Source organism: Pomacea canaliculata, linkage group LG13 (genome assembly GCF_003073045.1).
Source record: "Pomacea canaliculata isolate SZHN2017 linkage group LG13, ASM307304v1, whole genome shotgun sequence".
Classification (NCBI taxonomy): Eukaryota; Metazoa; Mollusca; class Gastropoda; order Architaenioglossa; family Ampullariidae; genus Pomacea; species Pomacea canaliculata.
This window is the reverse complement of record NC_037602.1, coordinates 22178417-22296765: the sequence shown is the minus strand read 5'-3', so window position 1 is coordinate 22296765 and position 118349 is coordinate 22178417. Positions and strand designations below refer to the sequence as shown.

The following is a 118349-nucleotide window of genomic DNA, read 5'->3' as shown; positions in this document are numbered from 1 at the left end:
AAGAAATCAACACCCGAGAAGCAACTGTGCCCAAACACAGCCCTTAGCCTAAGCGCCAACCCAGACCTAACTCCCTTGCTACCCAGACAGACTCCTCATTCCAACGTGTGTGGGCTACAAGCCACCGAGGAAGCTATGTGACATTCTTTCATCACATCCACCCTTGTCAACGGTCTGACTTCTCCCGTCCCTCCCACCCCCTACTCCACTTTTCCCAGACCTCTACAGAGTACGTGGACTACGAAACACAGATGTCGAGAAAAAATATAAATAAAAAATAGTCGAAAGTCAGTTTGTACCTGGTTACAACTACAAACCTATCAATGTAGAACGTAAGTCTACGGTAGCCCAGCCGCCCGCTGAATACGGGTAGATGGCCTGAGCACCCGCAATGAAGGACCAGTGGCACAGAAATTCAAGACGTCGTCAGTGACCTTTACACTACAGTGTCCGGCAATAGTCAGTAGTCTATACAGCATTACAGTAGACTATACAGCACTATGTCTGGTAATAGTTAGTAGACTATACAGCACTATGTCTCTTAATAGTCAGTGGACAGCACTATGTCTGGTAATGGTTACTGGGCCACACATTACAATGTCAGTTGACTATGTCCGGTAATAGTCAGTAGACTATACAACATTATAGTAGACTATACAGCACTATGTCTGGTAATAGTAGACTATACAACACTATAGTAATAGTCAGTTCACTATAAAGTACCCTGTTAATAGTCAGTAGACTATACAATACCATGTTCGGTAATGGTACATGTTTATGTCTGGTAACAGTCAGTAGACAGCACCATGTCAGGTAGTAGTAGACTATACAGCACTATGTCAGGTAGTAGTGAGTAGACAGCACTATGTCAGGTAGTAGTGCACTCTACCATGTCATTGTCCGGGTAACCAGGTGACACATCGCTCAGGTGCTGAGTACCCACAGACGTTGCACCTTTACATCTCGCAGCTTGACCCGTCTCACCACTCAAAGACAGATACAGACAGCAAAGAGAGAAAGAGAAAGAGAGAGAGAGAAAGAGAGAGAAAAAAAGAGAGAGAAACAGAAATTGTCTCTGGCCAGACAGTGACGAGCTGTCGACACCAAGACAACAGTGAGACATCGCTGTCCCTCATCCAGCCCATCAAGTTTTCTCGCAGCTTTACTTGTGACACATAGACGACTATCTCGAGACAGGAGTCACGCCCCTTGTCATCAGGTGTCAAACACTTGTCATCAGGCGTCAAGCACCATTCATCAGTGTCATCCCAGGGAGTCAGCAGCATCATGCCCTCGAATGTGAGCGAGGCTATTGCCACACTCACATGCTGTCTGCTCCCACTCATCTTGTCGTTGTACACTGATACCGTCCACGCCCTTTTACAAGGTGTTGTTGTTGGCGGATGTGACGTCACATCAAACAGCCGCAGCCCCACTCACCAGACACGGTGACGTCACACACCAGAAGGACCTGTAGCTGCACCAGCTGGGTGGTGGCGCACTAGGAGGTGGTCTCCGCCACGCTGAGGTAGTTTTAGTGCCAGCGGCGCAGCTTCCTGCCGGGCGCGTGCATCATCTCCTGCGTGCCGCGTGATGGACGCTTTCCCTCGCGCGCCCCGCGCCCGAGCCAACACCTCGCCCAGCACGGGTCCGATTCGCAGGCGCTCGTGGTTGTACACGCACAGCCGCACCCGGTGGCCAGCAGCGAGTCGAGGTCACAGGCCAACGCACCTCCAGCCACTCTTTGAACACCGGCTCCGTCGCCTTCTTGCGCACGCGCGTGTGACGTTCACAGAGTGACTGTCCGTGCTGCTCCACGCTCGTCGTCACGTTGAGGGATCTGAAACACCAGCACCCAATCGTAAGGCACGTCACGGACATGACGTAGTGCAGGTCACAACAATCAGCAGAAAGTCGTTAGGCATGTCACAGACATGACGTAGGTTGTCAGTACATAAATACTAACAACCGCTCGTCAGGCAGACGTAGTCACAACGTAGCGCAGGACAGAAAGACCAACAGCCCAAGACAACAGGTAGCAACGCCGTGTACTAACAAATACTAATGTCACGTGCTAAGACCATGTACTAACGACATGTACTAACGACATGTACTAACACTATGTGCTAGTGTCATTGCTCACACTGTGTACTAACGCCCTGTACTAACACAGTGTACCAGCGCTGCTTACTAACGACGAGTACTAATGTCACGTACTAACACCATGTGCTAACACCATGCACATACACACACTCACACACACTCACACACACAATGCTCACTAAGAGGCGGGAGGACAAGCAAGGTGCCCGCAGGACGGGCCGAAGGTGGGCATGGGGTGATGACAAGCAGACTAGTGTTAGTCCTCGTGTTTGACAGCCCGGTGAAGAAAGTCAGCGGCCATGATGGAGCAGGTGACGGAAGGACCTTTCCTGGCATAAAGAATGTGGACACCAGACACCGGGACAACCCGCTGCCATCCATCAAATGCACGACAGAGGATGTAGAGGCTCGTGTGTGTATTGTGTGTGTGTATGTGTGAGTGTATATGTGAGTGTGTGTATGTGTGTGTGAGTGTATGTGTGTGTGTATGTGCGTTAGTGTGAGCGTATGTGTATATGTCAGTGTGTGTGTGTGAACACGGAGGTATATCGGTGGATTACTCAGTCTGCCTCTTGCCAAGCTCTCCACAGTTAGTCTCGGCGAGCCGTAAGACCGGAAGCTTTGCACACACTTGCCTCGCAGATCGCAGGCTAGACGAGACTCAGCAATAATTGAAGGCGTGGAGCTCTGGTGTCTGAACTGAACACCTGAGACTTGTTCACTCGCCTTCAGCCTCACACCTCGGTCCTCTGCACCCACCCAGGGTTCAGTCACCTGCGTCCGCGGCACCGACAACATCCGCACGTGCACTGGCGCTCAGGTGTCGCTGTCTGGACAGTCAGCACAACAACCACGTCAGTGGTGAAACTACGTGTTTATGAGACTCCTCGTGTCTCGGGACAACATCGCCAGAGACAAAACTCTTCACCACACGTCACTTCGCTGCCACGTCACTGGCAGTAATGAGCCGCACACATTATCGCCATTATCGCCAGACTCCTCCGGCGACACGTCACCTCAGAGTCACGTCACGTCACTTCAGCTGCACGTCTGTCGCTGTGGTCAGGATGTATTAATAGTGTCAGTAGCTGTTGTCACAGTCACCATCAGCCTGTCATCGCATTGTCACCACTGTCGGCAGGTGCAAACAAAGTCTTGTCACGTGCATCAGGCAGACAGCAGTCAGAAGGAATAAAGACGAGGACGAGGACATAGAGTGGCAGATGAACCCTACAGTCAGCCATAAGTATACAGACCCTGACACACTGAGGTGTCACATCCAGAGCTGACACACTGAGGTGTCACATCCAGAGAGCCTGACACACTGAGGTGTCATCCAGAGAGAGAGAGAGGGGGGAGAGTATGGAATGAGATGCGATCCCATGGTGGTGGTGAGAAAGGACTTGAACCACTGCGCCACTCACCTCCCCGCTACAGACACCGCGAACAAGAGACGGTGAGCACGTGTCTGCAGGCCCAGGATGTAACATATATCTGATGTAATATGTAACATATATGTGTTATCTATGTAATATATATCTACATAGTCACTCAGTCTCGTCTCAGAGCCGACCTTGAACTTGTGGTCATTGTTCAGAGAGACAGAGACGGTTCGTGACCTCCACAGCCTGTGGTCAGGAGGAGAGTAAACAAAGTGCTTCAGCCTCGAAAGGAAACAAAAAGCCGAGCATCTCGTGGCCCCAGCGACGAGCAGCCATGACAGTGATGTCAACTGAGAAGCAGTGGATGAGGGCTGGCAGTGTGCTGGCCGCTCACTTGTCATGGACAAACAAGTTCCTCTGTGCTTCCTTTCAACACGCGTTGACAGTTATCTCTTTTTTTGTCGTCTTTCTCGCAAGTTGAACTTTTTCGGGAACAAACTCAATCAAAGCCGCTAAAGTGACAAAGGAAAGCCTCAGTCTTTACAGTCGTAGTTTCTCTACACACCAGTAGTTTCTCTACACACCAGTAGTTTCTCTACACACCTAGTTTCTCTACACACCAGTAGTTTTCTTCTACACACCAGTAGTTTCTCTACACTCTACACGCCAGTTTCTTCTACACACCAGTAGTTTCTACAGTAGTTTTCTCTACACATCTCAGTAGTTTCTCTACACGCCACTAGTTTTCTACACTAGTTTTTCTACTAGTTTCTCTACACGCCACTAGTTTCTCTATACAGTAGTTTTCTCTACACGCCACTAGTTTTTCTACACGTCAGTAGTTTCTCTACACGCCACTAGTTTCTCTACACGTCACTAGTTTCTCTACACGCCACTAGTTTCTCTACATACACACTAGTTTCTCTATACACGACACTAGTTTTTCTACACACCAGTAGTTTCTCTACCACCCTCCAAACCGCAGGTGACAAGCAAACAAATCTCATAAAAAGTAATGTCGATCAACAAAGTTCATTTGTCAGAACAGAATTAACAGAGCCGCGACAAAAGCGACATCTGGAATAGCAGACGATGTTCATGTGTACGGGAGTGGAACTACTGGCTACCTCACACCTGTAGTGGATACACAACCCAGATATCTTTTTTCCAAGAGAGAGACAAAGTCAAGAAAAGACAGACACAAATAGCATTTCTCCTGTTTGTTCCTCTCTTTCTCTCTCTCTCGGCCATGCTGAGTTGTCCCCGAGGTCTCACCAATTCCCACCAATGGCGACACACTGCACTCTGACCTGACCTGACCTGATTGGCTGAAACCCGACCTGACTGACTGGAATACAGACAAATGTTGGAGGACAGATGATCAATAGCATCTCAGACCCCAGACCTGATGCAGGGCCATCACAGAAACCACTTTCGGGATTTGGGACTTTGCTTTGACCTTCCTACACATTGTGACAGCTGTGGACATTCCTTAAAGACAGTGACAGCTGTGGACATTACATTGTGACAGCTGTGGACATTACATTGTGATAGCTGTGGACCTTCCCTACAGACTGTGACAGCTGTGGACATACACTGTGACAGCTGTGGACCTTCCCTTCACATTGTGACAGCTGTGGACCTTCCTACACACTGTGACAGCTGTGGACATTACATCGTGACAGCTGTGGACATTCCTACACACTGTGACAGCTATGGAGCTTTCTAGTCTAAATATTAAATGATGTCGGAAGGCAGATCTTTCTCATCACCCTTTATTATCGGTGACCGTGTCATCGTCAGGGTGGGATGACGACGTCAGGCACACGTGCAGCAATGCCCGGATGTTGGCTAGAAGGTGGTGTGGAATGGTTGTGCTGACTGTGAGCGAGTGAATACCTCGTACACACCTTTAGCTGGAGGAGATGAGAGCCTGTGTAGTACTCTGTCATCTACAGCATCAATTGTTTCCCAGCGCGACTGTTACATTAAAATACAAACAAACAAAAATAATACTTGCACTTAACGATTTGCAATAAATCTTGCTCTCCAGGCCTGGGATACTTTTAGATGCTGTCATTACAGTGTGACAAGCGATGACACACACACACGGAGCTGTGGCCGGTAATTACTGGTTCAGTGTGTGATGGAGACGGAATAACAAGTGACATAACTCTACCCACGGCCTCCATCACCTGGTCTCCTGCCTCCACACAATGTTTATGCTGGGCAAGCAGCCATTTGTTTTCATGAAGGCGGGGCTTCTTTTTGTTTACTGCAGGCGGAATATTTCGCAAGCTTCGTGGAGCAGTTCACCTCACGACATTCCCTGCACCCCGACAACCTGACTTTGTCTACAGGGGGGAGGCTCCCTGTACATACATGTACATGTACATACACGTGCTGCACACATTCATCGCCAGTTTGTACAGAAACAGCTGAGCTCCTGATAGTGTCCTCACACACACGCACACACACACGCATGTTCGCAAACACCCCGTCCCCCCACACACACACACCGTACTCAGTGACTCCCAGGCACGCGCGCACGCACCCAACATGCACACTTCCGGAGGTGTAGTGTTACAAAAATGTGCAAATGTCGGCGATCACAAGACTTTGGCTGGAGGAGGAGGAAGCCGGGGCTGATGCACTAATTACATCAGTCACATTGACTGCACCAGCTGACAATCGATGGCGGAAACAAGGAGAGACAAAAATCAGGCGCAGCATCGCAACAACCCTCGCCACGTCAGGCGCTGGGAGGAACAGGACGGGAAAATGTTGACAAACATTTGTTGTTATTTGTCACTACAGTGTGTACAGTCACAGCTAGGCTCCTAGGCGGGTGTTCACTATAAGAGCTAGTCTCCTAGGTCAATGTTCACTGTAAGAGTTAGTCTCCTAGGCGGGTGCTCACTGTACGAGCTAGTCTCCTAGGCTAGTGTTCACTGTAAGAGCTAGTCTCCTAGGCGAGTGTTCACTGTAAGAGTTAGTCTCCTAGGCTAATGTTCACTATAAGAGCTAGTCTCCAGGCTAGTGTTCACTAAGAGTTAGTCTCCTAGGCTAGTGTTCACTATAAGAGCTAGTCTCCTAGGCGAGTGTTCACTATAAGAGCTAGTCTCCTAGACGAGTGTTCACTATAAGAGCTAGTCTCCTAGGCAGTGCTCACTGTAGGAGCTAGTCTCCTGACACCGTGGCTATCAAGCGGTGGCAAACGTGACCCGGGGTCAAGAAACACAAGTCCGACACTCCTATAATCTTCGGAGCAAGACGTGTTTTCTTTTCTCCAAGTTGCCATGGGAACGCGACTTGAACTAATGCCGAGGGGACTGTACACAGTAGGGGCCAGTCTCCAGGGTCCGTGGTGACAAGGGAGGACAAGCTGTAGGTCTGAGTTAATATGGAGAAGTGAAGGACAAGAGCCTTTTAGCCTGGGTATCAAGCGGTGCCAGACTCCGCGGATGTAGTTTTACCCCCGGGGCCTAGTTTTTAAAGTGTAGAATATTACTTCGGGTCAAGATAGGCCAAACGGGGTCGGCTGGTCTGCCAGTGCATTGCAACTACAGAAATAAGACGCATTCGATAGTTTCCTCTGTTGCCCTGGGTAACGACTCTCCTTTCATAAAGATGGCCGTGGCTGCTACTGGGCAGCGGCTAGTCTCCATGGTGATTGTGTACGAGATGAGCTGGTCTCGTGGGCGCCATTAGGGGAAGGTGTGAGGGGACATCGGGCAGGATAATGGCTGGCAACAGCTTCAGGCATCAGCTTTGCGGAAGGTTTGCCATCAGCAACAACCATCGGTCCTCGCGAGGACAAGATTCATCTTTCCGGCGCGTGACGTGGGCGAGACATCTTGCAAGTGTTTGTCACAGCACGTCACGGTTTGTGAAAGATCATCAGTCTCTGTGGGGGAGGGACAGGTGAACACGTCACATCCACGGCTGGTGAGTCTCACCACAACCAACACCACTTCGGGGGTTGGGAGGTAGGGAAGAGACGGAGTGTTCAAGAATTTCAGACATAGGCTGGTGTGTGTAGGTCTCGCTACAAGTGTCACACCACGAGGCCTACTGACATGAACCAAGTGTCACACCACGAGACCTACTGACACTGAACCAAGTGTCACACCACGAGGCCTACTGACATTGAGCGAAGTCTCAAGTGTCACGAGATAAAAGTTGTGGCAGTGCGTCCACTACCTGAACATTGCGACTGACCGACTGTCCACCGTGTGAATGTAGTTAGTCTTCATTGTGAAACACACTCCAAGTATCAAGGTTTTTTTTTATTTTTTACATTTCCTTTTTTTTAATTATCCAACACATCAATAAAAAAGAAAAAGTTATGATTATGCGCAGGATATAAATAGAGCTAAAGATGGCGTCAAGTGCCGTTAACCACGGGAATGACAGTCGTCGATGCTGGGACAAAACCTTCTAGGAGGTCTCCACCCTGAGCACCAGGAGGTCTCGAAGAGAATGAAGTAAACACAAACGAATCCACTTGATTCTGTGTTCGGTATTCCTTAAGGAAATCTTCAGAAAGAAGAAATCATACAAAGAGGCTGTTTATTTCCTGACACTGTTGATGACAGATGGCTTAAGAAAGTTCCCCCCCAAAAAAACATCCACATTAAGTTTGTGCTTGAAAGGTCTCCAGCATTTGCACACCTCATCAAACAGAAGAGAGATGAAAATCAATTCCAAAGACGAATGATGCTGCAGGCGGTGTTCAGTGACAGGCGCGCGATAACAAAGCCATGCTTCTGATACAAGCCGGTGATGTCACCAGTCCCCACTAAACACCCCCAACACACCCCACACACCCCACACACCCACCCACACATCCACCCACACACCCACACACACACATTCACTGGCTGACGCTACCCAAGACTGTAGTTTGTCTACTAAAACTCATGTTCAAGCCCTTTGTTCCTTCTGAACGAGTGATGGAGGGAAGGAAGGAGCCCACCCACACCTGTCAGATGATCGGTGAAGAACAAGTTGAATACAATGGTGTAGTCTCGCCAGGTGCTTTTCTCATAACGGCTGCTAGTATTTACAAGACCACAAACAAGGTACCCGGACTAGGAGAATGGGTGGAGCAAACAACTCTAACCTCGCATGCACAGGCCTCGACCTTCACCTCAATGGTAGCCATGTTGGCTCACGCAGCAGTTTTCAAAGAAATGTAAAGTAGAACATGTTCAAATTAACAAAACTCGTTGGATGAACTAATTTACCGGAAATGCCGACCTGACCTGTCTGTCCTGAGGTCTGTTTGCTGACCTACTGTAACACATGTATCCCACAGTTCTGTTGGTTGCCTAGCTACTACACACCTGTACGCGCACCTTGACTTACCTGCCAGACTCACCTGTGGGAGACTTACTACGTCAGCTCTACCTGTGCTTACCTGGCGCGCCGGTGATGTGGTGAGCAGGTAGTCCCTTGGCCTGCACAACCCCACCGTCAGTCGCTCCTCACGCGGCTCCAGCAGCAGCTCCACCTGCAGGTGACCCAGATCCTGTCAGCATAGAAACAGTGCGATGTGAGTGGTGCACTGTGCCCAGATCCGATGAAAGACGTGTTTAGTGCATTATTGTGCTGTACTGTGCACGGATTCAGTACACAGACAGTTCCTGCATTCCTGTGAGTGTGTGAGTGAGAGAGAGTGTGAGAGTGAGAGAGTGAGAGAGAGAGAGTGAGAGAGAGAGAGAGTGTGAGAGAGAGAGTGTGTGTGTGTGAGAGTGTCAGAGTGTCAGAGTGTGAGTGAGAGAGAGAGAGTGTCTGTCTTGTTATCTTACTTTGGAATGCGACATGGACAAGGTGTACTGTCTGTTGTTATATTTACGTGTTTGTTTCACATAATTCACGAAAAGTTCAAACTTCACACCCTTGTCACATCAAAAGTTCTCATACTTGTTGTTGTTGTTGTTGTTGTTGTTGTTGTTGTTGAATACACATTTTCCTAGACTGTTGTTTACTTTTCCGATTTCTTCAAATAAAGTAAGTTGAAAGAAAGATTAGACAAACCAACAGACCGGCGCTTTTGCTACACCATCAGGATGGCTACAACATCAACTGTTAGTGACGTTCGCACCAAAGAAAGAAACTTCACGTACTCTACATGCCTACATGAGTGACACTAGTGGAGTGACGTACTCTGGCTGCCACCATGAGTGACACTAGTGGAGTGACGTACTCTACATGCCCACATTAGCAGCACTACCAGTGTGACGCACTCTGCCTGCCCACACCAGCGACACTAACAACGTTCATGAGCGCGGAGGCTGTGGGAGCAGCTAACGACTTTATCATCGATCTTCGTCTGACACGGGTAGCGGGCAAGGATCTGCTTACCCGGCCCACAGCTAAGGTCTGGCCACTTGGACACAACTGTAACTGATCACCTGAGCGCCACCCCCACGAAGGAGCGTGACGTGGTGTGATGCTGCACGCACGCTGGCCACGTGCTCAAGTAGCGAACCTTGCTCGGGGTCACGCGGGATGAAATTTGGTCCAACATACCGCCAGCTACAGATGGACTGCATGACTACGTCACTACATCACCGCATTACTCATTACTACATTACCGCATTACTACATCATTCATTACTGCATTACTGCAGTAGCTTTTTAGTAGTCGTGAAGATGGGGGTTGGATGGCGACATGTCTCTGTCACTGAACTTTGCTGAGTGTCACATCAAACCATCATGAGTTGGAGTGAGGGTGGGCTAGACCAGTGGTTCTTAAAGTGGTTCTTAAAGTCCGCGGACCACTAGTGGTCCGCGGGCATAAGTCAGGTGGTCCGCGGCTGACAGTCGTCATAAGTCAGCAAAGTGATGTTTACAGTGATGTATTCCTCACATTAACATTTTAATTACAAAGAACGATGTCCGTAGTTTTATGTCAACTTATTACTATACTACTGTCACAGAAGTACATTTAGTTTTTAATTGTAATGAAACAAATGCGGCAATTTAAATGTGAAATTCATAGTACAGAGTGATTTTTAGGCCTTGGTGGTCCGCCATAGTTTTTACTTAAGTAAAGTGGTCCGCGGTCTGAAATACTTTGAGAACCACTGGGTTAGACTGTGGTGTGGACTGATAGCCGGGTGTTGGGTGAGATGTTCACTGTGTGAATGTAAGGTGAGTGTAGAAGTTGTAGTAGCTTGATGCTGCAGGTGCCACGCAGTCCGTTAACATTGTAATGCTCTTCTTCTCTGTTTCGGGATCGTGAGGATACCAGTCATCTCCTGACGAGTTCATCTAAGATGATTGGTTGATGTAGTCTGCTTTGGTCACATGACTCTGCCCATCAGCATCTTGGTCCATGAACAGAATGTCATCGTGCAGAACATGGAGACTGGCAGTCCACTGACTTAGGCAGCGAGACGAGCGTGAGAAGACGAGTGAGATTGAAAGACAGAAAGGGAGAAGGGAAACCAGACAGCCACCCAGTCAGACAGCCACCCACCCAGACAGCCACCCAGTCAGACAGCCACCCACGCAGTTAGCCACCCAACCAGACAGCCACCCAGTCAGACAGCCGCCCAACCAGACAGCCGCCCAAGCAGACAGCCACTGTACTCTAAAGCAGACGCTGTCCCCGAAACTCCATCTGAAAACGGCCACACAAAGGTCAAGGGTTATTTCTCACAGGTTCAATGCTCGCACCACTGTCGGCAGCAGTCCGTTGACACAGATGACATTTAGCTGCACATCACTGTGGCTGACCTCAAGCTGACCCAGATAAATCCTATTTATAGAGTTAGGTGTGGTCAACAGTTGCTGCATCGTGGTATTCAGCAGCTACTGACCCACCCACGCGCTTTGACCTTCTGAACTGTTCTCACCTGCTCGTAGGGTTTGAAGTGGAGGTCTGTCCACATGCGGTTTTCCATGAGGAGGTCGTAGTTGGCCAGCGGGATGTTGACCTCGCCCAGGTACTCGGCCATCTTGAGGTTGTGGCCCTTGTGGAAGGCCTTGATGCGCAGACGGAGGTTCCTCAACTCGTCCATGTTGATGTCGTTGAAGAAGAACTCGCGGTTGTAGACAGGGTTACTGGTGTGCTTCACCGTCTCGGACACCTGCTTCTGCACCTTGCCGGGCATGAGGGACACCTGCCACAAAAAGTAAGGAAAGTAAGCATGTGAGTGAAGGCAACGACCTCAGGTGCTCACTCAAGTGACCTCGGGTGTCTGATGACACTACCAGCCCTGTAGGTAGTGCCGACACTACTTTGCTGACATATGAACAATTGGTGACATCATCATCACTGATTCCTTGCAGACCATAGTTGCTGACAGAGTAATGACAGTAATTAAAGTACGAGATCTCGATAACTCGATAACCCCCGGGGTGAGGGTGGGATAAAAACCTGAGTATCGGGAGACATCGAGGTCTACAAACACGTGACCAATACGACTGCCACAGGAGTTCAGGTTCCTGCTGTATGGGTGACAAGACTGCGACTGCGCCACTAGACATTACCACATTACTAGACAATCCTCTTGTCTGCCATAATCTGGGGATGGACGGAGAGGATGGGATGCGGAGGCTGCAGAAAGTGTTGTTACTGGCGGGCAGTGCTCGGGCATGTCGCATACCGAGACAGACTACCAAGTACCAAGGTCTACAGGAACGTTCCTCCTTTGCTTCAACGCGTCAAAATAATTTCGTTTCTCTTAAATCAGTAATCTCGACATTTTCTCGAATCATTAATATCTGATGTCCTGTCATTCGCCTCACCAAAGACAGACAATAGCAACAAACAGCAAAGTGTCACGTGACTCATGAGGTCCTCCACTGAGCAGACAAGAACGACAATTCCCACTACGATGCCCAGAGTTGTGTTTCCTTTTGGCAGGTCAGGAGGTCAGAGTGCTTACCTTGAAGAAGGGGTTGGTGACGATGTCGGGCCGCTCCGGGAAGCGCAGATTCTCTCCCCGGATGAGCAGCAGCTTGAGGCGGCGGGTGGCGGGGAAGTACTGGAAGGAGAACTTGATCTCCCCCCGCTCCGTCAACGTCTTGTCGTGGCCGTCACCATCGCCCCCTCCTGGGCAGGCACTCGACCTGTCGACGCTGCAGTTCTCCCGGCAGGTGGCGCCGCTGCTGCAGGCCTCGTGCTGGTGGCTGTCGCTGCTGCCGACCTCCACGCTGGCTTTGTGCATCAGCAGACTGCTGGGGGCCGGGGTGCAGGAGGGAGCGGAGTGGCGCTTGTTGACCTTGCAGGGGTCAGCTGGCACTGTCATCAGGTCGACGACGGCGATGCGGCGGGTCTGCACGTCGTGGTTGTCTCGCGCCTGTCGCCACAGCGCCGTCGTCATCTCCACCTGCGCCAACGACGACCGGCGGCGATAGTAGCGCTGCGAGCGGCGAAAGGACTCCCTCAAGGGGAGATAATCATTCTGGTCGGCAAAGACTGGAGAGCAGCGGCCGGGCGTGCTATGGTCGGTTACGGCCCCTGCCGCCCCTGCAGCCTCCATGGTGGCGAAGAGCGACTCGTGCGACCGGAAGGGGCGGCGAACAAACCCCCGCAGGCGCTGATCACCGTCCGACCGGCCAACGGGCGGCAGCGACTCCTTCCTGCGCATGTGCGGATTGTCTTTGAGCGTGGAGAAGCCGCAGCTGGACCTGCTCCTGACATGCGGATGCTCCGCGGCGGCCGGGTTGGCTGGGTCTGCGGGGTTCTCGCGGGGGTAGGGCAGATTGGAGAGCGATCGCGCACCGAAGTCTCGCAAGAATCCATGAGAATCTCGGCGAGGAGACACCGGCGCCGACCGCACCCTGACAGGTGACTTGGTGTCTGGAACACCCAGCCCCGAGAAGGAGTTGCGAGGAGACACCGCAGGGCTGGTGTTGGGGGAGCAGGTCACGCTCATGCCGCTGGAGTGACTGCGCAGGTCGTCGCTGGAGCAGATGCTGGGGTTCCGCGAGGACTCGGAGGAGCCGGGGATGACGAACTCCGGGATCGTCTGAGGCGTCACGAGGTTGGACACAAACTTCGACTCGGACTTTTCTGGAGGCTTCAGCGTCTGGTGCTGGAAGCCCGGCAAACGACACTTGGTGACCAGCCAGTCCTTCAACTCCTTCATGGAATCCATGTCGCCTTTCTTGTTGCACCAGTCGTCTCCACCCTCACACTCACCTACCCGTGAAGCCTCGCACGTTGCTAGAGCAACAGTTATTTGTGCTCATTGTGTGTGAAGGACGAGCTAATAGTCCTTGTTGACATCTATACACTACCTGCACTCACTGAGTGACGGGTGGCAATCACAGACCCGAGAAGTGTCCACCCTGGCATAGTCTGTTGATATCTTGACAGAAAGAAAATTTTAATGACTTACAGCAACATACTCACCAACATCTCTCTCAAGAACTATCCACTCACTCAAAACTTATGATAACAACAAACCATTTAGTAATACATTCATCAGACAACAAATAACATTAAGACGGTGATGTAGCTTCTCCCTACATACACATCTGGACAAAAAACAAACAACACTAATATTGACTGAAACGTGACAGGGAAGAGTGTGTTGTTGTGTTGTTGTTGTGTTGTTACAATAATTAATGAAGGCGACATTTAACATGTAGAGAGAGAGACATTGACATTATTTCCCTATCCATTATTTTCATTTATTGTTCTTTAAAAAAATGTCAAATGTGACAGACAAAGCAGACAGATTGAAGTCAGTGACAGACGAAGAAGACAGACTGAAGGCAGTGACAGACGAAGAAGACAGACTGAAGACAGTGACAGACGAAAAAGACAGACTGAAGACAGTGACAGAAGAAGAAGACAGACTGAAGGCAGTGACAGACGAAGAAGACAGACTGAAGGCAGTGACAGACGAAGAAGACAGATCGAGTTTTCAAACAGTAGTTGAGTGACGAGGCAGCTCGAAGTGACAGCAGACGTTTCTTTTAGAACTGAAGCTCATTGTCAGTCTCCGTGACAAGAGCATGGCATCGGCATGAACATGGCCGACTATCGATTGGCCTCCTCTTCCTGTCTTTATCCCACGAGAGGAACAAACACTCAGGGTCCATAACTGCATCATTTGAGGGCAGCCCTTTCCCGTCTCCCGCCATTTTGTACCGCAGAACGGAAGTCTATTGACGCGCCATCTGCCCAGTAAGACACATAACCCTGTTAAATATTTTATTGAAAGTTCAAGAGGGCGCTACGTTCGGTGTAAAGAGATTGGTCTAAAGGTCTGAGGTCACGCCTGACAGCCAGAGAAACCCAACATCAGCCAGGAGTGGCTTCGTCAGCCACTCGCCAACATTTGTACTCTTGCTTCTTGACACATCGCCATTGTCTTGTGTGGAGACGTGGCGCGGTATTTGGCGGTATTTGGCGGTATTTACATCCTTTACTTACCTGTCATGTTAAAATACATTGTCCTCACTTTGTGTTTGTGTGTGATTGCTGAAAGGAATGAACACAGTAGTTGTCTGAGCTTCACAGCCTCTCATTCCTCCTTCAGACTTGCCAGTCCTACATGAGCTGTCATCTTTACTGTCCTCTTGGTGGCCATAAGTCGTGGCGCGCCACCTACCTCAACATTTATTATTTATGGCTGGGATGTGCTGCCATATCGATGTCCACAGGCGCTGACGTAGTAAACACGTTAGAACGTCACTCACACTTTGTATCAGTTGATAGCCACGCCACATATGGACTCAACTGTCCAGTTGTGACGTCACATGAACCTGGTGTTGACGATGTCACGACACCCTGCGCACGTGTTGTTTGATGAAGGTCGCACGTGAAACCCTAAGTATAAAAGAAAAACAGAAAAACTTGAAAAAGCAACTAAAGTTGTGATGGTGTCAACAGCCACTTGGTCCATTGAACCACACCACTTGAGACCAGTCTCTCGTACGTCACTTGGCATGACAGCACTTCAAACACTGTCAGGACCGAGGCTGTGGCTGCTGTTGACAAACATCTTGACCTACAGCAGTTTCTGTGAGAGGTGGACGAGGTGTACACGATGTCCAACACTCCGTACAACCACCTGGAGACAGTGAGTTGCGGTCTTGACTGATTTCTGCGCTTGTCACACCGCACCACCTCTGTTCTGGGCACAAGTTCTAGCTGCACGCCATCCCACCAGTTGGCTTTGTGGATCCTGGACTTTGTACAAGCAGGCAGCAAAGTTTCCTGAGTTGTCTTCTCAGACATTGGTGTCACCTGCACAGGTTCCCTCCACGCTGCAGGTTGGCTGCCCAGAGTTCATTTCTCGTCTCGGGCACGTTGTTCTTTCTCTGCACGTGGCATCTGTTTACAGGGCTGGCTGCCTGCCGTAATATTGCCTTAGCTGCTGACACGGCGTAAAACACCAATTTCCCCCCCCCTCCCTCCACGCTGCATGGCGCCACTGCTGCTCCTACCAACAGTCGTAGACGCACTGCGGAGAGGAGATGTCGTGTAGAAGTTGTGGGCGACACTGACTGGCTGTCACTCCTACATGACTATGAACATATGAACATATGAACACGTTCATAGTGCCGCTCTTCCTGACAGTCCGCTGGTTCATTGTCTGCGACGTCTGAGACTAAGAAGATGATGCTGACAGGACAGCGAAGCCTGAGACAGTCATCAGTGCTGTCCGCGATGACATGCAGGTGTGAGTCCGACAGATGTCCAGGTGTGCATGTCTGTGTGCGTGTGTGTGTGTGTGCCTGTGTGTGTACCTGTGTGTGTACCTGTGTGCGTGTGTGTGAGGTGAGAGCTTTACTCACTGTAACGTGCACTTAACTGTCTGTGAGTAGCGCAGGTGACGTGTACTTTCTGTAACCGCCAGATCACTAACGTATTCAAAACGAGGTCTGGCAGACAGCCAACCCTTGTCCCAAGCAAGAGATGGTGTGAGGAGGCAGATGATTATTTCTACTGTGAATGGCCGTGAGCCGGGTACTCTACACAAATCAAGGCAGACTACTCCACCAGCAACTCCATTACCGTCGATTGCGCCCCCTGAGGGCGCCAAGTGTCATGAGTGTCATGGCGGCGCTGGGCCTGATGCTCTCACCAGTCGAAAACTAGCTTACAAGGCCGTGGTGTCCGGTCGTGATGGAGACGGAGACAGGAGTCGTGGGAAACAAACAGCAAGACAAGACAGACAACTGCAGCACGAGCTAGTGGAGAGAGAGAATGGAGAAGACATCAAGTTGTGGGAGGAAAAAAAGCGGCAAAATGGAGGGACGGACAAAAATGTAGCAGAAGACGTTGTACAACAAGTGAGCACTAAGTGACCATTAGTAGTTTAGTGACCAATAGTGCTGACACTTAGTGACCATTAGTGCTGGTGTAGCAAGATAGATCGTTGAGCAAGATGACTCGTTGAAGCGAGGTGTGCTCATGCGTAGAAGGTCCTCTAGTGTTGCTGAATGGACTAGCAGACATGTTCGTGGTTTTTTTCTAAATCAAAACCAATAATAAAGCGTGAGTTGTGTGTGTTTAGCTTTTTCATGTTATTTTTATTTAAATTCGACGTGTACTTACTCTGTAGCAGACGATCAAACACCCACTCGCGCAGGGATATCAAACAAAAGTAGTCCACTGTCCACATCACTTGCAAGCTGTAATAATTTGAACCTAAAAGTTTCATTTGTTTCTCAAGTGTTAAATGTAACTTTGTAGTATTTTATTTCTTGTAAGGTTCAGTACTTTCTCTTCGCATGCCTCGCTTCAACGACTCATCTTGCTCAACGAGTCATCTTGCTCAATCATCTATCTTGCTACACCGACTGTCAGGCCTGGCAAAGAGTTCAATAGTCAGAAAACAGTCAGCAGCTCAACAGACACTGAGTAGTACTTGACCTTTGTCCTTTGCCGCTCACCGCGAGATGTAACGCGACACTGCGTTAGTACGTGCCTGGAGCGTCACTCCAATGCAGCAATGCAGCACGACAGACACGATGCAGCACGACAGACAGTATGCAGCACGACAGACACGATGCAGCAATGCAGCACGACAGACACAATGCAGCACAACAGACACGATGCAGCACGACAGACACAATGCAGCACAACAGACACAATGCAGCACGACAGACACGATGCAGCACAACAGACACGATGCAGCACAACAGACACAATGCAGCACGACAGACACAATGCAGCACGACAGAACCAGTGTCGACACTAATCACAATGAGACTCACTAAAGTGGCCGTCGGTGAAGGAGGAGCAGAACAAAAATTCGAACACAGGGCAGATAAATACAAAGTTTTTTCCGGTTTCCTAGTCCTGACAAAAAGAGATTTTATCTCCTTATTTCCAGCCTTACAACGGCGGAGCTTATGGCAGCTCACATCTGAAACAGCGAGCCTGGGTGTTATCAGAACATCGCTCTCACCATCGGGCTTCACATCAAGACAGCTGCTCTGTGTCGTGGAGTATTTGTGTAAACCATAGGGAGACGACTAGAATTCGCTTTGTCCTGTCATCCACAGTGTTGTCCATAGGAATGGGAATCCCATGGGAATCCCATGGGAAACGTCCCATGGGATGGGATGGGATGGGATGGGATGGGATAGCACACACTTGTATTTCCCATGGTAGTCGATACTTGATATTGCAAAATAAATTTACTGTTATTTCATTCATCAAGGATTTAAATCTTTCCTCTGAATCATCTATTGTATGTGAAGTAGCAGGAATTATAGAACAAAAGCCGAAAAGTGGTTTTCAGTGTTGTCCATGGTAAACATCCCGTGGGATGGGACGGGATGGGACAGGCATAAATTGCCATGGGATGGGATGGGACGGGATAGAAAAATATGTCCCATGGACAACCCTGGTCATCCATCAACCGAAACTTGAATTTTCTCAAAAAGGCATTTGACATGAGCAACACCTTGATTTCCCACCCAAACCCTAACGGTATATATACAGTGTAGACATCACGTGGTAACCTAGGTAACCAGATAACCTAGGTAACACAGTGCAATGATAACATTTTGTAGACTCTGTGGAGGATGTTGAGGCTGTGAGTGACAATCTGACAAACACACCGACTGATGTGCAGGCCTAGTGTTGACATTCACTACAGGCGGATGTAGCAGTTGTAGTCCTTACACTAAAAATAGTTTTCACAGCTGGCAAATGATCTTGGACAGGACTGTTGTCTGCCATCAGTCCTCAGGCTTCAGCGCCTGACAGTAAAGTCGCTTGAACTGTCGAATAAAACATTAACACAGCTAAGGTGTCATCAACAGTCCACATCACCCGAAGGACACTCATCACAACAAACCGAGCTGCAGAGACAAGGTCTTCACGTGACACTACACCAGGTATGTGTACTATGATGGACTGTGGTGAGCTGTGTGGACTGTGATGTACTGGGTGAGCTGTGTGACTGTGATGTACTGTGGTGAGCTGTGTGAGCTGTGATGCACTGGGTGAGCTGTGTGGACTGTGATGTACTGTGGTGAGCTGTGTGAGCTGTGATGCACTGGGTGAGCTGTGTGGACTGTGATGTACTGTGGTGAGCTGTGTGGACTGCGATGTACTGTGGTGAGCTGTGTGGACTGTGATGTACTGGATGAGCTGTGTGGACTGTGATGTACTGGATGAGCTGTGTCACTGGCTATATCTGACTCTGGTGTGGTGTACTAAGGTGTTCTTAATGCTGTAATATACGGAAGTGTGCTCTGGTGGGTGTACACTTTGGACTGGTGTGGAGAAAGCGAGTTAGACCATGCAAATCCGGGTAACTCTTTGATAGCTATTAACATCCGGGACGTTTGATAGCCAGCACATCCGGGTCTTTGATTGCGTGGTAGACATGTGCGTCCAGTCACCGAGACTAGTGAGGGCTGAGAGAGTACAATGAGCAGCTGTACTTTGTTGTTTTGCACGTGAAGTTCACCCATAGCTGTTTCTAAGACAAACGCACAAAAGTAGAAATTGCTGATGACCCCATGACCCCATCTGTAGCGCCTTGAGGCGACTTTTGCGCGTTAGCTCAACGCTCGAGGTCCTGCATGGTGACAAGTAGTCTGTCAACAACTCGCACGTGTCCGTGTGTAAACAGCAGAAAAGCCTCAAGATGGCGAGGAAGACAAGGTCTGCAGACAGGACCTCAACGTCAAGCGCGCCACCGCACGTGCCACTCGAGGGAGGACGCTGCGGCGTAGAGTAGAGCGCACGTGCTGTAGGCCGGGGGGGGCAGAGTGAGGGAAGGGGAAGGGGCCGTCTACACCGTGAAGGAGAATGAATTCAATTTATTTAACATGACGTCTGCTGTCTGACAGCGGCACGAAGCGACAAGCGAGAACCGGGTGGAATTACCTGTAATACACGGGGCAGGGGGTCGCCTGAGGGGTCTGGCAACGACTGTCGAGATGGAAGATGGAGGGTACTTCACACCGCGCAACCTCCCATCACTTGACAGCAAGACACTGTCAACAACTGTGGTGTTGATTCTTGTGTAGCTTAGTGCTACCACCCGGACACCGGACAGCCCTGACCGTCGCCTTGGGCTGGACTGTGTGACGTGTAGCAGAACAGACCGATACGGGTGTGCACCCTGGACTGTGTGACGTGCAGCAGAACAGACCGATACGGGTGTGCACCATGGACTGTGTGACGTGTAGCAGAACAGACCGATACGGGTGTGCACCCTGGACTGTGTGACGTGCAGCCGGGTGCGGCTATAAAATGACGACTAGGTGATGCACAATGTAGTTTGTGACGCACGACAGCTTTAATATTGCATTGTAGTGACGTCTGACACAATCATTGTACAACTAACGACGTAGTGACGTCAGTCATAGTTACTGGAGTACTGAAGTTGACATGACAGCACGTCTGTACGTGTGGACCAGAATAATTCAGATAAGTTAAAGAAGCTGGTAGTTACTGTACGTAGTGACACTCATTACAACTGTCTGTACATGTAAAGTGGACATCCACTACAAGTGACGTATATATTTATACACTGGCACTATATGTATATATGTGTGTGTGTTCATTTCTCGTATACAGAAGGATCATAATACTGAGTAACGCATACAGCTGTTGGAGCGTCATCAAAAGGAAGACAGCTGTACACTGACACTGACAAGGCAAGAGTGGCGGTCTGTAGTAGGACTACATCGCTGACTACAGTGTGACACACAGCTGGCAGTACACACACTTCAGTCACAAACACTTCCGGCTTCAGGTGCACTGCTGCTGTGCTTCCGTCTGTCACTACAAGCAGCTCCAGCCCTACATGCGCACAGCTGTACAGCTGTACTCCCTTGACGCCCCACCCGCCTGACCCCTGCCACCAGACATGTCAACATGTCACACAGCTGTCTTGTGTCATGCAGTCACCCACTGAGCTGCCAAGAGTAGATTGTTTGCTCCATGTCATCAAAGTCCATGTGGTCATGTTTACATTGTGTTTGCTGTCGTGCGTCAAGTCCTGGCACGTGCTGTGTCACGTGCTGTGTCACGCTCATCTGCATGCAAATGGCGCATGATCACGTGCTCACTAATAGCGGGAAATCCCCGCGGGGGATTAGCGGGATCCGGACAAACAAGTTGGCGGAATCGATCGTAGGCCAAGAGGCAGGGGAGCCGACACGTACCCCTCGACCACCCCTAGCCTTCCTCCTCCTCCCATCACTCCCTCCACCACCACGTCAGCCCCTCAACCCTCTCACTGCCACTGTCACATGACAACATATCAGTGACAGAATAGCAGGCTATCTGACTGCCACTGTCACATATGACTACATCCAGTGACAGAATGACAGGCTGATTACCTCACTGCCACTGTCACACATGACCACATCAGTGACAGAATGACAGGCTGACTACCTCACTGCCAGTGTCACGCCAACAGCCGGGGGGCTGAGCTCAGACTCAGACTCACATTGAATGAACTCAACTCATTCATGGCGGAAACAGACAGGATGAGCTTCAGCCACCAGGACTGTGCTAGCCCAGGATACTCTGAGTTTTTACAGCAGCTTTTGTAGGACAGACTTCGCCCTACTTTGCCTTCAGAACTTTTGTGCAAAATAACACAATCCTGCTCCGTGAAATTCTGAAACGAAACCCGCACAGTCCCCCGCGGGTCATAGAGGAAAAAAAAAACAACAAAATCTACTTCTCGCTGGGAAAGCCCTCCCTTGAGTGAGTTGACGACACACAATGTGTGGCGACATCTTGTGTCCGCTGATGGCATGCAGTCACCAAGCGAATTTCTGTCACAACCGATGTTGACAAGAGAACAGAAGGAATCGGGGTGGGAGGGGCTGACAGAGACTTTGGCATGACAACAGGGAGGAGAGGGAGAGGCGGTGCTGGCAACACGGGCTTTACACACTCACCGCTAAGACAGACTTGATTACATTAACCACCGACTGGTGCAAGACGAGCTTTGGCCATGGTGACATCACCGACAGCTGGTGGCTGCGACTGTCACCTGAGTGCCATGCTGTGTGTCAGTGACAGTGTGATGGTGGCTACATGCTACACGTGATGGGCTTAGACTTGACTGCCATCATCACGTGGTGCATCATGGGACTGGGGCTTGACTGCCATCATCACGTGGTGCTGGTTCACGACTTGATTACAATCACTAAATAAAAAGCTACAGATTGCAATCCAAACTTTTAAGAAAATATTCGAAACCTGCTGTGGATGATGAGTAGCCATCACTTATTTCGCTAAGAGGAAGCTGCTTTCCCTTTGTGTGACGTCATCACGGAAGTGACGTCATCTGCTGTCGGCTCAACGTGATGATGGTAAACATGATGATTGCAGCACTGAGAAGCGCTCTCTGGCGAGGACGCTGAGCCATCAGTGCCTGCGATGCCTCCAAGACAGGCCACGTGACAGGAAGCTGGTAGAGTAGGGGAGGAGGGTTGAGGAGGGGCTACGTCATTAGGAGTGGTCTTTACGAGCTGTAGGGTGGCCAGAATCGCTTCCCTGTCCACGTGTGGTCCCGGGGAGGCGAGCCGTGGACTACGGGCATCAGGCGGGTGGGGAGGTCCACGAGGCCTTATCATCGCCTCACGCTTCTCGGCCTTTGACTGTCAGCTGCTGTAGGCAGCCATGACACTGGCTGAGCGCTCACGTGACTGTTTCCGATGTCAGTGCCCCTGAATCTTGTCAGTGCTGAGGGCGCTGTGTGACTGTAGTCAGGACATTTATTTAGTCACTTAGCCCTCATCAGTGCCGAGAGTAATGACTTGCTTAGTCTCACTGTCAGCCATTTTACCCTCGTCATTGGGAGGCTCTCCTCCAGGGACCGTCCCTTCCTCCCTCCCTCTCTCTCGCCTTCCCCGTCTCTCACTATTAGTGACAAGGGGAGGCAGCGAGTCTGATATCAGCTTCATTATAACATCAAAGAAACCTTCATGGTCAACAGAAAAGTGACAATATCTCCTTGCGACTTGCTGGCTCAGTGTATCAACCAAGTGTCGAGAATTCTCGCGGCTGACGTCACTGCAGGACTGGCAAGGAGTTGGCTTTCGTTTTTGAAGACATTCTAAAGTGTTGCAGGAAACAGTTTCACTGAACAACATCGGAAACACTTAGTATTTACTGACTGTGTGTAGGATTTCCATTCAGTTCCCGTTAAATGCAACCATCTATCGTCGTCAGTCCGGAAAAGAACTCACATGAGTGAGTGAGTGACAGTCTATTCATCCATCAAGAGTAACAAGCGGTTCCAATGAGTGAACAAACATTAATCTTGGCTTGCAGCCAGAATGTAGAGAATCACCGACACCAATGCATGGCGGGAATATGCAAAGCTGTGGCTTGGTGGAGGGAGGGGACCAAGTCATTTCTCATCACCTCCCTCAATGAAAATGCAACTGCCTCACGACACTAACGGTGTTTGTCCCTCCCTCAATGGAGGAATATGCCATGACCGACAGCTGCCATGAATGAGACAAGAGTTTCAGTTGGTGGCTGATACACAGTCTGCAGGCTTCTTGCATCTCGCCGTCTTCGCAAGATGGCCACCAACCCTCCCCAAGGGGGGAGGCTGATGCCGTCTGGGAAGGAAGAGTGCTTCCACCGGCAGACGATTTCTCACTGTGTGGAGGGGCCGGGACTGCTTGCTGTTACACGTGACAAGTCTGACATGATTACTATGTCTGTCACCACCGCCTGGTGTTACACAGTAAGACAGTCTCCCTCCAGTCTCAGTCTCGCTTGCTGAAGTGATGTGACATGTGTACACAAGCAGATAACTGCGAGGCTGTCATCTATAGATGTCCTACTTGATATAGTGTTAATGACCATCGTGTGTGTAGTTGTCTTGCCAGACTACTGATGTTGCTGGCCTGATGACTATTCTTCTCTCTGCTGGTGAAATAGGAATGTTGAGGTTGGATTGATATTTTGATTTACCTAGCACCATCATGGCATCCTGTCACTGAACCCAGCTCATCACCATAATGGCACCCTGTCACTGTCAGTGTACCCAGCACATCATGGCCCCCTGTCACTGTACCCAGCTCATCACCATCATGGCCCCCTGTCACTGTACCCAGCACATCATGGCACCCTGTCACTGTCAGTGTACCCAGCACATCATGGCCCCCTGTCACTGTACCCAGCACCATCATGCCACCCTGTCACTGTCAGTGTACCCAGCACCATCATGCCCCCTATATTGTAACAATATCTATCACTACCACAACACTACATCAATTCAGCATTAATACTCCCATCACGTGACACACACTCCACTACAACGACGATGTGCCCACACGTAGTGACTGACGACTACGGCACTAAGTGCGAGTCCACTGTCACCATTAGTCTCACTACGGACGTGTAGGTGGATTGCTGTCTGTCTGCCGAGACCAACGCTCAGCCTCTTGCCAAGTGATCCGCTGTTAGTCTCGGCGAGCCTGACCAATGAATGTGACTAAACCGGAAGCTTTGTAGTCTCATGCCTCGTTTTAGCAGTTAACTGGAAACAAAATCGTCTGCCAGCAGTCCCGGGATATTAGTTCGTGGTCTAACAGTTCTCAAGCGGGAGTGCGAATGTTTCATGACAACATCCCACACATCCCATAATGATTATAACAATATGCAGGGGTTCAAGGGTCGCCAGATTCAGTCCACAGAAGTGTAGAAAAGGAGGGTGTGTAGAGGCTGAGAGCGAGAGTGAAGCCCCCACCCCGGTACACGCTCACTGTGCACGAGGGAGGGTATTGCACACATCCACAGCCGACATCACAAGGGAGGCCACCCGCCGACTTCACTCACAGGAGGCTGCATGACAGCGACATATGACTGAGGGTCTTCATGCAGCCTGCCTTTGGTGTCACGTGACAGCAGGCGGTGTCTGCGAGCTCGTCCTTCAGTTTCTTGGAGTGAGTCTGACACTTGGGCAAGCTTGTCGAACACTTGGGCACAGCTTGTCGAACTTTTGTCAACTTGTCACTTGTTGTGTCGAGATTCTCATTCAGTTTTGGTCGAGCGAGTCAGACGGCTGGGTGAAGCTTGTGGACCACGTTACCTGACTTCTCGCCATGTTCACACTTGTCGTCTGCTCATTCGCTCAGTGACGGCGACCTCTGCCACTGAAGCCACACCAGAGGCGCGAGGACACTTGAAGGGTTTGCTGGTATTAACACCTCGTGGACAGAGGTCTTGATGTCAGGCACAGAGGAAATGACGGCGGGGCGGGGCGGACGAAAGATCCATTATTTTCCTCCTCTCAGTGTGAGAGAGAGAGAGAAGGAGAATGTGTAAAAGTTCATTTATTCATTTTATTGCAATCCCTGTACCTCAGCCCTCAAACTGACTGGAAGCTCAGTGGGACAGACAATCAGGGGAGGTAACTCAAAAGAAAGAAAACGTCAAGGAAGACCGCCTGAGGAAAGAGGGGAGAGAATCTGATCCTTCCATCAGTTGTACGACGATGACGATGATGACGACTGCTGTAACTTTCACTACTTCTCCCATCACATCATCTACCATTTGTGGTTCTACTTCTTCCCTCTTTCTATTTCTGTTTGTGTTTCTACTTCTTCCCTCTTTCCATTTCGTGTTCGGCATCTTCAGAAATGAATATGATGTCACGGTCAAGCTGTACTGGTGTGATGTCAGATGTACTAGTGTGATGTCACGGTCAAGCTGTACTAGTGTGATGTCACGGTCCAGCTGTACTAGTGTGATGTCACGGTCCAGCTGTACTAGTGTGATGTCACGGTCCAGCTGTACTAGTGTGATGTCACGGTCAAGCTGTAGTCAATTGTCAATGTTTTTCAGTCATTTCAAAGCCTATGGCAAACTAACCCTCCATACAGTTTGTGTGTGTGTATTCAGTGAGAGTTGTCTGTATACGCCTATCCATACAGAACACACACACACACACACACACACACAAAGATAATTACAAATTAGTGTTAGTTCTGATTATGCAATGTATCAATCAGCAACATATTCACACAGTAATAATAACCTGAAGTGTCTGTCTCTACGTGTTAACGAGACTAATTCATCTGCATCGTCGGCTTACATTTGCAGCAAGCCTGTACAGTGGCGGCCTTGCCACTGGTGTGAGAGATGTTTGCAGAAATCAATCAGTGCCGATACTTTATGTTGTAGTTGTTTCACCCAGTCGACACAAAATTCAATTTGGGCGGCGACAGGCCGACTCCATAATCGTGTGAAGTAGCCGCCACTGTGTTTGCAAACCAAATGAGGCGAGTGTGACCTGACCCAGCCCACCCCACACACCCACCCCGCACACCCACCCCGCACACCCACCCCACACACCCACCCCACACACCCACCCCACACACCCACCCCACACACCCACCCACACACCCACTCCAACACCCACCCCACACACCCACCCGACCTGTCTCCTCCATTCTCCCTCTACCCCGCTGCTACCCAGGCTCACAGCCAGTGAAGCCCGTTAGACACCCGACTGGACACAAGTCTACACGAGGAGTGCACTTCAAAGTTTCGATAGACAGACACAAACCTTTACTCCCACTTTTCTATGTCAAGGTCGGTCGTCACATCGTCACAGAATCCTCCCTTCCCTCCGTCGCCCCCATCACTCCTCACAACTCAAAGTTGAATGACGATTGCCACCAAATGTAAGAGAAAGTTCAATTTATTTTTTTAAATATTGATTCTGGATAAATTTGGGATGTCGATTCTGTAACTTTTCCTCCGTTTTCTGGATAAAAAGTTAAAATGCATTTATGAACGGATTAGAAAAATGTGAAATGTTTGTAAATGTTTTATTAAGGTGCCTCCATTGCATTGTTATTGTTGTTGTCAACAGGACTCACGCCTCCTCCACTCACACAGGCTCAAGTGTGGTCAAGTCACTTCGTGTTGTTATTTTGTAGTGCTGGGTTTACTTCAGTTATTTCACAGTCATTTCACAGTCATTTCACAGTTATTTCACAATTATTTCACAGTTATTTCACAATTATTTCACAGTCATTTCACAGTTATTTCACAGTTATTTCACAATTATTTCACAGTTATTTCACAATTAGTTCACAGTTATTTCACAGTTATTTCACAATTATTTCACAGTTATTTCACAATTATTTCACAGTCATTTCACAGTTATTTCACAGTTATTTCACAGTCATTTTACTGGCATTTCGCACATTATCCACTGGAGACTGACACAAGTGTTTCCGCCAGTTCTGTGTCCTGATGTCCGCTGAGCTCTGGCACAACACCGACACAAGCACTGACCACAGCTCTCAGCCTTGTATACCTCCTGCACCACCAACCTTCTGACACTCACACAGACAAACCAACAGGAAGCCCAGTGAACGGCGGTGTTGGACTTTCCCCAGCAACGTGGCAGACATCGATCTTCAAAGTCTTGAGACCTAGTGGAGGGTCCTGCTGTCCTCCTCCCCATACTTACAACTACAGTCTTTTCAAGTTGTCATTTATTTCTCCCTTCTTTCCCGTCTGCCTGTTACATGTTGCGTCAGACTTACTCCATGTCTGCTTGTGTTTTCTTCCTGATTTTATCCGCAACTCCTCCAGCCACGTTTCTCAGTTCAAAGCGGCGTCCATCTTGGGTCAGGGTTCGTGAGGTCAAGCTGGAGAACATATTTCTGTCCAATGGCGAGGTCGCAGGTTGTCGTGAGCTGTTGTCACCTGCTGCTCAACCCTGAACATTACACCGGCAAAGTGCGAAATGAGTGCAAAGAGTTATTAAGCATCCTTACATTAGGGCTAAGAAGGTTATTTTTAGAAACCAACTGCTGTTGCCCGAGGACCACTCAGCCTTTGACAGCCAAGTGCCGTCACTCACCGGAAACGGCCTGGAGCTGCATTCCACTCGTGACGTCACCACAGGTGATGGACATGGCGGTGCGACTATCGCCTGAAGCTGACTGAACATTTTCTATTTGTAGATTTTGATGTAGATGTTCATCACACAGTGACACAGTGAGAAGAAAATGACAGTAACAACATAAAGGTGTAAGTACACTTATGACGTCACACAGGCTCATAACATTTTATTCACCTGCTCTGTTGACTAAGCAGCTAACTGCCATGACACAGCAAACCTCAGGTACTGTGACAGTCGCAGGTGAAGACTGCATAGTCCTCAGGTAGAACTCGGACATTGCAGGCAAATACTTTCACGTGGCAATGTCCAGTGTTCATGTGACAATGTTCAGTGTTCATGTATGAAGCGTGCATTTACTATGTTCACATGTGACTGCACTCTTGATGTGTACACTGTTCATATCACAGCGTTCATTACAGCGTACACTGTTCATGTTACAATATGATCCACCTGCACATCTTGAGATCTGAACAGTATTGTCAGTGACATCACGTGATGTAACGTCTCTGACGTAAGGACTGTTTCCGCCTCCCCCAGCGAACTCTCCAGACGCTAGAGGCGGTTAGCTAGTCCAACTACCAACCGACAGCTGCACGTGACATTTGAAAATGCAATTTGCTTCGTCGCGTTTACAGGTTTGAAAAACAAAACAGACAAAATAAAGTGACTGTGATGTCACAAACAGCAGGTCAGTCTTGGCACAAAGGCGGGGTCATGACTGACAACAGAGTGGCTACAAGGAGGGGGAATAATGATCTCTACATCCGGGGAATAAATGTGTCAAGAGAGAGAGAAAGACTTGATGGTGTGAATAAATGTGTCCAGAGAGAGTGAAGGACTTGATGGTGAGGGAGGTGCTGGTTGTAACAGTTGTCTGCCCCATCACGTGCTAGTGTACCACGGCGACGGGGGAGAGAATTGCCGGTAATGACCCCAGCCGTCGGCCGTTGGCGAGGTGCGTGATGTCGTCGTCTCGAGTTGACGACTGGCGGTGCTCGCCCTTGCCTCTACCCCCATCCTCCTGCCGACATCGTTGTTGCCATTTAAGTCGTTTTTATCGTCGGGTGTGCGTCGGGTAGGGATGTTTTGCACATATTAGGACAATTGTTTACTCGATGTTCTACGACATCCCGACATAGAGAGACATGCGCACGCACAGAGGACAGACAGACAGACAGACAGACAGACATGCTGACAAACACACACACACACGCAAGCTTGCACGCATGCACGAGGAGGATGTACGGTGCTCACGGACGAGTCCTGTGTTGGGAGCCGAGTGGAGGCTGCGATGAAGACTGATGACAGGTAGCAGGTGAGTGGAGGCTGGCAGGCAATTGGCGGATCATTGGCTGTCTAATCACGTGAGCACCTGCTTGTGCCAAACACTTACCTCCCCTAAATCTGTCTTTCCGTGGACAAAGTCGACCACAACTCAGACAACTCGCACCCTGGCAATGTTGATGACAGGGGTCGCCATGGTGTTTGGACAGCTTCGGTGATGGTGACAATGGCAGTGTCAGTGTCATGTTGGTGACGGTGGCAGTGTCAGTGTCATGTTGGTGACGGTGGCAGTGTCAGCAAGGAGATGACACTAATCGAGAAGAGGTTCCATGCAGCGAGTTTTCCCTGAGCCAGAACATGACAAGATGTCTGCACACTTCATGCTCAGCTTCAGTCACGTGATCGTGTGAGGACAGCTGGAGACGCCGACAACAATGTCCTGACAAGCTGTGCTCTACACAACACACAGCTGTGGGGTCTCCAGTGCCAGCTGAGACTGCTCACAACTCACTAGGATGTGAATAACCACAAGACTTGGGTGACAGTCCTCCTCCCGTCCCTGCCCTAAAGGCCGGTGTACATGTATAGTGTAGAGATGCGATGACCTGTTGTGGGGGCAGAGGATGCTGCTACACGCTCACCCCCCTCGTGTACACCACTGCCATTATCGATGTTATCGATGTCAAAACTTCGTTTCCTGATCTTGTGGTAAGTGCTGCATGCGCCAGCGAACCTATGAGAGCAAATGTTTGAAGTTTTTATTCCCGTCTTAGCCAGTGGGAGGATGTCGTGGTCCTGGCTGACCTGCGCTGGATAGCATCCTTCACACTCGGTACAGCTCTTGCTACACAATACCTCCATGTCAGCCACCTCCCCTCGCTCCTCCACAGTTCAGTCCATCTGAAGCGCTGTAGCACAGAGAACTTCTGTAAGTAGAGGAGACGAAGAATAAAGAGTTGGTTTGTTGTTTGTATATTTGACAGTTACACCGGACAGTTTTAGATGACAAAAGCTCAGACTGGCCGTACCACTGAATGCACAGCGCAATGCCGAGCCCGGGAATATCACGTGACCTGAGAACCCTTGTCTTGTTCTGCTTTCTTTATCCTTTCATTCCCTTCTAGAACCTTCTGTCTGCGATGACAAAGGGGACAACAAGTGCCGCCTGTTAGAGCAGTCTTCACACTTTCCATTATTTCAGGAGTATGTCCTCGCACCCAAAGAGCCTTCCACACCCTCCAGACCTCAGGTCACGTGCAGCTGGTGAGGCGACACAACAGCTGGTCAGTGACATGCAGCTGGTCACGCTGCAGTGTGCGGCGTGTGTCAAGTGCAGCTGGTCAGTGACACATACAGCTGGTCAGTGACACATACAGCTGCCACACTGCAGCGTACAGTTTGTGTCACGTGCAGCTGGTGAGGCGACACATACAGCTGCCACACTGCAGCGTACAGCTGGTCAGTGACACATACAGCTGGTCAAGCTGCAGCACACAACACATGTTCATGACCGGACTATCTGTTGGTCTGTCTGTCTCCTTGTGTACCTGTGGGCCGTTTGATCTTTAAAAACGTCTTCGCTTATCTTTGCGTTTGTCTCGCTGTCCACCTCCCCGTGTCCACACCTCGTGTGTAGTCTGCAGGGAGAAGACCTTACTGCACTGTCCCTCCTCTCTTCCCTCTCTCCTGTATGTTTATGTGTGTGTGTGCGCGTGTGTGTGTGTGTGTGTGCAATACATGCAGTGTGCGATGTGTCCAGACATGACTGTGTGGTAGCACCGTGTGTGTGTGTGCTGGTGGAGGGGTGGATGTGATTAGAAGGGAATGTCAACCTAATGGCTGCTGTCAATGGCAACAAAGAAGACCTTACTGCACTGTCCCTTCTCTCTTCTCTCTCTCCTGTATGTTTATGTGTGTGTGCGCGTGTCTGTGTTCAATACATGCAGTGTGCGATGTGTCCTAACATGTCCTGTGTGTGTGTTGGTGGAGGGTGGATGTGATTAGAAGGAATGTCAACCTAATGGCTGCTGTCAATGGCAACAAAGAAGATAAGGTCGCAAAGAAAACAAACGGCTGGCAGCAAAAAATGTTTTGTAAAGCCGGAGAGTGGCAGCACACAATGGCACCAGACACAAATGCAGCAAAGCACAGCTAGTCACATCCACCGCGACCTCACTGGACACTCGCACTTCACACATTTCACACAGCACCCAGCATAGTGCTCTCCCTTGGCCACAAGTTCTCCACAAAAGTTGTCTCCCCACAGTTGGACAGGACACGAATGAATGGCTTTGACCTTTAGCTGCTTCCGTAGTCACAGTGAGTGACAGTCAGTGTCAGCTGACACTAGCAGGTCAAACAGTTTATCTTGAACCTTTCTCACTTCCAGGGCCTTCTGGGATACTTTGATGACAAAGATATGGCTGGGACTTGTAGAGTGGATTGTAATGCCTTCTGTAGAGTGTGGTAAGATGTGTGTAGAGTGGATTATAATGTCTCCTGTAGAGTGTGATGAGATGTTTTGTGTAGAGAGGACTCCTGTAGAGTGTGATGAGATGTGTGTAGAGTGGATTGTAATGCCTCCTGTAGAGTGTGGTGAGATGTGTGTAGAGTGGACTGTACTGTCCTGTGGATGAAATGCTGTCACAAATGTAACCTAGAAGTTTCAAGAACGTGTCTGTCTGTCTGTCTGTCTGGCGCTGACAAATGCAGGTTCACTGACATAAGCACAGGTAGACTAGCACACTATAGACAGGAGGATTAGGTCTAGTCTAAGAACATCTACCCACGATTGAGATGTAGAAGATTGTGTCTGAACAGAAAGGTGAGTATAATAATTTCTCCGCCACATTTGTGTCACGTGGTAGCTCGTTGTTGATGTTTAGCTGTTTGACATCTGGCATACACAATAGTTGATATGTTTACCTCGTACACAATACTCCATCACTCAGTATGTTTGTAGTCTCCACACATGGAACCTTCTCTTATTTTTGCCTTGAAAGTGTGACCACAATGAACATGTTTGTATCCGATTGTACACAAACTGTCATTGTTATCAAAATAAAGCAAAGTGAAACTGCAACCCTGCCTCCCATCATTTGTCTTGATTTCTGAATGATTCTGTCCTGTCTGCCAGCCAGCCATGCTTGCAAGAGGTTTGCAATATCCAGAAATATCTTTAGAATTACCTGAATCCTCCATTCCTGCCTGTGTGGGGCACCCTGGCAACACCATGCGGAGGGAAACAGGATTTGTGAAAGACTTGTGTCAAGTGTCTTATCTACAAGATCTTGGCGGAAACTTGACATTTGTCACATGACTGTCCTGTGCACTGACTAGTCTGCTTCCTGTCTTGTGTAGTGACTATTGTCTACACCCACAGGGGAATGGAGGAGTGTAAGTTGACGTAGACAACACATGCTTATGTAGACACAATCATGATAGTACTACACGTCTATGTCATTGTTGTAGACATCTCATGTATATAGTCTATATACACACCTCTATAGTCATTATAGACACAAAGACAGTGCCACCCGTCTGTATAATCATCATAGACAGGACAGACTGTAGCACACGTCTATATAACCATTGTAGACACTAAGCTCAGGCACCTGCTAGCAAGAGTAGACACGGAGAAGAAACTGTTTTAATGACGAGGATGGCAAAGTAGAGAAGATGGACTAGCTAAGGCTTGCTACAGTCTACTAGGGCTTGCTATGGTGTACTAGTTCTTACTAGCATGTGCTAATTCTTACTAGCATGTGCTAAGGCTTGCTAAGGTGTCGGAATCGTGACAGGACAACTGTCATCTTGAAGAGACAGTCGCGATAATGACACCAGCTACACCTCGACAAACGAATACTGAACACCTTGTATAGAGTGTTATGGGATTATGCATGACATATATGTCAATGTGAGGTGCGCATGTGTTGATACAGCCTGTCCTTAGACTAACACACACCCAGCTACACAAAGTGACGTCACGTCAAGCTACTCACAAGACTAACACACACCCAGCTACACAAAGTGACGTCACGTCAAGCTACTCACCAGACAGTTTGTCACACGAGTTATCCACCAGTAAACCCGTTTCCTAAGGTGAAAAGGAGACAAGGACTGGCTGCCGCCAGGTGGAGACAGTGGTTCTGGCCGGCTGGCTTGCTGGGCGGCTCGCTACCCTCGTTACCTTATCGACCGCGTCTTCCGCTTCCTGCGGAGAGGGGAGGGAGGTGATGGAGGTGAGGGCAGGTAGAAGCGCACATCAATCAACAAAAGATGGAGGCGATTGCTGGAGACAAACCTGGCTTTACTGACAGCTGGGTGTCATGCATGATGTCACTGTCCTGACACCTTACAGCTGGTGTATGGGGCTGAGACATGCTGCGACTGCCTGCCACCTGTCATGTCTCGCGCTCCTCATTAACAAATGGACTCTGCACGCGGACACTAGCATCCTCGGCAAATAAACACACGGACAGTGTAGACAGCTGTAGAGGGGGACAGTAGTGGCGAGGACAGAGTAATAGAGGGTTTGTGAGGACAGCGATGCTTTCATCGTGTGACGACAGAGTAATACCTATTCAGCTGTAGGGACACAGCAACACCTACTAGTATGTTCTACTGTCCGGCTGTCTGTCTGCATGCTTGTCTGTTGGTCTGACTCAAGAGGCCAGCTGGTTAGTTTAACTTTGTCCAACACGACATCTTGTGCTCTGCAGTCGCCACTACACCGGTCATGAAGCGAGCTGTGAAGCTGTTTTCAGTGGACAGAAGTAGTGAACACTCCAGTGATTGCCATCTCCTTTCTTCTCGTCCTGCAGACGACATCAGCGCAGTCGTCGGTCGATGAGCAGTTGGTCATCTTGTGGTCTTGTTTTGACGGTTCTACTGCCCCAAGTGTGAGTGGCTCCCTCTCTAGCTTGATGTAGGAGTCCATCACCCAGCCACTCCCGTGACGTATGAGCCAACAACCTGTTGCTGTGACGTACGCCTGGCCCTCTACTGCCGTCACGTCACTGGATTACCTGCTGCTGTTACACTGATGTGTAGTTCGCTGTACTATAAGGACTAAGATTTTCAGAAGCAGAGGGCAGGGGTCAGATCATAGCTGTTGGCTGACAGCCTCCCGATGACGTCAGCTGGCGAAAGGTGACCAGCAGGAGGGTCAAGGACGTCGGGTGGTGGCTGGAGAGGAGAACGAGGTTAACGCCTCATCAGCCCACAGACATCACTTCAAATCGCCAGTCAGTGCAGAAGCACCACAAGTCTGGAACTCTTTTTCCACGGGAATTGAATATCGAACCTCAGCGGAGGGACTGGTGAGTATTTGCAGGGCACGCCGCGCGGCAACTGGCAGATACCGCAAGACAACAAAGTATGCCGCGCGGCAAGAAAGGCGGTACCTCACGCCGCGCGAGGCTGAGCTCCTGCTGCTGCAGCTAACAATTATTTGTTAAGAAAGCGGCTTAGACTGCGGTACGAGCAGTTAACATTTACTTGCAACTCGATAGCGCCATCCACTCCAGAAGCCAGGGGTAGACAACCTGGCATGGAGACCACAGTCGATACCTCCCTCTCTCTCTCTCTTGACACACTTGCCTCCAGCGTTTCGCAACTCATTTTTACCTGGATATCCGCGCAAGGTGAACACATTCCAAATGTTGACACAGCAATTACAGCCTCCACGATTGTCCCTGCAATTCCCTGTCTGCAATCACATCTACAACTGTTCTCCTCCACCTTCCAACGACCGAGAGTTCGCTTCCGGTGTGGCGACCGTCAGGAAATGACTAACTGCTGTATGCAAACATGCAAGTACCACCATCAGTACCAATGACAACCACCAGGTACAAATATTAAACAAGTACAAATATTAAAATTCCTAATTATTACTGTCGTTCATTGAATCCCTGTTGCCGTCCTGTCTCACATTTGCTGGATGACAGCAGCTTCAGAAGGCAGTTATCAACCAGCGTACGGTGAATGATAAGGTCGACGAGCGATGACAGAAGTCTGGTCATCTACCGGATACAACAGATGAGTTTCTACACGTCTGTGTGTACTGTCCACCTGGCATTCCATGGCCTATACCAGACGGTGAATGTTGTGTGGGTGGATGTCCTGATAAATGTTGTCTGCTAACAGCTGGACCAGCGGTTCTCAACCTGTGGGGGCGCGACGTGCCTACAAGGGGGGCGCGAAGGTGGTCATTTTTAAAAAGTTTCTTATACTGGTATTAGTGAAATTAGTTTACATTGTGTAACCGAGTGGTGAGGGCGATCAAACTCCAAATCTCTTCTCCCTATTCAAGTACACTGTCTCGACATGCAGTGACTTCTCACTTCCAAAACTCAAAACACAATCCCCCTCTCAACAATTAAGCCTCCAATCTCCCTCCTCTCGCCTTTTGCCCTCTCTCTCCCCCAATCTCTCATCGCTGACTCCCCTCTCCCTCTCCAGTCACACCTCTCTCTTTTTTTAAAAAAAAACATCTAAAAGGCACGCATTCAGTAAACGTCCATCATTCACACCCTTTCGCCCTCGCACGTGCTCAGTCCTAGTACTCTAGGTCCCTGACAGAAGGCCGTGACCAGACAGTGCGGGGTGGGGGCTTAAGAAGGACCGATGGCTGCTGCTAATGGCATTTATCGGACATATCAAAATTATTGATTAGCTTCAACGGTGCTTTCTGAGAAAGCAATGAAAGTTCTTCTGCCATTTTCAGCTTCGTATATGTGTGAGCAAGGATTTTCAGCATTGGCAGCACTGAAGTCGAAATACAGAAATCGTGTGGACGCAGAGGCTGAGCTGCGAATAGCAGTGGGTACGAACATCGCACACAGGTTCGCTTCTCTATGCAACAGCAAGCAGGCTCAACCTTCTCATTAATCAAAGTGAGTGTCCAATAAAATAATATTTATTAGCACCGCAGAGTTTGCTTTAGTAAAATTTTATTAACAGTTATACTTCTTGCAGATGCGAACTTTGTTCTTCCGTTGTTGATTTCCTCGACGCGGCGTTCGAGCTTAGCTAAGGCTCCCCCCCTCCTCCACCAACCTAGCTGGCTAAGGGGGTCGTGGACGTACCGGTGTTCGTCAGGGGAGGCGTCACAAGTAAAAGGTTGAGAACCGCTGAGCTAGACTGTTGTCTGTCCTAACAGTGTACGATGCTGTCTGTCCTGACGATGTACGATGATGATGTCTGTTCTGATAATGGGCGATGATGTTGTCCTTGCTGATAATGTACGATGATGATGTCTGTCCTGATAATGTACGATAATGCTGTCTGTCCTGATGATGTACGATGATGTCTGTCCTGACAGTGTACGATGCTGTCTGTCCTGATGATGTACGATGATGTCTGTCCTGATAGCTATGATGCTGAGTCTTGTCGGTTTGGATAGCTATACTCTTGAATGTTGTCAGTGGCGCAGAGCTCTAGTGTTGAATGTTGTGCCAGATCGTTATCATGATCAATGCTGTCATTTCAGATAACTATAGTTGACAATTTATTGTTGAATGTTTCATATTCGATATTATCATGCGCTATGGCTATAATAATGAATAAATTAAGTGTAGCATACTGTATATTCCCACACAGGCTCAAAGGTAACACAAGAGCACCAAGGACAGCACACAACACAATCATCAAACTTTAGCCACAAGCTTTGCAGAAAGCAGTTGCTGCTGACAGACAGCAAGTTGGCCTGGCGAACATACGTGGACACGAACTCCACACCTTCCATCCTGACACTGAACACACCTTACACTGAAGGTGAGATGACGACGGACGATGAACACACCTTCCACCAAAGGTGAGATGACGACAGACGATGAACACACCTTACACCAAAGGTGAGATGACGATGGACAAGAGTTTGACCTCAGGCTACAAGGAGGGTCTGAGACTGAAAGGGGAGGGTCACAAGTACAAGGGAAGCTGTCATCATGGTGACGGTTTGAACAATTGTCAGACCATCTGCTTCACAGGTAACCAGAGCAGCTGTTCCACACTGGGAGACAGATGATCAATACATTTCTTGTGAAGGAAACGTCTGCAGGCACGATGTCAGACACTATGTGGGCTGCCATACCTGTCTGTACAGCTGACAGTACAGTGTTGCATGCCGGACTGTAAGACAGTGTGGTGTGGTCAGGAGGATAGCTCTCATGTCATCTAGCTGTCACATTCATAAAACTACAGCGGGTCATTTTACAAGTTTTGGTGGTTTCAATCTGTTCATTGTGCAAGCCGCCATTGTAATCACAATAAACAACTTGACTGACGATCATCATCATTGTACTTCGCGAGGTATCACCAACCTCAATAAATTATATTTATTCCATCTGCATAAAGCACTGAATCCCTGGCCCCAGCAAGCTGCAGGAAAAAGCTTTTTAAGGTTCTCTCTCTGTGAAACGTTTGGCTGTCACAAATATCGAGCAGAAATGGTGAAAGTCTTGGACACGTGACTTGGGGAATATGGAGAAGTAAGGTCAGTCTTCAATACCCGACTGTCAACTGTCGACAACACCATTGTGGGGGTGCAGGCTGGCCTTGTCCTTGCAGAAGGATGGAAATATTACTGTTGACCGGCGCTGATTCGTTGTATTTGTGTTGCTGGTGGACCACTTTACATTGATCACTGTCACTGTCATGATGGTGGACCACTTTACATTCACTAGTGTCACTGTCACGCTGGTGGACCACTTTACCTTCATCAGTGTCACTGTCAAGCTGGTGGACCACTTTACATTGATCAGTGTCACTGTCATGCTGGTGGACCACTTTACCTTCATCAGTGTCACTGTCAAGCTGGTGGACCACTTTACATTCACTAGTGTCACTGTCACTGTCACCATTGCGTCAGGTGAAGGGGACCACCACCATCCCCTCTGCCATACTGGGACCTTGATCTGCTTCCTGTCATTTACCAATGTTCTAATTGACCCCACAGTTACCTACATGACTGAGGTATTTGCTATTTGCTGTCCAATCACACAGACTGAAGTATTCGACCTTTTTTAAGGGTACACATAGCTAGTGCCGACTGGAACACGACTAGCACACTGTCAGGGTACCACTGTGGTAAATATTGGTGAATACAGAAATCATGTAAACAACATCCAGACAGAGCAAAGGTTGCAGTGAAGGACAAAGACCCTCCAAGCTCGGTGTTGAAATATTTTAGGTTACTGCAAGAGAAGTTGGATCCAGTGTTTATAAAATTGATTTATTAATATTTTAATTATTTTGTCACAAAGCAAAGCCTCTGTTTTGTCCTGTCTCCCGATAAGAACTTGTGTACTCTCATTGTTGTTGTTGTGAAAACAACACATCACAAAACCTTTGAGAGGAACGATAGCAGCTTTAGTCAAGTACAAATACTCTTGCCGATGCCAACCTGAACAAATCGCCTTCTAGTGGGAGACACAAGCTGAAGAGACAAACTTTTTCAAGCAGCCGTTTCTTCAGATCGATCTTAAAAGTAGAAAAAATGGAATCGTCAAAAAATAATGAATGAACATTCTGATGAACTCGCATTTCTTTCTCGTCCCCAGGCGGTTTCCTGCCTGACGATGCCTGTCACGTGACTGAAGCCGAAACCAAGAAGATGAGCATTATTTTCTGCAGGTCACCTCCCTGGGGATGCTGCTAGTAATCCTACCCCCCACCCCCAACCCCACTGCATGACTAACTGCCATAGTTGTCTCCACAACACAACTTGAAGCTAATTATTACAAAGTATGATGCACTCAGTGGAGTCTCTGGCACGTGACAATGACCTCCACTGTACAGCTGGCACAAGGTTAGCGAGCTTAGTGTTGGCACTAATGGCACAATGTCAGTAAGCTTAGTGTTGGCACTAATGGCACAATGTCAGTAAGCTTAGTGTTGGCACTAATGGCACAATGTCAGTAAGCTTAGTGTTGGCACTAATGGCACAATGTCAGTAAACTTAGTGTTGGCACTAATGGCACAATGTCAGTAAGCTTAGTGTTGGCACTAATGGCACAATGTCAGTAAGCTTAGTGTTGGCACTAATGGCACAAGCCACGTGCAGGCCGCCATATTGGACAGACGCCATGACGCCACCGTTGGTGCTGCCCCCACAAAGTCCATTCAAGAAAGGACAACTCTATGTCAGGTTGGAATGTTAATTAAATCTCATGAATGTAGGTTTTTGGGAACATAAATAACCTCCCCTTCACGTTTCTTGCAGTCTGCTGTCACTGCATCACGCCGCCTGGTGTCCCTCCTGCTCGTTGTTGTCAGAACAGCAGGATGTGAACTGAGCCTCGTCACAAAAATGTAGTCAGCCTCCCCCTCTCCCCCTCTCTCTCGTCATATCCTCTTGACAAGCTCGTGTTCCGCGGGAAACAACTCAAATTTCGCAAAAGGCGGGGTTGTCCCTCGCCAGGGTAAGAGAAGGAGAGTTATCTGTCGCTGACTTAAGTGTTTTGTCTGTGAGTGAAGTCTCCACACACCCAGCCTTCACTCTGGTCTCTCGTGCTCCCTTCAGACAGTCACAGGCGGGGTGTGGCCTGCAGCATGGGTACATGGTCACGACAACGACTACACAGTAGAGAAAGGCTCGCTGGCGCCTCTTTCCCTTCACCACTCATTTATCCATCCATCATTTCATCCGTGAGATTATTTCGTGTTGTGTACGTGTATCATTTTAGCTGTGACCCAGCGCTTCTGCTAAGGCTAAATTCTTTCCGGTCCCATGGACCCCTTCTTCAGATTTTTAAGGGGTCCCTTTTCTTCGCCCATATTTGAAGGGGAACCCATTGACGAAAATTGAAGGGGTCCTCCAAACTTTTAATGCGTACTGTACGCAATTTTTTGCGTAAGCAGAAGCCCTGCAGGCTGTAATATTTTACTATCATTTATTCTTGTGGGATTTCTATCCATTTGACGGTTGACCAATGGTCATTCATTGACTGGTTGGCTAACATGTAAATACTGACAACAAGACACCTGTAAATACTGACAAGACACATGTAAATACTGTAAATACTGACAACAAGACACCTGTAAATACTGACAAGACAGCTGTAAATACTGACAACAAGACAGCTGTAAATACTGGCAAGACGCCTGTAAATACTGTAAATACTGACAACAAGACACCTGTAAATACTGACAAGACACCTGTAAACACTGACAAGACAGCTGTAAATACCGATGACAACACACGTGCACAAGAGGGGGGCAAGGCCGAGCAGTATACCTCAAGGTAAGTTGGCGTGTGCACGCAGGCATGCTGATGTATGATATATGCTGATGTGGCTTTCTTGTGAACAGTCGACAGACCGCTATGAATGATGGCACCTGTAATCAATGACATCAGGTGGAGGACAGTTTGTAATCAAGCGAAATGAACTGAGCTCGAGCCTCATTAGCTCGTCTCTCTGAGCGGCTGGCTGATGAAAACAAATGTTTTTGCACAATTACAGCTTCCTGTTGGCAATGTTATCACTTTTACTGCTTTGATCAGCGCCGGGTGCCTTTGACAGCTCCGCCATGACCTTCTGGTCCTTGCGCAGACAACTCTGGCCTGCAGTTCTCTCCCTTTGTCATGTCAGCGCGTGGCGTGGTGGTTTGTCGGCCTGATTGCTGATTGTTTGCATTTTGAGTCAATCAATCAGCATAAACATGAAAAATCATTTTTGTCAAGGGTTTGTCATTTGCTTTGGCCTGAGGTTGGTTGTTAAGTGCTTTCTATCTCCTGCTTGTCTCCCTTTATGTGCATCTGGCGGCGCTGTGTAACTTTGCTTTGGAACATCATAGTCAATCGAGAGGTTTATGACAAGACATTTACTTGAATAGAACTCCGCTCACATACAACTAAACCCTTGTTTTGTAAGGTTTACTTTCTTGCTGCAGGTTAGTTGTAAATCTTACTCGCAGCCTCTGATGCAGTTCATTATTCTTCTGTTTTGAAATTGAAATCGCCATTAAATGTAATAAACTTTACTACCACTTTCAAGTTCACATTGTCTACTTGATTTAAGCGAACAACTGTGTGCCATCTGACCGCCATGCTGGTTGTAAATGGGTTTCTCATCGATCGTTGTCATCAAATATCACATTTATCGTTGAGAAATACGATGTGATGAAAGCTATTTTAAACAACGCGAGCACTTGTATTATCGAGAAACTCCATGGAAGTGTCTGCGACGACAAGCAAGCGCTAGGCTTGACGACAGCTGTGTGTGAACACTTCACGACAGCTGTATGTGAACACTTCACGACAGCTGTGTGCGAACACTTTACGGCAGCTGGCGACACGACCATTTTGTGACAGCAGGTTACAGAGCAAACGGAGAAAAATCAGTTCCGACGATGGAGATGAAGACCATATACCACATTGATTATGTACCCCATTCCCGTCCTCCCACCCCACCCATGGCCAGCACGTGACCCTGATGTCTGTGTACAGAAAATAAAGTACATAATAACTGCACGTGAAGGTGTCGTGTCACAGAGTGCGAGACATCGTATTTAAGTCACATCCAGAGGACATTATCATTATCACTATCATTATCACTATCATTATCAAGTTCTTCACTCCCCCACCTCCACTCCACGTCCATGCTCTCGTGTTGTTTTGTCCCCCTCCCTCCTTATCCCCCTCCCCTCACACTCTGAGGCCCGTCAGTCGGTCCTGTGTGGAACTGTTTGACATTTCGCCTCTTGTTGGTTTCAGCAAATATGGCGGTCATGAGGAGTTGGCCGTTATAAGGCTAACATGTTGTGTCCCCCGCCACACAGGACAGACTAGTGCTTTGGTTTTAGTCTGTGCCGCCATTGGTCTCTGTCTCTCTCTTCACACACACACATACACAGGTATACACAATGACTATCTGTGGGTGAGCACGCACCAAGTGTTATGCTAAACATCACACACACACGAGCACACACACACACTGATGTAACGATAGCGTGGATGCAGGGTGATGACAGCAGACACTAATCTCAAGATCACACAATGTGGGAGGAGGACTGTGCACTGAAGACTGGCGTGAGTACTACTCAGCGACAAAGAGAAGCCGTTGCGATGGAGGAGCTAACCACAGCAATGTCGGCACAGCCATGGCGGCTCACCCCGGGGCCCGGTGCTGTGTGCAGCGGCACGTCTGTCGCAGCTGTCAGTGTAGCACCGCACAGCACCACACAGCACCACAGCACCACACAGCACCGCACAGCACCGCACAGCACCACACAGCACACAGCACCACACCACAGTACAGCAGGCGAACACAGCATGTAACAGTCACACCCGTCTGCCTACCACCCACCCGCTATTATCATACACCCCTTTGCCACTCATCCCACCCCGGGTGTTAAGGTCTCACCCTCTGCCCCAAACTCCAATGTCTTAGCATTCTCTGACTCGCAGGCCAGACCTACCTTGGATAAATATTTATCTGTATTTTGTTCTCTCCTAGAAATACCCGTAACAACAAAATACTGTCTCGCCCTGTAAATACTCAGACACTTGGAGGAATGAATATCCGACAGACACGTGCACCACCCACCCTGCATGTGTATCAACGTCAAGTCCCTCAACTCGTGTCTAACAAGTACTGGAAATCAGCGAAAACTATCTTGTTTCCACATCTTTGTTACCTAGCAACTAACTCATCCAATTATGAGCCCTTCAATTAGCAGATCTTACACATTAATTAGTGTTTACATATTTGTTTACAAACCACAACAACGTAAGCATCACTTCAAAGGTGTTAGCAGGCCGCAGACAGCTTCAAGCAGATTATCACAACATGCTTCAGCACTTAGGTTAATCAGATAATTATAATATATGTCATATATATCGCAACGGGCTCTACAGGAGTGATACCGCTCTGACAAACACGCAAAACACACACACACACATACTTAAATATTCAAATGCACTCACTCACACACACACACATAACACAAAGAGACAAGTGTCGGCAGCTGCGATTTAAAGCCGCCACCAGGCGAGTGTCACTTGAGGCAACTGCGTCCATCGGTTCTGTGACCAGCTGAGTAAGGGACTGCACTACCATGGAAACTTCCGCTCATGTCCGGCATGCGCGCACACACACCACACAGCGCTAACTTGTATTACGAGACAGATGTGTATAAAGCTTCCGGTTTAGTCTCAGTCATTGTTACGGCTCGCCGAGACTAGCAGCGGAGAACGGCAAGAGGCTAAGTGTTGGTCTCGGCAGACAGCCAGCCGTCCACCCACACACGTCTGTCCACAGATGGCCGGCAAGAGGTCATCACACACAGGCCGCGCACACCCGTTCACAAGACATCAAACAGTTTCAGTCCACGCTGCTGATACACGCTCATTCACGACGAGAAACTGTTACATTTGCAAATGATGGAAGTGGAGAAAATTATGATGAGATAAATTACAAGTCTTCAATAAAACGAGAATTTGTTCGAGAAAAAGCAAACTTGTGACCGGACAGGACGAGATGAAGCATTGTCGTCTGCCAAAGGAGGATGACCGGGTAGTCGCAATGTACCACTCGGGCGCCACCCCACTGACCAGACTAAATATCACGAGGGCTTGACCAAAACATTGCTGGACACTAGTACAAAGCTACTGAAGGACCTCGTGCTGTGACAGAACTTGATGTCAGCCATTGGACACTCGTACAGTCACGTAAACGAGGGTGACATACGACAGGTTGAGACTCGCGTCAGTCGATTGATACCCGAGTCATCAGACTGATCCTTCAGCAGCTTTCAAATCAAACAGCGAAAGCAGTTTTACAAATTCGAAAAGCACTGGAAGTTGAAAATTTACAAGAAATACAAAAATACAGAAAGTACGCTGGCACCTGATGTACTCTGACCGGATGGCCTTACGACCTCTGACCTCACGATCATCGGCCAGGTGCTACATCACTTGCACCGACGGACGTATTGAAGCAGACTTCAAGAATCATTATGGGTATTCAGGGTAAGTAATGGAAGACAGTATTACCGCTGGGGACAAACAGACATGTCTGTTATTGATTGAGTGAGAGAGAAACACAGAACAAGTGTCGACATGTAACACGTCAGCATAAACAAACAAATAAACAAACACCAAGCAAGGACTCAAAGCAGGCTTACCTTGGACGAGGTGCTGGCTGTTCACTGCCACGCGCTGTCTGTTCACAAGCAATGTGCTGTGAAGCACAACGAGTCGTTACGTAATTTCCTCTCTCGTTCTGCCCACGGGCGACTACTCTGCATGTGTGAGCGAGAGGATTAGCTCCCCCGACACGCGGGAGCGAGGTCAGCAATGAGCCTCGTGCACGTGGGCGCCGGTTCACGGGTGGCGCAGGTCTTTGCCGCGGTTTCCACGACGACCAGCTCGGCGTCCACGGCCGATGTGAGTCTCGTAAAACGTCGTTAGTGGCGAGGTGGCCAGCAGCGCCAGGCTTGTAACGGGACTCGCATGTCGGGTATTTTGAGACTTAACTTTATTTAGGATCCCTTGCTGCCTGAAAGGCTTTCTCAAAATAGTGCTCAACACAATCCCACAGAGAAGCACTTTTTGCAGATTCCTGAATTTGGAGTCGATGTTCCCCACAAGATGTTCCCCTCGCCTGCCTCGCGAGCCTCTAGCACGAGCCTGACGGTGGAATGCTGAAACAAGTAGAGCCACGGGTAGTTTAATTCCTATCACCTCCAAACAACTAACAACTACTTTTCTTAATCATCATTTTAAAATCCTGGTGTAATATTTCCTCGCTTGTGTCTGCATTTGTCTCTCGCTGTCGGAGCCGGTAATTTATCGCCGACGTTTTTCAACCAATCAAATCTCATCTTTTCTTCCCAAAGTTCCAGCACTTTGTTTCCAGAAATCGTTCCTAATTCCAGAAATATGTTGCAGACCTTGCAGGTATTGTGTCAGCGGGCGACAAATGTTCAGAAGCCGCTGTCAGCAGCAAAGCTCCACAAGTGCAGCCAAAGGTGAAGACGATGTCCTGAGGTCCGCACACGAGGGCTGCAGTCACAAGTCTGGCACCAAGGGCGAGCCACTGTGGCGAGCACAGCGCAGGGGCGAGCACTGAGGGCGAGTCGCGGTGGTGAGTGACGCGAGATGTTGACGCGAGGGAGGGCGCGACCGAGTGGCAATGGCCGTACATAGCGTCGTCGTCGTCGCCGCGGTGTCAACGCTGACGTCACGGGGGGAAACTCCTCAGCCAGCGCCGAGCGCGCGCTCACGCACTTGCAGTTCCATCTGTTGCGTTATCTATTATCGACCCAATCTCGTCGCTGTTCGCCCGCCGCCACGGGCGTGCGCGCTTCCTTGATGCACACACGTACGCAACACAAACGTACACACACACACATACGCACACCATCATACACATGCACGCATTCATTCAGTGTACGTCTGCATGTCCACACTGAGTGGTGTTCACCGATCGCCAGACACCGACTGTGGATCAGGAAGCTCAGTCAGGCTTTGCTGTGTTAAATTAAATAACGGGCTAGCCAGTGAGACAGGTGCCCCTCCCCGTCACAGACCACAGGTACGTGCTCGAGCTCACAACGCACCCACAAGTCTTTATGTCAGCCACCCTGTACCCAGCTCCTTACTCGGGGTCCTGCGCACACAAAGAAACTCGCAAATAAAAATACAAACAGTCGAATACAGATTAAAAGAATGAAGAAAATAAATAAATATTCAGAACACAAAATAAAACTCCAGTGCACACAAACTACGCACACAAAGCTCTGTAGATATTTATTTACACACTACACATAAATACTCAAAAGACAAATAAATATTTATAACAAACACAAACGTGCACAACACGTGTACAGACATTTACCAGCGTGTCTCCTGTCACACAGGTTCAGACAAACTCATGTTCACGACACTGTGTGCACGTGCATGTTGACCCCTGACCAGCGGCCTTGACATTCTTGTTTGTCTCCAAGTTGTTTGTTTATTGTGTCGGTAGGTGACTGTCTACACGTGTTTCGTGCTGTGAATGTTTGCGGTGAGTGGTTTGCTGGGGTCACTGCCACCACCTCCTGCCTCCCGCCTGGTCACGTGCTCACCGAGGTCGCTCGATCGATAGATGTGATCACAGAGAAAACATTTCTTGATGTACTCTTGTTTTCTGTCTTCACCTACTGCTTTCTGTAGCCGCCATAGCTTCCCGAGATGGTCAAGCAGACGAGACTGGGTGTGACGTCAGTCTGGGTGTGACGTCAGTCAGAGACGTACAGGAAGTGTCTGACGTCAGTTCAAGCGTACAGGAAGTGTATGAGGTCATTGTGACGTCAGTCAGAGACGTACAGGAAGTGTCTGAGGTCATTGCGAAGATTTGACGTCGTCATCGGTGGTGTCACGTGAGTTTATTCAGGTTTCACAGTGAACTTGTCACCTCACAGCTGTAAAAATTATAGAAAACAGTCTGTGTCACGGTAAGCAGTCTTGGTCACATGTCATAAGGTCACGTGACGGAGAACCAGACTTCGTCTAAGTAAACCAAAGAGTCGGATGTCATTTCTCTTCTTAAACACAACATGCTACACAACCTTCAACCTTTCCCACATGAACAGACGCGAGAATAGACGAGATTCAAGTGGATCCTACTGTGTACGCCATTCTGAGCAGCTTTATTTTGCCTTGACAATCCCTTTAATGTGGAACGAAATGTCTCCGTGACATCACGGTGTGACGCCTCCACTCAGTTCCGCCAAAAACACTGGACACTTCTTAAAATGTTCTCGAAAAATCCCCATCGTCCTTTAGATAGACTGAGTGTCACAAACTGTAAACTGAAATAATAAAAATAACAACTACAACAACATAATAATAAACAACCTAATAAACATGTGTCTAGGGTTAAAAATCAAAGTTCTTTACAGAACATTTCGCTGCACATGCGCTTTAAAAGCAAACAACCTTTTTCAAACTCTTAGAGCGAGTGCAAGGGTCTCTGATGGCGACAGACACGCTGACTGGTCGTCTGCCACATTCTCTGGGCAATGTGACGTACGAGTTCTCAGAAGTCTGTAGCCACAGCAACTAGTGATCTCTAGTCACAACACTTTGTCCCAGTGTAAACTCTGAAAGTTTCTGCTTCCAATGTTTCACAAAAACTGTTTTAAAACGCTGGCACAGCAGCATGATGAAAGAATCGCTTTGTCGTGATGTTACGAAATGTCAAAGAAAGCGCTGCCTACGCACATGTCAGACCCGGGGTGGAAGTGACTGTGCCCTCTGACCTTCTCCCGCTCGCCTGCAAGCCACGGACAATCTACAATTTACAGACAAGTCTCAAATTCACATCTGAAACGCGGAGTTTCCTGTAGAATTAAAAAAAAAAGTTTCTCTCGTGACATTTGAGATGACCCGAGCGGGGAGGACTTGGCTTTCTGAGACTTGTAGCCCTATCACCAGATCTTTTCGCCTCAAACAATAAACAGTCAGCTGACTGCTGCCACCACCCTGAGTAAAAGGTGTGGATGGTGATCCACAAGGTGACATGATAAACGCTCAGAACTACGAATGGTGTGCTTAGACTGTCGCTGGTGATTGCAGACGACACTTTGTCAAGATCAGAGGACATAACTCTGCCGTGATCAGGGGACATAACTTTACAATGATCAAACCATTATCTCGCTCACAGTCGACAGTCCATTAGCAAGGGATGGGAAGGGCAGGACTAATCATGTATTCCATTCTCAGATTGTTCAAGAGGAATGGCGGGGAGGTTCGCGTGGGAAATAATCTCAGGTGTTTCTAGGTAAAGCTCTCTCACCTGTGCAGGCGCCTTGTTTATTATTTAGGAGTGCGCATTATGTATTTGCCGTTTACATCCACAGGCTGCATGTATAAGTGAGTGTCTGTGGACTGTATTTCCTCTCAGGTCTTGTGTGTTCCCCAATGTGTGATGTGTGTTATCCCGTGTGTACTATGTATTCCCCAGTATGTACTGTGTTCCCCAGTCTGTACTGTGTGTTCCCCATGATGCCCTGTGTATTTGAGGGATGTGTCTGTCTCTCGTGACATCACATTAAAGTTGGCTTAAGAGCACGAGGCCACACACTCACTAACCCCGTGGTATTGCTCAAGTCCGAGGTCGTGTGTCAGCGGCTGCCATGCTGCACTGGAGGCGGTTAACCCCATGACATCTATCACAGAGTGCGGGACACCAGTCACAGGTATTCTGCAGCGCAACCTATCACGACATCAGCAGACAACTCCGTCAGGAACATGTTCACCTGATTACACCCACACACACACCCTGGTGGTCGTTGTACTGACATCCGGGTACAGCTGGAACGTACGTGTCGTACGTGTGTCGACAAGAGGTCACCCACTCCCCCATCTCTCCCTCTCTCTGTCTCTCACTCTGTCACCAGCTCTCCTCAGCGGCATAAAAAAAGATTCGTCACCTGTTGGCTTCTGTCACCAACAAAGGGAGAAGACAGAAAGTGGTGTGAAAGTACAAATGAATGCAACCAGACACTAAAGTTATGTCTCAATCAATACAACTTTTAACTTCCTTCATTCCCTCAATCATTGTAGGTCAGGAAGTATACAGTGTGGGTCGTTCAATCTTTTGTAGGGCACTCAGTGCAGGTCAGGTTCTACTACCTGGTACTAGTCACCTTGATAGACAAGTTACAGCTGTCTGTCAGTCTGTCTATTATGATAGACAAGTTACAGCTGTCTGTCTGTCTATTGTGATAGACAAGTTACAGCCGTCTGTCAGTCTGTCTATTATAATAGACAAGTTACAGCCGTCTGTCTATTATGATAGACAAGTTACAGCCGTCTGTCACTCTGTCTATTATGAGCTACACAAGATCAGCGCCATACGTCACATTCTGTCTACACGCTACCAACATCTTGTCTGTGTTTGTTTTATCCAGACATGATTACTACAACTCCTTGCTTGCTGGCTGCCCTGTATACCTCCTTCACACACTCCTTGCTTGCTGGCTGCCCTGTATACCTCCTTCACACACTTGCTCGCTGGCTGTTTCTCAGTTCTTGCTACTTGTTCATCTTTGTGTTTTTCTTTGTTTGTCTTCTACTCGTCGTCAGCAGTTATTCTTCCTTCCCTCCTATGCTGTCCGTGTCTCATTCTTGTAAGCGCTGAGCACCTCACGAGTGTGAGTAAAGTGCGAGTAGAGTGTGAGTCTGTGCTACCCAAAACTCTCGTTTGTTGTTATGTCTCCACATCATATTTATATTGTAATGTCTGCCTCATCACCTGACGACCGCTGTCTCAACACCCACATACCGGTCGTCAGGCTCACGCGCCAAGGAAGGAACGACTTCATACAGTTACGTGTCGTGGAGATGCAGCGCTTGTGGTACGTCACATGTGGTGACGCCACGTGTGTTACGTCTTTGCTCTCTTATAAACTGTGACCCTGAATTGCTGCTACCTGTTAATATGCAGTATTATATTGCAATATACAGCTGAGCCGCATACCGGGTCACTGTGTACTGACACTAACGTGACCCCTGACACTCACGTGACATCACACGGGCGTGACGCTCAAAAAACTGCAAGATGGCTGGGTGGACAAGGGAGCAGGGGACACAATCATGCTGCATTCCTCACAATCAAATCTCGCTGAGCGCTGACAGCAGCTCCCCCTGGGAAGACGGAAATCAGATTGGGAGGGACGTGAAGCCCTGTTTATTCACCACACAGCTGACCCTCCTTGTCGCGCGCACAAGTCGCAAAATGTTTTCAATGTTCAGCATAGAGTATAGAATACACTAGAAACATCTCAGTACACTTGCAAACAAACAAACAAACAAACAAACAGAGAAACACAGTGGAGAGAAAATAAAGCGAATCATTGAATGCTGCATTGCGACTGCTATAATTGTGCTTATATATTTGTTCTTGGACAGGAATTTACCGATTTCCTCACGTCGGACATAAGTGCATCTACGTGCTTATACACACGCTTTGTTTCTTTGACCACCTCAGTGCTGCACACACACACAGACTGATAAGAGTACTCGCTCACAGCAATGTCAAAAGATGGCCGCCTGACATCGTTGCTAAGCTCACGTCCATCTTTTAGGCCAAAGGTCAGGGTCATTACTGCTAGCCTCGGTCTCCCACAAAGGTTAGCGATTCGCTCAACAAAAAGCAGCGAAAACAGGGTTTTGTGTCTGCTACAGCCACCACTCTACGCATAGTACGACAGACAGTCATGTCTGGCTCAGCCCCACGACGTAAATGAACGTACTGAAGACGTAGTCACTTCGTCAACCGCTCCTCCCACTCCTGTGTCGCCATCTTGTGGCCGTTGTGGCCAAGCACATGTCAAAGCCAGACATTGGCAGCCACCTGTTGTACACATATCATCATGGAAACGTCAGGTGTGCAGTGACACTGCATGGAGCACCAGACTGCACTGACCGACACTTGCTGACTGCCACTCCGCCAAGATTTCTGTTGACACTGGTCACCCAGTCTGTCAGTGACATGTCATACCGTCTCTGCCATCAGTGCCGGCTGTACATAATAGGTCAACCTATACAGGTAAAGGTAATACGGAAACGAACGAATGACTGAATGAAATAAAGGAGGAAAAAAGTAGAGAGTGAGCAGGGAAGTGCAGACTGGGGGACTGGACAGACGCTAGAGAGCTAAAGGAAGGGAGACAACCCACAAAGGTGTGGTGAGTACAGCACTGACGGTAGGTGGCGCTGTGTTGACTGAACGAGAAGCTGACGTGGACAGCTGACTGCTGTATGAACACATTTGCACGCACGCACACACGTGCACGTCAGATCAGACCCTGACACGTGCACTTGACCATCCTCGAGAGGGCAGCACGTGGCAAGCAGGCGTTTTGATGACGTCATCACGTTGTGAGAGGTCTTGCTACGTGACCTGAGAAACGTCGTCGCTGTCAGGCGGACCTTGTGATGAATCGTGACCTGAACGCAGCAACTGGAGAGAGAAGCCAGCGATGTCGTGAACAGCGAGCCTCACACGTCGGTCTGATTCAGTCTACCACGTACACTACGTCAACAACAGCCACACAAGACGCCATCCACAGCTCGCCCCACCGTCTGCACCTGCCGCGCAGCTTTCGGCTCAGCAGCCTGCCTGTACCTGCGCATGTGTCTGACGTGACGTGTACCTGTGCATGCGTCTGACTGTCCAGCCTGACAACCGCGCGCCGTCAGGTGAAGGTACCGCCGTAAGGTCAACACGCGAGGGTTTAAAATCAACGCAAACGCTGACAGGACGTAATTACGTTAAAGGACGTGAACTGTAGGAATATAACAAAACTTGATTCAAACAAAATGGTTGACGACGACGACGATGATGATGGTAAGTTTTGCATCCATCACAAAGATGCTCTTTACGCACAGCAAGACAACCAACAACAGCAGAGGGTTGGGGAGGTGGTGAGAATAGAAGAGAAATGGGGAAAGTTGTTGACAATATCATCCATTAGTCCTATGTACGTCTTCCTACTGATTGTGTGTAGATGTCTTTCTGTAGATGTGTCCTCCTATGGGGTCTGACCCTCCTCCCTGGCTCCTGGTGAGGCTTGCTACTGGTCCTGTCCATGGCTTCCTGTGATGTACATGTGCTGAGCTGTGCACTGGGTATTTGTGGAATGTACGACATCGTCTACTCTTACAGCAATGAAGCTTTCGGGGCTTCGGTACGGTTTGAAGAAGGAGGGGGTGGGGGCATAGAGTCTCCATAGTCCAGTGAACTTCCGGTGTGAATACGAGAAGCTGTCGACACGGTCTTATGATGTTTTGAAAGGACACCTGAGACGTGTTGCATAGGCGTAGCGAATCGAGCGAAGCTAGCCAATCTAGCCGGAAGTGTAAAGAGCGCGCCCCTACAAGCTAGCGAACCTAGACCCCTAGCGTAGCAAAGCTAGCGGCCTTTGGAGGTCCTACGCTTGCTATTCAAAATGGCCGACTTTGTTGTCGGTTTCAAGTTTGCAGATGAGAGTTTCTTTGATGCTCCCGTTAAAAAGGAGTATTGGACCGGATACAAAGTGGTAAGTATCTTTTAATGATAAGTAATAAAAATACTCTATTATTTATGTGGAAACATATTTATTTGTGTAGCGGGAGCAATTTTAGACAATGTGTAGTCGGATTGGCGTTTGCCGAGTACGAGCTTTACGATTAAGGCCGTGTACAAAGTGGTGTCTTTTAACGATTGCTATTTAAAATACCCTATTATCAAGGTTGACAAAATATTCACATGTTTAGCGAGAGTAATTTTATAACAACTTGTAGCCCCGACAGTATCCTCCAATCTGCAGTCTCCGCGTGTACCGGCCTCTTGTGTGTGTGTTTAAAGTTTTAGTTTTCTGCTTTCTAGTTCCAAAATTTATTATCTCAAGTTATGAAAAGGCTGAAGGTGGTGATAAAGGTAATTTTTCAGTGTTATAAATGCCATGAAGAGCTGTTATAATGGAAGGCTTTAATGATTTTCACAAATAACCCAGCTATGAACATATTGTGCACATTATTGAACTGTCCTTCCAACAGAATAAAATAGTACAACTACCCTATTCTTTGATGTTTAGAATCAAAGCTTAAGTTTGAATCTGATACTGTTGCATTTACTAAAACATAATCACTATGTTATTCTGGTTTTTATTTTTCCTGTTTTTATTCCTGATTAATTGATTTCATATTTTTAACAGAAACGAATGTGGGAAATCAATGGACCAAGGGGGCAGTACTTTTCCTCATGGACACTTATGCTGAACATAAGGAGCAATTTGCAATTCCAACTTGAAAATAGAGGTATGGAAGAGGATTGCTTCGGAAATGGCATCCTCAGGATGCCACTTTGCTCCAGCAGCACTTGAGAAAAAAATGGAGCAATATGAAAATATGGTGAGTTCCTACAAAATCATTGGGCTTTCTGTCTTAGAGTGCAACATTTTTCCATAGATCTGAGAAACAAAACATCGCAGGTTTTTAAGGTTGTGCAAGTTCTTATTTATTTGTTACCACAATTCATTCATTTAACCTGTAAACAAGACCCCACCAGTATCAACCAAGCTTTAGTAGAGATTTTTTTGGTAGCCGTGTGAAATTAGTCTGGAGACATAATGATATGTAAGCATGTTTGGTACTTGTATCCCAACAGGTACAAGCTATATTAGATTTCAACAAGAAAACGGGCCAGGGAAGATCACGATGGAATTTCTATTCCAGAATGGCTGAAATCTTGGAAGGAGACCTTTGTTCATCCCACCACTGACATCATCATCACTGGGGAGTGTAAAAGGTGAGTGAACCATTATATAACATAAATAAGCAAGTAAAGCATAATTTTATTATAGCCATATTTAGTAAAACATTTGACAGTTCAAGTATTGTTTAATGCTTCTTTTCCTACAGGTATTTGGGGAGGGTAGTGACAAAAGTCTGTTCTGCCACAAAGAGATGAGTAGATATGTAAAAAGCTCAGTTAGGAACTTTTTGTATTCATGCACTGTTCCAGCAAGAGCAGTTACCATGGGCATACAGGCTAGACATATTTGGGTTTTCCATGCCCATATATTGGTCATAATTCATTAATATTTATTTTTTCAGTAAACACTCTCTCCGAGATCTCCAATACCCAGCAATGTGCCACCCCTACAAAGAAGCAAGAACAGCAAGGAATGTCTCAGGAGACTCCTCACCTCTCCCAGTATCGGTTATTAGTACGACCCTACTGAATAAAGAATATTGTCACTGTCTTGATTTTAGTACTAAATAAAAAAACTTACACGCCCTTACAAATGTCTTTTTTCTTTTTCACTGTGACCGTTAAAAACCAAAAAATCCTGATTTACCTGATAATCATGTACACAATGAAACACACTTGTTTCTACCATGAATTAGTAAAATCAAATGAAAATTTATTATATGATAAACACATTACATGATAATCAAATGAGAAATTATAACTGGAAAAGTGTTGCATCAAAGCTAAACACAAAAAGTGACACTCTAGTTTCATTTGAAAAGCACAGAACATGACATGCATCTGGTGACAAAGCAAATTATTAAGGATGGTGACAGGAATTAAACACACGCACACTCCTCAATTTACACGAATAAAAACAAATCATAGTGGTGATGCAAATGCAAGAGATATGTATAAAAAAATTCAAAATATGCAATGGAAATAATAAAGGTTGCTGGGAGAGAACTGTACACAGTGATGAAAAAATACACAGCCATATGGTGTATGACAATACTTTGCTGCTGTGTCAACTTCAGTATGTAGACAACATATAAGCACAACTGCAAAATCGCACCAACCATAAATATAAATGCACATATCATATAATATATGCACATGGTGACAACTTATTAATGATGGTGACACAAAGACATGTAGAACTCAATTTGCATGGGGAAAGAAATTATGGGTGTTGATACAAATGCAAGATATATTTATGCAAAATATTCAAATTATATAATGAAATAATAAATGTTGGTGGAAGAGAAAAGCAGACACTGATGATGGATGCTTTGCTATAGACGTGGTATGGCAAATATAGGTGAATATATTCTGGAGGGGTGATTTTGGTGCAGTAACCACAAGATGGCAAGCAGGTTTGTTCTATTGTTGAACCACGTTGCTGTGGCAGATGAGGCTCAATCCAAGCCTGGAGAGCCTGAAAAATTTCACAAAAGATCTCTATGAAAGTTTAAGTGTGAGCATTATTATAGATATGTTTAGTGGATACATTTATGCATATATATATATCTTGGACGTTCACATTCCTTAAAATTGATTTTGGCATTTATATTTATATTTCATTAAGTTTATTACATTTTACTTTATTTTATTACGTTAACTTACATCAAAGGCGTCCGGCAACATTCGAAGTGAGATTTGAACTGGCATGTTGAGTATCCTGGAACGATGACTTCGACGAAACCGATCATGTGGGCATTGGAATTTTCATTATTGTCCTGATTTACTTTCAGTGGACAGGTGGGCCGCAAGCTTGATATTATTTGCGACGGCTTGGCTACAGCACGGCGGAGTGTAGCTTGCAAAACAAAGACTTCACTCAAACCTCGCCTTAAGTCGGCCATCTTGAAACTCTGGCTTCCGGCTACACTGCGTTGCACAGGGACCGCTAGCTTTCGCTAACCGCTAGATTCGCTAGGCTAGCTTCGCTCGATTCGCTACGTGCTATGCAACACGCCACTGTACACCTGTGGCTGGCACAGAACGGTGACCTGAAGTTCACGAGTCGACACAGCGAGTGGCCGAGCCTCACCTGCTCAATGAGTAATACGTGTTTTGTTTTTGTTTTGTTTGTTTGTTTTGTTTTTTGTTTTTTTGTTTTTTGTTTTGTTGGTTTTTTTTTTTTTTTGTTTTTTTTTTTTTTTGTAAGAGAGCTAGAAGAGAAAAGGAGGAACAGGGTAAGACAAAATAATTAACCGCCTCCAGGCAGAGGTGGACTTGCCAGGGAGACCCGGCAAGTGGCGACACAAGGTGTGGAGTGGAGGCTGCGTCCTCCTGTACAGGTACGGAATTCACATTTCTTTCGTGCTTCGGAGTTTTGTACAAGTTGAATTTGCTCTTGTATTTTTAGAGAGATGTGTAATAGTCATTTGTTGGAAGGTTTCTACTATTCATGTAGGTATCCTGACCTGCTTTTATTCTGTAGATGTCCTGACCCCAGATGTGCTTGCTGTAGATACCCTGAAGTGTTGCACAAGGTTGTTTCCCACAATTCACGAGTTGTATTCCGGGCCACGTGCCAACCTGTCCATTGATGTCACTGACTTATCATTCTTCGCTATTGCCAGTCCCGTCGACTCTGACATCAATATAATCGGCAAAGCAGAAGAAGAACATGGGTCAAACCCAGTGAAAGGTTAGAGGTCAGGAGGGTTTTCAGTCTTGCTCATCCGCCAATAAATTCCAACTGACATGTAAAGTGTAAAGCTTTTTTCTTTGTGGGTAACATTAACGATCGTATGACACAAAGATAGATCATGATGTGAGTAGTTTTCCTCTCCAAGTGGATTGTTTCTTTCTTTGTGTTGTACGTGATGCCAGGGACTAAGGTCACGTCCTGACCCCCACAGCGGAGGTGCTGTTGTTGGGAGGGAGCATATCGACACCAAGATATGAACCCTGGGCATGGCGGCCAGCACTGCAAGCTACAGATGTCTGTCTGGGGACATGAATCAGGCTCTGTAAACCTATTATTTCCCATAATGATTCTCTCTTGCCCAGCAGTAGTAAATAGAGGTTGACGGGTGGAGCATGGGGTGTTTTTCATGTGTACTGATAATTTTGTTATCATTATGTTATGTTATTATTGTTTCATATTTCTCGTAGTTATTTTAAAATCTTGTGAATGTGTGAATATTGAATAAGTGTAGTACTTGTATTCCTCTTGACTAGCACGGCTTGACAATATGATACTGAGCTGGATTGCTAAACATCACATTGTGTTGCTATGGCGATGGGTTCATTCTGTTGATGCTTTGTTTGCTAATCTGCATGTGAGTCGTCACCCGCGAGTCTCTTGCCGGCCTACAGGCGGGTGCATGGTCATACATCACAAGCAAATCAACAATTAACACTAATTACACCCGCCTACACACGGCCCCTCGTCCTGTCTCTAGGCTGACTAAATGTCGGTGATACACTGTAGTGTCTACTGTGTCACTAATAGCAACTGTATTGTACGTATATAACAAGGTTGCATGAAACTAAACAATGCTTCCATTACATCTTCTTATGAAAAAGGTGTTAACATTGTAATTATAAAAATGTCACTCACAAGAATGCGACCTTTTGTCGTAACAGTGAATAACAACAACTGTGTGGCTTCGTGGCCTTAAAGGAAGAGCAAAACGTGTCAGGTGGTAGGCATATACATGTATATATATATGTAGAGGGCCAGCTAGTGCTCTAGAATATTATACGAATTTTTTAATACAAAATAATGATGAACTCACTCTTTTGCACTATCTCGCATCACACGTGCGGCCTGGCTTACCCTTGGCCAAAACACTGAGAATATAGCATCGTGTTGACTGACCGTTACAGTACTCACTGACTTACAGCTGTGTGTTATCATTGACTTGCAGCTGTGTGTAGTCCATGACTTGCAGCTGTGTGTTATCAATGACTTGCAGCTGTGTATTGTCAATGACTTACAGCTGTGTATTGTCAATGACTTTCAGCTGTTTTAGTCAATGAATTATGTCAGTATGCACCCAGAGCTGTAAGTAGGTACGAAATGAATCATAGGGGTAGACACCCAGTTGGCAGAAGTCGTCAAGCATGTGGCCACCTGTTAGTGCTCAGGGAAAACATTACCTGAGACAGTGAGAGGTGCAGGCAGTAAACAAACAATGAGCGGATGGCGAGCTGATGGACTGCATTGAGGGAGGCCGCTACAACACAGCAGCGCGGTTACCACGTGACATCGCGCTGACGAGCCACGTGACCCGACGTGTGGAAGTTGTGGCGGGCAGTGCAGTGCCAGAGCCTCAGACCACTTGCTCTGCACCGACAAACACTAAGTTGATAACAAGATCGTGCAGACATAATGAAATAACCGCGGGTGCAAATGGCTGCGGGCGGAAAGATCAAAAGGATGAGGACCAGGCGCCGATAGTGTGATAGAGTTCGTCCTCGCAATGGCTGGTCAAGCTTCCGCTAGTGTAAGGCCTTGTAAAGTAAAATTATTTCTTACACGTGAAATAAATGTCACTTGTAGTAATGTGTAATCATATTGCAGAATGATAATAAACAAAGAACTGTTGCCAAAAAGTTTGATTGGGGTGTCAGAAGCCCTCGCCGGTTACAGTAAGCACAAAATTAACTCGGAGGGCAGAAGGAAGTGGGGTGGAGAAAGAAAACCACGTGTTGTGTTGGTCATCAGGACACGTGTAGTATTCACCGTCTGGAGCCGGACACATGCACCATTCATCGTGGGGATCAGTGGATCACATCATCTGCACTTCGATGATGTCGGCTTCTGCTGCAAAGGACCACTGGATGACAGAAAGTGGACTAGCGAGGCGACTGACAGTTCCAAGATATGCTGCTACACTGGGGTACACTATACACAGCGGTGTACACTGGGGTACACTGTACATAAGTGATGTACACTAGGGTACACTGTACACAAGCGGTGTACACTGGGGTACACAGTATACAAGCGGCGTACACTAGGGTACACTGTACATAATTAACTATTTCAACACTATTTTACTCCTCACTTTTACTTCTAACTGTGTGTTAAATGTCTGTATGGGTATGTGAGCAAAGACAAATTTCTGCCCTGGGTCTCCTGGGCAGACAATAAAGTCTGTTTTGATTTGATTTGATTTGATTTAAGTGGTTTACACTGTGGTAATCTGTACATAAGCAGTGAGTGTCATGACATGTGTAGAGCTAATTACGAGGTCATTACTGTAATGGTGTCAGCTTGCTTCATACAAAGTCTGCTCCAGCCCAAGATGAAGAGCAGAACAGCTGTTGTAGAACATTCAAGAAGAAAGTGGAACTCGCTGCGTGGTGCGGTGTCTCCTGAAGGATTTATTCTGGATGAAAATGCGACGAGACCATTTATTCTTGCTGTTACTGCCATTGGGGAGGAGTTTTTCAAGTTCCTTCGTGACCGTTGATTAAGAATAATCGCGCGTGTGATTTGTGTGGTAGTGATACAACATTGCAGACAAGTGAGTTACAGAAACTTGGTGGCTGCACAGGGGTATCGGGTATGTCCCCACTGAACAGAGGGAAGTAGGGCGTGGAGGTGACTTAATGAACTGTCCTTATTAACCCGGGTAATAGCGATATTTTTAGCTTTGAAGCATCGGTTAAAATTAGACCCGGCCTAGTAAAGTCACGTGGAAGAATTCCACCCGCCGTTGGTTGAATGAAGCGTCGACAGCTGGCTGCTAATGCAAATTAGTTCTGTTTTGTTCATGAGCTTTGGCTGCACATATCTGGACAGTGCATTTAGTTCTTCCTGTCTGCACGCATCGACTGTTAATTTTCTGATGCCCATTGTCGTACTGATATCCGATTGTTTAAAAAAGTGGATTGATAATGAAGATAATGTATACGGTCACAAGATTTAGCTTGAAATGGAAAACGCTCTATACCTTGAAGAAATAGGAAAACTACTGATTACGGCAAAGTATCCAGTCAGCCAATAGGCGGTGAGTGGTCTGCAGCCTGCTCCACCTTATTATTGGGGGTGCCCTCTGTCATACACACCATCAATCTATCTCATCCTCCCGCAGACATTAAACACGGGCGGCAACCCTCCGGCCCTCAGCAGCTGTCCTCCATGTGATGCTATTTCCGTCGTTTATGTCGGTGAAGAACTTTCCGGTTTTCGCTGCTACAGACAACACGTGCAGTCTATCCATATTACCTGAGCAGACGACAGTATTGACAGAGAAATAACCTTGCCATGCTGTAAGTCTTTATGTTGATGTAGACATCAAGGAGATGAAGAGTTCGTCATTAACTCAAAACTACATTTCATTAGCTCATAACCATCTTCCGCTGCCAGGATGCTTTTGCCATTTCCGAAACCAGATGACTGCTTTTCAATCTTCTTCTGTCCTCCGAAAAAGACATTTTCTTCCCCCTACAAGTTCAGCAGGCCGTGTTCTCGATTATCTATCAGTGGGTGATAAAAAAATCGATGATCTCCGCTGATGTTTCGTCCAGTAATCATCTTCATTCATTTCTCATCACTGTCGTCACCAACAACAGAGGCCTACAGCTGATAGTCTGCCTGCAACAAGCAGTTTGTTAGCACATCTTCATTGATAACAGCCCAGTGTCCCTACAGGGCAATGCTTGATAAAACATTGTAGGGCAGCTCAGTGTTTGCAAACTAACATCATCAGACATTGTAGTACTTGACTAGCACCGCCAGAAGTCATCATCACCGACACTCACAGCAGCAAACGGTTCAAACACAATCTACACACTGACGATGGAGTTTCCATTTCCCTCTTAAATGTTAGTTTCTTTGTTTAGCTGATAATTGCCTTTCATAATCAAGTGAACAGCAAATAGTCAAATTGAATGGCATTTACTGATGGAAAGTACCACTGAAAGTGTTCTGACATCGCAATAAATCAGGCGCCAGAGAGACAGCTGTTCTCTCTCTGAGCTTTACCATCAGTGAGATTTACTGTCAGTGATCAGTGATGATGACTCACCATTGAAAGTCTCACATAGATGGTATGTATCAGACTAACCAATAGTCAGCATCGTCAGGCAAATGGAGATGACAGCTTAGGTGGTAGGACCAGACTACGACCATCGAGTAGCAACTGGGGTCACATGGGGTCAGATTATAGTCTTCATACCAGCCAGAGGTCCCTACAAACTGCTGACCTCAAGCTGGGCCAGTTCACCTTCACAGCAGACAGGGGGCCCACTGACTAGGAATTCACAGCACACGGGGCCCACAAGGTGCCCACTAGAGACACGGACTATGGGCGTTACGACCGACCAGGCAGCAGAGGTCTGCAGGATGAACAGCACATCGTTAGGACGACAAGAAATTACAAGGAGCATTCAGCAGCAGATAAAAAGTCACATCGCTCCATAAGGAATTCCCTGATCACCTAATCACAAGGCAGGTAATAGCCTACCTGCGAGGTCTACCTGTGTCAGCACCAATTCAGTGCAAACGTACGCGCACTTCTCAAGAACGCAGTGTGTTGTACCATAAAGGGACAGATCCAGACATTGCCACAGCTGTTCTCAGATTTAAGTGTTTTATCCTTTGCGGAATTTCGATGATTGTGATCGAAATGTTGGGGAAAAAAAGCCCGCATCTTCTGTGGTAGGAAATGCTGTTTAGCTATATGTGCACAAAGCGCACACACATCTACTTGCAAAAAACACTAGAAAAAAACCCAGTGAAACCTTAGTTACTTTTTCTTTATTGCCTTCAAGCTTTTTATAGCACTTTATTCTCCTTAGCATTTACAAAGTTTTTACTGTTAAAAAAATGTTTAAAACTTTAGAGGTGTGTGACAAATACCTATATATGTATGGAAAAGTACCAGCTACAAAAATTACTATATACACAAAAGCATTGATGAAAAAGTCATGCCATTTGCTAGCCAGGAGGTATCACCAGATCCAAAAAATCGACTGTATTCGTAGAGTATATATCATTCCTTATCATCAAACCCTGATTTTCTGCTCTTGACACCAATAACATCATCAATTTCTTAAACAGCATAAATGCTTGCTGATTGTCAATAAATTTGCCAAGTGCTCATTAGTTCTCCTTCAGCACATACATCTTCAAACCTCCTAAATTTATCTTCTGACAATACCTGTTGTTAAATGCCTTCATTTACAAAAATGTGTATGGAAAGCAGTTCTGCATGACTCAAAGAAGGCTTCATGTGTATTGAGGTAGAATGTTCAGTCCTGATGTGTTATACATCCTACCAACAACATACTGATTCAAAGCACTCACAAAGTACTTCTTAATTTGTCTTTTGGATTTTTCAGAGTAGACTGTTCATACTCTTCGTAAGTGTCTTATTTATTTTAATAAATCTTTTTTTCTTTTGCAGCTGTTACGTTGTCAGTACTTCCACACCTGAGCGAGTGACAAGAACCGTATGCTCAAACTGAGCTGACCAGCTGTTGTCTGTAGTTACAGCTGTCCACCCATCCTGTAAGATCCGTATCTCAGGGGATCCCATGCAGATGATTGGCTCTGCAGCATAATCAATATTTATGTGAGGATGATGACTGCACACTTTGTAGTATCTTCAAAAATTGTTGTGGTTACATTTTAGAAGCTCTATCATAACTGCTGTATAAGAATCTACAACTGAAACAATTATAAGAAACTTCAACTAAAATTACATGCTTTATTGTAGAGAAAATCTTTTAAGCCATGCTTACTTGTGTGTTTATACGTTAGCACAGTCATTATTCTATTGTCACTATGAAGAATAACTTTTAAGCATTAGAGCCGACTGCTCGGGTTCTTAAAAAAATAAAAATAACCTTGCAGCACAAGAGCTTGCTTGTACACCATCATATACAACCATCAGTGGCACACAACTGTAGTCCAAAATTTACATCTTACCAGTGTCACTGGCTTAATCACAAACCAAAGCAACAATACTTGAGCCTTGGAGAAATTTGCCTAGTCATTACAAATCAGGCCTCAGTTTAAACAACTGTCAGAATGTAACAGCTCACCTATTGTGAATGTCATTCCTTCTTCCATCTCTGCATCATCATCATATGCTGAAGAATAAGGTCAAAGATATCAATTTTTTTTAACAAATAGTTACTTGACATATTTGTTAATACAACTACATGATACAGGTGACAAGAGTTGCAGCCTTTAACACACAGACTTTGGGGTGTTGTTGCTCATAGTCTCGTAGGTATGCCTTAACTCATTCAATATAGGTGTATTGATATAATTAAGCTATAGCTATGAAGACATTCTAATTCATGGGTGGGAACTGTATATGTATGTTATACATTTTTCTAGAGTTTATTAAAAAATTTGAAGATATCTGCTTTCAAGCTATTAAGCAACTGCAGGGGTATCTCACCAACATGGATGATGTCTGGAGGCCCATGAAAATATTCTCCAATACCATGGCCACAGAACTCTGGGACTACCGAGTATCCTGCAGACTCTGCACAGTTGCTGCAATCATAGCAAATGTCATAAGAGAAACTAAACAGTAGTTTAAATTTTAATTTTTGTCATAATATTCATCTAAATAGTAGTAATCTGAAAGCATATTGTCGTTAAATTTGAAAAATAGACTGACAAAAGTCCCCAGCCCACACACACACAAGGATTATCCAATGTTGACTTTTTGATGACGTTCAGTATTTAATAATCAATAATGTCATTAGTAATCAATTTTGATACAAGGTTATCCAAGACAGGTTGTATCCTGGCTTTTGTGGGTACCAAGGCCGGCGTCAGCAAGATTGTATTAAACGCTCACTCGCCAAGCCATTACCAAAGCAAAGACCACGAATGCCCTCGTAACTGCCAGGTGAAAATCAGTTGCCTTAAATTTGCACGCTTGCCAGACATAGCAGTAGCTACTCGTTGTCACTGACAACTATTTTCTTGTGTAATTACTATGCATGTATTCCAAAAGTAGACCTTTTGATTAATCAAATTGAAACAGTAACCTCCCCAATTATTAAGTACTGTCACGTACAAAATCCACACATTAGGGATGTCAGTCATGAAGGCTAACCCACTGCTTTTCAGTATTATACATCAGTGCAACTCTCATGTCCTAGCCATATGCAGCTGAAAACATACAATTTCTTTTCTGAAACTGCACAATACTTTCAACACAGAATTTTGATACAACAAATTTTTCAATATTTTTTTTCACCAAAGCCCTAGTTGATCCTAACTAGAGCTCAATGTCATGACAAAGCAACAAAAGGACTCAATGTAACAAATTTTTCAACGCAACAAAGTTCAATTCCAAAGTATTCAATAAAATAACATTTCATTACAATTGTCTTGAGAATGCCAGGAATCAGACATTCATTTAAGCAACTGATAGTTTGTTCTTAACGTTTTTGAGGTCCGATCAGGTTATTATAGGTGGTGTGCCCACTTTGGAAGTCAACTGTATCTAAAGTAGGAGGCTTTGCGCTTGTTTCCTTTCTGCAAATGGCTACATGTGATATATTTTTCAATTGTCTTTTTTTTTTTGAAATGCACTCCTTGTGATTTCCTTAATTCAAAGTGTATCTCAATCTTTTCAGAGTGTTGTTCTATTTACATTAATTTACACCTTATAATGTTTATGATGTATTCATAGTAATTGCAAAATGAGGGAAATCAGAACATGTCTGTAATGTTTGGCTGGACATTTCCTTAAAAGTAGTTATCATGGTAGTAAAAAATTGGTACAGGCATTCCAGTTGGACAGAGGAACCATATCTAATTATTGTAGCTATTCTTAAAAACCAATGTTCGAAAGAATGCTTCACATAAGGATTCTTACACTACCTTCAACATACAGACATTCCTCACTTAACAAAAGACTACTGTTGCACAACTTGGTTAATAAACAAACTGGCTGACCAATATTTCAGGCAGAATGTCATTGGGTTTGCATGAACCATCTTCAGATATTGTTTTAATGTTACATTTCCATCACTAATAATATTTTTAATATATGTTCGTACAGAACTGCACTGTGATGAACCTGAAGCCCTTTTTAATGACCAAATTGTCTAGAAGCGAAAGAAGAAATCAGAACAGAATTATAACTGGACACCTGTTGCTTGGGAACCAGATAACCTAGCCTGGATGAAAATGACTAGAGACTGTTGTCAGAGCTCTTCCTAACAGGTCTAACATTGCATGGAAGACAGTGGCGTAGCTTCCATCTAAAATTCCCCAGATCCCCAATCTAGAAACTCCCAAAGCTGCTCCTATATACCTCACTTCATTCAAAAATCTATCAAATCAGGCTTGAGTGATGAGGACAAGCCATGTGATAATGATGATCAATAGCGTTTTTTAAACCTTCGCCAGAGAATGTAAGACAACTTCTCCTGTTCTAGTGTAACTACCAACAATAGGAATGACCTTTGTGTCTGGAAGATGCTCTGCTGACAACTTCCTCCAAAGATCTGTCCAAACAAAAATTACAGACTTTTTTTGTAAAACAGTAAGTTCTGGTTTCTCTTACTTTGCAACCAATGCGATATATGCCACTTTTATGACTTGCTCTTTGTAAAATAGAATAATTTCAATTTAAAATTGCGAATATTTTTGTTGTTTCAAAATGAGTGAGAAAGCGATGCTTTCAAACTTCTCACTCTTGTGTTTCCATTTAGTTTTGTGTACTTTTGAATGCTAAAGAAGATTAAAGTACAAAATGCTCACTGAATGTAAAGAATCTTAATGTCATGAAATATTCAATAAAAACTAAAAAAAAGTTTTCTGTAGTCAGAATTGATTTGTTACATGAATATCAATGTACTTGTCCTTACTGACCTGACTGCCCATCCAATTTCACTAAATCGTGCCTTTGGACGACAAACCGCTATGCCAGCATCACGGCACTGCCGCGCAACTTCTACAAGATGACACATTTCACCAGCAACACTGCCAACCAGAAATGTTGCCGATGTGTCTCCATGGTAGCCATCATAGAAAACCTTTAAAAAAAACCCAATCTCCTTTTACTATATACAGCCTTATAATCGTTTTCAAAATGTGTATTTATAACTGGCCATCTATGGCAGTGTTAAAAGAGGCTCTTTGCATAGTTGTGAAGAATAAATTTAGCATAAAACTTAACACAGAAACTAGAAAATTACACTTCTCTAAATGTTTTGATTAGTAAAGCTGACATTATCAGATCTTTTTATGTTCTGTCAGAAACCAAGTGCAGAGACAGCTTCTTGTAGAATTTATGCAAAAATTGATTTAAGTGAAGCACAAATTTTGCCTCCATTTTGTTAGTTGGTGGTTTTGGCATGAATGCACTTCCCCCTAGAAGTGATTTCACACTATGAGGGGAAAGGCAAGGAAACTGGAGTAACGGGAGGAAAACCCAAAGGCCAACCCTGCGAACAGGTATCACATACAGACAGTATTCCAAGACAAGATTTGAAAGGCTGGGCCTCTCACTAAAGTGGTGACAATTGTTTTAACCACTAAACTACTGGGTGCCCCTACCAACCATTTAACAGAAGGGATCTGAGAGATTTGAAGCCTACCTTCATTATCTACTTGAGCAATATATTTCCCTAATGTAAATAAGATCTACGAGACTGGCCATGCTGAAGGCATCTTTGGCCATTCCTGAAAATGACACTGGTCGGTATCACCCAAGGCCATAGGTTGTAACTAAATAGAAAAAAAAAAATTCTTACTGTAATATCCACACAAATAATATCGCCATCTAGAAGCCTGCGATCATCAGGAATTCCATGGCATACAACATTATTTACAGATGTACAGATTGATTTAGGATAGCCCTGGTATAGCAAAGGAGAAGGATAGGCTCCCTTTGATAAACATTCTGCATGTACTGCTTTGTCCAGTTCATCTGTTGTCATACCAACCTACAATAAGAATATTAAATTAATGTTATGCAAACATACTTTCAAAAAAATAACACAAAAAGATGTTTAGAAGCGACTAGTTTATTTGCTGTAAAACAGGAAAATTTGTTCCTCAAAAGGAATAAAATTCAACATTCACATGGAACTCTTTGCATTCTTTATTTTTATTTCCACTTAAAATGTAAAATTTCTCATTTCATCACAGTTATTTTGCTTTTATTTTGATTTATATTTTCCTGTAGATGGCAGCCATGTAACAAAATATGAAGATAAACTGTAAACCTGCAAACAAAATTCTTACCTTGATAAGTGAACCTGCAAATTTTAAAAGTGATGCTGCAATACTGCATGTTTTTCTCATTCCTTCAATCTGTTTTGGGGATTTCACTTCTGCATCTGGAGGTGCTTTTGTGACAGAAAGTTTTTGTGTAACATATTGTGGCTTAAAAATGGAGTCAGGCACTTCAAGTGTGGGACTGACTTTTCCTGGCAGAACTATGTTATGTTTCCTTTGTAAACCCCACAGAAAGGAGCTGATTCCTAGATACCTCTTGAAAGTCTTGACAATGTTTATGGTGCATAGCTGTAGTTGTATTACTTGAAGTGAAACACTGAGTCTTGTCATTGCACTTGATAAACCAAGAAGTAAGGTTTCCAGGAAACTGAAAATCTGTAGAAAATAAAAGCTGTAAATGTACTGAAAGAAATTAAAAGGCCATTGAATATGTCATATACATTCCCATTTTCATTTAAATAAATCATGATTTTCAAAAACAAAATAAATATGTTGTGGAAACATTTTGTTGTATATTTTTTATGCACTCTTATCAAGCTACCACCAAGTGGTATGTAAAATGAGAGCTAGTAACCTAACAGAGTTGATGGTTCCGTGTCAGCATCGGAGGACATGTATCATGGCATCAATTTTAGAGGGAATAGTTTACATAGCATGATCATTGCAAGTATAGTCCTTCTTATATTATAAAAACATGATGAAAATTGGGCATGAAACCAAGCTAGTATATAAGAATATGCTACCTGGGCGTGTGATTGTAGGCCTGTACCTTTTATCTAAATTATCTTTAAATGGAAAATTTGATACTAATTATCATTTGCTCATATCACTTCAAATGGAATAATGCAGTGCCCCATTTCATAGTTTATGTCTTTAAATGGTAAGAAGTAGCGTTATATTAGAATTATATTTGTGTTTGACATTTATTTGAGTTGTTCATTTATTCTTGGATCATACTCACGCCTGGTCCTCTTATATTTTGAAATCCGCATGTGGTTTTAAGTGAGACCATGGAATGCCACAATTATAAATAATTCTATCATAACCATACCAAAAGCCTTTCATTAAAGTTTCTGGGAAATGAGTTCATGAAAATGACTGAAGTGGCAAAGGTGCACCTGGTGGTCCAAGAACTTTTTGCTCGTTTACAATGTGTAAGAGTTACGTCCCTTGACGTACTAGACGACAAGAGTAGCGGCCGCTGACTTCCACGATGTCTGCACTCGGCAGCAAGAATTTGTCTTACGCCGATCTAGCAACTGTGGCTACATCACGGCAAGGCAGCCAGCCCCGTAAACAGATCCCCGAGACGAGAGATGAACCCAAAACAGCCGATGTTCAGTGTATTGGTGACAGGCGCTGATCGCCCGGCAAAGCACCTGGAACTTACACTACAGGCGACATGAGAGTAGAGCGTATGTTTATGTAACTAGTAGTACCCCAACATTTTGTTAACCATTTGTAGAAATGGTGTGCAATTGATTGCACCAACCAACAGACGAAAAATTATAACAAGTCTTTTCACTTTCGCTCTACTGATATGCATTTTGTAGGTGAAACTGAAAACAATTTTTGGAACATCTCGTCCATCGACCAGTGTGAAGAGTTTTAAAAAAAATTGATTGAACATACATGTGATGTAATGGTATTAGGATTTATTATTAACATATGATGAATTCCTTTCAGGTAACTAAAAAAACCAAACACTATAAAGCAGTGATGCCCCACCTTTTTCAGCCTGCGGGCCATATCCATTTCGGACAGCCGTGTCGCGGGCCACTTCGCCGCAAAAATACAAAAAGGAAAAAAAAAAATAGAGCAGATACCATTTTTTTATTAGAAACAAGTTGTACTTACCATTAATTATGTAGTAATTAGTGGGATATTTGAAGTTGTTTTCCCGAAACCAACTTCTGAATATCCGGCCTCATCGTAGAGACACCAAGTCGGAGCACTGAATCGAAATGTTCGTCCATCGAAAAAAAGATTGAGAGACGCCCCTAACGTGGGGATAAATACTTCTTCCTTTTTTTCGTTTTTTTAAGGTCTTCTTTTATTACTAACATGCCGATTTCCTGTACTGTGGGCAGAAGTTTCGCGGGCCGGGCGGGCCGTAGGTTGTGCATCCCTGCTATAAAGCATTAAAGTATTTACATAGCGGAAGGTAAGCCAGTTAACATACACTAAATTAATGGTAAATGATAGTTTTGAGAAAATAGGCAACTTAAAATATGCATTTAATCAAATAGATTTCTTTTCAAATGCAAATTTGTTAACATTTTCAGGTTACCATCGTGGAAGGCTTTTTGTGACTAAGAAAAAAATGGTAAAAAGAAAAAATGGCAATAAGAAAAAAAAATGGTCCTGGAAATCAACCTTAGGTACCACCAAAAGGTGCAAAGGTCCAAGTCTCGCAGCCGTAGAGAAGGATTGACACTACGAGGGACTTGTACAGCCTGTGCTTGGTACTGAAGCTGATTGAGTTGCTCTGCCAGATCCTATCCAGCCTGGACATTGCGGATGTTGCCATACCAATCCTGATACGGATCTCTGCTGTACAGCAACCATCTTTAGTCAGGGTGGCTTGCCGCAACGGAAAAGAAACTCCAGGCCTTTGAGAACAAGTGCTTGAGAAAGCTGCTCCGCATCTCGTACCGAGAACACAAGACCAACGAATACGTACGGAGCACCGTAACCTCCCTCGTGGGCCCACATGAACCCCTTCTGGCAACAGTGAAGCGGCGCAAGCTCGCCTGGTTCGGTCACGTCACCCGCCACAACACCCTGTCCAAGATGATTCTACAGGGAACCCTCGAAGGGAGCCGTCGTCGTGGTCGTCCGAGGAAAAGCTGGGTCACCAACATCAAAGATTGGACCGAACGCGAGATGCCGGACCTGCTCTCATCTGCTAAAGACAGGACCGGGTGGAAAATTATGTCTGTTGCTGCTGCCAGACGGTCCCCCCTACGCCCGGACCGGGCATGGGACTGAACTGAACTGAACTGAACTGAACCACCAAAACGCAGAGTAATTTGTTCAGATCATTTCAAACTTTAAGACTTCACATCATCCCGTAATGGCACATTGAAGCGGCTAAAGGAGTCTGCATGTCATAATTTTCATAGCAGATGCCGTTAACTGATTGTATTTTAAGAGCAATGTAGTTTTTTTTCAAGGTTCAGCAATTCTGTGCAGACTTTGCAATTATCAAATTTATAGTAAAAATGAGTGCAAAAATATGTATGCATCTCTGTCAGCCTGACATCCATACTTTGTTACAAAAGTATAAATATTCAGAGTAAAACAGAAATTTGTAGGTTTTGCTTATTGTGTCAAGATTTACTTTGTATCACATATTTACTTTTTTTTTTTTTTTAACAGAAAGGTGCCAGACCTACAACTACTCTTACAGCAGAGAAAACAGATAAAGCTTTGTAAGAAAAAAAGAATCATAAAGATTTCAGTGCTGTGAATAATGATCATACTTACCACAAACTAGTATTACTGGACTTCGCAAAAGGCTAAGCATTGGTCTTGGTGTAGCGAGAGAAACCGACCTACCTAGAATTAACAACTAAGCGAGGTCCGCGCATGTGTAGATACCATTTTCTCCGCATGCGCTGTTCACATAGACATTGCATCTTGTGAAAAGGGAAGAACCAAAGTTTCAGCAAGAACCAATGTATCCTTATGGTCTATGCACAGACGGGTGTTTTCTGTGGAACGCGTGTCTCAGTGGATTAGCAGACATTTTCGTGCATTTGTCTCAGAGAGAACTACATCCCCTAAAGTGATAGGAAGCCTCGTTATGCAGACACTGGGTCTTCTAGTGTTGCTGAGTGTATTAGCAGATATGTTCATGGTATTGTTTATCAAAACTAATAATAAAGCATGAGTTGTGTTTAGCTTTTTCGTGTTATTTTTATTTATATTTGACGTGTAGTTACTCTTTAGCAGACGATCTAACACCCACTCACGTAGTGATGTCAAAGATAGCACACTATCCATATCTCTTTGCAAGCTGTAATAATTTGAACCTAAAAGTTTCATTTGTTTCTCAACAGTTTAATTTTGTAGTATTTTTTGTCTTGTTTTAAATTAACTTCTGTATTTTAATGTCTTCTCTTTTCTTGCTCATTTCCTGTCATCTTACTGCTTTCTTGTAAGGTTCAGTACATTCTCTTTGCTCATTTGTTATGCTTTTATATATGCAGCTATGATATACTAATAGCGTTAATAATAACAAATGCAGAGCTTGTACGAGACATGGATAGCATACAAGGGACAGGAAAAAAAAAAGGGATAACACATGAACTAAAAAAGGATAAACAACAATACTAATGATGAATAAAAACAAGTACATAAAACGCAAAGAAGAACCAACTAACAAGAACTGAGAGTAACAATCTCTAGTGAAATTACCAACCACCATCACTCAAGTATGCTTCATGACCCTGCGTTGCTCCCCTCTGCTGAACAAAGTCTTATCCTTGAGACATTGCAATATGGCCTTACAATGTCTCATTGGCAGTATTCTGTTTGGCCATGTGATCCGTCACATCTTCTCAAAGTTTGTAATTTAAAATACCTTGGGAGGGTTAGGGTGATTGCCTGCTTGCATACATTATGGTGGCCATGCAAAGTGGGTCATATCCAGTCCATGTGAGGAATGGGCACTTCTCTCAATGACAGTGCACAATTTTGTGTTTACTTATCTCATTCACTTCTTTTTGCTGCTTGCTCATTGTTTAACTGACCCACAATTATTGCTTATCTTTCCATATAAGTCTATGTATTTTGTCTCGTCTTCGATACTGTTTAAGTTTTTCATCATGTTGCTCCACAACTGTCCATGTTCAGTTGTTTTTTTTCTGTCTCCACTGCACAGAGCATGCCTGTTTGCAATTGGTCATCCGCTATATAAATCCTTAAGTTATTATTAGTACCTATAGTTTTCAAATAATCGAGACTGCCATCACATCCCTGGTGCTCCATCACTTGGTGAATAAATACAGTCTTATATCTTAAACATGACTGTCTAATGAAAAATGCACAGCTTGCAGTACATCAAATAATCAGACACATTTAACAAATTGAGCTTTCAATTGTAATCCTTTATTCTGTTTCAATCCAGCCACTATCATGGGAGACTGATATAGCACATGGAACATGGATTTGCAAGGTGGGGACCTGTGCAGAGTACATAATAAATCCAAGGACCTTAATACCTATTCACAAACACTTGATTGTACAGTAGGCGCTGCCTACCATTATCAAACGGTTAATCGCAGGCTCCACCTGAAACACATAAAACCATGTTTAGTATTGGTGACCCACATAGACAGTAAAAATGTTAAAATTGCTAGGATGAAGATGTCAGGGTTCCCAGGTCCTTACAAATTGAATTTTCGCCGTAAGGCCTTATAAGTCCTTATATTTGCCATGCAGTCCTTACAAATAAGCACACAGGTCCTTACATTTTGTCTGTGACCCTTACAAGTCCTTATATCGATAAAATATTACCACAAATTTATTTTCGGAGTCGATTTTGGCGCAAAATACAGACAATTTTTCGCCACATTGCTATTTTAATCACATGACTACCCAGACTCGCTCGCGGCGGGAACTTCCATTTTGGCCTTTCGTGAGTTCACTCTCGTCGTGTCGACCACATTTCTTTGTCTGCTTAACAGTTTGAAAGATGCCAGGGAAGGGCTCTTTTCAGGAGAACTGGCTAAAGGAAGACAAGTATGGATGGCCCTTCTGTAAACCTGAACCTTCTTGAGAAAATTAATAACGACATGATTACCAATCACAATGTTGGTTTGTTAAATGTGGGCAGCTGTGGACTCCATGTTATGCACAATGCATTTAGGCGTGGATGCGAGGCTTCTCAATGGGAGCTTGAGTCATTTCTTACATCTGCTTATATCTTGTTCAGACAGCCCAGCCAGAAGAGAAGATTATATAAAAGTAACTGGTTCCACATCTTTTCCAGCCAAGATCTGTGCTCACCGATGGCTTGAAAACAATTCTGTTGCTGAAAAAGCAATTGTTATGCTTCCAGACTTGGAAGCATTTGTCAAAGCTGCAATGGAGAAAAAAATAGCATTGCCAAAGAACAAATCTTTTGATATTGTAAAAGCTTGTAAAGACTATTGTAAAGTCTTATCTACCCCTTTGCCCTCTGGCTTTCTTTAGTTTAATTGCCAGTGTACTTGAACCTTTTTTGAGAAAATACCAAGCTGATCACCCTCTTGATAGACTACTGGCTGTAGCTAAGAAACAGTCATCAGTAAACGATGGAACTGTCATGGCCTTCAGAGCTGAATGCAGAGATTTTTTGAAAGCAGTTCTAAAATTGCAGGATAAATCTCCACTGAAGTACACCCTAGTGAGAAACATAACTTTCTTAAACCCAAAGACCATGGGGGAAAAAGTGTAATAATATAAATCAATATAAAAAATGAAAAAGGTTTTGTTGTATTGCCAAGGTGTGAAAAGGTTTGATGATGTGACTTGTGACAAGATATTGTCAGAGTTCCGTAATTTTCTTGACAGCTCTGCGGGTGAGTGTGGTAGTAAGGCTTTTGACCCTATGGTACAAAGACTGGATAGTTGGTTTTATGATGCCCTTGCTGGAAAAGCAGAGTTTCAGGTGTTGTGGTCTGTTGTCAGACAGTTACTCCTACTCTCTCATGGTCAAGCTACAGTGAAAAGAGGATTTTCATTCAACAAAGAAACAGTAGCTGACAATCTTAGCCAGACTGCACTAAAAGCACGCAGAGTAATTCTTGATCATATTCACAGTGTGGGAGGGGTGGAAAATGTTGAGATCTCCAAACCATTGATGATATCCGCTTCTAGTGCCTATGGCAGGTATGAACGTTACCTCTCTGAGCAGAAGCAGCAGAAGGAAAGAGAAGAAAAGCAGGTCCACAGAAAGAGATTAGGAGATGAGCTGGTAATACTCACAAAAAGGCTAAAGACCACCAGTGCCGAAGAACGACACCTGCTGGAACTGGCTGACAGACATAGTTTCCAGGCTGAAGAGCAAAAAAGTTTTTCACTTATTGAAAGATCTAACAACATGCGTTTGTTAGCCAAAGACAAGAAGAAGGAGATAACAAAGATTCAGTCAGACATTGATAGATTACAGGAAGAAATTAAAAGGTGTTGAATTGTGACATTCAGAATTAATGTTTATTTCAGTTTTAAATAAGCCTGCACAATTCTGTACATGTATGCAATGGAATATGTTCAAAAAAAAACAGAACTATTTAGAGGAAATTAGGTTATGTAAATAAATTGTATTGTTTAGTATTGGTAAAACTGTAGAGGTGACAAAGAATTGAACTTCATCAATGAAACTTTTGCTTATAGCAGATGGGTTGCCAGTGTTGTCCATAGGAATGGGAATCCCATGGGAATCCCATGAGAAACGTCCCATGGGATGGGATGGGATGGGATGGGATAGCACACATTTGTATTTCCCATGGTAGTCGATACTTGATATTGTAAAATAAATTTACGCTGAAATTTGCATTGTCAGACTTTTTAAGCACAGGAAAAATACTTTTTTATTCCAATTTCATTATGCCATGACTTTGTTAACATGTGTGCAATGCGCAGTGTTGTCCATAGGAATGTTATTACCATGGGAAACGTCCCATGGGATTAGATGAGATGGGACAGGCATAAATTGCGATGAGATGAGATGGGATAGAAAAATATGTCCCATGGACAACCCTGTGGATTGCTTTGTCATTTTGTAATCTTAATCTTATGTGTATTAGTATCATGCTGTTTATGTAAAAGTATGTTTGCATGTGTTACATGTATGTATAATAAGAATGCTTAAATAATATCTCAAGGTTAACAAAAATAAATGGGCTGTTATGCTTGACAGTTTCGACTCATTCCATCTTTGGTTTAGCATTAGGATCACACTCTTTTCATTCCTCATCTGATCCTCCAAGCCTTGGCATTCCTTGTAGTCACAAGAAAATGTTTGGTCTACACATCTGTACAACACTAGTTGCCCTTCCGTATTCGCAAAAAACGCTCTTTTTTCAAAAGGTCTTTAGAAACTTACTCTTTCTTGAACCAGAGCCTTGATCTTCTAGTACTACTGTGCATAGCTCTATTTCTCTCTTCCCGTTAGAGTGTGTGTGCGAGAGAGAGAGACTTGTATTACACCAAAGAATGGCTTTCAGGTTTTGCAATTGTTATTACATAGATTTCTAGAAAACTTGGAACATTAATGGTGTATGTTATCAGCGCGCTAAGGAGACTTTTTAAGTTATCTAATCTAAATATGGCAGACAGGCATCAAAATTAACTTTTTGATTATTTATTACTAGAAATACATGTATTTGAGAACATAGAGAAGACCACAGAGAAAAACTTAAGCATTGATGACTGTCACTTAGGTCCTTACGAATGCATGAAAGGTCCTTATAAGGTCCTTACTTGGCACCATCCCTGATCCCTGGATGTGCAGTTTTCAAAAGCCTCCCCCCAAAGCATCACGTACGCTGCCATATCATGAACAATGAACAGCTATAGGCAATGACATGGGGGGTTAGGGGGAACCATCTGGATGTGCACTATTTCCACCATTCACAGAAGATGCACCTGTAACACTTAAAAAGCAACTTGAACGTATTTTATAGCATGGCAGATATAAGTAGCAATACTTTGGCAATGTTAGCCCTCCTGCATTATCATACGTCTGACAGTCACGGATATATCCATTGTGCTTTATGCAAGATATAAAATTACTCTGATTTGCATATATTAATTGCACTTTACACATATGATAGTAATATGGAGGATAGCACACATAGAGGTGAGGCGGCCATGCGTCTGGGCCCGCACGCGACACTGGACGAGCTTCTGAAGAAATTCAACAGCATTTTCGGTCTCGTGGTATGTGACCAAGACCTACTGGGGTCCTACACCATGTAGGAACGCGTAAAGGACATCTCGCAAGATGGCTAACTGGTGCACGAGATCGAGACAACGGAAGACGAGAAAGGGCACCCGAGCACAGACGATTATTATTAAATAGTTCTGGGGAGGGGAATGCATTGGGGGACATGTAAAGGTGTACATTTGTCCGTAAAATTCTTGCACATAACCTGTCAATTTAAAAAAAAAATTTCCATATATTTTATTATTTTTTAATTAGCAATAAACATAAGTAAACGACAAATCATGTTTGTTTTTTGTAACATTTTGTTTTGCATTTATAGGGTTATTTTGATGTATTTGATATTATTGGTTTTTCTAGGAATTTTGGCATATCCTGATTTAAAAACAATGTAAATCAGAATATGCCAAAATACCTAAAATTACCAATAATAGCTGGAAAAGGTATCTAGGTTCACATGGGCTTCCCATATAGGAAGCCCGGCCCGATGTAGGCCCGTTTGCGCTTTCGGTGATAGGCCTATATAGGTTGTCGCGTGTCATGATTTCGTCTAGGTCTGCATCTCTCTCAGCGCGGGGGGGGACGCTCCTGTATTGGAAAGGTAGCTGACAGCAGACGACAGTTAACGTTTGTTTTCAGGCTATTTTTGTCCAGTTCGCGGGAAAAGGTCAAGGCCTTCGCCCGTTGTCTGTAGCAGCACCTGACGTCACAGTCTTACTACGTCTCGAGAGAGCTGCTCGAGGGCTGGTTGCTGCTGGTGGGGGATGTTTTACCAAGGCGCTGAGTAAGAGCGGAGAGTTTTTTGAGAAGATGGCTGGAGTCTGTGTTGTGAGGCAAGGTGCCGGTTGTATGCTCTGCCACGACTGACCCAAGCTTGTGGGCACTGAGAGGCTGGTTGTACTAGCGAGTTGATGCCAGCAGTGACCACCGGGACTTGTGGAAAGTGAGGAGGGTGGCGGAATGACAGCATTCGGCTGTGACATCTAGTGTCTACGGGAGTGTGCTTCCGTTTCTTCTCGGGGTGACCGTCGGTCATTAACATAAGCCATGTGGGTGAGTGCATATTTTCCCCATTGTTATGTTTGTTTTTGGATGAGAGGCTGCACACGCCTGAGCATTAGGATACGCAAGTATGTGTTTACTCCTTATAAGTTTATTTTTGTATGTGTGTAATTTAGGGCTATTTCATGTCTTGGTTTAAGGGGGTCATGGAGGGGGATGTTTTGTTATTTTTTCCGGTAGTCTTTTAGTGACTGTTGTTCTTTTATTTATTTCAGGCTTTTTGTGTATGTCCGGGGTGCACGCCCTTGGTGTGTATTTACTGCGTACTTCCTGTGTATACGTGCTATGTGTGCGTGCCTTATGTCCTGGCTCCACGCCTTTTTTTTTTGTTTGACGAGCATTCGTCTGAGATATAATCAACCATTCTGCACTTCTTCATTTGTGACGTTTACGTCTACGGGTTCTACACCTGCATTCAGAAAGGGAACTGTACTGTGAACCAGCTCCTGAGACTGTGTACTAAGCGCCTCAAGCCCCTGTTCTGTGTTAAGAATTAAAGACTCAGGGGAAACTACGTTTAACTGACTGTACTGTGCTGCGGTGCGCGGTGGTTTTTTTTTTTTTTACTGCTGTGTTACAATTTGTGCGCGTTTGCGCTTTTTTTTTTATTTATTTATTTATTTATTTTTTTTTTGCGGTGGTGTAGTACCGGGTTCCCTATGTGCATCGAAATTTCTGCTTATATCGGTCCTGTATGGGTTACCTATATTGGCGGGGGAGAGTACTCTAACAGCAACGAGGGGAAATAACCCCTAATAATGGCAATGACTTTTAGCCAATGGCGTACTACATAGCGACCGGAAGAGCCGATTGATGTGCGAGCGCGCAAGGCTGCCGCCATTTACAAATTTGCGTTTGGATTTGCCCTTTTCTTCTCCAGCATCTGAGTGGAAAGGTTCAACCTCAAGCGATCAATTGCACGTGTTCGACCTCAAGCGATCAATTGCACTTGTTCTCCCCCGCCAATATAGGTAACCCATACAGGACCGATATAAGCAGAAATTTCGATGCACATAGGGGTGCTCCGTGGACGCTGGGGGTGTACGCGACATAGGTTTCCCATATGGACATATATTCCCATATGGGTCCTATATGGACCTTCCTTCAAATGCTACTAGGGCCCTTACAACGAGACGCTGCGCTGCAGGCTATGGGAGGCCTACGGCAACCCCTAAAGCAGTGGTTCTCAAAGTGTGGTCCACTAGTGGTCCGCAGGAATAAGTCAGGTGGTCCGCGGCTGACAGTCGTCATATATCAGCAAAGTGATGTTTAAATCGCCAGATAGGCTTGTAGAAAACTTGTGTCGGACACGTCAGCTAGTCAAGTTACCACCGCACCTGATAATGGCCTGCCAAGATGGTCAAGGCAGGCGGTCATCAATTTTCAACAGTGACGCGTGACGGACGACTCTGTTGAAGATTTTTAGTATGTGCCAGCTTGCCTGAGTCGGTCAAACATGAAAGGAGACCACGCCGGCAAAGACAACTTCCCCGTAGGAAGGAAGGCTGACCACTTTCCTAATCTGCGTGCTGGCGAGAAGACCTCTTTCCAAGTATTATTTCTCAGTATTTTCAAGCCGAAGGGTTATTATGGATGCTGGCTGAAATCAGGGACCTTGAAACGTAAATCCCCGGATGCTGGAGACTGTGAAAGTGCAAACAAGATGCAGAAGGGAGGCTGAGGTCGTTTGTGATCCCAATCAACCACTCTGTTCTACTGACAGGCTTACGAGCTGCAAAGCACAAGACATTAGCCAGGAAGTGGAAGACGCACCTGATATTTTCAACTTCTGCTCAAGATAATAGCAACAAAGACAGCATCATACAAGCTGTGAAGAAAAGAAGTGGTACACACAAGAAGTGGCGACATTCCAGCATTGAAAACAACCCAAAACAAGTGAAAAGAAAATATAGCACTGATTATTTGAGCATGGAACTTTTTTGGACAGGTGATAAAGAAGTCTCTAACCTGCAATGTGTTTTATGCTGTGAAATTCTGGCCAATGGAGCAATGAAACCCTCCAAACTGAAGTCATTTTGAACCCAAGCACTGCCAATATGTTGATAAGCCTCTGGAGTTTTTCGAGAATAAATGCAAAGAGCTGCAACAAAATAAGGGAATGCTGCACCTTGTTGCTTCTGGCGATGAAAACACTGAGGCTACACAGGCATCCTACACAGCTTCGCTGTTGATCGCCAAGACCGGCAAAGACCAACTGTTGCAGAGAACGCAATCAAACCTGCTGCCAGACTGATGACAGAACTCATGCTTGGTGAAAAGGCGACAAATGCCATCAACAAAGTCCCTCTTTCAAACGATACCGTGAAACGTGGAATAACAGCCATGGCTGACAGTGTGGAGTGGCAGCTGCTATCAAGACATGTCAAAGTCAGTACTTGGCGCTTCAGCTTGATGAGTCTACTGACATAGCCAACGAAGCAAACCTTTTGGCATGTGTCAGGTAGGAATACTTAGGCGCTGTTCATGATGACTTTGCCGACCTATACAACTGAGAGGACATTTTCAAGATTCTGAACAATTACATTGTGAGTAACAAAGTTGACTGGAAGCGATGTGTCGGTAATGGTGCTGAGTCAATGACGGGAAAGATCAAAGGCTTGACCGCACGTATCAAAACAGTTGCTCCACTGGCAGCAGTAACTCAGTTGCATTCATGGAGAACAGCTCTCAAAAAAAAAAAAAATGTCCGTCGATCTTAAAGAGTAATGGAGGAATCAATAAAAATCATAAACTTCATCAAAGGGCGCCCTTTGAACGCACGGATTGTTAAAGCTTTATGTGAAGAGATGGGAAGTGAACACACCAAGCTTCTTTTTCTTACAGAAGTTCGTTGGTTGTCGCGTGGGAGAGTGCCCACTTGTCTCTTTGAACTGCACGAGGAGGTTCACATTTGTTTGCGCGAGTGTAATCAAGCTTTCTACTTGTGGGATTGCATGCATGGCTGTTCATGGCTTGGTCAGTTGGCGTAGCTGGCTGACATTGTTAGCAGTGTGAATGGGCAGAGATGTCACAATCTGTCACGTTCAAGACAAAGTAAAGGCGATGTGTATAACATTGGGGCTGTGGTGTCATCGCCTCGATCGTCGAGAATTATTCCCAACCCTCAGTGATTTTCTTGTGACTTCACCGCAGAAAATTGATGAGCAGATTGTTGCGAACTTCAAATCACACCTACATGGTCTGCATGAGCAATTCAGAATTTATTTTCCAGAGCCCGAGACAATATCTGAATGGATCAGAAATCCATTTGCAAACATGAGTGCAGCGGTCAGTACAAAACTTTCTTCAAGGGATGTTGATAGTCTTGTGGAACTTGCTTCGGATGGTTTGCTGAAAGTGTTGTTTTGCTGAGAAATGTTTGACAGACTTTTGGCTTCATGTACGATCTGAGTACCGGGGACTTGCTGACATCGCTGTGAAGCATCTACTGCCATTGCCAACAAAGTACTGTTAAAACAAAACGACTAAAATTGGACTAAAAACAAACAAACAAAAGAAGTCGGTTGAACGTGGAATCTGACATGAGACTGAAACTTTCCAACATTGATCCAGATATTACCACCCTAATATCTCGTCAAAAACAACTGCATTCCTCGCATTAACATTTTAATTACAAAGAACGAGGTAGGTAGCTTTATGTCAACTTATTACTATACTACTGACACAGAGGGACATTTAGTTTTGAATTGTAATGAAACAAATTTAAATTTGAAATACATAGTACAGAGTGATTTTTAAGCCTTGGTGGGTCGCCATATTTTTTCTTAAGTTTTTCTAAGTCTGTTGTTCCAACTGTTATTTCCTTCATCAAGAATTTAAATCTTTCCTTCTGAATCATCTGTTGTATGTGAAGTAGCAGGAATTCTAGAACAAAAGCCGAAAAGTGAAAATTAAAATTATGCAAAAGAAAACTACATTAATATATGTGGAAATATGTATATAAGACTGAAAGTATGTGTGTATGCATTACATGTTAGGTCTGGTAGGTTTCAATTGCATATGGCTTAGTAGCAACAAAACGGACAGTCAGGATTTCATAAAACACATTGCTAGTTGGTTCACATATCGTGAACTCCGAGGCCCAGTTGTTGTTTATGAATATGCACAGCTCTCCGCCTTTATTTTTTCCGTGTTTTCGTTATTCCTGTCATGCATAATGGTAGTAAAACCCTCAAGGTGGACGTCCGTTTTGTTGCTACTAAGCCATATGCAATTGAAACCTACCAGACCTAACATGAGGATCAGTCAGAAAAGTTACACATCGGTCTGAGGTGTCCAAAAACAACATTCCTATGACAGCAGTTGGAGAACTTTTGTCTCTACCTCAACAACATCATCCATCTCTTCCAAAAGACCCAGAACACTAATGAAAACTCCACAGAATTTTATACTAAAAGCTGTTGGGTCTGGTTCGTATTACCATTTTGGTATTTTGAATTCACTTGCTGCTACTGTTTCAGGTTTGAATTTAAATTTAGGTAGTTGCCATTTAATGCTTCAAATTAATATTGATGGCTTGCCACTTTTTAAGTCATCAGGGACTCAGTTCTGGCCCATCCTTGGTCGTGTCTCTGGTCCTTTTGTCTCTGATCCTTTTGTAATTGGACTTTACTGTGGCAAAGAAAAACCAAGTGATATTCAAGAGTATTTGCATGATTTTGTTACAGAGATGTGTGCTGCACAAGAAGGCTATCACTGTCTTCCTGGAGTAGCTGCGAAAATATCAATATCTTTGTCATGTATTATTTGTGACACACCTGCTAGAGCTTTTGTCAAGCAAGTGAAAAGTCACACAGGTTATTATGGGTGTGATAAATGTTCGCAAAAAGGTGTCTGGTATGGTGAGATGACTTTTCCTGATATAAATGCCCCACTGCGTACTGATGTTCAGTTTGATGAAATGGCACAAGAGTCACACCATACAGGTCATTCTCCATTTAAAGATCTGTCTTGTGGAATGGTTACTCAGTTTCCTCTTGATTACATGCATCTTGTTTGCTTAGGTGTAACTAGAAGGTTGCTTTGGTACTGGATTAAAAGCCCAGTTGTAAAGGATTTTGCCTTGGTCAACAAAATATTTTTCAAATTTCTCATTTTCTTCTTGGTCTTAAAGAATATCTGGCACGTGAATTTTCACGAAAGTGTCACAGTCTGAATGAACTGGACAGGTGGAAGGCTACAGAATTTAGACAGTTCTTGCTATACACTAGCATTGTTGTTTTGAAAGGAAGTATTTCTTCTCAACTTATCCAACATTTCCTTTTGCTTTTTGTTGCTATCAAGTGTCTGTGCGATTCAAAACTTTGTCACACTAATGCTGATTATGCTAATGAGCTACTGTGTATGTTTGTTTCTCAAGCTGCAGATTTTTATGGGAAAGACTTTCTTGTGTATAATGTACATGGCCTGGTGCATATTGCTGAAGATGTAAAACTGTTTGGCCCTTTGGATGCCTACTCTGCATTCCCATTTGAAAACTTTTTAAGCAGACTAAAGCGATTAGTGTCAAGTCCACGGTATCCACTCCAGCAAGTTATCAAGCATTTAAGTGAAATGAAGTCAAATAATTTGTATTTTAAGCGTAAATCCCCATTGTGCAATGAAATTTCAATGAAACGAAATTTGGGTCCTCTTCCACTTGAGATGAGGGATGCTCAACAGTTTCAACAAATTAATTCAAACAATTTGTTTTTTTCTGTCACAGCAGGTAACAACTGCATACAAGTCAAAGGTTCAATCTGCTTGATTAGAAACATTTTAGTGCCTGTCAACACTACAGACATTGTTTTTAGTAGTTGAGCGTTTTTCCTCATCAACCGACTTTTTCGCATATCCCCTTAATTCTTCCAAGTTAAACATATTTAAAGTATCTGGTTTGACAGGTGTATTTGAAACTGTTGCTCTCTCAGAAATTGAAAGAAAAATAATACTTCTTCCATATAAAACTAAATATGTCGCACTTCCAGTAGCACAGGCATAAAGTATGTATCTATGTTTCAGGCTGCAAGTTTATTTTTGACACATTGTGGTTTGAACAATGTCCCTGTTTATTGCATTTGTAATCTGTAAAATGTTTGATTTGAGATGATGTTTTTGATTGATTATAGATGAAGAAATATGCTATTATCGATTTTGAGGGACAAGACGGCATTGAAACCAGTATTGTCCCAAGTAAGTGGATAGTACAAGAGAGCCATCAATGCTGCTGGCCAAACAAACCATACAAGCGAGCAGTCACAGACTGCTTAGAGCCGAGGGAGACCTGGGATCTTTTCCCATATATGACGATCAAATATCAAACTGGTAAGTATATTCAAGGCATATTAAATGCTAAATAAAAAATTTCATTTGAACTTTGTATGCCATGAAAACCTCAAATGCTATATATGTGTACAAATTTTTGTAGATGACTATCCAAGGGCAGCTGAAAAGCTGAAACAGCTGCTCGAAGGCTATTCAGACATAGCAAGTGCGTCGGATGGTGCACTGTCGGGACAGAGGCAAAGGCGCCTGAATTATAAAAGGTTTAGCATCTCTTACAGTTTCCTATCTACCATATTTATCTCATGATCTATAATTTTATTTTTATCTTCTAAAAGACCCTGTCCTAACCATGAGCATGTACAATATGTGTGTGAGAATGTTAATATGGGTGCATGGGTCTTGGTTCAATCTATTATTCGTGTAAAGTGCTCTAAGCAAATGGTTAGAAAAGGGCTTTGTAAATCCTCATTGTTATGTGAAAATAGGTACATGCCATTTAACAAGCACATTGTAGAACATTGCACTTATTTTTGTTTCTAATATTTTAGATGTGTATCTTCATCTGACTCGGACGAAGAAAATCTTCAATCTTCTCCACTGCTACCCAAGAAGAGGTTGTATTATAGTAGTTTATGAATGTACATGCATAAGGAAATTAAGACTGATTTTAAGTACTGTATTTGATAAAATGAATTTAAAACCATTATTATATTTTGCTTGTTCATGATCATTTGTTTTAAATATTGTAATGATTGTTTGTTTTGTTAGGCTTTCGCGACAACTAACCTGAAAACTTTGAAAAATTTTAAATAATAATTAAAACCAAGTTTATTGTTTGCTTGTATATGTGTATCTGATAAATTGTTTTCAATATTTCAATATTGTATTTTGTTTGTGTGTGTGTGTGAGGCATTTGCAACAAATATTTTTGCTTGTATATGTATGTGCTAATTTGTTTTCAAGATAGTAATGATTAGGGTGGGGTTTGGAAGGGCAGAGGGATTATGAAGGGCTGCGAGGTGTTTTTAGGGTGGGGTTTGGAAGGGCAGAGGGATTATGAAGGGCTGAGAGGTGTTTTTAGGGTGGGGCTTAGAAGGGCTGAGGGAGTTATTTCTCCCAAGACCTGCAAGGGGCCGATGCCGTTTAGGCTCCCATAATACGGAGGGCTGGGAGTGTAACTTCCCTTAACGGCCCCATTTCTCAGCCCGAAAGGTGCCCTTACGGGGCCGATGAAATCTTGCAGGCTGGGAAGCTTAGGAAACTGTTGAATTGGAGCAAACTTGAGGACGTATTTTTTTCTACTCTTTTAATTTACTTTATGCAATTAGTTTTAAGGATTCACAAATTTATCGTCTTAAAAATTTCAGACATATATCTATTTGATGAGTATTTTAATTTGTGATGCTATCACATACCATTAAATTTGTGCGTTGTTGCTTATAGTGAAAAAGTGCAGTTCCTAGCAGAACACAACATGGCATTCTGTGGATCAGTCGACAAACTGTATGAGCCACACAATGGTAACTTTCTTGGGCTAGTTTAGCTGATTGCTCGATTTGATCCGATCATGCAAGAGCACTTGAGAAGGGCAATGACCGGTGAAATTCATGATCACTACTTGGGAAATCGAATTCAGAATGAACTGATTTCTCTCATGGGAAACAAGGTGCAATCGACTATCATCAAGAGAATAAAATCTGCACTTTAGTGTGATACTAGACTGCACATCTCTGACATCAGCCACGAGGAGCAAATGTCGTTAACAATACGGTACGTTTCAGACGTTCCTCCAGGAGTCTATGAACATTTCATTGATTTCATTGTTGTTTCTGAAAGTACGGGAGAGAATCTGACTAATGTCCTTCTAGAAGAGCTAGAAAAACTGGGGCTAGATTTTGCTGATATACGTGGCCAAGGTTACGACAACGGTGCCAACATGAAAGGAGAAAAGTCTGGAGTCCAAGCGCGTCTTAGGGAAATAAATCCACGATTTCCCCTGTGCATGTCACAGTTACAACCTCCTACTTGGTGATATGGCCAAATGCTGTCCACATTTTTCGCATCCTGCAACGATTGTAAAAAAGGTGGGAAATCTTGCGTCAGTTTGTGACAGACCTGAGTGAAACACGATAGTGTCGTGTAGACAGCGTGAAAGCTGTGAGGCAGGCTGGAAACTTTATGAGCATTGGTCAAACTGTCGGAGGAATAGGGCTAGAAGAATTTCAAATTCGAGGGCATTTGCACATGACTGACAGATTATCGTCAAAATGGATTTTCAAGCTCTCTGATTAATGCAAGAGAAATTGCAGAGGATTTGGATACAGAACCAGTTTTTAAAGCTACACGAATTAGAAAGAGAAGGAGAATGTTTGATTACGAACAATACGAAGGAGAAGATGTAGGAGGAAGAAATGCCCAGGAGGATTTCCGCATCAACGGCTTCAACATGATAGTGGAGACAGCAAATTTTGAAGATGTACAAGATGAGTATTCCACAGAGTTGTGAAGCTCGTGCCTCCAGTCAAGGAACCCGAGACAGTAAGTCACAGCCTGCTGTTGATGTCACAGAAGATGAGTTCGTCCCTGTTGTACAACAGATGGTCATGGACCCATTCTTGATTCCCGACGACGTTTTGGACCCCAAAGGTATGGGGGCAGGCACTGAGCCATCTCAAAGAGATCAGTGGAGGAAATTCCAGTTGGCAGATAGAAATCTGGCTGTTGTTATTCGCAGCATGGAGACCAGAACGCAGTTGACCACATTGCCTCAGACCCAGGGTAATCTCGAGCTAAAGGTGTTTGCTCGTGAGCAAAGACGGTTGCAAATGAGAAATGGTGTCTTTACCGTAAAGTGGAAGAAGAAGGTGATGTTAGATGGCAGTTGGTAGTACCATTTTCGCACCGGAGACAAGCCTTAGAAGGGGTCCACAAAGATTTATTTCATACGCATTTCGGCAACGCAATAAGCCAGCTTCGCATGAGATTTTTCTGGCCGAACTTGCTTCGGATGCTTCGCTAAAAGTGTTGTTTGCTGAGAAATGTTTGACAGACTTTTGGCTTCATGCACGATCTGAGTACGGGGGACTTGCTGACATCGCTGTGAAGCATCTACTGCCATTTCCAACAACGTACTGCTGCGAGATTGGATTTTTAACTCTCGTGGGACTAAAAACAAACAAGAGAAGTCGGTTGAACGTGGAATCTGACATGAGACTGAAACTTTCAACATTGATCATATTGCCTCAGCTACAGACATTATCCCTGTGTTTTCCTCCCTTCCTCTCTCCTTCTCTTCAAGGCACTCTGAGGAGCTGCAGCTGCCAAAACTGTCATTTATATCTAAGACTCAACAGCTTCCAGTACAAGGGGCAGCATCAAATGCTGCATCTAGGACAAGTCAAGGTTTGTGCGGTTTTATGCATTACTTTTACACATGCTTTATAATTGTATCTTGCATTTTAACAGTGGTTGAAACCTTCGTCATGTGGAAGGAAGTTGCAAATCACTAATCATGTGTGGCAACGTGATGAAATTTAAACATTTTTACTTGCAGAGACTGCTGTACCAGTCCGTGAAAATGATTCTATAGGTAAAATATTTAGTTCATTTAAGTTCATTAGAATGTAGTTTAAGAGAATAGCATGTACAAAATTTATCGTTGAAAAGCTAAATTGTGACAAGTCAAAAGGTGATGTTCTTTTGTGAAGTTTTTGTCTTAGTCTACAAAACCCCATATGCACAGGTTATATTTGATGTTGTTTTTGTTTTGAGTGCAGAAAGAACACTTGAGCGAGTTTTCAAATTACTAGAAGAAATGATGGCGGGCAGCAACGCTTAGAGGAAAAGATGAACCAGCTGCTGCTCATACAAAAGGTCAATGATGACCAACACTTCAGCGAAACAGCATCGGAGGATTTTTCGTTTCCTCTAAAGACAGAGGAAGACCTGCAAAGGATGGAGGACAATCTGGAGGATCATAAGATGAGAATGAGAATGGTAAGTTTTGCAGCAGCAGCTATTTTCTTTAGGGTTTTTTAATAGAGATATTACTGGTTTTTTATTCAAGAGTGCTGCATCATTTAAGTGTGTCTCAATTCTGTCATAACAGTGTCATGACAGCAGGCATTAACATGAGCTTTTGGTCACATACCTCAGTATTGTAGCATTTTATTTACTTTTCAGATGAAGTATCTCTCCTGCATTGGGGGGAGGGAGGGGGAGGAATGTTGCAACTTTGTGCAGCATATTGAGGAGAATATTCTCAACTCCCCTTGCACTTCAGTACAATTTCTCTGAAGTCAAGGGGAAAAAAGGATTCCTTGCACTCAGAGTACGAGGAGTAATGATGGGTGAGTTTGCTTTACTGTGTTTGTGGAAAATATTTCCAGTATGTGAACATTTAATATTGAAATTGTGTCACACTTTATCAGTGCCACTGTAAAGGCATATAGATAATGAAATGTGAAAAGAAATAGCAATTTTTAGTGGTAATAAAGTGTACAAAGTTTAGGTAGTAAACATGCAATAGCATAAAAAAGGAGAGTTTTCTCTAAACTACTTCACAATCACAGTAGTTTGCTGAATTTTTGTAGACATACAGTGGTGTTTCTTCCCAGCAAGGTAGAGAGACGTTATAGTTTCTGTTGGGGCTTTTTTTTTCCCCTCATTTATCATCTATTAGAGGATAGAGCTTGGACGGTTGTTTTCTTTTTATACAATGTTTTTTTTTTCCTCTCAAATTATAGATGCAGTCAGGAGAATGTTTCCACAAGCAATAGAAATGGAAATAAATGCTGTGGCACGTAAATGGTTTATTAGTGCCAGGGACAGGGATGGAGGCCGACATCGGCGCTTTAACTCAACTACTGGTAAGTGGTCATAACTGACACTTTTTTTAAAATTACTGTGTATTTCATTGAAGCCTAGTCAACATTTGGGTATACAAGACAACTATATTGACATGTTAAAAAGTGAAAAAAATTTATTAGTTATGTTAAAGTTATATGTAGTAACACATTAAAGATGGTTATATTTCCATTATATAGGCAAATTACATGAAAGGCTTATATAAAAATAATTTCCTAAGCTTTCACTTTCCTTTCTCGGTTTTTGGATTAACGCAGCAAAACCCACCCCCGCCGAAGACGTGAGTGCACAGGTGAGGAAGCTGTCGGCCGAGGTGCACTCGTTGCGGCGCCAACTGCAGCAAGAGCCAGGCAACGAACCTGCGGCGGGGAGAGCGCCAACCCAGCGGCCACCACGCCTCTACTACTATGAAGACGGGCCCACTTGCTTCAGGTGTGGTGGCACGGGCCACATACAAGTGGAGTGTAGGGTGCGCATTGACCACCTGGCCTACAGAAAGGGGCAACCCGCAGCACTGAGCCCCTCTTATAAAAACAAATAGGACAGAGCACGTGTGTAGATGTTTAGGTCGAAGGTGTGGCCACGGTAGCGCTACTGATTATGGGGGCCACTGTATCGACCGTGACGGACACACTCCATCGCCAGAAGCTGGCACACCTTTGGAGGTTCTACGCTTTCTATTCAAAATGGCGGAGATTGTTATCGGTTTCAAGTTTGCATATGAGAGTTTCTTTGACGCTCCCGTTAAAAAGGAGTATTGGGACCGTATACAAAGTGGTTTTAATGATTAGTGGTGAAAATACCCTATTATTTATGTGGAAACATATTTATGTCTTTAGCGGGAGCAATTTCAGACAATGTGTAGTCGGATTGGAGTGTGCTGAGTACCGAAGTAAAGAAGGAAATTTCTATCTCCAGCGTCTTGCCGGTCAGTTGGCCAGCGAAAATAATGTAGCTCTTACCTCCTACCAAGTCACAGAGGTAAAGGAAAGAAGTGGTGTGAAGTTAAGGCAACTGCATGTGCCAATACAGCAAAATGAAAATGCTGAAGGTGGTGATAAAGGTAATTTTTCAGTGTAATAAATACCATGAATAGGTGTTTTAATGTGGGGCTGTAATGATTTTCACAAATAACCCAACTTTGGAAATAATGTGCACATTGAGCTATCTTTCCAACAGAATAAAATAGTACAACTACCCTATTCTTTGATGTTTAGAATCAAAGCTTTAAGTTTGAATCTGATACTGTTGCATTTACTATGCATATCACTATGTTATTCTGGTTTTTATTTTCCTGTTTTTATTCCTGATGAATTGATTTAATATTTTTACAGAAAAGAATGGGGAAAATCAGTGGGGCCATGGGGTGATCCTTCTCCTCATGGACACTTATGCCAAACATACGAAAGAATTCGCACTTCCTACTATGAAGAAAATAGAAGTGTGGAAGAGGATTGCCTCTGAAATTGCAGCCTCAGGATGCCACTTTGCTCACACAGCACATAAAAAGAAATGGAGCAATATGAAAATACAGTGAGTTCCTACAAAATCATTGGGTTTTCTGTCTTTGAGTGCAACATTTTTCCAGAGATCTGAGAAACAAAACATCACAAGTTTTTGTTTAAGGTTCTGCGGGTTTAAATTTATTTATTACAATACATTCATTTAACCAGTAAACAAGACCCCACCAATACCAAGCAACCTTGAGTAGAATTTTTTATTGTAGCCCTGGGAAATTTGTCTGGATACATAATAATATATGCAATCATGTTTAGTACTTTTATCTTGTATCCCAACAGCTACGAAGCTATAGTATACTCGAACAAGAAAACGGGCCAGGGAAGATCACGGTGGAATTACTATTCCAGAATGGCCGAAATCTTGGAGGGAGACCCTTCAGTCATCCCACCAGTGACAATATCATCACTGGGGGGTGTAAAAGGTCAGTGAGCCATTTATAACATAAGCAAGCAAGTAAAGCATAGTTTTAGTATAGCCATATTTAGTAAAACGTTTGTTCATTGTTTCTTTTCCTACAGGTATTTGGTGAGAATAGTGACAAACAGATAAGTCTAGATATGCCAAAAGCTCAGTTAAGAACATTTTGTATGCATGCACTGTTCCAGCAAGAGCAGTTACCATTGGCATACAGGCCAGAAATATTTAAGTTTTCCAGGCCTATATATTGATCATAATTTATTTATATTTATTTTTCAGTAAGCACTCTCTCGGAGATCTCCAATACCCAGTAATGTGCCACCCCTCAAAAGGAGCAAGAACAGCAAAGAATGTCTCAGGAGACTCCTGTGTGCAGGAAACGGAAAAGACCGAACAACGAATCGTCAGAGCAGCTTCAGAGTTTTCATGTAAGGAACCTGGCAATACAGGAAGAAATAATGGCAATAATGACAAAAAACAGAACTGGATACACAAAGAATAGAATTTATGAGAAACACGGAGATAGAAAGAACAGAATTTATGAGAAACATGGAGATACAAAGAACAGAATTATTAGAAAAATTAATCAAGCATCTAACGAAGAGTTAGAAAATTTTTTTCTTTGAGATTTTTCCATGTATTTAGTTTGCTTTTTGATTTTAGAAGAGTCCTTTTGGCGTGGTTGATGTGCATATTGCTAATGTGACAGTGAAAGCAGTGGTGTTACCATCATGCACAGTGATAGGCGAACTTCTGCCAGTCGCCAAGGTTCAGTGTGGAGGTGCCATGTGCGTGTCTGGGGCGGCACCAAACTGTGTAGTCTCGGTGACCATCTCGCCACATCTGACAGTGGAGCAGCAATCACGCATCAGAGACCTAATTAACGGACGCCCCGAGAATTTTTCAACCGGCAAAACGGATGTTGGTCATGTCACAAGGGTCAAACATGAAATACAGTTGACAAATGATACACCATTTAAAGAACGGCATGTACGAACAGGTTAGAGAACATTTACAACAGCTGCTGGACAGTGGGATTATTAGACCATCACATTCCCCCTGGTCATCGAATGTTGTCTGGGTTAAAAAGAAAGACGATAGCCTACGGCAATGTGTGGACTACAGACAGCTCAACGCACGGACAATCAAAGACTCGTACGCGTTGCCGAAGATAGAGGAATTGCTCGACGCCTTAGCGGGGTGCAAGGATTTCACTGTCCTCAAATTAAAGAGCGGTTACTATCAGGTAGAGATAACCAAGGAACACAAAGAGCGTACAGCATTCTCAGTTGCGCCTCTCGGATTTTACGAATACAATCGCATGGCGATGGGGCTGGCAAATGCATCGGCCACATATCAACGCCTCATGGAAGAGTGTTTGGGGAACCTACATCTCCATGTATGCCTGGTGTTTCTCGATGACATCATTGTGTTTTCCAGTACGTTTGATGAGCATCTGGAAAGAGTGGAGAGAGTGCTAGACAGACTACGGGATTGTGGAATGAAATTGCATCCCAAGAAGTGCACATTCGCACAGGATCGAGTTAAATATGTGGGACATTTCGTGTGAGTGGCTGGTGTTGAGACAGATCCTGAAAAATGTGAGGAAGTGAAAAACTGGCAGAGCCCAGGACACCTGAGGATGTACGATAGTTTCTGGGATTTGCAGGTTATTATAGGTGTTTCGTGAGACGGTTTTCGGCAATCGCCAAGCCCCTAACCGACTTGCTACCTGACGTGTTGAAAGGAAAAAAAGAATTAATTTCTATGGGGACAATTGCTTTGAGATACGAGCAATTTGACATACGAGCAAGGTTACGGAACGAATTAAACTCGTATGTCGAGGTACCACTGTATATATGTTTATAAGTTTTGCCTGTGTTGTATATATGTTTATTGTTACGATATCTTGGTTATGTCCCTTATACCTCTCATGTATCTGAGGTCACCAGTCAGCACACCAAACATAACATGGTGGCAGCGGGCTGTTTGTCTTAGTCCTGTGCAACTGGCGACTGTAAGGAGAGATTTTTTTCTGCACTCCATTCGCTGTGCATTCCTCATATTTTGTGACTCGACTGAAAAGCCACGCGAAAACAATATGGCGGATAATCAAGCTGTAAGGCGCAACACACACCGGGTGGAGCCTCCACCACCCCTCAAATCTCCTGGAACAAAGGAGTCCTGGAAGCTCTTCGAAGCAGATGTGGAACAATTACTGTATTATCTCCTGTGTCCATGCTGAAGAAGATGCTGACTACGTGAAGGCAGTATTCCTACACACTGTAGGCCCCGAAGGCCTGTCTATTTACAATGGAATGCAACTGCGAGAAGGTCACACTCCTGCGGATATCATTGCCGCATTCGATGATCACTTCATCGGAAAGACCAATGAGACTTACGAACACTATGTGTTCAACATGAGAAACCAACAACATGGTGAAAGTTTTAAAGACTATCTAGCAACTCTGCGAACTCTACAGAAGACGTGTAACCACTGTGATCATATGGCAGATTCTCTACTGAGAGACCGCATTGTTCTCGGTCTTCAGGACAATGAAACCAGAAAGCACCTGCTGCAAGAAGCTGAGCTTACTCTCAAGTCATGCATTGATATATGCCGTGCGTCGGAGGCTACCCACAAGCAGCTGAAGTCTCTGAAATTTGAGCTGCCTCTGACAACAGCTTATCTCGGAGTGTTTATCTTCTGTTTGTCACAAGTTAGCACACCAAACATAACAAATGTCACGCAGTGCCGGTGTCGCATAGAAGACATACGGACGCCTGATCGAGAAGCACGCTTACAACGAGACGCTGCGCTGCAGACTGGGGCAGCCTACGACAACCCCTAAAGGACCGAACTGCCTACAAGTTCGAGACGTGGACGAACTATTTCGCGGCTTACGGCAGGCAGAGCAGGACACCGAGGGACCAGCACACAAGACAGGCGCTGGACAACAAGCGGCGGTCAACGCAGCACAACCCATCCCCGCCGAAGACTGGAGTGCACAGGTGAGGAAGGTGTCGGCCGAGGTGCAGTCATTGCGGCGTCAACTGCAACAAGGGCCAGGCAACGAGCCGGAAACAAGCCAGAGAATGGACTTTAAAGCCCCTGGACAGCCAACTCATGCACGGAAACAGATCTCTTGTGTCGCGCATGCGCTGGACCAAGCTGGTCATTAGCCTTTCACGGTTTCGCTTTTCACAGTGTTTCGCTTTTCAGTGCTACTGTCATTATTATTTTGAGATGCGGGTGGTGTGTTTTGTTCACGGTTACTGTGACTCGCCTGTGCACAGGGCAATTGGGGGGGGGGGGGCGGTCACGCGACAAAGACTAGTCATGAATACATCACCGACCTACAGCAGCGTCTGGAAACTATTCGCAGATTGGCTCGCGAGAACCTGAATGACGCGCGGGCGAAGCAAGCCAACCATTACAATCCCAAGGCAGTGGTGCGTGACTTCTTGTTGATACCTACTGTGTACAACAAACTTCAAGTCCGGTGGCGGGGGCATTACGTGATTATGGAAAAGCTCAACGGCCTCAATTGCTGAATGCAAGTAGGAAACAAGGAGAAGACGTTTCACGTGAATTTGCTAAAACGGTATATTGAGAGGCCAGCGATGCTGTTGATGGCGGCCGTGGTCAACGAGGAGGCGGGGCTAGTGACGTCACATGGAGCCGGTCTCCCGAGCTGTCCGATGTCTGAAGAGACGTACCGGACGCGCGTGTAAGCCACGACCTGACGACGGAGCAGAAACAAGTCACAGGCGTATTGGAAAAATTTGCAGATGTGATGACGGACAAACCAGGTCTCACATCGCTGGCAGAGTTTACACTCACACTGAATAGCAACGTCCCGGTGAAAATGAAACCGTATTCCTTGCCTCACGCCAAGGAAGAGGCAGTGAAGGCTGAATACGGGAAATGGCGAGGTTAGGGCTGATGGAACGAGCGGAGGGGCCCTATTGTTCGCCAATCGTATTAGTAAGGAAGGACGGCAGCTACTGGTTTTGCGTAGACTATCGGAGATTAAACGCGATCACCGAGTTTGTTGCCAACCCTATGCCAGACCCAGAGTGAATTTTCATCCCCTTCGGCGTACAAAATGCGCCAGGCGTCTTTACGCGCATGATGGGAAGTTGCTAGAGCCACTCGCGGGGCAGGGAGTGGAGAATTTTATGGACGACGTGCTAATAGCCACTGAGACGTGGGAGGAACACCTCACCGTGCTGCACGACCTCCTAAAGTTGCTAAGGGACGCTCATTTGACGGCCAGGCCGACCAAGTGTGAAGTGGGTCTAGCCGACTTGCAGGGATGGGAAGTAGCTGTAGTCTAGCTACAGCAGTCTAGCTACAGCTACTGTAGCCGGCTACAAATTAAAAAAAAGTAGTTTGTAGCCGCAGCTACATTTTAGAAAGAAGCCGTCAAAAAAGTAGCTTTGCTACATGTTGGCTACTTTCACGACCATTCGTCGACAGCGTGTCAGCAAGACGACGACAGCCACTGCTCGGTGTTGTGACAGCCAGACACCCACGTGTCTCGCACGCTCAGTAACCGCAAGTACTGTGTCGTCCATGTGGCGCAAGCGATTTGACAGGTATTTTGTTTCATTTGAAAAACGAAGGTGGACGTACCCATCAATTTCGAGCCTTACTTGAAATTTTTTACATTTTGTGAAGCAACAAAAAGTGGGTATACTTTCAAATGCAAGAATGGGTGCGGCAGCACAAAAAAGTACTCAACGAACAAGACGTCGACGTCTAATTTGAGAACGCACTTGCAGGTAAGTTTGTTGAGATTTTCATCGATCTTCATTCTTCATCTTCTTGCTTTTCTGCTTTTGAAATAGAGGAGTGTACATGTTGTAAAGATTGTGCAAAGGTAAGGGGTTGCATCAACGTGATTACCGCAGGGGCGACGACTGATCAAACTGCTGTCTTTACCGTTTCTGTACTATCTATTTAGTCTTTGTCATAAAGTGTGTGTGTGTATATGTTTTGGCTTGTTTGTATGAAAAGAGCATGGAGGACGTTTGAACAGTATGGTGGCTTGAAGGATTTTATATTTAATGCTAGTAATTTAATATGACAATTAGCTTGGTAGAAACTTGCTGTGATTGTGAATGGACTTCTAAAATTTTGTTTCATTTTCATGTGTTTATTTTAGAGGAAACATCCACTGCTTGCCAGGCAGTTGACTCAAGACTTGGAAACGTCACGAAAGCGGAAAAGGGAAGACGACGACCAACCCTCTGTCTCGAAGCTCTTCAAAGTGGAACACAAGAGTACCATCAGCAAAGCAGACGTCAATTCTGCCGTCCTTGATTACCTGTTGGAATGCAACCTGTCCTTCATGCTCAGCTGAACAGGCAGAATTCATCATTTATGAAGAAGTTACCGGCACCCCTGAGACAACTACCTTCCTGATGTCTGGATTGTCGCAGAATGTCAATGAACTGGACAAATAGCCCATGATCAAACAACTCTATTTGCGCACCAACACCGTCTTGCCAAGCAGTGCTGCGGTTGATAGTTAAGTCTGGCAGGACTTATCATGACAGAGCTGCGCACTAGGGTGACAGACAGCAACTTCGAGGCCAAAGTTCAATTCCATGAAGGACTGAAAGCATGTAGACTTGTTTTAACAGTATTCACAAATTATCAGCACTAAGTCAAAAGGTTGTTTTATACCTTTGCATTTTGTTGTTAATATGGAGTTTTTGGTGGTCTCAGATCAGAATAAAGGTCAATGTATATAAAAACCAGTTCTTGTGTTAGCAAGTAATAGTGTTTTGTGTGTACGTTTGATGTTTGTATATGTTGCTACAGCCAGCTGGCTACAGCTAACTTTTTATAACATCACGCTTTTAAAAGTAGCCAAAAGTAGCTGGGGGGGGGGGATTTGGTGTTTTACGCAGTGTCAGCAACTGAGGCTATATTATGGCAGCCCTGTAAACAGATGCCACGTGCAGAGAAAGAACAGCGTGCCCGAGACGAGAAATGAACTCTGGGCAGCCAGCCTTCACTGTATTGGTGACAGGCGCTAACAGCGCTAACCGTTGCGCCACCGGACCGCGCATCCAAAGTAGCTGGCTACTTTTTGCAAAATTGTAGCTGTAGTGTAGCCGGCTACATTTTGAAAAAAAAAAAGTAGCTGTAGTCTAGCCGACTACAAATTAAAAGTAGCTTGCCCAACAGTGCCGACTTGGACTTCCTGGGGCACCATATAGGTCGGGGGACATTAGCACCGGCCAACGCGAAGGTGGAGCAGCTGTTAGCAGCGCGTCTGCCAGAGACAAAGAAGGAGGTGCGCAGCTTCCTGGGGTTAGCCAACTACTACCGGCGGTATGTGAACAACTTCAGTGCAATTGCAGCGCCACTCTCAGACTTGCTGAGAGGTAAATCGCCGGACAAGGTCGGCTGGAGTGACTCATGCCAAATGGCGTTCGAAACGCTGAAGTTAAGGCTCGCGTCCAACAACGTCACAAAGATGCCCGATATGGCTAAACAGTTTTTTTCTCCGGACAGACGCTAGTGAGAGAGGAGTGGGGGTTGTGTTGTTACAAAAGCGCGACGGACAACTGCACTCAGTAGGGTACCATAGCCGGAAGCTGTCAACCGCAGAATAGGCATACTCGACCTCGGAGAAGGAATGCCTCGCGATCGTTTTTGGCATCGAGAAAAACGAACCCTACCTGTATGGGAATAGGTTCATCCTCGAGTGTGACCATCAACTGTTAGCTTATTTGGAACAAGCCAAACACGCGAATAAATGGTTGATGCAGTGGTCACTATTTCTGCAGCAGTACCGACCACAGATCAAGTACATCAAAGGGACGGATAACGTCGGCGCAGACTTTCTCAGCCGACACCCAGATCCAAGGACAGGTGAAATAGACGGAACCCTGGGAGAGCGGAACATCGAGTTTTTAAGTTTGCACATGCTCAAGGTCACCCTACGCCCGTTAATTACGGAACTCCGCAGCACACCTAAAACAGGACAACAGCGCTACCTTTTACTGCCACCCGTTGGACACAGGTAGTGAATAGGAAGCCAGACGGGATGGCGCCATAGTCGCAGATTGCGTTACTAGTGAGAGGGGGTAAAGAGGGGGTGTAGTGTGGGCTGGAATAAGCCAAAATGACCACCTGTCCATCATGTCTAGCTAAGTGTGACTGGATAAATCTAGATAGTGCAATAATCGAAGTAAGTCTGTAGTATATTTGACCAATCATGAGAGAGAAGAACCCGCGCAGATGGAAATTTAACATCACGATCGGCGAAGGATCGGTGTCTTTCGCATTGGTGCTCGAAGAGAAAGGTTGTAGCCGAAATCTGTTCAAGGCGGTTCAGATTATCCGCTGTTTGTCTGGGAATCGTGACGGCTCCAGCACAACCGACTCAGAGGTGTGGAAGACCCGCTCTGTCGCAGAGTGAACGCAGCTTCATCTCCAGTATCTGTTTGGTCGCAAACAGTAGAGGGAGGCTGGTAGATAAGCGTCGGTCCTGTTAGGTGCTGTTAATTAATTAAGCTTGAGACAGCAGGTTTGGCCTAAGGGACGTGAGAGGTACAGGTAGGCACGAGGTGGTTCCAGGATCTCTGCGCTTGCGGAAGGAGGCTGACTCGAACGACAGAGGACATCAGCGAATTCTAGGACGTCATCAAGGAGGGCCCTCACGTGACAAGAGACTTGTGTGAAGAGATAAGTGGCGTGTGCATGTGTTGTGTATTAGCTAAACTAATTAGTGGCTCACGTTACCCAGGCTAGAAATAGATAACGGGACACCCTAGGTAAAGGCCATATTCTGCGATTGCATCATTTTGTAAATTGTTGTAAAATACTTCGATCATTAATAACGTTCTTAAATGCACTAAATTGCCTTGAGTTGTTGATTGGGGAGGTACGCTTGGGGGCTCTTGAGTCAATTAAAGGGTAATTAGCAATTTAGTGTAAGTGTGCGCGTACGCGTCTATGTCGGCGCGAGTTGGTAGAGTTGTCGAGAATGTCAACAGCCTGAGGCAGCGGGAATCGCAACCTCTGACCACCTTCACGTGCTCATTCCCCGGAGTTCACAACAACCATGGACTGATCCTTGTTGAAAGAGTTAACTCTTTTTTCAAAGACTGTATAGCACAACATATATATTAACTGATATATCAGTAAATTCAAGGTAAAATTAAAAATGGGTGTCTATTACTAACACATCATATTTAATGACATACCAGTTTTGTTCAGATTCAGCACCTCTGGCGCATTGGAGGAGAATCTGTCACCTCTCCTGCATAGGCAATTTTAAAACGGCTGCTTTCTTAGGAGCTGGCTCAAAAAATACAATTTTAGTGGAACCAAAGGGAAAACAGTTTCCAGTCACTTCAGCCGAGAACTATATTAATTAGTGCTTAGTGTTTGACTTCTCTGAGGTGTACGTCAATCTGTGCTTAAAAAGGACAAAGTTTCCAAATGATTTAAAAAATAAAAAGTGAATTTAAGTATTATTTTCTCTACATTTACAATTTTTGTGCACAGATGCAGTCTGTAAAATGTTTGTCGTGACATCAGAAGCAGAAGAGGATGCCATTGCCCAAAAATGGTCTAGGAATGCAAGACATGGATCGAGGAAGGATTTGAAGGGCACTACCATCTTATGGTGAGTGGAATTACAGCAATGGGTTTGTTAAGTTTAAATCGTTAACGCGAGCATTATTTCATTCTTTGTGGACTTATTTAATAGGCCTATTTACCTTACCTTTTGTGCTCAGGATAAATTGGCTACTTTCAAATAGCACCTTAAACTCAATATAAACTCAAATGGCAATTAAGACATTACAATTTAACATCTAGTCAATGTAATAAATCAGCCTGGTTTAAGGCCAGAACAGGCCGAAGCTGATAGATAGTTATAGGTGGACAGTGGTTAGTGAAAGCAGACAGTAAAGTGAAGCCTCTCAGTCTGTTTTTAGGATTTGACAGGTCGCCTTGACTGATGGAGGCATTCGAGGCCCAGGGTCAGGGGGTAAAATGTAGCAGTTTAGGAGTAGATCGCAGTGGGCAGTAGTTTCTGGTGTCGAGAGATCAAGTGTTAGATCAGCATATAGTTTAAGGTAGATGTGTAGCCAGGGCCTTTTCCCAATATATCAGCAGCAGGTAGAGGTCTTACCCTCGCAGATGACAAGAAGGGGATACACCAATGAACCGACAATGAAAAAAAATTTGAATCATCCAGGGCTGAGCAAAATGTTCTTCGCTACTGGAATAAAAAGAAATATATCTGACACTCAAAATGCAGGGGCACTAATAATGTGGAGTGAGATTATATAATGTGAAACAGTAGGAAACTTTCATCAGACTTTGTGGCCTTAAAGCAAGGTTATGTTCTTAATGGAGCATGAGCACATGCCATGTGTTTTGTGATAAGTCAAATAGCAAAACCAAGAAAAGCAAATGACCTAACTACCAGAGGTTCTAGTTGCCCTTACAGTCGGTGGAGAACTGAAGACATACCCAGACAAAAGGGCACACACGGTAACTTGGTATGTGCTTTATTCTTATTTGTTAGTAGGAGTAGTCAAATCTGTTTTCGCTATTCCCTTTAAAGGTTTTCATAGCATTTATTGTATAGAACAAATGACATGTCTGCAGTACTAAAAAACAATAAAGGCGTTGTTATGGTAGCATTGATTGCAGCTGATAATAAATTTTCTGTAACCACTTTAGCTTGGTTACAAAGAAAATCAGGAAACATCCTTAATGGTTTTCATTCATTTTTTCTCATTTGATTAAGACAACATGTATTATGATGATGCCCACAACAAGTTGTACATTCATTTTTGTCTGTTTCCAGAGGCTGATATGCATAAGCGAACTTAAACATGAACTTAAGCTAAGTTGGCTGACTTAACTTTAAGTGCAGTAGCTCGGTGTGCACAAGATAACTCAAGTACAGAATTTCTTACTCAACTTTAAGACTGCCCTCCCTCAGGTATAAACCCTTACTTAGCCGAGTCGGGCGATTTCTTCTTGTAAAGAGTGACAGAAGATGGCAGCAAGACGACTGTGCTTTAGAATGATGATAAGAAGACATTTGAGGCGGGAACGTGTGTTTCGTGACAGACACAATCCTTTTGACCTGTATGCCGACGTTGAACTCTACGCTCGATTTTGCTTTCGGCGAGTCGACATCATGTACCTGTGCAATTTAATACAGGAGGACACCAACCACCCAGTGCCGCGAAAGGGCAGTTTGCCACCGATCATGCAGTTGATGTGGCATTAAGATTCTATGCTACGGGTTCATTTCAGATAGTGGTTGGGGACATTTTTGGAATTAACCGATCGACAGTGTCACGAATTATTGCTCGCGTGTCACGAGCTCTGTCTGCACGTGTCAACGAATTCGTGAAATTCCCCGCATCAGAACAAGAGACACGAAAATTGATGGCTGACTACTATCAGTTAGCCAATTTTCCCAATGTTGTGGGGTGTGTGGCACCTATGGGCGACTTGTAGCGCCTACTGAAAACGAAATGGAATTCGTGAACAGAAAGGGCTATCACTCCATCAATTGCCAGCTGATCGGCGATGCCAACTTGGTAATCACTCACTGGCCAGGATCAGTTCATGACTCGATAATACTCAGGGAAAGCAGCATTTGACAGGCGAGTCAAAATGATACTAATAGTAATAGATACATTTAAGTTTTATTAATTCCATGAGATCTTTTGACTGACAGATTTACAGAGAAACACCTACATGTAAGTTGACATGTGGTTTCATTGTGCAAATGCAAATGGAGTGAGATGAACTGTAGTGAGTGGTGCAATGGCATTGGTTTGGAGTTTATTTACATGTAGATGATTGAACAATTTGCTTTCATCCTGCAAAAATTAGAGTTCATCTTTCAGCTGTTTGAGAGAGCAGCTAAGCCAGTACCAGGAGTTCTGCTTGGGGACAGTGGATATCCACTTTGAGAATGGTTAATGAAACCATTTCTAGATTCTAACACACGGGCGAAAGAAAGATACAATAGTGCACATAGAACAACATGCAGCACCATTGAGAGAACAAATGGTGTCCTGAAGAAGAGATGGCACTGCCTTCAGTCAGAACTTAAGTGAACTATTTTCTGTTAGTTTATTTTGTGTGTTGTTTTGTGGTTTGTTGCGGTTTCACATAATGGTATGAGAGTACCTTAATATTTTGGTGGCAGGTATATAAATGCAAGACTTCTGTACCATTGTTATAAGAAACTGAATTAGAAATATAGAATTATTCATAATAATAACGCTAATATTCCAGGCGCTACAATATTTGATTTTTTTCCATCATTAATTTTGGGCTTACCTTAAGAACATCCTAGAAAATGGCCATGAGCATCCACACAGTAGGACCAAAGCAAAATATTTTTAACAATATTACCAAGTCTGTAAACATCAACAGGTGATGCTAAGTAGCTCCACAAGTGCTGAGTAGTGTTTATTGCCGAGACAGGCTTGATGAGGATTTTGGAATACACCAGAACCTTGGTCAGTGGTGTGAAATTTTAACTTTGTAGACCAGGACAAAAAGAAAAAAACCGCCAAAAAACCTAAGAATGCAGATCTACCCTTTAGACTGGGTATGGCTCAACTGACCCACTGCACCAGGTCCAGGTCATTTGTGTCTAGTGTATCAGTACTTAAGCACACCTACCACACTTGATGTTGCAAAGCCTGAAGGAAAGAAAGATGTAAGGTAAGGGGATGCTAACAGAGCAACAGAAATCTTAGAAAATGGGGCTCACCATTAAGTGTTGAAAAGGAAAGGATTTGTATGCTCAGTTAGTTGCCAAATCTACTACTGACATAAACAGATACACAAGAAGACATGTACAACATAAAAATAAACTAAGAATGTTTTTCACGAAGGAATGAAGAGAGCTGATTAACAGTGTTAATTAGTGGAGGCAAATCTTAAAGGAAAATGTTGATCCAGTCATTTTATCCAGTCCATTTTACAATTAACAAAGCACAAGAAATGCCACATCTACTTCACAGGATGTTGACTGTGATATGCATCAAAACTACTTCCAAAAAGTTGACCAAGGAAACAGTCAAAAATTTTACTTTGCTCTCAAATGCTGTTAATGCTTTGGTTGCTGATTTTCCACCATGCTGTGACCTGGTACATAGGGTGTGTTCAGGACAGAAGTAAAATGCTTCTGAAGGGGCCTAAAGTCAGTATATCTCGGCCTGATCAAGAACATCTTAACATTAATCTAACTTGATGTTATCAAGTAATAAGTTTGATGAAAGTGGTCAAAAATGTTGACACTATTACTGGCTATCCACAAAGCCTATTTAAGCACATTATATGGTAGAGCCCTAAGGAAGACTGTCAAATTTTCACCGAATTCTCTCACCCTCTACTATTATCAAATATCATCCTCAAGCCACAAATGGTTGCCAAGGAGAATGGTGTTACTGTTTCCTTCCTACCTGGGGTGATATTACGCTTGAACTGGACTGGTTTTTACTTGTAGCCCTCAACACTAACTATGGTATATCCTAACAATCATACTTCCTGGATAGTCAAGTACGAGTTTAACTGTGTTGTTGACAGGAAACCAGATTATTTTATTATTTACAAGGAATGAAAACTTATCTCAGTTGTTAACAGAAGTAAAAAAAATAAAGGTGTATTATATACAAGCAGGTTACAGTATATCAACACTGGCACATAACATTAAGCACTATTTCAGTAAAAATGTTTTAAAAAAAAAACAACTCACATTCATTCCAGCACATCAGCAAAAATGAATTGTATCTTTCAGTAAAGATCTGAACTCAAATGAAAAAAAAAAAAAAAAAGGAAACCTTTAATGCCCTTTCATTGAATTTTTTTTCTATTTTGCTTTTCTCTCCTTTTTCGTTTTGTTTTTTTTCTTTTTTTGGGCATTTTTTGTGTATTTTCACTTTCTACAAATGACATTGATTATTGCCTCACACAACACATGCAGTCACAAGGGGTCTGTCATAACAGCTGTCACCATCTGACCTGTAGTAAAACCCTATTAATCTTCTGAAGTACTTATTGTCCATTACAAAAGTCTTCTCACTGGCAGAGGCTGGTGTCCCACAGCTGGTGTCTGTAATAACACTGTTATCACTACCAGGCAAGTGGTATTATTGTTGCACTTCCACCCCAACCTGATATCCCAGCACTGTTGTATATTGCGACATTGTTGTCAGTCACAAGGTTGCAACCCAGTCCTGTTCATTACAACACTCCTGGCAAAATCTACCACGAAGAAAACTCTTAGCATTTAGGTCCTCAAACTGTGCTGGTGTGTCAGTGCTGCACCATGCGTTCCCACCATTTCATCCAAAAGAATTTTCATTAACATTAATGTTTGGTCAAAAGATCCATTTTGATGCTTTCTCTTATGGTCAACAATCACTGCATTCATGAATCAACGAGAAAATTTTCGATAATGGTTATCAGCAAATAGAATCGCAAGCAACACATTACTATGGCTTATTAGCCTGCTGGAGGTTACAAGTGACACTTTTGTTCCAGCCCTGTTCATGTTCGCCATATTGTTATCCATTTGCTGTTGCTTGTTATTCAATTAGAATTGGTTCAGTTGTAGTTTTTCCCATGCACAGTGCAATGTGCTGACCACACAAGGAACTGCATTCTACACTTACTTATTATCATGATGCCAGTTGTATTTTTTTTACAGGCATCTGCTAAGGTCGATACAAGGCAGCATGGGCTTCTGGAGGCAGACCCTCTACTTTATGCTTATGATTGTTCACACTTTTGCAATGATTACAAGCCAAACCAAACTGTAAAAACTGACAACCCAAGCAGGCTAACAAGTGACCGAACAACACGCCAAGATACCACAACCTAAAAACATAACTTTCAATGCAAAACATTTCTGGTGATGTCATCTGTGACAGTGATAACATAATAACAGATATTAGAATAACAGACAATTGTCTTCCAAAAACAGGTTTTTGACATTACACCACTGAAGTACATTAAGAAAATAAGCCTAAGCAGCTTACACCATCCAGAGGCCCTTTAAGACAGCACAACCTAATAACAGATTTTAATGCAATAATTTCTGGTGATGTTCTGTCTGCTACAGTGTTGATTTGGCAACAGCTGTAGATGGTCACAGACAATTGTCTTTCAACAGGATTTTAGCATTAAACTACTGCAGTACATCAAAGAAAAACTGACAACCTAAGTGGGCTTACGAGTGACTCAACACCACGCCAGAGGCCCTTCAAGACAGCACAACCTAAGAACATAAATTTCAATGCAATAATTTCCTGCGACGTTCTGTCTGCTACAGTGTTGATATAGCAACAGCTATAGATGGTCACAGACAATTGTCTTTCAACAGGATTTTAGCATTAAACTACTGCAGTACATCAAGAGAAAAACTGACAACCTAAGTGGGCTTACGAGTGACTCAACACCACGCCAGAGGCCCTTCAAGACAGCACAACCTAAGAACATGAATTTCAATGCAATAATTTCTGGTGATGTTCTGTCTGCTACAGTGTTTATATGGCAACAGGCATTATGGTGACAGACAGCTGTCTTCCAAACAACAGGTTCAAAGCATTATGCCACTGTATTACATCAATAAACAATTTCAGCACTTGCTAAAAAAAATATTCAGTTTCAACAAAGTTTATATACAATCACTAAGGAGCACTGAAAGCTTATAACCTGCACAACTATCATGAACACACTGAGACTTGAGAGCACAAGGACTGTGAAGCAAAGTCTTGTAAGTCATGTCAGGCTGACTTTTCCAAAACAGATGTAACTTGAAGCCAGAGATACTTTTGGGTTTAACATTGGTGTAAGATTAGTCTCAAGATGAATAAAGGACAAAAATAATGAAAATACACAAAATCTGTTTTCAGTAGCATTAATCTGACCAGCTAGCTTGACAATTTGTGGTACACCAAATACATGGAATAGCAAGAAGTGCAATATAACATCTTTGCAGTTAACATAGCTTGCTGAGCCAGAAATCACTTTTATGTCATTATCTTTGACCTCACCCAAACTCATAATTATGCATATCTTTTCGCACATGCATACATCTCATTCCGGCATGTTAGTGGGCACCTACTCACAAATATTCTCACAAACACTAGCACAAAATAATAAGTGCCCGCACATTTCCGGTAAAAAGCAGATGTGCATAATAACATTCCCATCAAATGAATCAATACATTAACCAAGAAAAAAAAATTACACTAGATGAAAGCTCTTTTGAATGTGCCAGCATTGACATTCTGCTGTTCTGAAATTTGAATTTTACATTCAATACAACTTGCATGTTTATAGAAGGCCTATCAAATCATAAATGAATCTTTCAGGTTTAAGGTTTGGGGCTTTTTATTATTACTTTTTGGCAGTTCACACTTCTGAAATGTACTTATATATTATAAAGGTAGTCTGAGTGCTTGCTCGGTCACAGCATGGGAATTATGCTGTCTTTAACAAGATCTCACCCTAACAAACTACTGCCTAAGTATGATGTCAGTCTCTAACAACTCACTCTACTTCGTAAATATTGTCACAGCATTTTCATAGCCCTGGACTTTTAGAATGCTATTTCTTTTGTTTGAATAAATGGGCAAAATGAGAACAAAACTATGTAGTTGGTCTAGGGTGAAGATATAAAGATATTCTTTAACGCAAAAGTGATTTTATGATTGTTTTAATGAAAGCAGTAGGATAGGATAGATAAAATCAGTAAGAGGAAGGATGACAAAAAATGGTGAGAAGACCAAGTAAATACCTTCAGGTAATTTATTATGAGATGTTGTTTTGTAGTGACTAGCACTGAGTGAGAGGCACTAGACATAGCAGGAGAGATGATGTGCACAACAATGGTCAGCTTTAGGGCGTGACCTTTGCTTTGGCAAAGTAACCTAGGACATGTGGAAAACATCACAGCCACTTAACACATTCCTACAAACTGCTCGGAGCCAGCTGGCGACACTGGCTCTCCAGGCTTACGCACCGCCCAGAGCTGAACGGCGCCTTGTAAATTTTTTTTCCTTAAAGCGTGTTTTTTTGCTTAAAAAAAAAAAAGCGTAATTTAGATAGTTACACATTTCTGAAAACAAGTATCTTCCTTGCATTAGAAAGGAAGTTTGAGCATTTACCCAGGCTGCTCTCTCTTTTCCATTTGGAAACATGGCGAGGAGGTGCATGACTTGAGAAGTGTGTGAGTTGCATTTTGGCAATTCGGACAATGAAATGGAGTTGGAAGTGGAAGATGATGACGACAACGAAGAATACATCGACATAAACGAGAGTAGAATTACATATGGGGGTGACGACAATTTACTTGACAAGACGAATTTGCAGGGAGATCATATGGAGGAAGCCGAGGAAGAAAATAACGAAATTGACAGCCATCCTGCACAGCGTCACTTTACAACTACAAATGAGGAAAGCAACGAGCCCACAGATATTTCTAACTTAGATGAAGGCAATTTTTCCAAAGAATAGTGCAGAAACCTTCGTGGATTTCAACAGAAGCCGGAATTCCTTGCCACGCCAGGTTTGCGGGCCTACTCAATTCATTTTTTTTCAACTATTAATAAAGAGATAGTAGCACATATGAAGACACAGACAAATTTATATACTAAACAAGTAATAGAGAAGGCTCAAAGATTTAATGTTGCAGCATTGGCTAGGTCAAAACTTGGAAGGGTGTCGAGCTACATCAAATGTATAATGTTATTGCTGTTAATTTACATATGTCTATTTTTCATAAGCCCAGAATTTCTGATTACTGGGCCAAAAACCCATTTATACACTCTACTTTACCTTCTAGGACAGGGATGGTGAACCTATGGCACGATTTTGTGCGGCACGCGACGACGCTGATGGATTTTTAAAAATTTCAAATTATCATAAGTAATAGCCTTCAATTTTTTTGGAAAACTGTAAATAATAGTAAAGAAGTGATGTTGGATCATATTCCACATAATTTTTTCATATCACTTTTATTAACTTGGGTATCATATGACATAGCGTCATAGCGCATAATAAATTTTGAACAAGACAAATCTCGTTTTTGAAAGAGTTCTCCTTAGCTTCCGCCATTCTCCAGATTCTGAAAACGCCTAGTCGTACACAAGGAGGTCCTACGTTGTTCGCTAGCGTTTCAGTCAATAATTTGTAAAAATAATTACCGTAACATGTCATTTTCAAAGTTTAAAAAAAAAGAAAAATTAATGAAGAAGAAAGAAGTGGCAGAGCTTTACAAGAATGGTGGACTGAAAGATATGGAATGATTCACAGCCTTATGTGCCATGTGTTTGGAAAGTTTTGTTTGTCGGACATCATCAGTAAAACGTCATTATGAGTCCAGTCATAGCTGGCTTTTAGGCAAAAGCGAGGATGAGCAAAAAGAACATATATCACGTGAGTTAAAAAAAGTGATTTCACAATCCACTTCTTTTGTAAACTTTGTTAAAAGTTCTTCTAACTTAGCGGCTGCAAGTTTTGAAGTTTCCAAAATTATAGCTAAGCATGGAAAACCTGTAAGTGATGGTGATTATATAAAGGAAGCATGGTTAGAATGTGCGTCTTATTTGTTTGAAGACTTCAAAAACGAGGATAAAGTCATTCAGAGAATAAAGGATTTGTCAATAAGCTGAAACACGGTTAAAGCGAGAGTTATGAACTTGCACGCTAATATTCAAGAACAAGTAAAGAATGATATTAATGCATGTCAAGCCTATTCTATTTGCCTTGATGAAAGTACTGATGTGACATCGTCTGCTCGACTGGCCATCATTGCTTGATATAGCAAAGGAAATACACGAAAAACTAATAAAATTAGCAACTGTACCAATGACAACAACAGGCGCAGATATATGTCAAACTGTTGTGACAGAACTCAGAAATGCCGGTGTAGATCTAAACAAAATTGTTTCTGTTACAACTGATGGTGCTCCGAGTATGACTGGGAAAGATGCAGGTTTCGTTACTTTGTTTACAAAACATGTTGGACACCCACTATTAGCTTTTCACTGCATCGTGCACCAACAAGCCCTACGTGCAAAACCTGCTTAAAGGAACTTGAAGACATTATGAAATGTGTAACAAAAACCGTAAACTTCATTACTGCCCATGCTTTGAGCATTTGAACAAAGAGAAAATTTGAACAGTTGCTAAATGAAGTTCAATCAAGTTACTCTGGTTTATTAATGTACAACAACGTACGTTAGCTAAGCCGAGGTCACGTTCTGGAACGGTTTGTGGAGTGCCTTGATGAAATTCGAACCTTTATGGATGACAACAAACAAAATTGCTCAGAATTGACAAATGTTGACTGGCTTATTAGACTAATGTTTTTTTTACCGATTTCTCATCCCATCTGAATGAACGTAATACAAAGTTGCAAGGCTTTGGAAAATCTATCGATCAGGCATTGGACATATTAAAAGTATTTGAGAAAAAGTTGAAGATTTACAAACGTGACATAGAAGAAATTTTATGATGATTTAGAAATTGATGAAACTACTGGCAAAGAATCTCAGAAAAGGTTGTTTTTAGAGATAATTAACACAACTGCTGAGCAATGTTCATTGCGTTTTGAACAGTTTCGCAAATTTGAGGACACCTTCAAATTTATAAAATATCCAGATACAGTAGATTTCGTAACTCTGGATTTGATCATGTTTTCTTGGATGGGATTAGATGACTTTGAAATGCAACTTGTTGAGTTTCAGTCCAGCGCAATTTGGAAACAGAAATTTATTGACTTACGAATACGACTTGAATTAATTGAACGTGAATGGTTAAATGGATCATTAGAACCTCAGATATTGGCAGAAAAAGAGATTCTTCAAGTCTGGAATGACCTGCCTCAAACTTTCAATTCTCTGACAAAAGCAGCAACATCCATTCTGACAATTTTCTCGTCTACTTACTCATGCGAATCGTTCTTTTCTACAATGAATTATATCAAATCAGATGCCAGAAATCGCTTGACCGATGATTTAAGTGCGGCGTGTGTAACTTTGAAGAATACACGGTATACCCCAGATACCAAACTGTTATCATCTACCTCACAACAGTATTAGTCGCATTGATTGACCTGCCCCTGTAGCAAGATAGGACCTCGCGTCAAGATTCGAACTCCCCTCGAGGTATGCAGACGCTTGTGTTTCGTAGTGTTGCTGAGTGGATTAGCAGACATTTTCGTGGTATTTTTTATCAAAACCAAAAATAAAGCTTGAGTTGTATGTGTTTAGCTTTTTTCATGTTATTTTTTTATATAAATTTGACTGTAGTTACTCCTTACCCCTAGACCTGATCAAACACCCACTCGCGCAGTGATATCAAAGAAAATAGTCCCACTATACACATCTCTTTGCAAGCTGTAATTATTTGACACTAAAAGTTTTACGTGTTTCTCTATTGTTAAGTTTCATTTTGTAGTATGCACAGACCATTGGTTCTCGCTGAGAGTTCGGTTCTGTCCTTGCAGCACCTCGAATCTTGACGCGAGGTCCTATCTTGCTACACCCCAAGACTTCAAAATCTGTAGGTCAGGATAATAACGTTGAATAAATAAGTATTATTTTATAATTTAATACTAAGCAGCTTTATTTTTTTCCGCACAGCAAACTTACTGGTTACTGGCTGTAGCATTTCGTTTCTATAGCGGCGTCATTAAGTAGACCGACTTGGCACGCAGCAATTTTTATTGCTTTGAAATTGAAATAATTGGCACTCGGACTGAAAAAGGTTCGATATCCCTGTTCTAGGATAATAAAGCGTGACAGATTTCTCAACATACTTTCATATTTTTTCATTTAAATGTATAAATAGACAAATTTGCAGACAAATTTACACAATGCATTATGACCTTTCAAAATACTACTAACTGCTCTGATGTTAAAATGAAAGTGATGTTGATGATACATTAATATAAATATATTCTGGTCAATTTTACTTGGCAGTAGTTAAGTGTATTGACATTTTCAGCTTCCATTCAGGAAAAAACCATGCTCTTGCTAGTTTTACCTCTCGTTAATAAAGAATCGTCATTGTCATTGCAGACACCAGCTATTAATTGCTGAGCTATTTCACTGAAATCATCAAAATAACATTCAAGATGACGATACTCACGTTTCAATTATCACAAAAAAATCTTACCTTTCGCTCAGGCATAGTCTGCGGATCGTCCGATCTTCGCGCTCTTGCTTTTACTTCTGCACATTGAGGCATCAACTTCCGTTTCCGGTTTAAATGCCACGTGTCTTTTGAAACCAATTGACGATTTGATCCAAATACGAATGCATCAAACTTCTTATTAATTTTACAGACACATAGGTAAAGATTTGGGTCTAAATAAAAATAAAATCGCCCAAGAATATCGGCAAAATCGATCAAATGTGGCACGCGCAACATTTACTTAAAGGCTGCAGACAGCGGGTTTGGGTGGAGCAGGGCGATGGCCTCCGACAGCAAGCTAACCTCACGAAAAACTTTATTATCATAACCTCACGTCCTGTGCCACCTCAGGCTACGCAATATCTTCCTTCTGCTAAATGTGACTATCATTACGATAGTAGTTGCTAACCCCGCGCCCTTAGGAAATAAATATTTTCACACGCTTTAAAATTAAAATCACGTGCATTGAATTTGAAGATAAAGTCTTATTTCTTTAATCTTAGGTTTATACTGCAGGTGAAAAAAATTATTTAAAAACTATTTTTTTGAGACAATGACTCTAATGAAAAGACTTTTTAATTACTCGCATTTTCTATTCACATGTTCTTTGCTCCATAAATCATTTTTGCAGAATGTAGTATGTTGAAGATAGGTATGAAAATGTGCACATTAAATGTAGCATTCTTGGACAACTTTTAGTGCAAATGTAAAATCTTTAGTCTTCACGGTATTTCGGGGGATTGTTACCAGTGATATAATATATCATATATATTGATAAATAATATTATTAAATCAAGACTGCTGTTACTGCGGGATGAAAGTGCTACTTAATAACAGCTACTTCGGCTGTCAACACGTGGTTTATCGAGTAGCAGACGTCTCTGTTATGAGCGACGAATAGCGGCTAAAGTGTCTGTGACATTTTTATAGGAAAGTCAATAAGTCAGGGACTAGTGAGGTCGGTGAATGCACTTTTTGCTGTAGAGTCGTTAAAGTCGAAACGGCTTATAAACATGAAAATTGACAAATTATGAGTTGAAAGTATCAAAAGAACGATTGAAGATTTGTGTTTTTCACATTTACCAGTATGACTATTACAAGAATAAAAAGATTTATAACCATTGGCCATTCGTTTTACAGGATCTAACAGAAAAGATGAAGCAGTCTCCTGTATTTGCTGTTTTCCGGATGTTTCTGCTAGGTCTTACGATTTTGGTGCAAGTGTCTGCAAGAAAAGATGAGGCCCTTTTTTGTGCAGGCATGTCAGCTGTTACTTTTACTTGTTGGGTATGGATTAAAGAGCAATATCACAGATATTCCTAGTATGAATCATAAACCTTAAAATTTACAGGTAAACCACATGCACACAAATGCAGCATTTGCTATAATTGCATGATCTGAATAAATTTTATACATATATATTCACAATGCTGTGTATATATTTATACATGCCCGTTCTTAATCCCCTAGGCATATAGGACATGTATGGTGCCCTCGATGCCACGATCAGTAGTTACCATATTAATCAACAGTGTGAGGTCCCTGATGACTATCAAAGTGCTGGGCCCTCTATGTATATATGTTTACATTTTGTAGATAAATATAAATGGATAATGATAAATCTTGTTTGTCCTATTGTGGCTTATGTGTGACGTTTCTATAGTCACATGTGCCAGTTTGCAACTCTAACAACTTTCATTAACATCAATAAAAGAACTTTATATGTGTTGTTGCAGTTTGCCGTGCACTTGTGGAAGAAGTTAATGTAAAAATTGAAAACGCAGATCCAGACAAGACAATCAAAGTGGGCAGCTTTCGTGTGGACTCCAAGGGCAACCAGAAACTTGCTGATGTAAATGATGATATCAAAATTTCAGCTTTTCTGACAGCTATATTGTTTGGTTTGATTGAATTGTGAATTAATTTAATATCTGCAACATCTATATAACTGAAGGAAAAATAGAAAAAAATATAGAAAACTATCTCCAGTCCCTGGAAAAGTCAGAGTAAACAAAATTTTAAATGTAAGGGAAGAGCTGGGGAATTTATTTACTATTAGTGTAAAGAAGTTGTGAAAACATCACAGTGTAAAGGTTAATTTTAAGTTAATAGATATAAAAAAAATTGCCTTATGACTGGAGGGGAAGGTCTTCAACTCTGTGATATTGGTGATGTGTTTCAGTTAAAATATAAGCTCAGCTGCTGAGAGAACTGGGAAGAGGGGGGGTGGGGGTGGTAAGGCAGTTGGAACAGGGTCCGAAAAAACAGCTGTTGTTAGAGTCAGCGGCTAAAACAAAAGTAGAAGAACATGACACAAGTGGTAGATTTATTATTAATATCTGCATGTGTTATCAGTAGATATCGGTCTCTGCTTCATACTGGTTGCCTGGACATGATATTGCGTTAGTTGCTGGCTCGGCATAAAACCCCAATTTCCCCCCCCCCCTCCACTCTCCACTGCTTCATAGTGACAATTCAATAGACATTTAAACAGCTTCATCAAATTATCTACCACCAGCTATAGATTTTCAATATGTTTTGCTGTTTCTTATATACTCCAGATCACCTCTTGTCCACTCTTGCATTTAAAGAAAAATGTAATAGAGTTTTTGTTTAATGGCTTTCATTGCAGCAAACACACACATATATATATATACACACACACCCTACTCTTATTTGGCATGGATAATTTTATTATATTTGTTTTCTTGATTTTCAGGTGAAATATGCCCGCTCAGACCTTCACTTAACAGAAATATTTGACTCTGTGTGTGAAACAATGTCAGATTATATTGTAATTTTAGAAGATGATGGCACACATAGCGTGGTGAGAAGAAGGGACTCTTCAGGAATTCCACTGTCACTTAGAAATATCAAATACATATCAGACAAAGAGGCACTTCTTCAGTTTTATGTGAGTCAAATTTATGTTTCAGAAAATGATTTGTTGTTTTTCATCACAGAAACTTGAAAATGTTTTAGTCAAAGTCATCTACAACTGGCACTGAACATTTCATTTCCACTTCTCCCTTTTGTGTCCAAAGTATTTGAAAAGATTGTGGTAGCCCAGCTGTTGAACCTAGGCATAATCTGCTTAAACCTCTTCAGTTATCCTATCATTCGACTGAGACAGCATTGTGGTAAGACAGCAAGTGGTAAGTGACTGCTTGCAACATAAATCACATCACCTTACTGTTAGTGCTGGATCTGTTGAATGTGTTTGATACACTCAGTCATGACATCCTTCTCCAGCACCATGTTTTGGTTTCTCTGACTGACTGATCACACTCAGTCTGTAGTAGGTCTGTTCCTTTAAAGTGCACCGAGCCTCAAGGTTTTATTCGCTGTGTACATCCTACCACATGGCTCCACCATCTGCCAGTAGGGCCTTTAGTATAAAGGACTATTCTCACATTGCAATGTACCACACTTTGCAGGGTCTGTAAATCTTGTTCAAGGCCTTGCAAGCTTTGCACATGGCCTGCAAGCGACCTTGAAACATGGTTTGCAAGGATAGGATGTGGTTTTATTTCTCTAGTGGCATGACCTACATTTCATGGCTGTAGCCAATCAGAACGCTTGAACAGAGTAAGCTCACGTTTACCTTCAAATTACAACATGAAAATGGTGATGTGGTCTGTGGAGAAATGTTTCCTGTTAAAACCAGCGTGGAAGAATTATCCTTGTATATTTAACCAATCCCTCACTCCCTCACCCACATCTGTTTCTTCTCTCTCTCTTTTTCCTTGCGTGAAATGATTAAGGTAACTGCAGCAGTTACTGAAAATATCTTTTTGTCCATGATGTCTGCCATGTTTCTTACTACCTGTAATACTCATCACTTTGCAAGACATCGGCTTTGCTAAGTGTGAGGGGAGTAGTGCTGCTAAGCTATATTGCAAGCGAAATCTTGCATCTGCAAACCTTGAAAACATCCCAACATGAGAATAGCCCTTTATATTCACGAGGTGTGGAGCCACTAACGTGGATGATACATGGTTGCTAGTCTGGCAGTTGCTAGTTTTCCAATTCCATGCACACCATACAGTGCACAATAGACTCTGTGAAAGCCTGGATATCTATCGGCATATTGAAAATCAATGATGAAAAAAATGAGATCATTCCAGTGGCCTCTGCATATAAACTGAAATGTATCCCATCCTCTACTACTAGATTTTTTTCTGAGGTTAGCCTCTCTCTCACCCAAACTATCGGGAATATTGCTGTTAACTTCAATACATTATTTTATTTTTTTTAATCTCACATCGATGCAGTCTGTCAGTTCATTTTCCTTGAGCTTCATAGGATCAGTGACATCTGACCCTTCCTGTCAGTTTTTTTCTCTGCATAAAGCTCATGTCTGCTTTTGTGATGTCCTGACTGGATTTCTGCAGCATCTTATTTATCAATATCCCTAAATGCTTACTGGACAGATTTAAAAGGACTCAGAATGCTGTTCGTATTGCTTCTGAAGGCACAAGCAGACCGTACTGCACCCTTCTTCCATGAGATTCCACTGGCTGCCAGTCTGAGCTGTCTTTGGTTGCAAGATTGTCATGGTGTACTACTGCTGTTTTCGCAGCCTTGCCTCAGCATACCTATCTAAGCTGATGACACCTAACCAATCAACAGGGTCTTTTCGGTCTCATTGTCCTCCTCTCTGTGCCACACATAAGAGGAGAGAACTTCTGCAGACACTCCTTTTCCTTCTCAGGCCACACTGTTTTGAATTTTTTTCTCCTTTTTCTTGGAACTATGTTTATGTTTAAAGCCTTTAAATCTGGCCTGAAAACTCATCTCTGTAGTTATAGCTTGTATGAGTACTGATCCTTGCTTTTGTATGTGTGTTAGTGTGTGATGGTGTTATCTCTTTGCTGATGCTTATGTTTATTGTGTGGTTGTCTGTGATTCATTTTAAGTCTTTTGCGTGAAGTGTATTCATTTGAGAAAATGTTCGTTAGATCAGTTATTTTTAGTTGATATTATTTTCAAAGAGTGCACACTGTATCTTTTTTGAAAGTTTGCAAAGTTACATGATTTTGTCAAAAACAGATCATCTGGGACCTATATCTTTCGTGCTTTTCTTTTCTATCAGCATGCATAGAAAACATTTATTGGGGCAATTTTCGAACTAAATGCTAAAATGTTAGTGTGTGTGTGTGTGTCAAACAGTAAAAAAATACTCATGCCCAGAGAATGCATTTTCAAAGACTCCTGATGGAAAGAAAAAGAGCATAATAGCTTTTTTTGTATTTTTTATTTGTAGGGACTTTCACCATTTTGCACATATTCAGCTGATGAGTTTGACATCATCAAATGCGTGATGGTGGCAAATTTATTATTATACCGATGTAGATTTGTGTTGCAAAGTGCTCAGATGACTCAGAAAAGGAACTGTCATAAAAATTGTGACTTTGTAGTGTATCTTGAAGTCACAGAGACCAAAAATGCCTAATAACCAACTCTTTCTTTTCTTTTTCAGACAAATTATTTTTAAAAAAGCTTTGATTGTGCTAAAGCCCCTTAATCATACATTTAATGATGAATGACTAACTTTAATGACTAAATTTTGCAGATTGTTTTTGAGATTGTGACTAGGAATTTCAATTACTTTGAACTTTGCTGTGTGTGGAGACAAGATAAACATTGTCCCAATATAAGAGGAAAGTCAGGGGAATTTGGCATGGAGTGTCTCTGACTATTACTTTGATGAGTAAAGCTAGCCTGAAAGGAGGACACACAGAAAAAAAACCCAGTGGCAGGCACATTTATCTGAAGTAAAACTTGTGTTCAGTCTCCTTAGGCTGTTCTAGGTTCAGATATTGTCTTGGGCATTCTATTCTTTGTCTGCAGTAGCACAGGTCTGACTGCTTTGACAATTATAGTCTTAGTTGCTGGCTTACTCTAAACCACCTATTCCCCGCCCTCCCCAGGCCAGACAACTCAGTTGTTACTATTTGGTAGCTAGCATCAAGTTTTGATGAGTCATGGCAGAACCAAACCTAAGGAAAGGAGTCGCGACAGTGGCTGAGGATTTGCCAGAGCAAATTAATCTTCTATTAAATGCTGTGTTTCTAAGAACTGCAGCACTTAAATTTGACATTTTCCATTTGTGTGTTGAGGAGTCATTGCTGCATCCAAGCTTTAAATTAATTTTAGTGTGCTGAAAAATCATTACTTTGAAATCAACTGGTATTATGACCTCATAATTTTCAATATGAACTCATGTGCTAATTTGACCTCTCATTTGTTTACATAAACTCTTGCAACCATGGGCTCGTTAGCAAATATTCATTTTGTTTATAGCATTCCAGTTAAAGTCCAAGTGTCGTAACTGATGTTTTGTTCATAATACATAACAGATGAGAATATCACAGTGGTGAAAGTATAAATGTTGCGTACATTGTAGTAGTTTTGCCTGTAATTAGTACAAACTTCACAAACATCCTTGTTCAGCATGGTGAAATAAGTATGAACATTCTGCAACATGAATGTGCACAGCACTTGGCCTTCTTGCAAGTCCTTAAAACCACTGTAATCTTCATTTAAGCATCAAAGTGGAGTAACTGTCTGCAGGGAGTCCTTTTACTTGGTAATGTTTGTTTTTTACAGTGTGACACAATAGTAGAAGAATATGAAGATCAGCTGGTTTCTCTCTTTACTGAAGAGAATACTTCAACAATTCAGAAGACTGTGTGTGTGGATGAAACACGTAAGAACTAGCTCTTGCTTACTATAAATTAATGGTGCATGCAAAAAGAATATGGAAAGAGTCAGTTTATTGTTTTGAAACAAGCTTGATAAAATCAAATTATTCATTGCCTATGATTTTTATCATTTGTTATGAATTGTTTACAAACTATTTTTCAAAGGTTGATGGAGCATTATAAATACACTAAACAGACTGATGTGAATGGGATCCTATTGACAACATGGCCCTATGATCTCGAATTCTATCTCTCTGTATCATTGTTCATTTGTACTACACTAGCAGCTTGGCTGTTTTCAACAAAGAACACCTTTGTTTTATGTTTTGCTATGTGCAGGTGCCTGTACAGAGCAGCAACTGTCTCGTCCACTTCAACGTCTACCTCCAGAAGACGGGGACTCTTATTCAAAGAAAGGAGAGGATAGCGTTGGTGACAAAAATGCAGATCTCACTCTACCCACTGAAAACTCAGACACAACAGAGGCTCAAGAAGAAAATGATCTGAAAAGTGAATTATGACAGCCTCTACTAGGTTATTTTGTTATCGTTTCTAATTAAGAAATAAATTGTCAATTTCTAGTTATATATTATACCCCACTGAATTTACACAAAAGAAAGTAAGTGAATGTGATAGGTGCAGTAAAATGCATGATCACACTGGAGTGAATGTGAATGTGAAAGATTCAGTGAAATGTATGTACACAAGTAAGTGAATATGAAGGTGCAATGAAGTTTATTTTAAAATTCGGAGAAAAATGTGAAGTAAAGGTTTTATTTTCCTTTAAAAGGAAGTGTTGTGTGCTCAGTACTCTTGAAGTGGTTTGTGTCCGCTGTGATTTCAGTCAAACATTTTTTAACAGCACATAATAAAGGAACTAACATAGTTTAGTGCTGGATACATCATATCATAAGATCTTGATTACTAATTTTATTTGGTTTATAGAGTGTGTGGACACAATATTGATATAAGAAATTTATGACAATATGTGTACAGACTTACTTAACAGCTGAAGCAACAAGGAACAATGTTGATATTCTATTCCTCTAAGTTTCAGCAGCATCTGGTTATTTCTAGTTCTTTTTGGTGCTTCAGTTTCATGCTGTTACTTTCTTGAAATATGAGTCATTGTAGTCAGCAGCTATTTTATTCAATCAAGTCGTGATAAAACTAGTATTTCATACAAGCAAACGCTGTTCACTGGGTATCTCACATCACTTTGTTCACAAAAATGCACTCTCTGGGATGCAAAAATCAACTTGCAGCACCAAAGTAAAATGTATGAAAACTTTATTAAAATATGAAACGTTAAGATCCCATTTTTAGCAACATAACTTTAAAATGTTTGAGCATTTGTGATTGTGTCTGCATGCACATGAACGCAAGGAATGGGGAAAACATTTTTATTGATCAAAGTAGCAGATAGCATTGCATAAACAAAAATGATCATCAACATCCCATAGTCCAATGGCCTTTTAACTGTAAGTGGCTCACTGTGCAGGCACCCAGTATGCAGAAGAGTCCAACCCTCACTTGTGTTTTGCTTTTGCGATGAATCGGGTACCAATTGCCACCGGGTGGACAGAACTTTCCAGTTGATGGGTCAAGGGAGCATCTTAGGGTCAACCATTTGCTTTGATGTGAGGAGCAGAGCCTCTCTAGACTTGCAATGACTTTCATCAAGATTCTTACAAGTGTCTTGGAAATAATGCACCGTAGGCAATATTTTTAACAATTTGACAAAGTATCTGCATTTTTTAATGAATAATGGGGCGGATAAAGGTTTATAAGTTTTTT

The 118349-nt window shown here is 43.8% G+C and overlaps 4 protein-coding genes and 4 long non-coding RNA genes across 22 annotated transcripts in view; 4 read left to right on the top strand and 4 right to left on the bottom strand.

The window, feature by feature from the left end:
• Window positions 1-8373: 8373 nt before the first annotated feature.
• Window positions 8374-45716, bottom strand: LOC112554094 (C2 calcium-dependent domain-containing protein 4C-like). 5 transcript variants are annotated; one of them, XM_025221695.1, is made up of 5 exons: window positions 45014-45716; window positions 44246-44764; window positions 12389-13816; window positions 11354-11620; window positions 8374-9018 (listed from the first exon to the last, which is right to left on the bottom strand). In XM_025221695.1, exons 3-5 carry the CDS (start codon window positions 13601-13603, stop codon window positions 8731-8733), a joined length of 1770 nt encoding a protein of 589 aa, XP_025077480.1. In that variant the 5' UTR covers window positions 13604-13816; window positions 44246-44764; window positions 45014-45716; the 3' UTR covers window positions 8374-8730. The 5 variants fall into 5 exon arrangements, with proteins under 5 accessions (XP_025077480.1, XP_025077479.1, XP_025077482.1 ...); XM_025221694.1 differs by having other exon boundaries at window positions 44246-45716; XM_025221697.1 differs by lacking the exons at window positions 44246-44764; window positions 45014-45716 and adding an exon at window positions 33170-33279.
• A 9420-nt stretch (window positions 45717-55136) lies between these two features.
• LOC112554097 lies at window positions 55137-65158 on the top strand. 6 transcript variants are annotated; one of them, XR_003097192.1, is made up of 4 exons: window positions 55137-55652; window positions 55796-56005; window positions 61722-61889; window positions 63059-65158. It is a non-coding gene; the product is annotated as an uncharacterized LOC112554097 (long non-coding RNA). The 6 variants fall into 6 exon arrangements; XR_003097195.1 differs by lacking the exon at window positions 55796-56005; XR_003097191.1 differs by lacking the exon at window positions 55137-55652 and having other exon boundaries at window positions 55660-56005.
• Window positions 61051-67756, bottom strand: LOC112554096 (methionine aminopeptidase 1D, mitochondrial-like). Of its 3 annotated transcripts, none has more exons than XM_025221700.1 (7): window positions 67654-67756; window positions 66542-66910; window positions 66049-66240; window positions 65165-65328; window positions 62727-62824; window positions 62362-62409; window positions 61051-61867 (listed from the first exon to the last, which is right to left on the bottom strand). In XM_025221700.1, the coding sequence occupies exons 2-7, from the start codon at window positions 66863-66865 to the stop codon at window positions 61725-61727; spliced, it is 969 nt and encodes a 322-aa protein (XP_025077485.1). In that variant the 5' UTR covers window positions 66866-66910; window positions 67654-67756; the 3' UTR covers window positions 61051-61724. The 3 variants fall into 3 exon arrangements, with proteins under 3 accessions (XP_025077485.1, XP_025077484.1, XP_025077486.1); XM_025221699.1 differs by having other exon boundaries at window positions 67497-67692; XM_025221701.1 differs by lacking the exon at window positions 66049-66240 and having other exon boundaries at window positions 67497-67692.
• A 57-nt stretch (window positions 67757-67813) lies between these two features.
• LOC112554099 lies at window positions 67814-68862 on the top strand. Its single transcript, XR_003097197.1, has 2 exons — window positions 67814-67950; window positions 68821-68862. It is a non-coding gene; the product is annotated as an uncharacterized LOC112554099 (long non-coding RNA).
• A 669-nt stretch (window positions 68863-69531) lies between these two features.
• On the top strand, window positions 69532-70440 carry LOC112554010. The gene is made up of 2 exons (XR_003097183.1): window positions 69532-69562; window positions 69917-70440. It is a non-coding gene; the product is annotated as an uncharacterized LOC112554010 (long non-coding RNA).
• Window positions 70441-71634: 1194 nt separating this feature from the next.
• LOC112554024 lies at window positions 71635-72403 on the bottom strand. Its single transcript, XR_003097185.1, has 2 exons — window positions 72345-72403; window positions 71635-71833 (listed from the first exon to the last, which is right to left on the bottom strand). It is a non-coding gene; the product is annotated as an uncharacterized LOC112554024 (long non-coding RNA).
• A 37681-nt stretch (window positions 72404-110084) lies between these two features.
• On the top strand, window positions 110085-117360 carry LOC112554307 (protein canopy homolog 2-like). Of its 3 annotated transcripts, none has more exons than XM_025222039.1 (6): window positions 110085-110224; window positions 110986-111103; window positions 111582-111697; window positions 112565-112759; window positions 116458-116557; window positions 116892-117359. In XM_025222039.1, exons 2-6 carry the CDS (start codon window positions 111001-111003, stop codon window positions 117071-117073), a joined length of 696 nt encoding a protein of 231 aa, XP_025077824.1. In that variant the 5' UTR covers window positions 110085-110224; window positions 110986-111000; the 3' UTR covers window positions 117074-117359. The 3 variants fall into 3 exon arrangements, with proteins under 3 accessions (XP_025077824.1, XP_025077825.1, XP_025077823.1); XM_025222040.1 differs by having other exon boundaries at window positions 110224-110361; window positions 116892-117360; XM_025222038.1 differs by lacking the exon at window positions 110085-110224 and adding an exon at window positions 110478-110803 and having other exon boundaries at window positions 116892-117358.
• A 465-nt stretch (window positions 117361-117825) lies between these two features.
• The window catches only part of LOC112554308, a 1533-nt gene continuing 1009 nt past the window's right edge, over window positions 117826-118349 (bottom strand). For both annotated transcript variants that reach the window (XM_025222042.1, XM_025222041.1), the window contains exon 2: window positions 117826-118349. This exon is cut by the window's right edge. The gene's annotated coding sequence lies outside the window, so the exon portion shown is untranslated.

Bases quoted from the DNA above. Each gene is read 5' to 3' on its own strand.
- LOC112554094 (XM_025221694.1), bottom strand. From the start codon at position 13,603: ATGGATTCCATGAAGGAGTTGAAGGACTGGCTGGTCACCAAGTGTCGT. The intron at 11,621-12,388 runs GTAAGCACTCTG...TTTTTGTGGCAG, and splicing joins TCACCAACCCCTTCTTCAAG to GTGTCCCTCATGCCCGGCAA. The intron at 9,019-11,353 runs GTGAGAACAGTT...CTATGCTGACAG, and splicing joins ACTTCAAACCCTACGAGCAG to GATCTGGGTCACCTGCAGGT.
- LOC112554096 (XM_025221699.1), bottom strand. From the start codon at position 67,547: ATGGTCTCACTTAAAACCACATGCGGATTTCAAAATATAAGAGGACCA. The intron at 62,825-65,164 runs GTCAGTAAGGAC...CTATGATTGCAG, and splicing joins GAAATTGGATGGGCAGTCAG to CAACTGTGCAGAGTCTGCAG. The intron at 62,410-62,726 runs GTGAGATACCCC...CTTATTCTTCAG, and splicing joins TCCAGACATCATCCATGTTG to CATATGATGATGATGCAGAG.
- LOC112554307 (XM_025222040.1), top strand. From the start codon at position 111,001: ATGAAGCAGTCTCCTGTATTTGCTGTTTTCCGGATGTTTCTGCTAGGT. The intron at 111,104-111,581 runs GCATGTCAGCTG...GTGTTGTTGCAG, and splicing joins TGAGGCCCTTTTTTGTGCAG to TTTGCCGTGCACTTGTGGAA. The intron at 116,558-116,891 runs GTAAGAACTAGC...TGCTATGTGCAG, and splicing joins TGTGTGTGTGGATGAAACAC to GTGCCTGTACAGAGCAGCAA.